The sequence below is a fragment of the Hyaena hyaena genome, unplaced genomic scaffold, assembly GCF_003009895.1.
Source record: "Hyaena hyaena isolate Hyena2069 unplaced genomic scaffold, ASM300989v1 scaffold_35, whole genome shotgun sequence".
NCBI classification, from domain to species: Eukaryota; Metazoa; Chordata; class Mammalia; order Carnivora; family Hyaenidae; genus Hyaena; species Hyaena hyaena.
In genome coordinates this window covers 1,949,251-2,088,094 of record NW_024080667.1, presented here as the reverse complement: position 1 = coordinate 2,088,094, position 138,844 = coordinate 1,949,251, and the positions used below count along the sequence as shown (strand labels likewise).

The 138,844-nt window shown below is 52.8% G+C and overlaps 4 protein-coding genes and 1 non-coding gene across 10 annotated transcripts; 1 reads left to right on the top strand and 4 right to left on the bottom strand.

The window, feature by feature from the left end:
• Positions 1-17,409: 17,409 nt before the first annotated feature.
• On the top strand, positions 17,410-17,539 carry LOC120229842. Its single transcript, XR_005527853.1, has one exon. It is a non-coding gene; the product is annotated as a small nucleolar RNA SNORA70 (small nucleolar RNA).
• Positions 17,540-42,918: 25,379 nt separating this feature from the next.
• On the bottom strand, positions 42,919-65,525 carry FBLIM1 (filamin binding LIM protein 1). 4 transcript variants are annotated; one of them, XM_039229003.1, is made up of 9 exons: positions 61,766-61,782; positions 61,602-61,665; positions 60,972-61,240; positions 54,915-55,078; positions 54,065-54,182; positions 51,220-51,389; positions 48,399-48,577; positions 47,486-47,603; positions 42,919-44,446 (listed from the first exon to the last, which is right to left on the bottom strand). In XM_039229003.1, exons 2-9 carry the CDS (start codon positions 61,619-61,621, stop codon positions 44,333-44,335), a joined length of 1,152 nt encoding a protein of 383 aa, XP_039084934.1. In that variant the 5' UTR covers positions 61,622-61,665; positions 61,766-61,782; the 3' UTR covers positions 42,919-44,332. The 4 variants fall into 4 exon arrangements, with proteins under 4 accessions (XP_039084934.1, XP_039084935.1, XP_039084933.1 ...); XM_039229004.1 differs by lacking the exons at positions 61,602-61,665; positions 61,766-61,782 and adding an exon at positions 65,455-65,525; XM_039229002.1 differs by lacking the exon at positions 61,602-61,665 and having other exon boundaries at positions 61,766-62,052.
• Positions 65,526-77,074: 11,549 nt separating this feature from the next.
• On the bottom strand, positions 77,075-81,740 carry TMEM82 (transmembrane protein 82). Of its 3 annotated transcripts, XM_039228966.1 has the most exons (7): positions 81,670-81,740; positions 81,038-81,162; positions 80,825-80,897; positions 80,476-80,650; positions 79,201-79,618; positions 77,771-77,958; positions 77,075-77,504 (listed from the first exon to the last, which is right to left on the bottom strand). In XM_039228966.1, the coding sequence occupies exons 2-7, from the start codon at positions 81,123-81,125 to the stop codon at positions 77,421-77,423; spliced, it is 1,026 nt and encodes a 341-aa protein (XP_039084897.1). In that variant the 5' UTR covers positions 81,126-81,162; positions 81,670-81,740; the 3' UTR covers positions 77,075-77,420. The 3 variants fall into 3 exon arrangements, with proteins under 3 accessions (XP_039084897.1, XP_039084898.1, XP_039084899.1); XM_039228967.1 differs by lacking the exons at positions 80,825-80,897; positions 81,670-81,740 and adding an exon at positions 81,406-81,423; XM_039228968.1 differs by lacking the exons at positions 80,825-80,897; positions 81,670-81,740 and having other exon boundaries at positions 80,476-80,576; positions 81,038-81,379.
• A 100-nt stretch (positions 81,741-81,840) lies between these two features.
• Positions 81,841-86,045, bottom strand: SLC25A34 (solute carrier family 25 member 34). The gene is made up of 5 exons (XM_039229035.1): positions 85,549-86,045; positions 84,948-85,013; positions 84,704-84,856; positions 84,171-84,305; positions 81,841-83,327 (listed from the first exon to the last, which is right to left on the bottom strand). Exons 1-5 carry the CDS (start codon positions 85,966-85,968, stop codon positions 83,145-83,147), a joined length of 957 nt encoding a protein of 318 aa, XP_039084966.1. The 5' UTR covers positions 85,969-86,045; the 3' UTR covers positions 81,841-83,144.
• Positions 86,046-87,887: 1,842 nt separating this feature from the next.
• Positions 87,888-123,540, bottom strand: PLEKHM2 (pleckstrin homology and RUN domain containing M2). The gene is made up of 20 exons (XM_039228981.1): positions 122,815-123,540; positions 103,025-103,131; positions 102,572-102,681; positions 101,944-102,043; positions 101,337-101,424; positions 100,357-100,543; positions 99,105-99,164; positions 95,624-95,852; positions 93,722-94,549; positions 93,196-93,265; positions 92,961-93,051; positions 92,572-92,636; positions 92,138-92,226; positions 91,470-91,602; positions 91,071-91,261; positions 90,592-90,657; positions 89,789-89,948; positions 89,321-89,500; positions 89,112-89,228; positions 87,888-88,906 (listed from the first exon to the last, which is right to left on the bottom strand). Exons 1-20 carry the CDS (start codon positions 123,523-123,525, stop codon positions 88,772-88,774), a joined length of 3,717 nt encoding a protein of 1,238 aa, XP_039084912.1. The 5' UTR covers positions 123,526-123,540; the 3' UTR covers positions 87,888-88,771.
• Positions 123,541-138,844: the final 15,304 nt, after the last annotated feature.

Genomic DNA, 138,844 nt, shown 5'->3' with positions numbered 1-138,844 from the left:
CTCCTTCCCCTGCTCACCCTTCGTCCAGGAGCTGACCGTTTCCGGGCAGTTAGATCCCCGCCTGCTTGGGAAAGTGTCAGAACAGGCCGCCCTTCTCTCTGCCCAGCGAGGCAGTGACGGCTTCAAAATCCCATCCCTCTCAAGAATCATTAGCTTGTAACGTTAAGCAACTTTATTTTATAGAAGATTGCGAAACCTTTTGCAAGATATCCTAGCTGATCGTTACGGGACACCAGGAATAGAACTGAAATTAGACGGCTACACGCCTAATATTGCACAAAGGAATCATACAGAGGATTTACTGTAATTTAACGTTTAAGCATAGGAACGGATCAGACCTCTGGCCTTTCCAGGCCTAAAGGCCTTTAAAGACCACAGTATAAGGCAAACCATGAAAGACCGATAGGTGTTGGGGGGAAGCGAGGAGATGGGCATGGAGGAGGGCACTTGTGGGGATGAGCATTGGGTGTTATACGGAAACCAACTTGACAATAAACTATTTGTAAAAATATATATATATAATAATAAGATAAAATTAAAAAAAAAAATAAAGACCACAGTAGAACTTTTATAGAAAGATCAGTTTACGATCCCGGGAAAAACCCACAAAACTAAGGCGATTGTACTAAGTCCAGAAAACTGGAATTGTTTAGAACAGTGAGCAACTCAATTTTCTTTTCCATTTTTTAACAGAAATAAAATATCAAAGACATGGAGCTTCAAGTACACACTAGATTTTAAATATTCGGTCTCACTCACTGTCTCCTTAAATAGGAGCCAACTTATCACCAAACTATGTTGTTTTGAATTGGAAAATATGATCACCATAATCAATGGCACGAACACCCCAGTGACCTGTGCATAATTAGTTTCTTTCGTTCCACAGACAGTAATGCTCCCAAGTAGCTTTGCTGTTGTTTACCACATAGTCTAACCTAAATTTCTTTTTTTTTTTAATAGTTTATTTTTGAGACAGAGACAGCATGAGTGGGGGAGGGGCAGAGAGAGGAAAACACAGAATCTGAAACAGGCTCCAGGCTCTGAGCTTCCAGCACAGAACCCAATGCTGGGCTCAAACCTGCAAACCCCAAGATCATGACCTGAGCCAAAGTTGGACGCTTAACCAAATGAGCCGCCCAAGCGCCCCTAAGTTTCTTAATGATTATGTCAGACTGAGAATCACATCAACTTTCTTGTATTAGATTTAATAATAGTCTATACTAAATAAACTTGATCTCAGCAGGTCTGAAGAGTTGAGATAATCTCTCTTCCCTCCTTTCTTAGGATATTCAGAAGGCTAAGCAAGCCCCACTTTACACAGTTGCCAACAATTACAGTATAAGATGTGCTAGCTCAGCGGCTAACCTTACCATCCATTTGAAATGATTTTTGGAATTTTGACAAATTACTTCTCAAACTTCTAGATTCTGAGACAGGTAATTTAACTGGTTTTTATGCTATTTTCCTAGCTTATGTTTACATGTTTTCTATTTCAACCTTTCTTTTTTTGCTTTGTTTTTTACTGTTTTGAGAACTTCAGCAAGTCAGAAACTGAAAGAGGAGGTGGTAAAGAGTTAGAAACAGAAAAGCCCTACTCTTAATAGTGGCACTCCTTTATAATTTAGTTAAGGTATTTAGTGTCACCCTAGAGGTTCATCTTGTCTTCATGCAAATCAGTCATTAAATGAAATGGAAATGTGTGTTCCTGAAAATATTATGGAATTGATTTCTCAGTAAAAGCAAATCAAACCACATTCAGATATAGGATAAGCCATTTACATTTGGCCATTTTTCTGTCACAGCAACTATCACATAAGGAGTGTTAGGCCACCATACCATTAACCTAAACTCATGAACTATACCGTCCTGTATACATGGGTGCAGTTAGCATTGAACTGAAATGCAGGTTTCCATGAAGCATGAATTTCAATATAACAACCACAATTTGAATCCCTTTTTAAAATATGATGTAAAATGACTCATTTAAAACCGGATAGACTATGAATTAGCTGAAACCTCTTGGGAAAGACCAAAGTGTCACCATGAAGAACAGAAGAGATTCAGCTCACTTGCATTAAGAGGAGCAACTAACAAAGAAGAGGATTCAGAAATAGGGTCTTGCTATTGGAGAAGGGGATATCTCACCTTGAATGCAGACTTCAGTTAAAATCATGCTGAAGAAAAGTTCAAGGGCTGAAAAAAAGAAGGGGGGGGGGCTTTTAGATGCAAAATCATTAGGAGAGACAATTAGAGTAATTATTAAATATGATACCCAGCTAAGACTCCCACAGAACAATAAAGGGATAAACTAGAACAAAATAAGAACCAGTAAAGATATGTTTTATACTACTTTCTCCATGGCACAAAAACTAGGGGACATTAAGTGAAAATTAAAGCAACATGTCTACCAACTAAAAAATTTTTTTAATGTACATGCAGGTTGTTTAACAAAGTTGAATTAAATTCTCCCAAAGACCTTTACATATCATAGACTGTCAAAAAGATTATGAACAAATGTCAAATTAAGAGAATATCAGTTCTCATTTTGCCAGAGATTTACCAAACAACTGAGAAACAGTCTCTCTTTAATAATATAAAGGCTAGCAAAATCCCACCAAGTATCATTTGATACCACCTTATACTCAGGATCTCTTGAAGTGTTAGTCAAAATACCTGTCTGGCACCAAAAATGGCAACCAAAGTATTCATGTTCGTTTTCTGGGTTTTTAAAAATCTGATCTATATTTCTGAAAAGAGAATTCTCAGTTTATAAAATGTCAACATACATCAGCCTAAGTAGATACATAGATTATTTAATGAATAAAATTTCAATTCTTGTCTGTTCAAATTCTTAATGTGCTCCTTTGATGCAAAAATATGTAGATAGATATAGATGTAGATATAGATGCAATTCAGGTAGGAATTCTGTCCACCTTTATTAAAGTTAATAGTTGCAGGTTAAAAATATTGCCCATGTTCCTTACTGATTCTTTCAGCACAACAAACACACCTTGACCATGAACTGAAGAAACACTGATGGTATGAATGAGAGACCTTAATGTAGGTTAAGAGTTAAAAACTCCAGTTCCAATTTTGTCACTGGCTATATGACCTAGGCAAATCAATTAAATCCTTAAAAGTCTCAATATCCTTATCTGCAAAATGAAGATAAAAAATATGCTTTCTCTGCCAAAAAAAGGTTGCTAGGAGTATCAAAGAATATATATAAAAGGATTTGGAAGGAACACACCACAAATATATCACAAATGTTAACTAATAAGTTGACCACTAATTTCATACTTATATCAAAAATAAGCATCAGTTGAAAGTAAGAACGTAATATTATCAATTTTCACAGTTATAGCCAAGTCCTATAAAATCAAAATGCAATAATTGCATATTAAGTGCAGAGTTCCTGGTTTTTGTGGGGGTTTTTTGCTGGCTTTTTCTATCGCAAATCTCTTAATAACAACAAAACTGGTAAGTACATGCCCTTTGCACAGCCCCAAATCAAGTATTTGATTTTTTTCAGTGCCTTTCATTTTTATTGGCAATGTATCAGGAAACACTGGGAAAGCTTTTCTCTATTTCTGTCCTTGTTACAAAATATTTACAACGGCAGAATTTCTTCATAAGCATTTATCTTTGCATGTTTTCAATAGCAAGGCAACCCACTCCTCCGTTATTCTGATTTTTAAATTATTTTAACAATAACTGATGCTCACTGAAAAATATCAAAAGTAGGTTGTGATCTCTCCTTTCATTTAGGATAAGTGGATGGTGAAGTGAATTTCCTCATTTAAAGATAATTCAGAAAGGTAACATTAAAGCAGAGCCATTTGCAAAAGGAAATTAAAATAGATGTGTTTTTAATCAGGTCTTATTTTCACACTTTGAGGAGCTCCTGTATTTAGCATGCTAGACGTGCTCAAATTGTTCAGTCATGCATAATGGAAGCCCAGTTGGGGAAAGCATCTGAGCCTCAAACTCAGGCTTTGAATGCTAACCCAGCCAATAGAGCAGATAAATTAATATCAACATTTGAACAGGAGAACAGAATCACTACCAGATAATAAGAATTTGGTTACAAATCTAGTCCTAAGCAATTAAAATTAAACCATTTCATGACAAAACATATACTTAAGATATAAGCGCTTGTTTCTAAAAGCATCATATAAAAACACATTAATGGGCTCTAAAATGATCAAAGCATACATGACAACACAAATTCCTTCTATTATTAGAACCAGTTTTTTTTTCCAAAACAGTATAAAATGAGACAGACAACACTACTATAGTATTCTCAAAGAGCGTGTGACATATTGCTAGCTCTGAGAGTCAACTGGTGAAAGACAGACTAGTCCATTAACAGACTTATTTTGATATAGCAGGCTCACTCTGGTTAAACTATATATACATAAATTATCAGAACTTCAATCAATTGAACATTAGCCAGCTAGCCCTCTAAATCGTCTTCAGCAAGCCAACATTTCATAATCTATTTTCCTGTTCAGCCGTCCAAGAAAGCTAAATAATTTATCCCACATTTTAGTTTTCCAGAAACAAATGTAATGGCTGATCTTTTCTTTTAAAAAAACAATTATGTTTCTACCATTTCTACCAGGAAAGTTGCTAAAAGTAACTTTTTCCCCCTATGAGCAAATACTGGTAAGTACCTGCTAATAGTTACAATTATGAACATGATTTATTAATATTTATGGCATTGGAAAAAATGGACTGGAAGGATATTTTCTTTTTTTAATTTTTTTAACGTTTTATTTATTTTTGAGAGACAAAGCACAGGTTGGGGAGGGGCAGAGAGAGAGGGAGACACAGAATCCCAAACAGGCTCCAGGCTCTGAGCTGTCAGCACAGAGCCCAATGCGGGGCTCGAACCTACAAACCATGAAACCAGGACCTGAGCGGAAGTTGGACGCTTCCCCAACTGAGCCACCCAGGTGCCCCTGGAAGGATATTTTCAAATATATTCATCACAGCTGTGATGAATTTATTTTTTTAAATTCTAGTAAAGTTATACAGTGTTAGTTTCAGGTGTATAATATAGTGATTCAACAATTCTATAGCTCATGATGACAAGTGAAATTCTCTTCACTTATTTCATCCATCCCCCACCCACCTCACCTGAAATTTAAATTTTTAAGAAGTTTTTATCCACCTATATTTCTTAAAATTTTCCTCTATACCTTCTTTGGTTAATATATACTGCTTTCATAATTAGAAAAAGCTATAATAAAATGACTTTTCAAAGTCAGCATCTGGGTTACGTTAGTTAAGGGTTTCTCAGAAATGTTGATACTGGGATCTACTATATTAACATATTCATGTTAACAGATCCCATGTGAACAAAATGTTATTCACTATGTTAATTCAGAGATTTCATTCGACCTTTTAAACCTCTATTGCTAATCCCCATGTGAGAAAAGACTTAACCTCTTCACTAGAAGTGCTATACTTTAACCAAAACACCTCATGTATTGAAGATTGTAACTCTTAAACATCAGGAAGTCAGCAGAATATAAATATGTAAATCAAGGCTACCGATTAATTCAAAGACTATCAAAGTGTAGTTGACGGAATCTCAAAAACAATAATACCAAACAAATACAATGTGTTTAGTAACTTGTTACATAGGTTTTGAAATTTTCAGCAGACTCAGGGGATTTAAGCTTCTCTGCTCTACTTTGAAGTAGAAAATTTAAGCAAAAAATTATTTATGTACTTATTTGAAATATGTTTAGAAACCTGTTTCCTAAACGCAATTATTACTATTTGATAGTAATGCCTTTTTAAATCACATCACTGCATCAAATATTTTGCATTAATCTTCAGGATGATAATGATTACTAATTTTATATAATTAGACATTAGAAATCTTTTTGCTTAAAACCGCACTATTTAAAGACAAGGTAGGACATGATGACTTTCTGAATTAAATGCTGGAATTATTTTTAAGGCTTTAAAAAGTTAATTTTCAGTAAAGGCACTCAATGAATTTTTTTCAGGCCATATACTACAAGAGTAACGGAAACCACTTCTTACACTTCATTTTGGAAAATACTTCGGCTGAAAAGATAATGCCTTGGGATAACTCTCTTAAAGGATGCTCGGTTAAAATGGTCACTAAAATGGGTTTTCCAAGAAAACAGAATCATTGAGTCACACCTAAAGATTTCACTGTATACTGTAGTTAGCTGGTGGAAGGGGCATGGTGGAATGAACTACTAAACGGGGTCTGTGGTTTTCCCACCACACAAGATGATTTAAAAACACACCCAAGCAGGGGCGCCTGGGTGGGTTAGTCGGTTGAGCGTCCGACTTTCGCTTAGGTCATGATCTCGCGATTCGTGGGTTCGAGCCCCGCGTCGGGCTCTGTGCTGACTGCCGGCTCAGAGCCTGGAGCCTATTTCAGAGTCTGTGACTCCCTCTCTCTCTGGCCCTGCCTGCTCACGCTGTCTCCTCTCTCCTCTAGAAATAAATAAAACATTAAACACACACACACACCCAAGCATAAACCTTTCACTTAAAAAAAATTCACTCGAAAGTGGCTTTGAAACAGGATACTCGTCTTTCACGATTTTCAACTTAAATATGTATTGTTCCCCTCAAGATCAGTTTCCATGGATTCTAATTATTAGACTGCAGTAAGAGCTTTGTTTTTATGCCTATTTAAAATTATAAAAGGTTCAAATAAATAAATGTATAGCTTTAAAAAAAAAAAAAGTCGGTCCATCAACGGACGAATGGATCAAGAAGATGTGGTTTATCTATACCATGGACTACTACATGGCAATGAGAAACAATGAAATCTGGCCATGTGTAGCAACATGGATGGACCTTGAGGGTGTTATGCTGAGCAAAATAAGTCAGGCAGAGAAGGACAAATATCATATGTTTGCACATATAGGAGGATTAGGAGGAACTTAACTGAGGAACAAGGGGGAGAAGAAGGGGGGGAAATGGTGGGGGAAAGGGAGAGAGGCAAACCATGAGAGACTCTTGAATGCTGACAAAAACTGAGGACTGATGGATGTGGGAGGGAGGGAGGATGGGTATGGAGGAGGACACTTGTGGGGATGAGCACTGGGTGTTATGTGGAAACTAACTTGACAATAAACTATTTGCAAAAAAAAAAAAAAAAGTCGGGGGTGCCTGGTTGGTTCGGTGGATAGAGCACAGGACCCCTGATCTTGCAGCGCTGAGTTCAAGGCCCAAGTTGGGTGTACAGTTCACTTTAAAAATAATAAAAACATTTTCTAATTACAAAATGTACAATCAACATTTTCTTCCACTTATATAGTGGTATTGTCCTTGCTTTAGGGACTTTGACCTCAAAGACTCATTAACCATAGTTTGTTAGGATAGAATCTCTAACCAAAATTCTGCGAATTCAAAGGACAGTTGATTTGGTCATTTCCAAGCTTCAAATTATAGCCTTGTTAGCAAGGGGAGAATTCTATTGCTTGCTAGTGCTTTAACAGCCTCTGGATAGCTTTTCGTATACTAAGAGTTCCTGTTAGGAATCTGGCATAAACTCAAATTTCCCACCAGGAAGAAAGATCTTCTTTCCTTAGGACCCACTGCGTGGCTCCGCCCAGAACCTTGACCTGACCTGACCTCAGACTCCGCGTGGTCAATGGTGCACTCGCACCTGCCGGCAAGTTAGCGCTGCCCAACAACTTCAGAGCCAAAATGCGGCTCTCGACCATAAAATAAAACGTCTGTCTTTATGGGCCCCCAAGGTGCCTTCCTCGCGAACAAGCGCCCTCTTTTAAACCTTACATCTATGAGGATCTGAAGGTACGTTACGCGCTAAACGAATATAGGAAGGCAATTACTCCACCAGCGAAACGAATGTCCTTCAAAAGGAAGGGAGCTGGGGACTGGAGACGTAGCAGACCTCCATGCCCTGCCAAGGGAACCTCACTTAGCCTGCCGGATTTCAGAAACGGGCTGGCATGGAAGCGGATTACAAGGCAAGATGAAAGAGCTGGGGGGGGGGGTGGCGGGGCCAGGACTTTTTAAAAAACCCACAACCCTGGCAGTAATTTCCACCACACTCCTAAGGGGAAAAGAAAAATAAAACCAAAGGCACCTTGAGAAAGAGTAAAAGCTGTTGCTATGGTTACCACTCGGCGAGCTCAATTCTGCCCAGAGAGACCGAGCGGTGCGCCCAGACCCTTTCTTTGTCCGCAGCCACACACCGAGCACAAACCCAGCGGCCAGCCCGCCGGAGCCTCGCGTCGGCGACCAAGGGCTGCGTTCCAAATAAAGGACACCTTTATTTTGGCTTAGTGAGCAAGAACAGCAGGCAGCGCCTGACGGAAGCCAGCGCGGCCACCACCTAGTCCCTGGGCCAGGGCTGTCCCTCACCCCACCCCCCGTTTGGAGAAGCCTCCACTACACTGCAGGCACCGAATCCGGTCAGGAGCCGGACCAAACATGGCGCAGGCAGGCGTGGAAGGGAGCCAACCAGACACAGTCCGACCTCATCCCTTCGGCACAAAGGGAAGGCTAAGCGCCGGGAACCCCGCGAACTGTTAACCCCTCAAGACGCTACGGTTTCCCCGGGTGGGAGCTGAGGAAACAGCGAGGAAGACGCAATCGAGGGGCTCAGACGCACTTCATATCGAAGACGCTATCGCAAGAGGCGCGGGGGACACAGCTCGGGGAAGACGACCTGCCGCGCAGGCGCGCGAAACAACGAGGCGAGCGCTTCGGACCTGCCCCTCCCCCCTACCTCTCTCAAAGGCCAGGGGAGTTGCCCCAACGCGCTGGCGCAACGACGGAACGTGGGGGGGAGGGGAGGAAAAACCTGTTCGCTTCATTGTGAGAGCGAACGGCCCCGCCCCGCACGGCGCGCGCGCACGCCCCACTCTCACACTTGCACACGCGCGCGCCGGACTTGCCGCCCAATCCGGCGCGCATGCGCCGGGAGGGAGGCGGTGGCTGAGCCTGCGGCTTTTCGCTGTTTCCCTGAGAAGTTTCTGGAAGGACGGAGCCCAAGGGAAGCTGGGGGATGGGGAGTACAGGGAAGCGACCGTTTGAGAGAAAGAAAGCGAAACATCCAAAACACACCGACACCGCCCAGCTTCCGTCCATCACGTCATGGCCGAGGCAAAGCCCAAGACCTCCGAGACCCTCACGCCAGGGGGTTAAAGCTTGGGGACTGCGGCAGCCGCACCTTCTCTGCCTGTCTGTGCCCAGCCCCAAGACCCCTGACCACCGGGAGAAGGGAGAGGGCGGGGAGGGCGGGAGGGGGGGGGGTCGATGAAAAACCTAAAACGCTCACTGGAGGTTTGCGTGGAGTGAAAGCCGACATCCGCCCTCTGGAGCTGCCCGCGCACTCGTGGGCCGCCCGTGGCTCTTCTCTGGGTCTCGAGCGTGAGCTCCGCATTGGGATTCTACGCGGCTGCCGAAGTGCTGGCTCGGGAACTCCTGAACCCCCGTTTCCTCAATTTCCCCCTCATTTGGGGGAGGGGTGTCCTTTGGTCCCTCTTCCTGTCTTCACTTTGGTGGCCAAGAGCTAAAGCTGCGGGTGTGCAGACGCTAGGAAAGGGGTGCTCCCTGCCCGCGCCAGCCCGAGGAACGTCTTGGGCGGGCAGGGGTCGCCTGGCTGTTGTGCGACGTTCAGTTCTCTCCAGTTTTTGTTCCCTTAATTGGGAGCCTCCGGCAGTGGGGCAAGTTTGGAAGCGCAAAGGCGCCGCCTCGTTTGCGGAGCTGAGCGGCCGGCGAGGTGTGGGACGCGGAGGCGCGTCGGTGCCCAGGGAGGATCGCCCCCGACGGCCACCACCACAAGGAAGCCCCTGCGGGCATCGCCTTGCCGGGAGTGGGGGGAGGGGTTCGCGGCGCCTTTTTATTTCTCCGTCGGCGCCGGCTCGGTGCCTGGCGCGGCTGCCATTTTGTGGCGCGGCCGCCATTTCGCGGGGCCGGGGGGCGGGGCGCGCGCCGCCGCTGCCGGCGGGGGGTGGGGTGGGGGCGGGGCTGGCGACGGCGCCCGGGCAGACCCCCCCCCCCCCCAGCTACCAAGGCGAGCGCGTCCCCTTTGTTCCTCGCCTCCGGGCTCGGGCTCCACCGCCCTGGGGCCGCGCTGCGTGCGCGGGGCGTGCGCGCGTTCCGCGAGTCGCTCCTGCCCTCTGTGCCCTTCCAAAGCGGGGCTCGTCACCCCTACCCTCGCTCGGGGAAGGGAGTGCGCTTTATTTGGCCGTGGCCCGGACGCCACCGTGGGAAGCTGTAGTTGAGCCTGAGAATGAAATGGAGGCGCTTTCCGGAGCCTTGTTTGGGGCGGGTAGCAGCTCGGTGTGGACGCCACCGCCTCGCACCGGAGTGGCGCTTTGCGGAGAGAGGAGTGCGGGGCTTCCGCGGGCGGGGAGACCTGACAAAGGTGCCGGGCGCCAGCGTCACCGAGAGGCCGGGCTCTTTGAAGAAAGAAAAGTGTCTTTGAAGCGCTGTCAGCGGGAGGAGAACCGAGACGTTGCCGTTCATTGGCCGGCCGCGAAGCACGCACTGCGCAACTCGTTTCTGATAGGTTTTATGGCCCATTATTTCGATCTGAGCCACAAACTGGAACAATAGATTGGAATATGTTATTTCTGCCTGTTGAGAGCATCTTCCATTTCGCTTCTCTTTCAAGCCCCTTATGAGTATGTAAATAGCAAATTGACTCAATAAAATATTATGCGCCTTCCAGTGTCCTTTCAAATCCTGAAAGAGCTATTGTTTTTCTGATTTCAAGGGAGTATTAAACTGTGAATCTTGGCATTTTGATGTTCACTTTGCGGCTGGAGACAACAGAACCAGGAAATTAAAGAGTACTCCTTCTATATTTGTCTTCCAGTCTTTCTTTGCTTTTTGTGCAAGGTATTTTCGTGCAGTGGGTTTGGATTGTTTTGGTTTTTTAGGCTTTGTGTGTTTTTCTTCATGGCAGCACGAATACATAACTGAGCCAGCCTTTTCTGGCTCAGGTCCCCCTGTCTTTTGGTGTTACAGCTACACTAGAGATTTTCCCCCCTTCTTCCTATGTATAATTACAGGGGGGTGGTTATCTGTTTCAGTAATAGGGGAGTTAAGCTCATAATGATAGGATGGAAAGTTAAAAAAACAAAACTATATTATCGTTGAGGGAACAGATCAGGATTTGATGGCTTCCAGATGAAAGAAACCTTTTAGGAGTAGCTGTTAGATCCCAAATTTTGTCTCCATTTCAGTATGACCAAAAGCACTGCATGGAATTTTAATTTTTTATATACCTTATCTCAATATTCTGTAAAGCACAGTATGTTTTTTGGTATTGAGAAATGATGAAATACATTGTTTTTAAAACACTTTTTGTCTGTACAACCAAGTAGTATATGAAACGATTTGTTTTATTGGGAATTAGAATAGAATAAGGCACAAAACATTATGCCCTTAAGAGCCAGGCAGTTGAAATTGAGAGAGCGATTGCACAGTCCTTCTTTCACTTTGTACAGCTGTAAAAGCATCTGCTTAACAATTCTGATTCCTAAAATTTGTTTTTGTTTAGAAAACACGTTCTTCTTTCACACCTTTAACTGTTACACTTAACACGAAAGGTACATCCCTTTTCTGTACAAAATATTTGCAATTTGTATTTTCTTTAGAGTGGGTGGTATTTTGCACTGTTCACATCTCCCTTATGACCAGTGCCATACATTTGCAAAACAGTTGAACAAAAATTGAGGAAACTTCTCTCCCATCCTAATGTTGGTCTCAAAACATTTTCCAACTTCCCATGCCAAAGGCCAAACAGTATTAATCAGGTGGGCTTTAAACGTGCAGAGCCAAGTTGGATTCTGAATTACAACAATCTCATGATCTGCTCTTAGAGTAAAAGTGTTTTGTATATAGTCTGGGGACAGGTTTTGTTTTGTCAAGCCATGCAGGACTAGAGGATTCCACAATCACCAATCCAACGTTTCTATAGTTTTTCTTTCTTTTTAAATTGAGCTTCTTGATTTGTACCATTTCATGTTCCCTGAGAAAGATTGGATGTTCACCAGAACCTTTAATTAAACCAAGATTCTTACAGACAGCCAGGGCAGAAACAAAGTGGTATGTGCTAGGCCCCTGGGGCCTTTTTTTTTTTTTTTTTTTTTTTTTGACGTTTGGTGTAAAGTGTGTGCAGCTTTTCTAAACAACATAGAAAGGCTGAAGATCTCTAGCCATTGTTACAGGAAAGGCCAGCTTTTCATGCCAAACTCTAGCGTAGGAGGGAATTTAAAACAATAACAGTTATAACCTTTTCCTGGTAAGGATAAATAAGCTCTTTCAGAGGCTTTAGTAATATGGGAAGTTCTTCAAAATATTTTTGGCAGCAGTGAAGTACTCCCACATGCTGTAATAGTCTTCCCCTTTGAGGCAAAACTCAGAAATTCAGCACTTCAGAAGTACTGGAGTTCAAAGAACAAATCTTTGCAGCCAACAGTATTTTTCTTAGAAAAGTAGAAACACATCTATGAAAATAAAACAGACCCCTGGGACAGCCCAACATTTGTCTTGCCGGAGTACAAATGGTCATCCCTATGACAAGATTCCCGATAATTGTGCAGTTTATACGGAACCTGTAGATTTAGCATCTTGGCATCATGGTATAAATGGCTTGTATAAACAATAGATCAAAAAAACTTCTGAACGGCAAGCTCTTTATTCCTTTGTTTATTTAACAAATACGTTTTGAGCATCAACTTTGTGCCAGATCCTATTCCAAGTACTTGGGATATATTGCTGAAGACAGCAATCAGATTGCTATTCTCCTGAAGCTTGGCTGGTTTGGGAAGAGGGGTGCAGAGGTGGTGGTGGGAGGGGGAGAAGAGACAATATAATCCCCAGGAAAACAAATCAGAGCAGTAAGTGCTATGGTGAACATACAGAGACGCTTAAGAAATGAAGCATGTGTTGCAATTGACAAGGGGTGGTCAGAGTGGGCCTCATTAAGATATCTGAGGGATGCCTGGGGGACTTGGTTGAGCGTCTGACTCTTGACTTCGGCTCAGGTGGTGACACCAGGGTCGTGGGATTGAGCTCCATGTCCGGCTCTGTGCTGAGTGTGGAGTCTGCTTAAGATACCTCTCTGTCTTTCTCCCTCTGTCCCTCTCCCCCTCTTGCATGTTCTCGTGTGCACTCTCTCGCTCTCAAATAAAATTTTAAAAAACAGAGAAAGAAGATACTTGAGTAAAGACCGGAAGAAACTAAGGAACCAAACTGTGGCTATTTAGGGAGGTGGTTCCAGGGGGAGGGAACAGGAAGTGCAAAGGTCCTCAGGTAGGAGCATGACTGGCACATCTGAAACGTAGCCAGGAAATCACTGTGGCTGAAACAGAATGAACAATGGGGAGGGTGTAGGAGATGATGGATGTCAGAGAGCTTAGGGGAGTAGGGGCTGATCTATAGAACTTGGAAGGCCATGGGGGAGGACTTTGGCTTTTAATTGACATGGAGGTGTTGCATAGATGACTTAGGTGTTGTTTTTTTTTTTTAATTTTTTTTAATGTTTTATTTATTTCTAGGAGAGAGACAGCGTGAGCAGGGGAGGGTCAGAGAGAGAGGGAGTCATAGACTGAAACAGGCTCCAGGCTCTGAGCTGGCAGTCAGCAAAGAGCCCGACGCGGGGCTCGAACCCACGAACCGTGAGATCATGACCCAAGCGAAAGTCGGACGCTCAACCGACTAAGCCACCCAGGCGCCCCTTGATGACTTAGGTTTTGAGAGCTATTGAGAGTAAGAGGCAAAGGATAAAAGCAGGAGCCCATGAGGGGACTATTTCAGTAATCCAAGAGACAGGTAGAGGTAGCTTCAATGGCTAAGGGATCCTGGATATATTTTGAAAGTAAATTCAGAAAGCCTTGCTGATGGATTGAATATAGAGTTGATAAAAAGAGGAGTCAAAGGGGCGCCTGGGTGGCTCAGTCAGTTGAGCGTCCAACTTCGGCTCATGTCATGATCTCATAGTTCATGGGTTCGAGCCCCGCATCGGGCTCTTTGCTGACAGCTAGCTCAGAGCCTGGAGGCTGCTTCAGATTCTGTGTCTCCCTCTCTCTCTGCCCCATCCCTGTTCATGCTCTGTCTCTCTGTCTCAAATAAAATATAAAACATAAAAAAAAAAAAAAGGGAGTCAAAGATGAGCCTGAAGTTTTTGACCTGAGCAACTAGGAAGATAGAGTTGCAATCAACTGAAATAAAGAACACTGGCTAGAACGGTTTTATAGAGGAATGCGTGCGAAGAGCTCAGTTTTAGGTCTGTTCAGTTTGAGATATTTATTAGATGGAGGCATTAGGTAGGCAGCTGGATAGGAGTCTCGAGTTCAGGATATATTATTCAAGAGATACATTGTATATATCTGTACTGTGTCTGTGGGGCTGTGTGTGTGAGAGAGAGTGGGAGAAAGGAGAGGGAGGGAGGGAGAGTTTGGGAGTTGCCAGCTTACGAATGCAATACAAAGTCTGAAACTGGATGAGATCACCCAGGGAGTGAGTAAGTGTAGCTACAGAAGAGAGGAAAACCAGGAAAGCCCTGGGGCATTTTGACACTTAAGAAAGACATCTCAGAAGTCGGGAACTTGCAAAAGCAATTGAGAAGGAGCAAACCAGTTCGGAGGAGGAAAATCAAGAGAGGGTGGTGTGGTGTTCAGGAAGTCAGAGGAAGAAAGTGAAGGAGGAGGGAGCGATCTGTGGAATGCTGTGGTGAGGTTAAGGTGAGGCAAGATTGACTGTTGGAGCACCATGGAGGTCATGGGCGACTTTGACAAGAGAAGTTTTGGCGGAGCAGTGGGGCAAGAGCCTACCTGAACTAGATTGAAGAAAAAATTTAGTGAGTCTGGAGACACTTTGGGAAAAGTACTACAGTGGATTTGGAGGGGAAGATGCCAGGGCCAGTGATGGTAGAAAGTACATTCAGTTTCAGAAAGTTACTGGATTGGTGCAAGAATTGGGAACTCAGAACCTTTATGGGGCGCCTGGGCGGCTCAGTCGGTTAAGCAACCAACCTCGGCTCAGGTCATGATCTCACCGTTCGTGGGTTTGAGCCCTGCGTCAGGCTCTCTGAGCCTGTTTCAGATTCTGTGTCTCCCTCTCTCTCTCTCTCTCTGTCTCTCTCTCTGACCCTCCCTGACTCATGCTCTTGCTCTCAGAAATAAATAAAACATTAAAAAAAAGTTTTTTAAAGACTACTACTTCCTATAAAATCTGCAAATCCTGAACTTGGAGTTTGGTCAGTACTTGGAAGAGAACTTGGTCAGTAGGACAAGGAATCTAGCAGATAGCTTCTCCTGGAATTTATATAACCAGCAGTGCTCACCAGCAGTCTGAGGTGATTCAGCCAGTCACGGAGCGCTTACAGATGCAGCAAAGCAGACTTTGCCCTGGTTTCTCAAGCATGTACCTCAGTAATCCCTGATGATTCTGCAGCTTTTGTTGAATTTCCTGTAAAAAGCCTAGACCCATGATGGCAAACTGACTCTATCACAATGGGAAGGTGCCCCTTTCAACAGGTGTCCTGTGCCTGTCATGTTGGAGACTGCTCAAGTAGTAGCAACCGCCAGTGAGTGACGGTTAAATCGATTGGACTTGTGCTTTATTTGAACACATATTTCTCGGGGCGCCTGGGTGGCTTAGTCGGTTAAGAGTCCGACTTTCGCTTAGGTCATGATCTCGCGGTTCGTGGGTTCGAGCCCCGCGTCGGGCTCTGTGCTGACTGCCAGCTCAGAGCCTGGAGCTTGTTTCGGTCTGTGACTCCCTCTCTCTCTGACCCTCCCCTGCTCACGCTGTCTCTCTCTCTCCTGGAAATAAATAAAGCATTTAAAAAAAAAAAAGAAAACATATTTCTCAACCTGGGCTTGAGCTCCACCCATTAAGAATCCTGTATGCTGATAAATATAGATCAATTAACATTTTTCTTTTCTTTTTAAAAAAAATTTAATGTTTTATTTATTATTGAGAGAGAAAGAAACAGAATGTGAGCAGGGGAGGGGCAGAGAGAGAGGGAGACACGGAATCGGAAGCAGGCTCCAGGCTCGGAGCTAGCTGTCAGCATAGAGCCCGGTGTGGGGCTTGAACTTGTGAACTGTGAGATCGTGACCTGTCCTGTGTTGAAGTCACACACCCAACAGACTGAGCCACCCAGGCGCTCCTGAATTTATATTTCCTAATACTCACGAAACATTGCCCTGGCTAGCTTATGTAGTCTTAAACCAATTTTCCCTTGTCCCAGCCCACACAATCCTCCCATCAGTTACCCTGATTTGCCCTGTACTGATCCATTTGGGGGCCAAGGAAGACTCTTTCCCTACAATATATCAGAATGTCAGGATCCTCGGCTGTTCTGACACAGCTTCCTGGTAGGACTTTCTCACACCTCCTGAGAAATCACTTAAATATAGCTGAGAAACAAAAGGTCTTTTCCTTCACAAACCAATTAGTTGACTTGAGATTTATTTCTAATGGTATGAGTACATCAGTTGCTGGCATGGAGGATATATCATGAATAATTGACTTCCTTGAGAGGTCCAAGACTACTACATTTTTTAAAAAGACATATCTCCTTTCTTATTTATTTATTTAGTAGGCTCTATGTCCAACGTGGGGCTTGAACCCACAACCCGGAGATCAAGAGTTGCAGGCTCTATTAACTGAGCCAGCCAGGTGCCCCATATATCCTTTCTTACTTAAAAAAAAAAAAAAAGGATAGCATCTATCATATTGGAGAAAATGAAATTATTTGTACAAATATGCTGGATGTTTGGGTTCTTTTTAAATAAACTTTTTTTTAAGTTTATTTATTTTGAGAGAGAGAGAGAGCACAAGTGGGAGAGGACCAGAGAAGGAGGGAATCCCAAGCAGGATCCACACTGTCAGCACAGAGCCCGATATAGGGTTCAAACTCAGGAACCATGAGATCATGTCCTGAGCCGAAATCAAGAGTCAGGTGCTTATTGGAGTGAGCCACTCATGTCCCCCCATGCTGGATGCTTCTAACCATTGATTATGTTTCTGCCTTTTGGAGAAAAACAGAACCAATTTTGGGTTTTTTTATGACAAGTCCTTTGAATACTTGAATTTCCTTATCCTTTGTGTGCATTTATTCAAGAAATACGTAATTGACATTTAAGTTAGAGAATGGAAAGAGCTGGCTGCAAAAGGAGACCAGAAAAATGGAGTGGTAGCTGGTGAGGGATATGGGCTGGGGAAAATGGGGTCTAGAGAAGTTTGCTTGTTTTTAAGATGGAAGAAATTACCAGACTCTTGTATAACACTGCTTATAAGTAGATAAGTGATGTGGGCAGGAGAGTTTGACTGGATCCGGGTTCTTAAGTAGGGGAGAAGGACTGCATACAAGAAGGAACTGGCTTTGGACAGGAATAGAATGTGGTTCATCTGTCTCAGCCAATTAAATGGAACATACACTTTCCCCATGGGGGCCAGTGTGCGATGGCTGCAAACAGCCTCCCTGGTAGTGTATGCAGCCTGTTGCTTGTATGATTTGCCTTAAGGGACCTCGGAGAGAGTGGCCATTCGTGTCTGAGCACATGCTATCTCCAATCTAGGCTCCAGACAGGTATGCAGCTACCTTTGGAAAACCTCAGGGCACAGTGACCAAGGTCCACATTGACCAAGTCCTCATGTCCATCCGTACCAAGCTGCAGAATAAGAAGCATGTGATTCAAGCTCTAAGCAGGGCCAAGTTCAAGTTCCCTGGATGCTGGCAGATCCACATCTTCAAGTGGAGTTTGGGGGACCTGCGTGGCTCAGTCGGTTGAGCATCTGACTTCGGCCTAGGTCATGATCTCATGGATAGTGAGTTCACGCCCCGCGTTGGGCTCACAGAGCCTGGAGCCTGCTTCGTATTCTGTCTCCCTCTCTGTCTGCCCTCCCCTGCTCCCACTCTTTCTCTCTGTCAAAAAAAAAAAAAAAAAAAAAGTGGGGTTTTACTGAGTTAATGTGGACAGATTTAAAGACACAGTGGCTGAAAAGTCCCCCAGGTGGCTGTGGGGTCAAACACATCCCCACTGGTGGCCCTCTGAACAAAGGGCATGCCCTGCCCTCTGGGGAACCGTGGCAATGCCACCTCCTCATGCAGCCCCGTCAGTAAATCTCCCTTCCTGTCCAAACTATAGATAGAAATAGTTCATCTAGTAAGAGATCAGAAGCTGGAGCACATGGGTGTAAGTGCTGGTAAGCAGAGTGGTTAAACAAGTCAGCACAAGAAAAGCCACTGATTCACTGAGAGACGGTGTCAGGACCAGGAAGTTATCTATGCTTCATTTCCCCCGACTGAACGTGAGAATAACAATACAGCACACCAGTCCAGAGGTTTCGGTTTACTTCCCATGTTCTTGAGCATGTCTCTTAGACGCTCTTGGCAGGGTCTTTGTGTGGCTCTGCCATTAAACTAAACCAATGTCTGGCAAACAGTGGTTGTTCAATAAACATTCACTGAGTTCATTTCAAAACAGGGTTGTTTTGAAGACCCAGGAAAACAAAGAATAGATGTAAAAGTGCTTTGTAGTCTGAGACACGTGATTCAAATTAAAGGTGTTTATGTTCAGGAGAATTAGGAGTCCAGTGGGTTTTTTGACTCCTTAAATGAGAAATTTTATGTAAATGTCATAGAAGGATGGTCATTGTTACTTAGATTTTTGTGTGTGTGTGTTTTAATTTTTAAAGTTTATTTCCTTATTCTGAGAGAGAGCACACACGAGCAGGGGAGGGACAGAGAGAGGGAAAGAGAGAATCCCAAACAGGCTCCACACTGACAGCATGTAGCTGGATGCCGGGCTCAAACTCACAAACCTGTGAGATCATGACCTGAGCTGAGATCAAGAGCTGGATGCTTAGGGTGGTTAAGCGCCCAGCTTCAGCTCAGGTCACTACCTCACAGTTGGTGAGTTCAAGCTCCACGCTGGGCCCTGTACTGACAGCTCAGAGCCTGGAGCCTGCTTTGGATTCAGTGTCTCTCTCTCTCTCTGCCCCTCCCCTGCTTGCTCTCTGTCTCTCTCTCTTGAAAATAAATAAACATTAAATTTTTTTTTTATAAAAAGAGCCAGATGCTTAACCAACTGAGCCACCCAGGCGCCCTAGAGACTTTTTTTTTCCCTTAGAGGGATAAAGCAAAACCTAACGTGTCTGTCAACTGGTTTGTCAACTTTTACCTTTTAACCCATGTAATGTCACAGAGCTGACAAAGAATAAAAAGGCCAAAAAACCCAAAACCATCTAAGTCAGCCCGCTGTACGCGAGTGTCATAAAGTTCCAAGTTACATTCATAATACTGAGCACATAAGTATTCTCTTACCTTTCCTTTTCTTCCTTTCTTCATTTTGCCTTGTTTTTTGGTAGATTATAATTTCCATAGCAATTACAAATTAGGGATGTGGGGGGCACCTGGGTGGCTCAGTCGGTTAAGCGGCTGACTTCGACTCAGGTCATGATCTCGCAGTCCGTGAGTTCGAGCCCTGTGTCGGGCTTTGTGCTGACAGCTCAGAGCCTGGAGCCTGTTTCGGGTTCTGTGTCTCCCTCTCTCTCTGCCCCTCCCCAGCTCGTGCTCTCTCTCTGTCTCAAAAATAAATAAACGTTAAAAAAAATTAAAAAACAAAACAAATTAGGGATGTGGATTTACTTTTCTAGGTAGCAATAAAATTTCAAATTTGTTGATGTCTCTGCTGAGAATTTCTTTTTTTTTTTTTTTAAATGTTTTATTTATTTTTGAGAGAGAGATAGAGACAGAATGAGCAGGGGAGGGTCAGAAAGAGAGGAGTCACAGGATCTGAAGACAGGCTCCAGGCTCTGAACTAGCTGTCAGCACAGAGCCTGACGTGGGGCTCGAACCCACAAACTGTGAGATCATGACCTGAGCCGAAGTCGGACGCTTAACCGACTGAGCCACCCAGGCGCCCCTCTGCTGAGAATTTCTTAACGTACCCAAGTACACCAGCCTATTTTCATGATAAATCTATACGATCTTCACACATATTGTAGGACTGATCTGGACCAAAGCTCTAGCTGATAAGAATAACTAAAAAAAAAAAAGTCCCATTCAGTGGATTTCTATTTTCTTACCAGGATTACAGTAGGTAATATACTTGATTTCTGGAGTTTGAAAGCAATTTCCTATATGCTATGGTGGGTTGGTTGGTTGGTTTTTAATATATATTTTTGAAGTAAACTCTACGCCCAGCATGGGGCTTGAACTCATGACCCGAAGATCAAGAGCCTCATTCTCTACCAACTTGAGCCAGCCAGGCGCCCCACGCTAAGGTTTTATTCCTAGGAGAAGCCCTTCTCTGTGATTCTCACGGAATATCTGCAAGGAGAAGTCATGATCACTGATGATTTGCTATTACATAATTAGCTATGGTCATACAGGAGGATTCAGCGGAGCAGTTTAAGATTAAATTTAGGAATGAGACATTAGGAACTCACCAGGATCCCATAAGTGTTTTTAAGTGTTGCAATACGAGATTCTTAATTAGACTTCCAGCCTAGTTCCCGCCGTTACCCAGCACCGGGCGCTTTAGGATTACCTGGAAAAAAAAAAAAAAACTCAGTTCTCAGAAAATCTCAGAAGTCACACTCCAGCAGAGGAAAGATATTTGCTGAGTAATGCAGCTCAGTCCCCTTGCTTATAAAGCCGGAAGTGCCATATGTGTTTTTCCAATTAGCCCCACCAGATTTCTTTCTTCTAGGCATGATTGGGTGTCCTCGAGCCAACCATTCTGCCTCTGGGGATTGATGCATTCTCGGTGAAATTTCTGTACACCATCTGATGTGACAGTCTCCCTCTGCAGGCTTCCTGTTCTGGGTCACGTTGAAGGATTGCGCCACATGGCCTTAACCTACTTTTGTCTCCTGCTCCCTCAGGAAACAACAGTGGTGACATCCACAGAATGGACTTGCCCTCGCAGGAACACCCGTCCACCTTGCACCTTATACCGGGCACCTTTTAATCTGGAGGATCCCCAAACCCGCCGCAAACATTAATTACACTTCATAAATACCTCACTGATACTAGGCTGCAAGCCCCACTAGCCCTATTTTATGATTAGCCTTCCCCAAATGAGATGTTCTTTTCTTCAGCCCACTCAGAACAAGGACAGATCTGGGTCATGAGCACAACTCCCCTCGCCTACTTAAACCTGCCCCTAGGGCTGTAGGAAAACTAATTTCCTCTCCAGCCTCCCCCAATACCCAGAAAATAGTGTTTTGGTGTGTTTTTATTTTGTGTTTTTAAATTCATTTATTCATTTTTTATTTGTTCATTCATTTTTGAGGGACAGAGAGAGACAGAGCATGAGGGAGGGGCAGAGGGAGAGGGAGACTCAGAATCTGAAACAGGCTCCAGGCTCTGAGCTGTCAGCACAGAGCCCGATGCAGGCCTCGAACCCACGAACCGTGAGATCGTGACCTGAGCCGAAGTCAGATGCTTAACCGACTGAGCCACCCAGGTGCCCCTGTTTTGGTTGGTTTTAATGTGTGGGTGTTTCTCTCTGAAATGCCTACCTTTCTTTTGCGGCTAATTTGGCGCTTGTGCCTTCTTTTCTAAGCTAGATGTGGGGATTTTTTTGTACTTGACTTCACCTTTGGCAATTTGTTTACAATAAAATGAAAGTGTCTTATATTTATGTTCATACATACGTATATCATCATCAAAACCAATTCAGGCCTTTCTGACCTATTTTCTTTTTTCTCTTTCTTTCTTTTTCTTTTCCTTTTTTTTTTAAAGGGACAGGACCATAAATTGATTCGATTTTGGTTTTCTTGGATAAAAGGTTACACTCTGGAGTCACTTTAGCCAGGGCTGCCTTCTTGAGGTTTACATATGCAGCCGTGCATTCTTTTAAGTGTGTATGTGTGTGTGTTTTTAATAATATGTATTTTATTTATTTATTTATTTATTTATTTATTTATTTATTTAGAGACAGAGAGAGACAGAGTGCGAGTGGAATGGGGGAGAGGGACACAGAATTGGAAGCAGGCTCCAGGCTCTGAGTTGTCAGTGCACGGCCCGATGTAAGGCTCAAACTCACCAACCATGAGATCACGACTTGAGCGGAAGTTGGACACTTAACCAACTGAGCCACCCAGGCGCCCCTTAAATTTTTTTAATGTTTATTTATTTTTGAGAGACAAAGACACAGAGACACAGAGACACAGAGCCTGAGTGGGGAAGCGGCAGAGAGAGAAGGAGACACAGAATCCGAAGCAGGCTCCAGACTCTGAGCTGTCAGCACAGAGCCTGATTTGGGCCTCAAACCCATGAACTGTGGGTGAAATCACGACCTGAGCCAAAGTCAGGTGCTTAACCGACTGAGCCACCTGGGTGCCCCTGAACCTGCTCGCTCATTAGTGTAGTGAAAAAAGCCCTGATGGGGAGACAAGAATTCTCAACTGCCCATTGGCAGACTGTGATCTCAGGCCATTTTTATTTTTCTCCTTGTGTCTCAATTCCCTTTTCCCAGAAAGAGAGCTGCTGGTCTAGTCCAGGGGTCAGCCAACTTCTGCAAAAGGCCAGATCGTACCATATTGGGCTCGATGGGCCATCTTGTCTTTGTGGCCACTACTCAACTCTGCCACTGTCACTCAAAAGCAGCCACAGACCAACTATGAGCAAATGAATTTGGACATGTTCTAATAAAACTTTATTATGTAAACTACATTTTGAACTTCATCTAATATTCCCGTGTTACAAAGCATTATTCTTCTATCAACTATTTTTGAACCATTTAAAAATGTAAAAAAAAAAAAAATTGTTTAGCTCTCAGGCCATAGGAAAAAACAGGCACTGAGCCAGATCTGGCCCAGGGGCTGACGTTTGCCAACTTCCGGACTAGAAAATCTCAGAGAGCTCTTCCAGTTTAATCTCCTACAGTTTTAGAAGTCGACTTAACTATAGTTCTGTTTGTTTCTTTTTCTTAGAAGACACATACTCTTCCAGTGCGATGGGAGGGACATTAGAAGACACATTGACCCCAAAAAAGTTGTCTGCCAACATAACACTGTCAGCTTTAAACACTAGCAATTCTTGTTTCTTTTTTCTTTTTTTAAAGATATTTATTTATTTATTTTGAGGGGCACCTGGGTGGTTCATCTGGTTAAGCCTCCAACTTCAGCTCAGGTCATGATCTCAAGGTCCGTGGGTTTGAGACCTGTGTCAGAATCTGTGCCGACAGCTCAGAGCCTGGAACCTGCTTTGGATCTTCTGTCTCCCTCTCTCTCTGCCTCTCCCACTTTACTCTCTCTCTCTCTCAAAAACAAACAAACATTAAAAAATGTTTTTAAGGATATTTATTTTGAGAGAGTGCACTCAAACAGCGGAGGGGCAGAGAGAGAAAGGGAGACAGAGAATCTCAAGCAGGTTCCACGCTGTTAGCACAGAGCCTGATGGAGGGCTTGGTCCTTCGAACTTCGATATCATGACCTGAACTAAAATCAAGTGTCAGAGGACCAAACCGACTGAGCGCCCCAGGCACCCCACATTGATTTAAGATTCATCCCTCATTCAAATGCTCTATTCTTACATCTGAAATAATACATTTAACTTTACCATCAGTAATGAGGATGCGATAGAAAGTTGAATGTGGATTTGGAGAGAAACAGAGGCCCAGACATCGTGTCTGGAAAGGTACAGTGGTGTATTTATAACCAAATATGCAGGGGCGCCTGGGTGGCTTAGTCAGTTAAGCGTCCGACTTTCGCTTGGGTCATGATCTTACGGTTCGTGGGTTCGAGCCCCGCGTCGGGCTCTGTGCTCAGAGCCTGGAGCCTGTTTCAGTCTGTGACTCCCTCTCTCTCTGACCCTCCCTGCTCACGCTCTCTCTCTCTCTCTCTCCTAGAAATAAATTTAAAAAAAAAACATTAAAAAAAAAAGAAATATGCAAAGGTGGGCTGAGAGAAGGAGGAAGCAGGCTTTTCCCCACTCATCCGCTTTGCAGAGTTCTGACCCCCAGGTCTCGGAGTCCATGTGCCAGTCTTCTTTAAGGAATGATCCCTTGATCAGGGGTCAGGAAAACTGGGTCTCAGCCTAGCTTGTAGCTTGTTATGTAAGAGGCTTCAGCTTCCTCATCTACAGTATGAAGATCCCGCTGTGCACCGTGCAGAGCAGAGAAGGTGTCTGAGTGCCTGAGAGCTCTACAATGCCCCAACAACATCCAGAACTAAGGAGCATTTGCCTGGTTGGATTAGCCGCCTCCCACTGACTAGCAAACTATAGTCCTTATGTGGCTGCCCTAAAATCCGAGCATGCTGATTGGCAGTCACAGACCAAGGACACACCCTTCCTTGGGTGATAGCTGGTCCAAGCCTTACAACGTTAGTTGTTCCAAGTCACGTAGGTGGATTTATTGAGCCATGCCTGGCCTGTAGTCAGCTCTAAGGGAGTGCCTTGTTGGATTAAACCCATATACCTCGCCCAGTAAAAAAACAACCAGTGGTCATTCAGATCCACCATGCCTATTCCTGGCTCAGGCCTTGATCTCCGCTGTTTCTTCTGCCTGTACTGCTTTGCCTCGAGATCTGCATGTGGAAGCCTCCTCCACATTAGTCAGGTCTCAAATAGCATTTCCTTAGGCCCTTTGTGACCATCAAGAATCCCTTTTCCTTGCTTTATCTCTCTTCCTTATACTTATTTCAACCTGCAATCTTTTTTTTTTTTTTTTTTTAAGTAAATTCTACCCCTGATGTGGGGCTCAAACACTCCACCCAGAGATCAGGAGTCACATGCTCTACTGACTGAGCCAGCCAGGTACCCCACAATAGAAGCAGATTTTAGGTGGGCAATTGATTGTGAAAGAGTTGTGCGGGCCAGAGGAGCAAATAAAATAATGAACTCAGAAGCCCACTCTTTTTTCTTTTTTTAAGTAAGCTCCACACCAACATGGGGCGTGAACTCATGACCTCAAAACCAAGAGTTGAACGCTCTATCCACTGAGCTCCCCCAGCCAGGTGCCCCCCCCGCCACCAGAAGCCCACTCTTGCCACGATGCTAAAGGGCCATCCTTGGGTCAGGTTTCCGCCTCACTCCAGTGGATCGCGACCCTGAAACAAAAACAGTCTGCCGCGTTGCCCACAGAACCCCCCAGTTACAGCTTGAAGAAGAGGTCACATGTCTGACACCAAACAGTATTTCAGAATTTCTTCAGGACTGAAATTCTGATTTATGTTTGCATCCGCCTCAGAGATGTGCTCAGTAAGTGATGGTTGGATTGGATTCCGGCCTCTTCCCACGGCTGTCTTTTCCCCTTCCCAGGCCTACCCCCACCCCACGCACATCAAGATTCACCGTCAAGAATGCATCCCTCTCCAGTCACTGCTGGACGCCGAGGTCTTAGAGCAGTTTCATTATTGTCATTCATTTTGGCCTTCTTTCTACATGTACTCACATGGTTCATGCTGTATCTCCCTAACCAGATCTTCTGCTTCTAGAGGGCAAGAACTCACCCACCTCAACTTCAGAGCTGGAAGGAATCTTGATGTGTCTCCTTCTACTATATCTTCTCGTCTAATGCCTGAATCGCTTTATGATATCTCTGACAACTTTTGCTCTAGTCTCTTGAGGGTCCTGGGGCCCTCCCTCCCTGAAGAGGTCTGGCTCAGTGTAGGAATATAAGAAGAGGCTAAACACAGGGCGCTTGGCTGGTTCAGTCGGAAGAGCGTGTGACTCTTGATCTTGGGGTCGTGAATTCAAGCCCCACACTGGGTGTGGAGCCTACTTAAAATAAATAAATACACTTTAAAAATAAAGATGCTAGGGGTGCCTGGGTGGCTTAGTCGGTTGAGCATCCGACTTTCGCTTAGGTCATGATCTCGCGGTTTGTGGGTTCGAGCCCCGCGTCGGGCTCTGTGCTGACTGCCAGCTCAGAGCCTGGAGCCTATTTCGGAGTCTGTATCTCCCTCTCTCTCTGACCCTCCCCTGCTTGTCTCTCTCTCTCTCCTAGAAATAAATAAAAATATTTAAAAAATAAAAAAATAAATAAAGATGCTAAATACAATGTTGTTGAATTCAAGCTACTTCTCAGCCTTAAGGCTGAGTTCGCTCTTGGCTGGGAGTGGGGTACAGGAGACTGAGAACACTGAGGAATGAACAACTTTTTTGGCTAAACATGTTGGGGAAGGTTTTCAACAATCTTACGTCCAGGCTATAATTCATGTGTTGTGATTCAGCTCTTGCCCAGTGTTATTTAGGGTAAGTGAATTACAAAACATCAACTCAAATACCTCTTTTTTTTTTTTTTTCCTCCCTCAGGAGAGGCTCGGAGCATAATCATTCGGGATGACATTCAACTAGGGGCTGGACAGGCATCTCATCCATGCAGCTAACTCTTGGCAGGAGTTGCACCGCTTAGAAAGCCCTTTCCAAAGCTTCCACTCATTAGGACTTTTAGCAGTATTACCATAACTCTAACAAAGGAAGAAACCAAAACCCGATTCGGTTCCGAGGGTTGCAGAGGGTCCTTAAACCCTGGTGTTCAGTGTCCAAAAAGTCTAGCAAATTCCTCAGATTCCCCCTGCCCAGTTCTGTAAAATGTTTACCTGTGTGCCAGGAGTGACCTATGCGGCCAGCAGGGGTTGCTTCCTGGGTGGCGTTACTTCAGGGGTTCCTGGGTGCAGCTGCTGGCCTCCCCCCCCTTCCCACCCCACTCAGCGGCCAGCTCGTCTGAAACGTCACTGCTAGAACTTCTCACCTTTGCTAGAACTTTTCTCCTTTGCTTGAAGTATGATCCCTGTTCAATTCAGAGACACCTTGGGATTGGTGTTGCTTTAACACCATTAGCAATCCCAGATCTGGCTGAATGAGTTTCAGAGCCTTTCTTAAGAGGAGTGGGGTTTTTTTCATGGGAAAAATGAAACGCATCACACAAGTCATAAATATTAATTACGGAAAAGGAAGCCTGCTGGCTAGAGCAGGAGCGACTGCCCAAACAGACCCGCAGCATGATACGGGGGAGCTGGGGGGTGGGTGGTACCGGGTTCATCTGCAGCCCGTTTGGAAAGATGTGCAATGGGACTATCTCACTACAGACTGTACAAATCAATCCAGATACTAAGTGTGAACACAAAACTTTACGACTTACAGAAAAATATAGGATGATTGTTACGAGCTCAGGGAAAGGTGACTTTCTTAAAATTGAAAAGAAAAACAGAAAAAGGGGCGCCTGGGTGGCTCAGTTAGTTAAGGATCCAACTTCAGCTCAGCTCATGATCTCACCATCTATGAGTTCAGAGCCCTGTGTCCGGCTCTGTGCTGTCAGGGCAAAGGCTGCTTCAGATCCTCTGTCCGCCCTCTCTCTCTTCCCCTCCCCAGCTCATGCTGTCTCTCTCTCTCTCTCTCAGAAATAAATAAATATTAAAAAAAAATTAAAACAAAAAAACCCAGCAAACAAAAGCAACACAGACCACAAAGGGAAGAAATCTGATACACTAGCTCCACCAAAAACAAATCAAAAGATATCTTAAGACAGAGATTTTTAACTCTGCTGCACACGAGAATCACCTGAGGAGCCTTTAAAAAATCTTAGTGTTCTGGGGCACCTGGTGGCTGAGTTGGTTAAGCGTCCGACTTTGGCTCAGGTCATGATCTCCCAGTTCGTGGGTTCAAGCCCCGCATCGGGCTCTGTGCTGACAGCTAGTTCAGAGCCTGGAGCCTGCTTCAGATTCTGTATCTCCCTCTCTCTCTGACCCTCCCCTGCTCACGCTCTCTCTCTCTCTCTCAGAAATAAAAAAAAAAAAATTAAAAAATTAAAAATAAATAAATAAATAAAAATCCCAGTGTTCCATCTCCTTGGGGCATAGGCCTTCAGTACAGCTTCACCCCTAACATTTGCAGGGCCTAGAACAAGAGTAGCAGTGGAGAGGTGCCTGGCCGGCTTAGTCGGTGGAACATGTGACTCTTGATCTTGGGGTTGTGAGTTCGAGTCCCATGCTGGGGCTAGAGTTTACTTAAAAAAAGAAAAACTACCAGTGGAGATTCACATAATGAGGTCTAAATATTTAACAGCTACAAATCAAGCTAACAAATTGCTAAATAAAATATTTTTCTATCTTCCCATCTTTTTTAAATAAATGTTTTAAATGTTTTATTTATTTCAGAGAGAGAGAGAGAGAGGGACAGCATGAGCAGGGGAGGGTCAGAGAGAGAGGAAGACACAGAATGTGAAACAGGCTCCAGGCTCTGAGCTAGCTGTCAGCACAGAGACCGACACGGGGCTCGAGCCCACGAACCGTGAGATCATGACCTGAGCCGTAGTCAGATGCTCAACCGACTGAGCCACCCAGGTGCCCCCCCCATCTTTCCATCTTAATAAATAAACCTTCATAACAATTTGGTTGCCTGGACCAAGGTAGAAGAATGGGGTTATGGGCTTTGCAGGGTGTCAGGTGGGAGCACATCCCTCTGGCTGTGTGGACTTGACACTGAGGAGGGTCTTCCAAAGCAGAGCCCAGGGCAGGGGTCTCTCCTACATTGATCTTAGGGTGGAACTGCCTGAGCACCTGTACGTTTTTGTTAACTTTTCATCGATGTTCATACATATAGATACATGCATAGAAAAGTGCACTAACTATAGATGCACAGTTTGATGAATGTTCACAAATATATCGATTTAGGACATATACATACATTATAGAATTTTTTTTAAGTACTCTCTACAGCCAACGTGAGGCTCAAACTCACAACCCTGAGATCAAGATACATGCAGGGTATGTGGGGGGCTCAGTCAGTTCAGCGACCAACTCTTGGTTTCAGCTCAGGTCATGATCTCACGCCCAAATATCCAGCCCAAATATCATCTCCATGAATCCATAGGATGCCAGGGTCAGGGGGACCTCAGAGATCTGCCAGTCTGCCCCTCCCCCCTGTTACCAATGGGGAAACTGAGCCTGGGAAAGACTGGCATTTGGCCCAAGGCTACTTGGGAGATAGCAGCTGAGCAGGGAGTGAAGCCCTGGTGCCGGGCTCTGCACTCTCATCATAGAAGCTGCTTCCCTGGGAGCCATCATGCACTGTTTCTCATCACATCCTATGGTGTATGTATGTGCACCTGATCCCACCTAAACGAGGGTATCCCATGTCCGCTCACTGAACCAAAATTTATGGAGTGCCTACCACGTGCCAGGCAGCGGTGAGGTGGACAGAGAAGGCTCCAGCCTCGTGGCACGGAAGTGTGGAGGTGAAAACAGAGGAGGTGTGTGATGTGACAGAGAATGGTAGGCACCGACCATCACGTGCTGTGGCTTGGTGCCCCGGACAGGAGAGAACACACCCAGATGACTTTAAACTCGCATCCCCTTACCAGACCACACAAGCCTGTGATCTGTTGTGCGTGAATATTTTTAGAATTCCCATCATCTTCTGATGATCAGAAACACATTGTGATTTGTGTGTGTCTTAAAGGGGTTAATTTGTTTAATGTAAATATTTAAAATGTACTGTAATCTCGGGGGCACTGGGTGGCTTGGCTGGTTGAGTGTCTGACTTCGGCTCAGGTCATGATCTCAAGGTTTATGAGTTGGAGCTCCACACTGGGCTCACTGCTGTCACCACAGAGCCCGCTTTGGATCCTCTGTCCCGCTCTCTTTGCCCCTCCCCCGTTTGCACTCTCTCAAAAGTAAATAAAACATTAAAAATTTATGAAATGTACAATTTTTGTAAAGCTATTTTTTAATTATTACTATTATTTTTTAATGTTTTATTTATTTCTGAGAGAGAGACACACACAGTGTGAGCAGAGGAGGGTGAGAGAGAGAGGGAGGCACAGAATCCGAAATAGGCTCCAGGTTCTGGGCTAGCTGTCAGCACAGAGCCCGACTCGGGGCTTGAACCCACATACCGTGAGATCATGTCCTGAGCCAAAGTCAGGCACTTAACCGACTGAGCCATCCAGGTGCCCCTTGTAAAGCTATTTTAGCATTTCTTCATTTGGTAATGCACTGGGATCACCTCCCCTCCAACCCCCAACCATGGAAGCGTTCCGCAGCCCTCAGAGTCTCTGTGGGACCCTAATGTGGGGTATGTGTCAACTCCTCGAAGGCAGGAGGAAGTCCTAATGCTGGGCCCACAGCTGCATTTATATTTGTTGGGGAGATCATGATCAAAGACAAGTTCACCACTGTGCCCTCTAGCCTGTGTGGGATAAGGAGGCAGATAAATCACCCAACAGCCAGCCAGACCTGGGACTTATCACCCCAGAATGCTCAGAGAACATCCCCAGCTTCTTCCTCCAGGGATTTTGTTTACCCTGAGCGCGCGGTCAGTAGGAGCTGGGAGCCCATGAAGTTTGAGCCAGGGAGAGAGACCCCAGCCTCCAGAGACAGGTCTGTAAGTCGGGAGGTGACGGGCTGATCTCAGGGACAAGCTCCTGGGATCAGCAAGGGCTTCTTTCATTGTCCCTACGGAGACAGCGTGGAGTTGGAGGCATTTGCTCTCCGCAGCAGACTGTCTCTTTCGCCCGGCTGGCCCCAGTGGCCAGACACTGTCTGTTCGTGTGACATGTGGGAGAGGACAGCAGGCTTGGCCAGGTGCAAGGGCACCTGCACTGTGGGCTGGAGGGGGGCTTGGGGCCGCTGCTCTGTGTCACAAGCCAACTGGCCTGCACATGGCCCTGATTTGTTTTGTGTTTTCAGTTATACAAATACATGTTTATCTTAGTCCGTCTGGATTGCTGTAAGAAAATACCACAGACGGGATAGCTTATGAGCAATAGAAATTCATTTTCTGGGGCACCCAGGGAGCTTAGTCGGCTAAGTGTCTGACTTCGGCTTGGGTCATGATCTCACGGTTCTCGAGTTCGAGCCCCGCATCGGGCTTTCTGCTGCCAGCACAGAGCCCACTTCAGATCCTCCCTCTCCCACTCTCTCTGCCCTTCCCCCGCTTACGTTCTATCTCTTTCTCTCAAAATAAATGCATAAATGTTAAAAATTTTATTTTTTCACAGTTCTGGACACTGGGAAGTCTAAGGCCAAGACAACAGCAGATTCAGTGTCTGATGAGGACACACATGTATTTTTTTGTTATATCCTCACATGGAGGACAGGGTGAGGGATCTCTCTGGGGGCTCTTCTTCTTTTTCTTTTTTAATTTTATTTATTTTGAGAGAGAGAGTGAGAAAGAAAGAGGGAGAGCAAGTGAGGGAGGGGCAGAGAGAGAGAGAGAGAGAGAGAGAGAGATGGCGAGAATCCCAAGCAGTCTCCACATTGTCAGCAAGGAGTCTGACACAGGGCTCAGTCCCACAAACCATGAGATCATGACCTGAGCTGAAATTGAGAGTAAGACACTTAGCTGACTAAGCTGCCCAGGAGAGAGAGAGACAGACTGACAGAGGCATGAGCGGGGAAGGGGCACAGAGAGGGAGACACAGAATCTGAAGCAGGCTCCAGGCTCTGACCTGTCAGCACAGAGCCCAATGTGGGGCTCGAACTCACAGACCATGAGATCATGACCTGAGCTGAAGTCAGACACCTAACCCACTGAGCCACCCAGGCGCCCCTTAAAGATTTTATTTTTAAGCAATCTCTACCTCCAATGTGGGGCTTGAATCCACAACTCCAAGATCAAGAGTCACAAATTCCACTGACTGATCTAGCCAGGTGCCCCTTGGATGATTATTCTTTTAAAATACATTTACTTTTTATTATTACTAAAGGAATTCATACTTCTCTACCAAAAACAAAATGAGGGATGCCTGGGTGGCCCAGTCAGTTAAGCTTTGGCTGACTTTGGCTCAGGTCACGATCACATGGTTTGTGGGTTCGAGCCCCGCATCGGGCTCTGTGCTGAATGCTTGCTCGGAGTCTGGATCCTGCTTCAGATTCTGTGTCTCCCTCTCTGACCCTCCCCTGCTCATGCTCTGTCTCACTCTCTCTCTCTCTCAAAAATAAATAAATGTAAAAAAAATTTTTAAAAAAAACACCAAAATGGAACAATGGAAAGTGAAAATGACCTACATCTGAGTCCTAGTCCCAATCCTCAAGATAATTCATATGCAGTCTTACAGATTTTTAGGTTGCTGCGTTCAAACATTTTTTAAACGAAAATGGAGTTGTTCCCAGCATACTGTTCTGCCATTTGCTTTTTTACCTGCTCTCAAAATGTTTAGGTTCATTCAGACAACAAGTATTTATTGAGCCCCTATTGTGTGCTCAGAAGTTAGGGGACCCAGCAATGTCCTTGCCTTCAAAGACTTTGCATTCTAGTGCAGGGGACAGTCATGGATGAGAAACAAAACACACAACGAGGAGGGCTGAAACGTGAGAAAGAGATGACGAGTGAGAAAAGCCAACAGGAAGGCAGTTCGTACGGCTTTATGTCGTCTCTTAGCAATTCTGCAGTGTGCGGTGGAGTTTCCAGCCTTTCTGTTATCAATGATGCCGCCAAGAACATCTTTGTGACATAAATTTGCATGTCCAGAGGAGCAGATCTTTTTCTTTCTAGGGCTGGCATCTGTTGCCATAGCCACAGCTGAAAGGGGGCTCTAGGGAACGTCAGGACGTTGGGGGGGGGGGACGGCAGAGGGAGGAGGGGAGCTGCAGTGCAGGGAGCGAGCACTGGGTCTGGAGTCACCCTGGAGAACAAATCTCCGCTCTGCCATTTGCCTGCCCTCCCTGAACTTCCCCATTTGCAAGACGGGGAACCTCTAATCTGGCAGGGTTATCCCAAGGATCACACAGCATCAGTTTTCTCCACGTTCTTCCCGGAACAGACAGAAGCAGTTTGTTCTTACATCCATCTACTCATCAGTTACGAGGCAGCCGTCAAAATACATTCAATAGGGACGGAGTTCCCTAATGAGAGAATGAGCAAAATTTGTGGAGTGCCATTTCCTTTCCGTGTGTAGGAGGGGTAAAGCCTCGCTGTTTAAATTGTGATCTGGGGACCGGGCAGCCCTGACTTCACCTGGGAGCTTGTCAGAAGGACAGAATTGCCATCCCACTTCAGACCCATTGGTTTGATACTTGCACATTAACGAGATCCCCAAGATTTCGTAGGCACATGTCAGTCTGAGAACCACTGGTTTAAAGTGGAAGATTACGTGGCAGATAGAGTTAACTATCTCTTCACATCTCAATTAGAGATTGAAGAGGCTGTGACCTAAAACATTCTTCTGGGTTGACTCTGATCTACTCATCCTTTTAGGGAAAGAACTCACAAGACCAGATCATTTCCCTGATCTGCTTCTCAAACCAGGTGTGGGAATCTAGGCCGCCTTAAGGTCTTGAGCTGTCAGGGCTGCGGAGGGCCTGAGATGTCTTCATTCCGGCTCAGCTGCTACCCTGCCCCCCACCCGGCTCCCCCCTCCTGTCACAGGTGAGGCCCTGCGAAGGGCTATAATTTGCTCGGTTACACGCCCACCTGCTGGTGGCCTCAGTCCTGGCTTCCAGCCAGTCCTTCCTTCCAGGTCTCAAAGTTTGGTCCACTATTTTTTTTCCTATGGATTTAGCTCCTCTTTTTAGAAAACAGGATTTTGAAAATATTGGTTTAGTAGAAAAAAGAATTATGTGCTTATTGGAAATAATTCAAACAACACAAAACTTGCTCCAACCACTCCGCCCTTCGGTATCTATCTACTCAAGAGAAAGGAAAACATAGGTCACACACAACACCTGTGCACAAACGTCAACAACAGCACTGTTTGTAATAGCCGGAAATGGAAACAACCCAAGTGTCCATCTTCGGGGGAATGGAAAAACGAAACGGTGTATTCATGCAGTGAAATATTTGATCATTCAAAAGGACAAAGTACAGAAATGCACTACGACATGAGTGCACACCTTGCAAACATGCTAAGAAAGAAGCCAGCCCTGAAAGACCACGTAGGATTCCATTGATAGAAACATCCAGATACGGCAAACCCAATGAAACAGAAAATACAGTAGTGGTTGCCAAGGGCTGGTGGGTGGGGAAATGGTAAGGGACTACTCATGGGTGGTGGGTTTCCTTTTCGGGGGGGAGGTGTTGGGTTTCCTTTTGGGGTGATCAGGATGTTCTGAAATTAGACAGTGGTCATGGCTGTCCAACTCTACGAATATACCAAAAGCTACATGTGAAAAAAATCCTTAAAAGGGTGAATTTTATGGTATGTGACTTACACCTCAATAAAGCTGTTCTTAAAAAAAAAAGGTAGAAGAAAGTAAAATATCTTTTAGGTCACCCTGCCCCAAGTAGCTACTCTTCACACCATAAACACTCACCGAGGGCCTGTTCCGAGCAGCCCGTGGGCTGAGGACTCCACGTGAAGCAAACCCCACATCCTATGAGCAACGGCCACCCCAGTATCCGGAGCCCCATGACCAGTGCCTACATGGCTGCAGAGTTTCCACCACTGACATTGAACCCTCACCTCCTTCCTTTCCCTCTGGTACCCCAAGCTCTACCCATCCAGGGAGCCCACCCCCCTGCCCCCCTCACCAGCCACCTCTTCCACCTCCCCATCCTGAGGCCAGCCTCACCTGACAAAACCCCAGTACTGGTTAAACCAACTCTGTCTGCTCTGCGCCTCCACCTGGCCAGCTGCACGAGGCAGGAGAAAAAAAAAAACCCACTTTGAATTCACGATATTAGTCCCCACAGGGCCCTTGGCGCTGCCAGACGCCACGGTCATTCACTCCCCATGACTGTTGCATGCCCTCTCTGTAAAATGGGGACGGTGTAATACTGGCTGTGTTAGAACCTGGCACGTAGTAGGCCCTCAGTCAGGGACGGCCAGACAATAACTGGGGTTACTGTCTCTGGTGTGCGGCCCAGGGCTCCCCGCGAACGTGGTCTGTGGGGAGACCCACCCTGCGGTCATCTATTTTGTTCCACTCGCTGGGCAGCCATGTCTTTGCCGTCCGATCATCCTCCCGGGGAGGGGCGGGGACGTGGCTCAGGGCACTGAAATGCATGGCCAAGCTCAGCAGTAGGAGAGGGAAGGTTACAACTTTCTGCAGCTGACGTCCTACAGGATGGGTCAAGCCTGAGTCAGACGGCCAGGGCCAAAATGGAAACTTACCAGGGTCTCGGAAAGGATGTGTGGAGGAGCTGGGGGTGCAGCCAGCCAGCACCCCAGTCTGGAGACAGGGGGAGGATGGCTGCCCCAGGAATCTGGGCTGCGCCTCCCTCCAGGGAGCTGGATCAAAGCCCGGAGGAAGGAGGAAGTGTGAACACGCCCCCCCCCCCCCCCCCCCGTGACTCACTTCACCCATCTGGGGCAAGTCAACTCTCACCCCTGCCGGAAGCCTGCTTGCCTCCCCGCCGCCCCCACCCCGGGATCAGCGGCTGGGTCAGCCTCTTCATGACACTGACCCCGATCCGCCCCCGCTCTTCGTCCCCGCCCCCGTGTGGAGGTGTTGAGATGTTTGCAGGTGCTTGCCTGGGTCTCAAATAGGTCTTAGCAGATGACAGAGGCAGTGGGTGCGGTGGGAAAACCCTGCCCTACAAGTCAGGACACCGGGGCTGTGCCTCTACCCAGCTGTGCGGGCCTGCCAGCTCTCACAGCCTCTCTGGGCTCCAGTCCCCACTTCTTCGAGAACAGAGCCTGGGCTCCATGTCCTACCCGTCCCTTGGCTCTGGAATTCTACCAGGGCCTGGGAATTCTCCGTCTGGCCATTGCCCTCAGGAGAAAAGTCCCACCCTCCCCACCCAGCCCAAGAGGCCCTTGCTGATTTGGCCCTGCTGCTGGGAATCTCCTCCTTCCTCTTCCCACAACCCCCCGGCGGCTTTCAGCTGGGCCCAGCGGAGAGAGCCAGCACCTGGAATGCTGTGCGCACAGCACCTTCCCTGGCCGACGCCCACTCATCCATTGGGCCCCAGCTTTGGTGGACACTCTTTCTTGGGCCTTCCTCTCCGGCCCTGCATGAGCTCCAGCACAGCTCTTCTCTTCTCTCTCTTCCCCATTAAACCGAGCTCTCAACCGAGGGCAGGCGGAGAATGTTTTAAGAATGAAGGAAGGAACAAATAAATGAAATGGAAGCTCTAGGCAGTGGCGCCATTTTTTGCTTCCTCCACATGGGGGCCACGTGTGGCCACCCCAGAGTGTTGCCTGGCCCAGGATAGGGTGCTGGTCGGAGCCCAGAGGTGGGGGCAGATTTTTGGGGGGAGGTTTCAGCTGGGTTCTGGCCACGCCCCAGCCCCAGCTGCCCGGCCCATGACTCACAGGCCCCAGAGTTTTCTCAGCCCTCCTGCTCCTTCCCTTCCCGAATCTGCCTTCTGATCAGGCTTTCAGGGTTAATATCTCTCGGTTTCTCTCCTGCTCTCTCGGTCTCTCCCCAGGAACTCCTGATCCCCACTGGCTTTAAAAACCCAGCTCAGGAGTCCTTGGCTGTATTGTGTTTCCTGAGGAATCCTTGCTTTGTTTACAGAAAGGACGATTATCCGCCATGACAGAGTGGCTAAGGGGCATCCTGATTTTGTGACCCCTCACCACCCCCCTCATTTGACCTCTGTCTCAGGGTTGCTGGGGTGGAGGGGAGCCCTAGGATTTTCCCCACCCCACCCTAGCACCCCCAGGCTCCCAGGCCACCTGGGTTAGGGAATGCCAGCTCTAAGGCACTTGTTTATCCTGCCTGCCAGGCCATAGCCATCTGGGTCCTGGGGGGACAGGGAGGAGGGAGGGGGGTTAGGGGGAGGGGCCTGCTCCAGCCCTGAGAACAACTGCAAACCCACCTCCCTTCTCGGCCTCAGTCAGTGACCCTCCTCCCCCAGCTCAGCACGTGCCCATTTGCACATGTACCTGATGGCCTTTGCCTGTCATCTTGTCACTGACCCGTAGTGCCCCCCACCGAACTCACAGCCTTCCCCTCTTTGTTCACTTACCTTTTAAGAAGAAACTTTTAATTTGGGAATAGATTCAGACCTGCAGAAATGTTGCAAAGATCATAGAGTTTCCTTATACTCTTCACTGGTTTCCCTTCTGTTAACATCTTACAAAACCATGGTGTGTTTGTTAAAAGAAGGAACCCAACCCGCCGGTATGACGCTGTTCACTGAACTCCAGACCTCATTCTGTCTGACCAGTGTTCCCAATAAGGTCCTTTTTCCGTCCCGGGATCCCATCCAGGGAATCACACTGCCTTCAGTTATATGCTAGTTAATCCCCCTTAAATGTGATATTAAAGGTATAGACATCTCTTGTCTAACAGGTGAAGGAAGAAGAGGTTGGGGGTGGTGAGTGACCTGCCCAGTCACAGTGCAGACCCATGCAGTGCAGAGAGGGATTAGGACCCTAGCACTTAAATGTTTATTAAATTATTTTGAGAGAGAGAGAGAGAGAGAGAGAGAGAAAGCAGAGGAGGGGCAGAGAAAGAATCTCGGGCAGGCTCTGTGCTGTCAGTGCAGAGCCCAACTCAGGGCTTGAACTCACAGACCACAAGATCATGACCTGAGCTGAAATCAAGAGTCAGACTGAGCCATCCAGGTGCCCTGGGACGTGACATTTAGAGCCAGAAGTCACCAGTGGTGCGGCCTCAGGCCGCTTATCTGGAGGATGGGATCACAGGTAGTTAACTTTAAGGCAGGATGAGGAAGCAGTGAGATCACGTCTGCAGGCATCTTCCTGCCCACAAGCTGGGAGTTGCTGTTATTATGACCGTCAGCACCATCATTACGAAGGGGCCCAGATCTCCTCAAGACTCCAGGTTCATTGTTAAGGATTATGTTTAAGATTTTTTTTTTTTTAAAGTAATCTCTACACACAACATGGGGTCAAATCTACAATCCCAAGATTAAGTCAGATGTTCTTCTGACTGAGCCAGCCAGGTGCCCCCGTTAGGGATTATGTTTAGATGAGCCTTGGGGCGCCTGGGTGGCTCAGTCGGTTAAGCGTCCGACTTCAGCTCAGGTCATGATATCCCGGTTCATGGGTTCGAGCCCCGCATCGGGCATTGTGCTGACAGCTAGCTCAGAGCCTGGAGCCTGTTTCAGATTCTGTATCTCCCTCTCTCTCTGACCCTCCCCTGCTCACGCTGTCTCTCTCTCTCAAAAATAAATAAAAACATTAAAAAAAAAAAAGACGAGCCTCTGCCACTCACCCTATGGGCATGTTTACTGGGCAATAACACAGGCCTCACAGACTTTGCTTTGACTCGGCCCTTAAAGATGAACAGAAATCCTAGCGTGTAGTCCCAATGTGGCCTCTGGCTGTGTGTCCTTGGACAAGTCACCGCATGCCCCTCAGCCTCAGTTTTCCTCACCTGTAAGATGGGGACTGCAGAGATGTTGGGAGAACCCCATGGGGCAGTGCCCAGCAGCTGGTAGTTCAAGCAGACCTCTGGCCTGTAAGGGTGAGGGGCAGGCAGGTCACAGCCTGGGTCTCCCAGCCAGGCAGGCCTGGTTCCGGTTCAGGTCCACTTCTGTCTAGGTGGGGCCCCCCAGGCAGGCTATGTAGACCAGCCTCCTACCCAGGATAATCAATCATCCCAACCTCCCCAGCCTCACCCCAAACAAGCACTCAGGATATAAGCCAGCTTTCACTGCCCCTCCTTACCCTCAGGTCTAAAGAGGTTGTGTCTCAAGGTCAAGTAGCTGGCTGACCTACTTGCTAAGACTCTATCTCATTCCCCTGAGCAGAGAGCCCTGCTTCCCAACTCACTCAGAAAGTCCTCTGGGGGCAGAGACCTGCTGAATCTTAACTCTGCAGAACAGAGATGCCCACCAGGGACCCCACCCCCTCCCTGGCCGAAGGGTCCCTTCTATAAACACCTGATGAAGGAAGTGCTACAGATAATTTTCAGAAAAAAAGGTAAAATCATGACCCCCATGCAGATATAAAATGAACATGTATCAGATGATGTAACTGGCTCAAAAAGGCAACAGAACATTCACATTTATAGGCCGGGAATATTGAAGCAAATGTGCAAATGGAGGCAAAACTGGTTTTTCACAAGGGGATAAAGGGGTCTGTACCAGACAGGACAGAATTAATTGGTCCAGGGGTGCCTGGGTGGCTCAGTCGGTTAAGCCTCCGACTTTGGCTCAGGTCAGGATCTCACGGTTCGTGGGTTCAAGCCCCGCATCAGGCTCTGTGCTGACTACCAGCTCAAAGCCTGGAGCCTGCTTCAGATTCTGTGTCTCCCTCTCTCTCTGACCCTCCCCTGCTCATGCTGTCTCTCTCTCTCTCTCAGAAATAAATAAAACATTAAAAAATTTAAAAAAATTAATTGGTCCATTTCCCACAATTCACAGTTGTAAAATAATGACAACAGGCAAGGGGCGCCTGGCTGGCTCGGTAGGTAAAGCATGCCACCCTTGATGTCAGGGTCGGGAGTTCAACCTCCACACTGGGAGTGGAGCCTACTTAAAATAAAATAAAAAATAACAGTAGTGAAAGGCTAGAATCTGATACCCCGGAAGGGTGTGCTGGGTGCAGACATAGTTTTCCACTGAAGTACACATTTTCTGCAGAAGGAAGGCCACAAATAGGTACACTCCGTGGTCTCTAATCTGATGATCATTCACGAGTTGAGTATGAGTCACACACTATGAATGATGCAAGGTCCTTTCTGAAAGAGTCAGGGAAATTACTTCTCACTTGCAAGTAAGAGGCCTACAGCCTAAAAGATGAGGGGCCCAAGACAGTTAAGGGTTTTTTCCAGCTGGATTTTTTTTTTTTTTTAAAGTAGGCTCCATGCCCAACATTGGGCTCCAACTCATAACCCTGAGATCAAGAGTCACATGCTTTGCTGACTGAGCCAGCCAGGTGTCCCTGGATTTTTTTTTTCTTTCTTTCTTCTTTTTTTTTTTTTTTTTAGTTGACACACAGTTTTTCAGCTGGATTTAGGCATCTGTTACACAATGGGTGCTGGAACATTCTAGAATGTGTTTGTGATGTGACCTGTAGTTTTCACTGGACCCGGTTTGGTACTGACTCTGCTGTGCAGCCTTGGGTAATTACACCAGCTCTCTGATGTGTAGCTTCCTTGCCTTTGAACTGGGACATTAATAGTACCTACTTCATAAATTGTTATTTTTTAATGAGCAGCCCCTCACCTTATGAGAACTGTCTTTTATTTTACTTTTCAATTTTTTAATTTATTTTGAGAAAGAGAGAGCATGGGGGCATAAGAGGGGGAGGGGCAGAGAGGAGAGACAGAATCCCAAGCAGGCTCCATGCCATCAGCTCAGAGCCAGATGCAGGGCGCGAACTCACAAACTGTGAGATCATGACGAGAGAGCCAAGGTCAAGAGTCGGACGCTTAACCGACTACACCACCCAGGCGCCCGAAAAACTGCACTTTAAATGGATAAAACCATGACTTTGAAAATATCCTGTGGTCACTGGGGCTCTTCCCTATCAGCCCAGCCTTCTCTCCCCCTTCATCCTGATCCCCTTCTCCTCTCCATTAATCCCTCATCTCCACCACTTGTGTCCCCAGCAGAGGAAGGGACAGCACTTTGTTGCTGTGGAAGGGCTGGCGCATGCTGGTGCCTCTTGACACCTAGGCGTGGCTTTTGGGTTAGGAGAACCCTGTGGGGGAGGTGACCATCAGGCCTCCGTGTTACCCGCAACGTCATGCGGTCCTTCATCCCGACTCTGTGCTTACTGAGTCCGGGCTCCCAGGCAGCGACCTAGAGGCTGGCAGCGTGGGAGGTCCCAGATGGGACCCTCCTAGCTGGTGGCCGTTTGGGCAGATGAGGAATTCTCTCCCGACACGGGTCTCCCTCCAAGAAGGTGTGTTCCAGCTACAGTAATTCCACAGCCACATGCTCACTCTCTGCTTGTCCAATTCATCTTCTTCTGTCCTTCTCACTCCAGCCGCGTGCGGTGGGCAGACAGGGATTATTGCATCTGGAGAAGCCGAGGACCCCATTAGGGGCGTGAGAACCTCGGCGCCCCAGAGCGCCACGCCCAGTTTGCTAGCCCATGCTGCCCTCTGGTGGCCGGGCCCAGCACCTGCCGTCAAGAAGTCTTGGTCACGGAGCATTTTCCTGGGTTTGCAAAGAGCAATGGCCAGCCTTCAGGAGCACCCCAGTCGGGAGGACAGCCTCTCAGGACTCCGATATCACTTTATTTATTTTTTTCAATTTTTAAAGTTTATTTATTTATTTATTTATTTTTAAATGTTTTATTTATTTCTAGGAGAGAGAGAGAGAGAGACAGTGTGAGCAGGGGAGGGTCAGAGAGAGAGGGAGTCACAGACTGAAACAGGCTCCAGGCTCTGAGCTGGCAGTCAGCACAGAGCCCGATGCGGGGCTCGAATCCACGAACCGCGAGATCATGACCTGAGTGAAAGTCGGACGCTTAACCGACTAAGCCACCCAGGTGCCCCTAAAGTTTATTTATTTTGAGAGATCTAGAGAAAGAAAGAGAGTGAGCAGGGGAAGGGCAGAGAGAGGATCCCAAGTAGGCTTCACGTGGTCAGAGCAGAGCCCGATGCAGGACTTGAACTCACGAACTGGGAGATCATGACCTGAGCTGAAACCAAGAGTCCAAAGCTTAACGGACTAAGCCCCCGGGTGACCCTCAGGACACCTACATCACTTCATCAGTCCTTCTCCCTGCCTCTGAGCATTCAATAGATTTCACGTACATATTTAATTCAAGATATACATGACATTAAATGAATCATCGTAACCATTTGTAAGTATGTACAGACAGTTTAGTGGCTTTTTAAAATCACCTTCATGCTGTCGTCCAACCACGGCTTCCAATCATTTCCAGAACTTTTTGTCTTGCAAACTGAAAGTCTGTTCTTGTTAAATAACTCCCTCTTCCCCCTCCCTCCGACCCTAGCTGACCACCCTCCTACTTTCTGTCTCTATGAACTGGGCTACACTAAGTACCTCACAGAAGTGGAATCAGACAGTATTTGTCTTTTTGTGACCCTGCCAATTTCACACTACAGAGAGCTCCCTGGAAGTGTTGCCTTCTGGAGAGATGACGTACAGCCTGGAAGACCAAAGCATCCCCGGAATTTCATCCCCATCCCATCCCCCCAAACACACCCAACCAGAAATAGGCTGGAGCACAAAGCATCGCAGCACAAGTTACATATTAATGATAGGAAAACCCGAACCAAACCAAACCTGGTGACTGAAAGAGCAAGGTGGCCCCTAGCAGCTGGGAGCTGGGCTGTGCTCGGTCCCCCTGCCCACGATGGTCATGTCCTGAGCACAGAGGCTCTGGGCCAGCACCTTCTGCTGTGCGCCACCTCCTGGATATAAATGAATCAAGCCTCTCAGCCTGTCACCCCCGCTTCCTGACGGCACACGTGGGGGCCAACTCTCACTGCTCTGAATCCTCCCCCAGATCCCTCATAACCAGCCCGTGTCCCCCCAACACCTGCGTACAGAGACGCCCTGCAGTTCCCAACGCCGCGTGGCCTCCAGGGCTGCAGCACGGAGCAGAAACCCAGCTTCATGGCCTGCGGGCATGTCCCCGGGGGCCTGATTGACGGGCACCCCCAGGACCTGCTGGCCCGCCCTGGGGGAGAACGCTCACCAGCCCAGCGCTTCTCTCCGGCGCAGCCATCCTCTGTGATGGGCACCAGCATCGTTCTCATGTTACAAATGGGGAAATCAAGGCTCGGGACAGATCACTTCTCCACTGCTCAGCAGTAGAGGCCAGAGCTCCTTCTGGCCATGCACCCTTCTCCCTGGAGCCGTGCTCACGACGCCAGCGCGTTGCCGGCGTGAAGACAGAAGACGAGCCAGCTCACAGGGACGCCGGTCCTGTTCACGGGCAGACAGTGTCCCGAGGGCGAGTGTGGACTCTGTGGAAGGATCTGGCGGCCCCGGATGGCCTCCCACAGCAGAGGCTCTGCTCTGGGCACCATGCAGCCAAACTTGCTGGGCGTGAGGAGGGGCAGGAAGCGGAGACACCACCTGTAAACTCGTGCCCCAGGGAGCAGATACCCAACAGACATTTTTCCAGGTATGACCAAAGGCCAGCGTTTATCTGGGTGAGATCTTAGTTGGAACACAGATGGACTTCTACTAGGCACGTGTTTATTTTCACATGCAACAGGAAAAAAAACATAACCAACACATCAATGTGTGACTGCAGGATATATTGCATAGCACAAGACTAACATTTGAAATAAGTAAAATTAAAAAGTAGGTGTGCATCAAAGAAAATATTAAGGAATAAGAGACTAGGAGATCCTCAGGACAAAAATTGCGGAAGTGGTATGGGAGTGCCCCAAGTAGGGGCCTCACTCCCCAAGCTTTGAGCAAGAGTCTGGGCTCTGCAGAGAAACACCCCACCCCCCTACCCCCGTACTGGTACGGAGCCCAGGGCGGGAGGAAGTACTTTGTTTCATTCGTTCTGCCCTACAACATGTCTTAGAAGTTACAAAGCAACATAGTGATTTTCCTTAACGGGGAAGAAGACTCTTCTAGGTACAGCCTTGTGGAAGCAGGGTCACAAGGCAGCCTGGGCTGGAGGGTCCAAGTGGGGCTTGGGGGCGGGGGGTAAGCAGGTGGGCTGAACGGCCAGCCTTGGCACTGTCCTTGGAGAAGTGCGTGCACGTGTGTGTGTGGGGGGGTGTCTGTGTGCATGGCCCCCGTCAAGGCTGTCGGAGGAACACGCAGAGCTCCCGGTACCCTGTTCCCCAGCAAACTATTGGCACTTAATCAACGTCTGTTGAATCACCGTCGCACACGGGAGGAGCGCCAGAAGGCAGGGCGGAGGGGCTGCTGACGTCCTTGGGCATCTCTCCCCCCGTCCCCGCTGTTCAGGTTCATGCCTGGGTCTGGTGCCCATGTCAGCATGACGTGTCCCCCGGTGAGAAGTCCATGGCCGCCGCCACTAGGTCACATTCTCGTACATTTATGAAACATTTCCCACTAAGATCCCCACCTCGCCCCAAATCCAAAGAATGTTTCTCATGATTTAAATCTCAAATTAAAAAAAAAAAAAAAAGAGGAGGAGGCGGCTTTTCAAGGAGGACCTTGGAGTTCTACTCAAACAGCTCAGTCGGGCGAGCCAGAGCTGGTCTTAGCGCCCCCTGTAGGACAGCTGAAGCGTCGCTGCTCGGGGCACAGGGAGCCCTCCACGGACTCACCCCAACTCGCTCGTGGAAATGGGGGTCAAGGCCAGCGCTCGAGAGGGGCTGGGGCCCAGGACATGGGAACTCTGGGCGTGGTGTTCATGGTCTGGAAGCCTGGCAGAGCCCAGAGGGCAGAAGGAGGAGTGGAAAGCCTGAGGGGCACTGTCCCCCGGCCTCTGAGCTGGGAGGGGGCGGGGGCGGCTCAGCCTGGACCCGGTGGGCAGAGCTTCAGGCTGGCCCGTCACGGCTCAGAAGGAAAAGTGTGCAAAAGTGGGTCAGAAAGGCAAACTGAGTCAGGAAAGGTGTCCCCCCGCCCCGCCGCCCTCAGGCCGGGGCCCAGCGGGCGCCCTCAGCAGCACCCGGCGGCACTCCGCTCCACGTGGCACGGCTTGCAGAAGAGACGGTTGTTCAGCGGGTAGCAGCCTTGGTCTGTGGGCTCCACAGACAGCAGGGTCCTGCAGTCCTGCGGGAGACAAGGCACGAGCGGTGGACCCCAGGCCTGAGCACCGCAGCCCGGGGGCGCGGCCTTTGCTGATGAAATGCACTGGCCGAACGTGCTCCCGCCGCCAAGGGCGAGGGGCGCCGCTCCTCATTCCCACGGTCCCAGCACACGCGGGTCAGGCCTCGGGCAGGACGACGAGGGGCACATGCCACGTGGGCTTTCATCCCCGCGGAGGTGTGAGTGAGGAGGGCATAGTGGGCTGAGGACACGCGGAGAATCACGGACCCTGAGGGAGCACGGAAAGAGCTAGAAGGGCCTGAACGACCACCTGCAGCCCTTTGCGAACACAAGTTGTGAGGGGCAGTAAGCCCGTTGACGGCTAGATCCCACCTAGATCAGAGCCTGGGTGCCACAAGTGTACAATAAACATGTGCTGGGTAACTGGATCTAGTCCAGTCCCTCCATTTTACAGATGGGGAAACTGAGGTCTGAGGAAGGATGGGCTTGCCCCAGGCCATACAGCTGTTTGGAGAGCTGGGACAGGACAGGTCTCCAGGGGTCATGAGTTCAGGGGCCATTCTCTTGCTCCCGTCTGCACAGCTTCAACACCGTACAAACTTCAATGTTTCCAACTTTTCAAATCACCAAAGGATTCTGGACCAGAGAGGATGGGGATTCGGGCCCCAAACTCCGCCCACCTTACCATTCTGCCACAGCCCACCCTTCATCCGGGCCTCACCGGCACACACGCAAGAGAGTGACAATAGGAACAATTAATGTCCAGAGACCTGGCTCAGGGCACGGCTGGCGTCCTCTGGGGGCCACATGGCTCAGACCAGAGGGGCTGGTCCCCAGAGAGACAACTTGGGTCCTGTTGGGTCCTGGCTACCATCTGGGCCTGGCACAGCCAGGGGAGAAGGGCGCCCTCATGTGTCTCTTCCTTGAAACCGCACCTCAAGTCCCACAGGGGACTCCAGGCAATTTAATGCCAAGGATCTGTGCTATTTCTAATGGCCACTTGTTTGGCATTCCGAGAGTACCAAGTGCCAAACCTGAGGTCCTAAAGGGGCACATGTGACCTGTCCTTACGTATGTATGTATGTATGTAATCTCTACACCCACCACGGGGCTCAAACTCACGACCCCAGATCAAGAGTCACACACTCCCCTAACTGAGCCGGCTGGACGCCCCTGACCTCTCCTAATTTGGAAACAAGTGAGGAAACACCCCTATGATGACCAAGCCACAGTCTGTGAGGGAGCTGCGGGGTGGTGGAAAGCTGGCTACACCTGGGTCACAAGGGCGAGGGTTGGAACCACTTTTCTCTGCCTCAGTTTCTCTATCATCCCTCCCCTGAGATGGCACCTTGAAGCCCATTTCCCTTCCCTTCCCCTGAAATGTAACTACCGGAGTCTGAGCTCTGACTGCTAGCAGCAGCCTGGGTCACGCTCACGGCCGCCTTCACCAAGCTGACCCAGGGCACGCAGGGAGGGTCTATTTGCTCACCAGCCAGGCTCAGGGAGAAGTGAATCCCCACTGGGCTTAATGAGGGCCAGGATGGTGATAACAGCTCTTGAATGACATCACTGTTCTTGCAAGATGTGTTATCAGCCGGCCCTTGAACCATAACCAATGCACAACGTAACACAGGGCAGTACGTCAACTTCTCTACCAAGCCCCCTTGTCCCAGCCGTGCAAACAGCCTCTTGGCTCCGTGTGTCTGCTTAAGTGAGTGCAAAACCAAATCAATGTTTGGAATTGCTCACTGGCTGACTAAGAGATTTCCTCTGGGACAGCCCACGTATGGTGCCCATAAAAGTAGCTACCTTTGTCCCCATCCCCAGAGAAGCTAGATACATCAGCAGCATGGGGGTGACAGGGGAAGAGGCAGGGGAAGCCTCCCAAGCCTCCGCAGCAGGACGGACTCTGTAATCGCAGAGTCCAAGGCGAAGTGCCAAGTGGAGCCCCTTGTTCAATGAGGAAGCAGCTCATGTGGGCCCTGCCTGAAGCGAGCCTGGGACCCTACTGAGCGGGAGACCCTGTGCAACTCGGTGGGCCTTTCTTGCCGGGACTACGGCACCGGCTTGAAGCAGCCTCCCCCCACCCTGTAGCCTGAGGTCCAGCCTCCTTAGCTTGGCACGGGAGGCCCTTTTCTTTCCTCTGGCCTTGCGACCACACCCTTTGGTGCACGCCACTACAGACAAATCTAGAAACTTCCACATCTCCGATCCCTCAGGCTTGCTTGTGCCGCCGCGGGTCTTTACAGGCCTTTGCTTCTTTCTGGCCCTTCTTCACCCCCACCCCCACCCGAATGTCTGGCAAACTCCTACTCATCCTGCAGGGACCCAGGTGAAGCATCACCTCCTCTGCAAGAGCGCCTTTGATTCCGCCACCCTGGTTGGACTTGACCGCCGCCTTCTTTGCCCCAAAGCTGATTTGCACATGCTCTTTCCCCAGCACCCAGAGAGGATGTCTGTGCTGTGGGGCTGCCCAGCACCCCCCCTTCCTAAGGGTTGTGGCAACTCCTCTCTGTCCTAATGGATCTGCTTCCCTGGCCCCCGGGGTTGCCCATCATAACCCCGGCCAGTGACTGGTCCAGAGTGGGCACAGGACCCAGGCAGGGCCAATCAGAGGCCTTCCTGGGACTGTACCCGTTCCTGAGACACGGTCTCCACGCTGGAAGGATGTTAAACCTTGGCCATCGGCGCGGCGCGTGTATCCGCCTCCTCACAGGGGATGCTGGCCCACGGGAAGAGGAAATAAAGCAAACGCACAAAACAGGCAGAACCGGGAGATGGAGAGCGCGCCCTGATTGTCCCATCAGCAGCCCCGCCATCGGCCTCCCCATGAGATTCCCTTTCTTGAGGAAAAGCTGGAGGAGCCTGGGTTTTATCACTAACTGGGAGCTTCTGGAATTACCTCCATCCCTATCTGTCTCTGCCACTGGGCGGTGAGCAATCGAGAGCAGAGCCCCCTGCCCTGACCGCCCACGTGTCCCAGTGCCCAGCGGGGTCTCGGCGGGGCTCCGGGCCCACCTACCTCCTCACCGCCCCACTCACCTCGCACCGGTAGCAATTTTCATGGAAGTTCTTCCCCATGCACTCGATTTTGAAGGTGTCCTTCCCGTCTCGAGGGATGATGGGGTTCTCACAGATGCTGCACATGGGGGCGAATTTCCTAGAGGGACGGGAACCCACGCCCGAGACGCTCAGCCCAGGACCACAGAAATTAGATGTGGGAGCCGGGCGGCTCCGGTTCGCATCCGGAGCTATTTCGGACGCGTTGCCAGGTGACTGCACCTGGAGCCACGGCCACAAATGCCTCTTTCTTCCCGGCAGGAGCCGATGGAGAGACCTGTGTAACCAGACCTGGCTTCCCAGGGTATAATCAGCCGGGGTGCCGAGGAAGGAACCGGGGCAGTGTTTGAATTTGAGAAAGCAGAGAAATCTGTTGTGTGTTCATTGGGGCTGAACACCATTCCCTTTACCTTGTACCGTAGGTCACTGGTTTTTTTCCCCTTCTTCTTCCTTTCTTTCTAACAGGCACAGCTGCCCTTGGGCAGGGAGGAACTCCATAGCAGAGGCTGAGCCTCAGGCACAGCGTGGGGCTCCTGCTTCCTAAAGCTCTAGTTCCGAGGGGGGATACCGGGGTCTGGGGGTTTGAATCGTCGCTTCACACTTGCCAGCTGGGAGACCTAGCTGCTGCCTGCCTCAGTTTCCACATTGTAAAACAGAACCCTTAACACTACGTGCCTGACAGGGCAGGCTCGGGGGTTCAAGGGCCTCATCTGCGTGCAGCGGCTGGCCCGGGGCAGGTGCCCAGAGCGTCAGCTACAAGCAGGTGTGCGGAACAGGCCGCCTGGTTTCTGGGAGCCCAGACGCCGCAGGGAAGCTCCGCCCCGGCCCCGAGAGCTCCGGCTGGGCGCCTCTGCTCTGGCAGAGTCCCACCCAGCGCAGGAGTCCCCTGTCGTACCTGTAGAAGTCGTCCAGGCAGTACACTTCATTCTGGTTGTCCAGGGCGAAGCTCTCGTCGCCAATGCAGCGTGCACAGGTGACACAGGTGAAGCAGGCGGGGTGGAAGGCCTGGTCCAGGGCCCGGATGATGTGTTCCCGGACCACCTCGCCACACTTGCCACACTTCTCCAGGGTGTCCTGGGACAGAGGGACATTGCCTCAGAACCACCCCATGGGGGTGCCCGCTCCGAGCCAAAAGGGGTTTCTGGCTGGCTACCCACAGCGGCCCAGACGGGCGGGGGTACAGGAGAGGGGCTCCGCCTGTACCTGTTACCCCCACACTTCTACCGTTGATTAAAGTGAATCGAGCTTGGCATGGGAGCCTTGGCCAACGGTGAGGAATCCTGCCGAGAAGCTACTGCTGCATTCTTTGTCACTAAGACTTGCTTAAGGCCACTAGGGCCCGTGGGAGAAATCTCTCTTAAACCTCAGAGTCAGGAAGAGGAATTCCTGGAGGAGCTGATACGCTTTTTATCGTGTAGGCAATAAACCTTGAAACTCTTAACCTTTTCCATTTGGCCACGTGAAATCTCAGAGTCAAATTCCATGTTCCACTTTTAGGAATGACTACAGGGGTCTTTTATTCATATATTTGGGGTACGAACTTTTCTGCTGGTCTCCTCTCATTTTCTACTTTGATTTTCCTCTCTTCTGGTATTTTTATCTTTTTTTAATTTAATGTTTGTTTTTGAGAGAGAGAGAGAGAGAGAGAGAGAAATAGCTCATGAGTGTGAGTGGAGAGGGGCAGAGAGAGGGAGACAGAGGATCCAAAGTGGGCTCAAGGGCTGTCAGCACAGAGCCCGATGTGGGGCTCAAAACTCACAAACTGCGACATCATGACCTGAGCCGAAGTCAGATGCTTAACCGACTGAACCATCCAGGTGCCCATGATTTTTTTTTAAGCTTATTTATTTATTTTGAGAGAGAGAGAGAGAGAGAGCATGAGTAGGGGAGGGGCAGAGAGGGAGAGGGAGAGAGAGAATCCCAAGCAGACCATGCTGTCAGTGCAGAGCCTAGTTCAATCCCAGGAAAGGTGGGATCATGACCTGACCCTAAATCAAGAGTCAGATGCTTAGCCAACGGAGCCACCCAGATACCCTTCTGATTTCTTTATGTATCTTTTAAATGTTACTGTGGTAAGAGCACTTAACATGAGATCCACCCTCTCAACAAATGCTTATGTGTACAACATTACCATAGATAGAGGAATTGGTGCATTCTTAGAATCTGCCTCAAATCCCTTCTGGGACGAGGAGGTTTAAGGCCGGGGGGGGGGGGGGGGGGGGGGGGGGGGGGGGGGGGGGGGGGGGGGGGGGAAGGGAGAGAAGAGAGAGAGAGGTTACTGAGGGGAGACCCTCCAGCCTGTCCACCTTCTCACCTCTTTTCTAGATGGTCTCTTCCATTCCTGGCTGTGCTCCTGTACGTTTAACCTGACTTCATCTGGACAGATAGGGATGTTTGCCTAGACTGCCTATAATCTGCTCACATTTGACGGGGACAGCACTGTCCCCTCTCCCTGTGCCGGGGGCAGCCCTTCCCTCCCTAGAGCACTGCCCGAGTCTTCCTCCTGCTGCTCCCAGCTGTCAGCCCACCCTGGCCCCTGCTTGCCCTCAGCGCCTCCCCTCTGCCTGGCTGCAAGGCGACGGAAGAGGACAAGACTGTCCCCCACTGTCATGGGGGTGGGGTCAGAGGGATGGGTGGGGATGGCCTGACTCCTTGCTGCTCCCATGGTGCCTTGCTGGCTGTGGCAATGTCTCGAGACTATCATCAGATCACTCGGATTTTTCTAGATCATTCCAGCTCCAAACATTCTAACTCCTTGAATCAGTAGTTTTCAAACTGCGATGTGGATCAGAATTGCCTGAGGGTGCTCTGTTAAAACCAGTGCAGCTCGCCAGGTGCTACCCACTCAGGAGAACAAGGTGAGGCCTGCACACACCCAGGCGACGGGTCTGTGAGTGGTCTGTGCACCACGTACCAGAGAGCTGGCGATTCTAACGTCGTGGCATCCAAACCAGCTCTCCCAGACTGCGTTTGGTACCGGAAGTGATACAGATTCCCATGGGGCTGTGTGTCGGAGCCTGTGGCTTTAGGTGCGACAGAAGACCACGGGCAGGCTCCAGAACCAGATGGGCCTGGGGCAGAATCCCAGACCTACGGCCTTCGGGACTGTGACCTTATGTGACAGGCTGGGTAAATGCCCCCAAGACACACAGGTCCTCATCCCTGAACCTGTGACTACCTTCATTGGCAAAGGAGACTGCAGATATGATTGAGTCCTGACACGGGAGATTATCCTGGTTGGACCCTAAATGCCATCCGAAGGGTCCATGTAAGAGGGACACAGAGGGAGACGTGACACAGAAGAAGGAAACAGGATGCTGAGGCAAGATGCCCCCCTGTGACTCTGAAGGTGGGCAAAGAAATCAGAGTCTACAAGGGATGTGGCTTCTGAAGCTGGAAAAGGTAAGGAAACAGATTCTCCCGTAGAGCCTCTGGAAGGAAGTACGGACTTGCCCTTGGACTTCCGACCTCCAGAACCATAAGAGAATAAATGTGTGCTTTTTGAAGCCATCAAGTTTGCGGTAATTTGTTAGAGTGGCCACAGAGAACTATCACATCTTGGCTGAGCTTCCTCTCTCTGATCTCAGCTTCCTCATCTGTGAAATGGGTCAAGAGTGCCTGCCTCCCAGGATTACTGTGGGGGATGGAATAATAGGACATGTTCTACAGGCCCAGCACAGCGCCTGGTACCCGGAGGCCTAGCTGCAGGGGGTTACCTGGTAGCAGGATTCACAGAGGGGCCGCCCATCCTTCTGGTAGAAGCTCTGCCCGGCCAGCTGGCGGCGACAGGTGCGGCATGTGAAGCACCGGGGATGGTACTGCCTCTTCATGGCTTCCACGGCCACCTCTTGGGGGGACACGGGCTTGTGGCAGAAGGCACAGACGTCTGGGGTAGAGACACAGGTGTGAGCCGCCTGGCCTGGGAGTACTGTACCCAGGCACCACCCAGAACAAGCCCCCGGGGGTGTGAGTGTGGCCTCCTTTCGGGGGGAACAGGAAGGAGTGTGAACAGCCTCTGAAAGCCTAAACCAGGGCGGCCTGGCTGGCTCCGTTGGTGGAGCATGCGACTCTTGATCTTGGGGTTGTGGGTTTGAGCCCCACATTGGGTGTAGAGATTACTTAAAAATAAAATCTTAGGGGCGCCTGGGTGCCTCAGTGGTTGAGCGTCCAACTTTGGCTCAGGTCATGATCTCACGGTTCATGAACTTGAGCCCTGTGTTAGGCTCTGTGCCGACAGCTCAGAGCCTGGAGCCTGCTTTGGATTCTGTGTCTCCCTCTCTCTCTGCCCCTCCCCTGCTTGCACTCTCTTTCTCAAAAATAAATAAACATTAAAAATTTTTAAAAATTAAATCATAAAAAAAAAGGAAAGAAAGCCTAAATCAAAGAACACAGAGTCAAGGGGGTGCTTGGGTGGCTCAGTCACTTAAGTGTTTGGCTCTTGATTTCGGCTCAGGTCACGATATTGCAGTTTGTGAGTTTGAGCCCCGCACAGAGCTCTGCACTGACAGCATGGAGTATGTTTGGGATTCTCTCTCCCTCTCTCTGCCCCTCCTCCTCTCTCTCTCTCTCTCTCTCTCTTTTTCTCTCTCTCAATAAATAAATAAACATTCAAAAAAGAAGAACACAGCATCAGGACAAACAGGTTACCATCTACAAACATTTAAAGGAGGGTCCACCGTGATGCATTTATACCCAGACAATTCCAAACATATCAGAGATCTAAGTGTGAAAAATAAAGCCACAGGACTAGAAGAAACCAGAGAATAATTTTTTTAAATTTGTTTACATTTATTTGTTTTTGAGAGACAGAGGAAGGCAGAACACAAGCGGGGAGGGGCAGAGAGAGAGGAAGACACAGAATCTGAAGCAGGCTCCAGGCTCCAAGCTGTCAGCACAGAGCCTGACACGGGGCTTGAACCCATGAACCATAAGATCATGACCTGAGCCGAAGTCAGATGCTGAACTGCCTGAGCCACCCAGGCGCCCCCAGATAATTATTTTATAACTTTGGGGGCATGGTAAACACTTAATCGCTGCTAATTAAATGGGTAATATGTGGGGCCAGGGACACCACGGGCAGTCATGCCCTCACTGGGGCGCAGATCCGGAGTCCCACAAAGGGCAATTTAGCAAAAAGATCAAATTACAAATGCACCTACTCTTTGCCCACAGTATTTCCTCTCCTAGAAATTTCTCTCACAAACTTGCATGCAGGCAAAATGACCTACGTGCAGGGCAATTCGTCTCAGCCTTACTTGTTACAGCAAGAACCTAAGTGCCCACCTGCAGGTGACTGGTCGAATGCATACGGCAGAGCCCTGAAAGGGAATACTATGCCCCCGTGAAAAAGGGAGGAGCCACTTTACGTTCTGATGTGGAATGAGCTCTCAGAAAGCTAACAGCAGAACGGCACAGAGTTTGCTATTATTTGTGGAAAAATGGGCGGAGGTCAGTGGGGGGGGACACATGCTTGCATTTGCTTGTGTACACATAACATATCTCCTGGAGGATGTGCAAAACCTTAACAACAGAGGCTCCTGATCAGGCAGGAAACTGGGTGACACAGGGATGGGGGCAAAGGGAAGGCTTTTCACGGTGTATCTTTTCATGCTTTCTGTTTTGTCCAGATGAGAACACCATGTGTTCAAATAATTAAACAGCGGAAAAATTCGAGCCATTCTGCTATCACAACACATTTTGCAGATCAATATTTATTTACTTATTTTTAAATGTGTATCTTTGAGAGAGAGAGAGAGAGAGCACAAGCTGGGGAGGGGCCGAGAGTGCCGGGGACAGAGGATCTGATGCAGGCTCTGTGCTGACGGCAGAGAGCTCCACACGGGGCTCAAACCCACAAACCATGAGATCATGACCTGAGCCAAAGTCAGATGCTCAACCGTGTCAGCCAGCGGCCCATATTTATTTATTTATTTTACAGTTTTTTATTTTTTAATTTTGAGAGAGAGAGAGAGAGAGCACAAGCTGGGGAGGGGCCGAGAGTGCCGGGGACAGAGGATCTGATGCAGGCTCTGTGCTGACGGCAGAGAGCTCCACACGGGGCTCAAACCCACAAACCATGAGATCATGACCTGAGCCAAAGTCAGATGCTCAACCGTGTCAGCCAGCGGCCCATATTTATTTATTTATTTTACAGTTTTTTATTTTTTAATTTTGAGAGAGAGAGAGAGAGCGCAGAGGAGCAGCAGAGAGAGAGGGAGAGAGAATCCCAAACAGGCTCTGCACCAACAATGCCGAGCCCGACGTGGGGCTCGAACCTGCGAACCGTGAGATCACGACCTGAGCCGAAACCAAAAGTCAGATGCTTAAGCGACTGAGCCACTCAGGCAGCCCTTGCTGATCGATACTTAAACGGACTTCAGTTATAAAGGAAAAAAGGTTACGGCAGTAAAAATAAAATCGATGTACAGTTTGAAGGCTCGTCTGTCACTGCACCGTGAGTGGAGACAGATGCTGTGAACCCTGCTCTCCCGCTTTCCCACCCAGAGCTCATGCTGCTCCAGTGGGGGGTCCCCAGGGAGCCTCCCAGCCCCGAGCCCGTACCTGTGGACGCCTCTCTCTTGTGGAAGCCAGCAGGGTCTTCAGGGAGAGGCGGCAGCTCTTCCTGCACGGGCCTGGGAGGACTGGGCTGCGGCTGGAGGGGAGGCCTCTCTTCCAGGGACTGCGGGGACACGGAGGAGGGGGCAGGAGAGGTGACATCCAGTGCGGACCCCACACGGGCCTCTCAGCTCTGCGCCTCCTCCGGCGGCGCTGCGCACCATTAGCCCCACTGCTCAGAGGGGGAAACCGAGGCACAGAGAAGCATGTGACCTAATGTGACTCAGTAGGAAGGTAGCAGCCGGGCCAGAAACAACATCCTTCTGAGGAATCGCCTGGAATCGTTTTTCCTTGGCCTGGAATCCCTCCCATGTCTACAATGGCCTCTGTTAAGGGTAGAGGATTAAAAATATCTTCTCTGTCGGAACACCTGGGTGGCTCAGTCCGTTAAGCGGCTGCCTTTTGCTCAGGTCATGATTTCACAGTTTGTGGGTTCGAGGCCCGGACTGGGCTCTGTGCTGACCGCGCAGATGCTGGAGCCTGTTCGGATTCTGTGTCTCCGTCTCTCTATGCTCCTCCCCTGCTCGCTTTCTTTCTCTCTCAAAAACAAGTAACATTAAAAAAAAAAAATGAAAAAAATATCTTCTCAGAGCTGAAAGGGGTACCTGAGGGGGAAGAGGGTGGGGAGCCCCTTCCCCAGGGACCTTGAAGAACATGACCAAGTTTTGGCAGCTTGAAAGCTTGGAAGAGGGACGGCCCTCAAGCAGGAGCAACCTCCAGGCTTAAGTCCCTGCAAGGCCCAGACCCGCCCTCGCCCGCCCCCGGCCGGCGGGGCTGTTTGTGGGGTTGGCAGTACCTGGGGCGGGGGCGGGGGCAGGTGCAGCTGCTCTAAGTCCGAAATGAGGGAGGCCCCCATCGGGGCAGGGGGCTCCTCATCGGGGTATGGCGGCGGAGGCGGGAGGAGGTCCAGGTCCGGGAGTGCGTCCTCGCCATCCAGAGTGGGAGGAGGGAGACAGCACCCTGCAACAGAAAGGGGACACAGGTTTGGCCGGAGACGCTCTGTGCAGGTGGACAGAGAGGTGTCCACTTCCCCAGAAGGCCGTGCAGCATGGGGGGCTAAGAGCTCGGGCCCAGGGGCGCCGAGACCTGGGTTCTGCCTCGGGCTCTGCCACTGACTTGCTGTGGGTCCTTAGGCAAGAGACTCAGTCTCTCTGGGTCTGTCAATCTATCTCTTAGGGCTGTTGTGAGGGTTAAGTGATGTGGTGCAGGGAAGATGGTGCAGCACGGAAAACAGCACCTGTCAGAACCCTCCAGAACACGGGCGCCTGGGTGGCTCAGTCGGTTAAGCATCCGACTTCGGCTCAGCTCATGATCTCAGAGTCCGTGGGCTCAGGCCCCGCATCGGGCTCTGTGCTGACAGCTCAGAGCCTGGAGCCTGCTTCAGTCGGTGTCTCCCTCTCTCTGCCCCTTTCCCGCTTGCTCTCTCTCAAAAGTAAATAAAAACATTTAAAAATGTATTAAAAATTAGTATCACTTATTCCTTTTGACTTTTTTTCCATGCAAATACTAGAACATTTATTTTTTAATTTTTTAAATGTCTATTTATTTTTGAGAGTGAGAGAGAGACAGAACATGAGCAGGGGAGGGGCAGAGAGAGAGGGAGACATACAATCTGAAGCAGCCTCCAGGCTCCAAGCTGTTGGGCAGAGCCCCACACGGGGCTCGAATCCACGAGCTGCGAGATCATGACCTGAACCGACGTCGGATGCCCAACCGACTGTGCCACCCAGGTGCCCCTAGAACATTTTAAATTACATATGGGGCTTGCATTTGTGACTTGCTTTATATTTTCATTGGCCAGTGCTGACACAGACCTTTTCTGGATCCTGATTCAAAGGATTAATCATCTCATGAATTCTTGTTTTATAGATGAGGAAGAGTGAACTATTCCACCGAATAGGCTAGAAATATATACAAAATACAACACAAATATACAGTATACAAACCCTTCATTCTGCTACAGTGCAACACTTGAAAGGTATTTTTATGGCATGTCAGGGAAAATTAAGAATGGAGAGAATATTAGATAATGGCCATCTTTGGAGATGTGCCCTGAAGAATATGGGGACTAAACTGACCCCATTAACTGAGGTTTCCATTAAATTACTTCACAAAGGTTATCAATAAGGGCCACAGTATGGAAGGAGTCCAAATGTCCATCAACTGATGAATGGATAAAGAAGATGTGGTATATACACACAATGGAATATTACTTGGGGATGAAAAAGAATGAAATCTTGTCATTTGCAACAATGTAGATAGAACTAGAGGGTGTTATGCTAAGCGAAAAGAGTGAGTCAGAGAAAGACAAATATCGTATGATGTCACCCATGTGGCATTTAAGAAACAAAATAGATGAACATAGTTCTGAGAAGGGAAGGAAAAATAAGATAAAAACATAGAGGGAGGCAAACCCATAAGAGACTCTTTTTCTAAAATTTTTTAATGTTTATTTATTTTTGAGAGAGAGCACAAGTGGGGGAGGTCCAGAGAAAGAGAGGGAGACAGAGGCTCCGAAGCGAGCTCCGTGCTGCCATCAGCGATGCTGATATGGGGCTCGAACCCACAAACCGTGGGATCATGACCTGAGCTGAAGTCAGATGCTCAACCGAGTGAGCCACCCAGGCGCCCCACGCCGAACATAGAGAACAAACTGAGGGTTGCTGGAGGGGAGGTGGGTGGTGGGGGGAAAGGGCTAAATGGCTAAATGGGGGATGGGCATTAGGGAGGGCACTCACTGGGATGAGCACTGGGTGCTATACGTAAGTGATGAATCACTAAATTCTACTCCTGAAACCACTGTTACACTATATGCTAACTAACTTGAGGGCGCCTGGGCAGCTCCATCGGTTGAACATCTGGCTTTGGCTCAGGTCATGATCCCTCGGTTTGTGGGTTCGAGCCCCGCGTCAGGCTCTGTGCTGACAGCTCGGACCCTGGAACCTGCTTCAGGTTCTGTGTCTCCCTCTCTCGCTGCCCCTCCTCTGCTCACGCTCTGTTTCTCTCTGTCCCAATAATAAATAAACATAAAAACATTTAAAAAAAATCTTACATATGCTAACTTGGATTTAAATAAAATTTAAAAATAAGTCACTTCACGAAACAAAAGTAATAGAGAAAACAGAAAAGGAATAGATGATACAAATGCGGCAAAATCTTAGCCTCTGTAGGAACCAGATGCAGGGTGCACAGGATTCCTATGGCTGCTCTCTTATTTGTGTATGTTTGAAAGTTTCATAAGAAAAAAAAAAAAACAACCCAATAGCAAACACTAGTTAGTACACACCCAAGAAAAGCACCCTGGCACCAAGTCCCGTTCAAGGTCAGTGCAGCTTCACACCTGCAGGGAAGGCTGAGGCCCACAGACGGGAGGGGTGTGGGGCTAGGAGGCTGGCTCCCAGGGCTTCCCACAGGGGAGGAGGAGGGCTGGGTCTCACCCAGTTACGGCCTCAGCCTCAGGCTCTGCTCCCACCCTCCAGGCTGCCCTGTGCAGGCCCTGCCCGCTCCCTGGAGGAGGAGACTGGGGGTCAGGCCCTGAAAATCCTCTGTGCAGGGAGAGTGCTATTCTTAGTGCCCCAGGGAGGGAGGGCACAGAGTCAGTCCGTCTGCCCTCCACCCCCCTCCTATGTCTGGGGCACAAGTCAGGGAAGGTCAGAGAGGCTTCACACTCATGGAAAGCAGATGGAAAGTGCCCGAGGCCCAGCCCCCCAGTCCCCTAGAGACCGGGGCTCTGTGCCATTCCCGGCTGATTCCCTGGGGCACCTCTCTAGGCTTCGGGTTTCTTGTCCATTCGAGAAAGATAATGAGCCCCTTCTGCTTTCTCCCAAGGACTGAGGGACTGTACAGATGGGAAGATTATTCTAGACCTGTGAGTAAGCCACAGAATCATCTGGGGGCTTGCTCAAATGCAGATGGTGGGCCCCACCCCCAGAGCTTCTGACTCAGCAGGCTTGGGGGCAAGCGCCTGATAATTTCCATTTTTGAAAAGTTCCCAGGTGAAGCTGCTGGTTCAAAGGCCACACTTTTTTTTTTTTTTAAGTTTATTTCGGGGCGCCTGGGTGGCTCAGTCGGTTAAGCATCTGACTTCGGCTCAGGTCATGATCTCATGGTTCGTGGGTTCGAGCCCCTCATCAGGCTCTATGCTGACAGCTAGCTCAGAGCCTGGAGCCTGCTTCGATTCTGTGTCTCCCTCTCTCTCTGACTCTCCCCTGCTCACACTGTCTCTCTCTCTCTCTCATAATTAAATAAAACATTTTTAAAAATTTAAAGTTTATTTCTTTTGAGAGAAACTGAGACAGCACAGATGGCAGAGGGACAGAGACAGGGAGAGAGAGACAGAACCCCAAGCAGGCTCTGCACTGTCAGCACAAAGCCAGACACAGGGTTCAAACTTATGAACTGTGAGATCATGACCTGAGCTGAAATCGAGTCAGATTGTTTGACTGAGCCACCGAGGCACCCCACAAAGGCCACACTTTGAAGACTAGCCTTCCAAGGGCGCCTGAAAGGCTCAGTCGGTTAAGTGTCCAAGCCATGATGTCAGCTCAGGTCATGATCTCATGGTTCATGAGTTTGAGCCCCTCATGGGCTCTGTGCTGACAGTGCAGAGCCTGCTTGGGGTTCTCCCTCTCTCTGATCCTCCCCAGCTCTCTCTCTCTCTCTCAAAATAAATAAATAAACTTAAAAAAAAAGAAAGAAAGAAAACCAGTCTTCTACTCCCCAAGCTTCCCCTGCTTTACTGCCTTTGGGATAACACACTAGTTCTCAAGTGTGCGGTTCCCGACAGGAGCATCAACATTACCTGGAAATGTGTAAGAAATCCGAATTCTCTGGCCCCACCGCAGACCTGCTGACTCAACACCCAGGGTGGGGCCCAGCTGGCTGTGTTTGAACAAGCCCCCTCAGATGCCGAGGCTGTTGCAGTGCGAGAACCTCGCTCCAGATGAGCTCAAGTGAGTCAGGAACCGGATCGCGGAGAGGCAGCAGGCGCGCTCAGGCCTCTCCCAGGACCTGCCTTCTTCTGTCCCCAGCCAGGACAGGAATTCAAGACAGAGAGGGGCTTGAGGCCACCAGGCAGGGGTGCGGAGGGGCCCGGGCTAAACGAGGGCGATTCTGTTCAAGTGGCCACGAGCAGAAGAAGCAGAAGCAAAGAGAAGAGAAGCCAAGAGAAAAACTGACTTCTGAACGCGAGCTCATGCGCCTGTCTGTGTCAGCGCGCCTGTGCGAGCATCTGGAGGGGAGTGGGGGGCCTGCAAGGGAAAGGTGGGGACCACTGCCAGGAGGCAAGGGCCACAGAAACGTGTGTGGACTGCCCCGGGGACTAGTGCTGGGTGGGGCGTCCGGGGACAGCCTGCAGTGGAGCTGGCGCCCGCCTTGTGTTCAGTGCTCAGACCAGACTCATGGCCAAGCCGCTCACCTAGAACCTCACTCCAGTGACGCCGAGCCCCACGATTACCCTCACTCTGCCCACTTGCCAGCTTGGCAAGCCGGGCGCCCCCTCCCAGCGAAGCTCTGATTTTGTTGCCACACTCCCGGGACCCGGTGACCCACGAAAAGGTCCTGGAAATGTTGGCGTTTGGGCATCTAAACTCTATCTCCTGGACTCCCTCTCCAAGGGAGAGGGAAGGAGACGGCATCAATGGTCAGAGCGTAGGGGTGGGTTCCAGGAGGCGGGGGGTCAGAAGGACAATGGAGCAGACGTTTATCAAGACCTACCCTGCCCGCTCACTTCGGAATCCTCCCAGCTGCTGGGGGAGAGGCACCATTACTATCCCGACAGATGAGGAAACAAAGGTTCAGAGAGGTGAAGTCACTTGTTCAGGGTCGCACAGCAGCGGAGCTGGGACCTGGATCCAGGGCCCCGGCTCTTGGCCACTTGCCTCTGCCCCTGTCCCAGGCCAGACCACAAGCCCGCATCCTCTTCTCTGGAGCCTCCAGATCCAATCAAGCCTTGATTCTATCCATCTCCAAAACCAAGCCCTGGTTCAGGCACCGGGGTAAGGCAGGGGTGGGAGGGGAGTCCCAAGGTCCCCAGTCCTGCCTCCTGCCCTGTCACCATGACAGCAGAGCAAGCACAAGGTAAAGAACAGCCATTTATGACGTTGATCCATTCTGTGATGGACACATCACACACACGACCAAATTTCTACTTTCCAGAGCAGGAAACCAAGCGAAGAAACAGCTAGTGTAAGACCACACAGCACGTGAGTGGCAGAGCCCATGGGAGAATAAAACCACCTCTGAGGTCCTTCAAATGCCTGATTCGTTCCTGCCTCAGGGCCTTTGCATTTGCTGTTCCCGCTGGCCAGCTCTATTCTGTCAATCAGGTCCAGGCAGAGCTGAAATATCACCACCTTGGAGAAGCCATGCCGACTACCCCATAAAAAGTTGTACCTCCCGCCTCTTCACCATGTTTTATTCGTGTACAGCTCTCATGTCTCCCTAACATTATATAATTTTGTCATCTGTTTTCCCCTGCTAAGATTTAAGTTTCATGTAGGCTGAAAGCCTTGTCTTTCTTTACTCGTCCTCAGTGCCTGGCCCAGAACAGTAACAGCAGGTAACACATTTAACACTTTCTATGTGACAGGCACTGGCCTAAACGTATGTTTTATTTTCTCCAATCCTCACAACAACCCTCTGGGGAAGGTGCTATCATTATGCCCACTTTATAGGTTAGGAAACCGGGGGACAGAGAAGAGCCAGGATTCAAACCCAGGCAGGTGGGGTTGCATCTGCCCCGCACGTAGTAGGTGCTTGATGAATGAACAAACGACCTCAGGGTCGGCCCCTTCCTCCCCACCTCAGTGCTGCCTCCGAGCCAGCCGTCGGCCCAGCCCCCTCACCCTCTCACCTCCATTGGAGAGCTGAGGTGGCACCGCTGGGCCTGGGGCGGCCGCCCTGGCCGGTGGGGTCCGAGGGCCGGGCCTCCCTGCTGACCCGGCCCCGGCAGCCTCGGTGGGAGCGGGAGGCTCCCGGGAGCGGCCAGACCGGGCCTCGCAAGCCGCCCGCCTCACTTCCGCAGCCACGGCCTCGTCTCGACGCGGCGGTGCCAGCGTGATGAAGACAGACGAGGCAACCCTCTTCTCCGGCTTCAAGGCCATCGTCTCCGTTCCTGGGGGGCTGGGGACAGAGCGGGGCAGGGCTCAGGGCACAGGGATGTGCTCCGCCCAGACAGACAGACAGACAGACAGGCAGCCCGGCCCCACCAGAGACAAAGGGCCTGGGGGTGTCCTGTAGGGAAGGGCGGGTGTCCACTAGGTGACTTGGGCGCAGGGATGGGACCGACAGTCCTGACCGCCCCTCCCCACTCCGCCCACACACCTGGGGGAGCAAAGGGCAGCCCTGCCCTGCTCACCTCACAAATGATTAATTTCCCTCAAGAGCGAGGCTCCTGCGGGTCCTCCGGCTCCCCACCCCCAGTGCGGCCGCTTGCTGGTCCCAGCCCAGGGCCTGGCCTGCCACTGGGCCACACCCCAGTTACCTCCCCCACGTGGGATCCATTTCTCCCGGGAGGGCCCAAGTCCCGGGGGTCCAGGGCAGCTCTGCTGTGGACGGGAGACGGCGGCAATGGTCAGAGCGTAGGGTGGGTTCCAGGAGACAGGGGGGTCAGAGGGACAATCGGAGCAGACGTTTATCAAGACCTACCCTGCCCGCTCACTTCGGAATCCTCCCAGCTGCTGGGGGAGAGGCACCATTACTATCCCGACAGATGAGGAAACAAAGGTTCAGAGAGGTGAAGTCACTCGTTCAGGGTTGCACAGCAGCGGAGCTGGGACCTGGATCCAGGGCCCCGGCTCTTCGCCACTTGGCTCTGCCCATGTCCCAGCCCAGCCCACAAGCCCGCATCCTCTTCTCTGCTTCAGCCTCCAGATCCAATCAAGCCTTGATTCTATCGCCAGAATCTCTCTCTGTCCCACTTCCAAAACCAGGACATGGTTCAGGCAGTGGGGCAAGGCAGGGGTGGGGCCGCAGTGGTCTCCAATCTGGCCTCCTGCCCTGCCCCTGGATTGATATTTCTAGAGCATAAATCTGACCATCTCCCTCCTACTCAAAAGCCTTACATGGCTCTCTACTAGCAAATCTCTCTGGCTTTAACTTCTTTTTTTGACCACCCTGGACCATTCACCCTTTCTTGACTTTCTCTCTTACCTGCCCTGGAGTGTTCCCACCCCCCTGCCCCCACCCCCAGGGTGAATGTGTTTTTTCTGGTCAAACATCACCTCTGATTGCTGACCCTCCCCCTGGGGCAGCTGTCTGTTTCCACAGGGTGATGACAGCCCATCACAGGACACACTGGCTCACTGTCACCACGTCTGTTCCTACTTCCCAAGTGACTGCATGTGACTTCGGCTATGCCCGCAATCTTTGCGACCCAAGTCCGGTGTGGGCATCAGAGCACAGACCTGGGAGCGGGGCGGCATTCCTGATGTCAAGGGGCCTGTTTTCAATCTGCCAGGTTGTGCCTGCAAACACTAACCTTCAAGGTCAAGGCTGAGTGGGGCCACGCAGGTGGGGGCAAGGCAAGTGGACCACATTCGGCCCGGAGGGCTCCTCACTGGGCTCCCAGGGCTTATGCCCAGGGGTGAAACGCGTCCCTTCTTTCTAACTCACTCTGGCTGAGCCACCCTGGCTCCAAAGCCCAGCCCGCAGGAACGTTGGAGAAGTGTAAACAGGGACCCAGAGAGTGAATCTCAAGCAGTGGGGCTGAGTGGGCGGGGGCTGAGGGACCCTAATGGTGGACCTGGAGCCCAAGCGGCCACTCACGGGGGCCCCTCTGTATCTCAAAGTCCACTGGGCTCCTGGGACTCTCTTGGTGACTGAAGGAATGACGTACGAAACACACGCACACCCCTCAGTTCCTCTTAAACTGGTTTACACGTTTGGTTAAAACATATAGCTCAGTCTGATTAATAAAAATATCCGTTCTGAATAAGGAATCCAACATAGGAAGAGAGCTTTAAAAGTTCTTTAGTGGCGCCTGGGTGGCTCAGTCGGTTAAGCGTCTGACTCTTGGTTTCAGCTCAGGTCAGGATCTCACGGTTCTGTGAGTTCGAGCCCCACGTCGGGCTCTGGGCTGACAGTGTGGAGCCCGCTTGGGATTCTCTCTCTCCCTCGCTCTCTCAAAACAAATAAAGAAGCTAAATAAAAATAAGTAAAAGTACTTTCCTTTTGTTTCTTGTTCTGTGATGTTTGGAAGTATATAGACTTGCTTATATTGGCCTTCCTAGTCACATAAAACCATACGGCTTCATACTTTGGCTTTATACTTTGTTACAAGTTTAAAAGTGTTTTCGTAAGCCGTTTTCAGAGATTTAAATCCAAGAAACAATAACAACGGCACTTACTGTGTGCCCGGCACCGCGGTACATGCTTTCTGAGTCTCAAAACGCACCTGATTCACAACACAGCCCATTATGCCCCCAACTTTACAGGTAGTGCCATGTGATGCCCCAAGGGGTTGATTTTTCCAAGGCCATCTTAGCAGATGCAGAATTCAAACTGAGCACCACTTGACCTGAGTCCCAGTGGTGTCCTTGGACCTGAGATGACACACTTTTCCTTCCCTGGATGGTTACAAGGGCCTCCAAATCAGTTCTCACCCCAGAATGGCCCAATCCAGATTGATGATCTTGTGGTCGGTGCGTTCTGGGCTCATCCCGCCTCCCTCTTACCCTGCTCTGACCTCCAGCCCACCCCAGCTCACCCCTCCGGGAAGTCAGATCTGTGGGTTTCTCAGAAAACATCCAAGGCAAACGTCCTAGCTGTGAGTCCAGATGTTCACAGCTGGGCAGCTCCCCCCCACCCCCATCCCTCCCTGCAATTCCTGCAGGGACTTCTTTGGGGCCCCAGGGGAAGAGCCCCGAGCTAGAGATTTTCAAAAGCCTGTCAGTCAGGACCTGGCGCCTCTAGGAGAGGGAGATGGGGTCTCTGGTCGTACTGCCTCCAGGTCACCCCGGAGCGGTGGGGGTGGGGGGGGTATGTGTGAGAAAGCTCCCTGTGGGGCCACTGGCCAGCCGCACCCAGGGGACCCTCCACCCCCACCCTTCCTCCCGCAGAGGGCGAATCTGAGATCCAGTTGGGTAAGCGGAGAGAAAGTGGGAACAAAGGGAAAGAAAGTCATTTCCTGTCAAGAGGAAGGAAGGAGGCTGAGATCCAGCCAGCCAGCCACCCAGCCCAGCTTCAGCCTGCAGCCCAGGGCAGGGGACAGGCTGCCTGAGCTGGGGAGCCTCCCGTCAGTGTCCCTCCTTCCCTTCCTTCCTATTCCTTCTAACCGGCTCCGAAAAACTCTCGAGCCACCTGTAAGCTTTGTTCTTTAATACTTCGACCAAGCAATCTACCTTGGCTCAGAATTACGCTTGGGGGGGTGCGGGGAGGGGGGGGGATGGGCGGTGCCCACCCCCACTGCAGAGGACCTGCAGCCTTGGGTAGAGGTTCCCCTTCCCCCTCTCCCACCTCAGGGAACCCAAGGAAGCGCAGGGAGCTGGATTCACACCGGACCCCACCTCTTTCCTGCGGGGTGACCCTGAGCAGGTCACTGACCCTCTCTGCGCCTCAGTTTTCCCACAAAGGGAGAATTAAAAGGTCTGTCCTGAAAGGTGGTTGGTTGGCTGACGGGATACAGGAGAGAGGATGGCAAGATCTCGGGGCTCCCAGGCGGCCAGCTGGTCACCCAAGCCCCTGATGAGGAGAAGCCCCCAGCGGCTGGGCTGGCCTGGGGGGCCTGGGAGGACGCGACTTGGCCTCCGTCGTTAAGAGCAGGACTCTGGGCGCTGCCCAGGCTCTTCCCGGGGTCCTCGGGGCAGCGCTGGAGGGGGATCCGCGCCAAGACGCCCCACGGCACACCCCTTCCCAGCCCCCCACAGGGATTCGAGGCCCAGGGAGGGGCGGCCCCGGGGCCCCTCCTCTCCCCTCTCCTGACCCGGGCTGGGTAAAGGGGCCCGGAGCTCCCCGGGGCTCCGGAAACCCGGCGCCCTCCCGCGGGCAGCCAAGCTGGGCGACTGGCCGGGTCACGGGGGGGCGCCGCCAGGGACTTTAATTCGATCCATGTGCGGGACGCTGTCCTCTTTGTGCGGGAGCTTCCGCCCTGCCCACCTCTTCCCCCGGCGCCCCTACTCCCGGGCCGGGACCCCGGTCCTCCCGCGGCTGCAGGGACGCGAGGCGGCCCCCCGGCCCCCGCGGGCCCCCTCCAGGAGCGCCGGGTCTGGGGTCCCGGCCCCGAGGGAGGGGGCGGGGGGAGGGGGGCTCGGCCCGGGGCTGCCCGCGCTGTCACCTGCGTGCGGCCGGGGCACGGACGGAGGCACGGGGTCTCCCCCACCCCGTCCCTCCCCGCTTACCTGCGTCGCCCGCGCCCCCAGCGGCTCCGGTCCGACGCCCGAGCGAGCAGAGCCGGGAGCGGCGCCGCGCCTCCCGCCCCCTCCGCCCTCCCCGCCCCCTCGGCTCCCTCCGCCCCGCCGCCCCGGCCGCCTTACCATAAAAGGTGAAGCTTAGGGGGAGGGGGCCCGGAATTCCCGCCGGCGGAAGCGGCCGCTACCTGCCCCCCCACCTGCCCGGCCTCGCCCCGCGCCGCCCCCGCCGCCCGCCCTTTGTTCCCTCGACCCCTCCTCCCCTCTCCAGGGCCCAGGCCCGGGGTGAGAGGCCTCCCCCCCGCCCCACCCCCGGTCCCTTTGTGCGCCCTACGTGGTCCCTGCCCCTCCTCCTTCCCTAGGTCACCTGGGGTGGTGGCCCCACCTGCCCCGTCGGGTGGAGGCGGGCGGGGCACCTACATCCGAGTTTGGCCCGAGAGCTCCCAGGGTCCTAAGAGGCAGGTGGACCTGGGGTCCAAGGCCGTTCACTAACCGAGGGACCCTGGGCAGTCGCTCCGTCTCCTGGAGCCTCAGTTTCTTGTCTGTAAAATGGGAGTGATGGCTGCCTACCTCTTGGGGTCAGCCTGAGGATAAAAGATGATCGTGACAGCGAGAAGCACCGGGGCAGCCAGGGGTCCATATGTACTGGGCTTGGGGGTTCTTTAGGGGTGGGCGTTTCAGGTGCCAAGGGAGCAAGTCATCTCAGTTTGCTGTCATCACTGCTTATGTGGATCTGGAAGCCCTTGCTGGGGTCCCAGTGAGGGGGGGAGGGGGAGTGGTGCACAGGCCCCTCCAGGATGCCTGCTAGGCAGGGCCCACAGGCAATCAAGTCACCTGGTTTTGCCACCGGGGTTTTAGTCTCTGACTCTCTCCCACCCCCTGCACTCCCTCCACCCAAGCCAGAGTAGATAGAACTTGGAGCGAGGAGGAGGAAACAGAGCCTGGGCCCTGGGGCAGGCCACGGAGCCAGGATGGGCCGCCTGGGTCCCGGGAGGCCTCGGGAACATTGCTGGGAAAAGGAATCTGGGTCTGATTCAGAGGCAAACAGATTGTTCTTTTGATTAAAGCCACAGTGGCTGAGGCCAGAAGAGTGCTGCACCCAGTGCGATGGAAGGGGGGAGGCGGGGGGGGGGGGGGGGGGGGGGGGGGGGGGGGGGGGGGGGGGGGGGGGGGAGAGAGCTTTCCCTGTGGGCAAAGCTACAGTCACCCTGGCCAGGACAGCTCTGGCACTGCTGAGGGGCTCAAGCTCATGGGGGTCGTGAGGGGGGCACCTAGATCCCTCACTTCTCCTCCGCCTCCTCCTCCCAGCCTCACCCACTTTTCGTCATCCCCTTTGATGGGCCCCCTCAGCCACACCGCAATCACAACATCACAGGAGCTACTGATGTAGAGTCTTCCCACCTCTCCACTGAATCTCCAGGATGGCCCCAGCGACAGGGCTGGGTCCTTTTCCTTTACAGCTGAGCAGACTGAGGCTCAGAGGGGTGCAAGTGGGGCGAGTGGTTCAAACCCAGACCAGCCAGTGCCCCGGGTGCACGTGCCGCTGTGCTGGTCCTGAGGCCCCTGCACCCGCTGCCCTCACAGATGTGGAAGTCGAGGCTTGTAGACACTTTGTGGCAGAGGGGACCTGGACTCCAGGCCTCCTGGGGCCTGGGTCCGGCTCATTCCCCGCCTGCAGCGCTATCTTCCCCAGGAGGAAGGAGGGGGCTGCTGGCTGCCAGAGATGGGAAGGACCTTACGGAGGAAGGTGCGATCCGGGGGTTTGCAGATAGTTTGGGCCCTGGAACCCCCTTTTCCAGTGCTTTGTGACCCAGAAGCTTATTTAAAACAGATCAAAATGGGGCCTCGTCTTCATGATATTCCCTGAGCCACCTCACCGCACCCCCAGTTGGGACAATGAGGCCCCAAAGGGTTGATCTGGGGCCTTGTCCAAAGTCACACCAACTCCATCTGGGGCCAGACCTCTGCCCATCTGCTCTGGGTTAAGACTGGCTGGCGAAGGGGGAAGGAGGAAGGGGTGTGTGAAGGTCCAGCTGCCCCCACCTACCTGCTGGCCCAGCACCCCGGCCGCCCATTCCACCTGCGTCTCTGCTCCCGGCTGGGGAGGAGTGTCCTGGTTAAGGCTGCCCCACATCAGCCCGGGACGTGTCAGTGCCACCTTGGCAGGTGCCAAGCTTCCTGCCATGGAAACCCAGGAAGTGCACTGGATGGGAACACACGCCCTTTGTCTGCCAGCTCAGAGAGGCCCTGCTCCCCTCCTCCCTCCCGCTAGCCTTGAACCAGCTCTCTTCCAAGCGATTGAGCAAGGGGGCTGTGGCAGCTGAGACCCCGGGAGGCAGGGAAGAGGTGGGAGAGAGGCTGGGGGGAAAGACCCAGGGCAGTGTGGACGTTTGCTGCTCCATCGGCGGGGAGCATAGCACCCACTGCCCACAGAAGAGGGCTTTGATGCATCAAACATGGTTATGGGGTGCCTGGGTGGCTTAGTCGGTTAAGCGTCCGACTTTCGCTTAGGTCATGATCTCGCGGTTCGTGGGTTCGAGCCCTGCGTCGGGCTCTGTGCTGGCTGCCAGCCCAGAGCCTGGAGCCGGTTTCAGTCTGTGACTCTCTCTCTCTCTGACCCTCCCCTGCTCACACTGTCTCTCTCTCTCCTAGAAATAAATAAAACATTAAAAAAAAAATAAAACAAACATGGTTGGACACCTACTATGTGCTAAGAACAAGTGGAGGAGCCCAAGGGAATCACGTCGGACACAAATAATCCTTGTCCCTAAGGAACTTACGGAGAGTTGGGGGAGATCGACACGTACACGAATTAATATAATGACTGCCCTTATATCATGGTGAGCATAGTATAATGGTGACATGTGCCATGACAGAATGAGCAAGGGGCTTAGGCAGAGTAAGGGGTACAGGAGTGGGTAGGGGAGGACTCTGCGGAGCGGGTGACACATGGGCTGAGATGAGGAAGAGCCAGCCATGAGAAGAACAGAGGAGGACACTCCAGGGACAGGGAGGCAGTAGGAAATACATAGGCTTCGAGGTCAGACTTCAGCTTAACTCCCAGCATTCTGGTGGGTTATGTGCTGTGACCTTAGACAAACTCCTTCCCTCTCGGAGGCTCTGTTTCCTTGCCTGTCACTTAGGGGAGGGGCACCTGGCTGGCTCAGTCGGTGGAGCACCGACTCTTGATTATGGGGTCATGAGGTTGAGCTCCACACTGGGTGTAGAGAGTACTTAAAAATAAAATATATTTTTTAAAGTTTTATTTATTTGGGGCACCTGGTGGCTCAGTCAGTTAAGTGGCCGCCTTTGGTTCAGGTCACGATCTCATGATTCGTGAGTTCAAGCCTTGTGTTGGGCTCTGTGCTTTTAGCACATAAATAATAAACATAAATTAATGTTAATTTATTTTTGAGAGAGAGAGAGGAACAGAGGACCCAAAGCCAGCTCCGTGCTAACAGCAGCGAGCCCGATGTGGGGCTCAAACTCATGAACCGTGAACTCATGACCTGAGCTGAAGCCAGACACTCAACCGACCGAGCCACCCAGGGGCCCCAAAAGTGAAATCTTAAAAACAACAACCACAACATAGAGGTGCTGCACTGGATACCCTCAAATGGGGACATGAATGCTTCCCTTTGCAGACCTGTTGGGGACAGCGGCACTGGAAGGGCACCCCCAGGGCCTGGCCCGTAGCCACCAAGTAGCAATGGCTCTTCTACCATCACCCTTTCCCGGTCCCCAGAGATCTCGTCCACACAGTCCACACGTTCTGCCACGGGATCCGGGTACAGGGATAAGTTTTCCTGTGCCACCGCCCTCACTGGCCCAGAGACCTTGAGGAAGGGAAGCATCTGTCTGCTCCGTGGCCCTTCCCCTTGACAGGCTCCGCTTGGGCCGGGCCAGCGCAGGACTGCCAGCCCCAGCCTGGGGGTGCCCAGATGTACAGCTGTGTGAGGTCGCACCTCCAGTTTGGGGTAGATGGTCCACTTCTTGGCAAACAGCCTCAGAAGCCCCCCTGGCCTTCCAGTCCTGGCTCTGCATCTGTCCCTTCCTCCATCTTCTGCTCTGTGAGCTTGGAGTCAGATCAGTTCCACGCTTATTTCCTGAGTACCTGCTGTGTGCAGAGCTGGGCGGGGGGTGGAGCACTATAGACAAGCGAGGGCTCCCCCGCACTGTAGCAGAGGCAGGGTCAGGGAGGGGCAAGCACAGATCTGGGAACGACTTCGGCTCTGCTATGCGTCAGCCTGCTACCTTGGGCAAATCACTTCTCTCCGAGCCTCTTGTAACCTGGGGGGTAGCACTACTGGCCTGTGGCTTCGCTGTGAGGATTGGATGGATGAATGGCGATACATATGCCTGGTGCTTAGCAGGTGTTCAGAGGTGAGTTCCTTGGCTCTTCCCGTCAGGTAGAGGACAGAGGTCTGGAGATACTACAGCGAGATGAACAAAGTTCTGAAGGTAAGGCAGAGTCTTGGGTCCATTTGAGAATCTAAGGGACATCATGGTTCCTGTCAGTCAGCATCACTTTCCTGGATTATGGTAACAGCATCCAAGTTCTGCCGGAGCAACCGCACCTTCACTCTAGTGTCTGGCTGCAACTATTTAGAAAAAGGCAGTATTTTTCCAGGCTCCCAGAACACAAGCTTGGCATCATTTTTACGAGCACTTGGACCAACACGGAGGGCAGGGGAGCAAAGATGATAAAGAAATCACTGATCTCCTCCCTTAAGCTGCTGGATCCAGCCATGCCTGAAGTCTCCCCTCTGGACCTCGGGAGCCAACGCATTCTCTTTTTTCTTGCCATGCCTTCAACAGGTTAAAATTGTATTTCGGTTGCTTAAAGCAGAGTCATGATGAAGACTGGTGAGGCCCCATGAGTCTGGATCACTTCCTCCTCCTAGCAACCCCTGCACCCCTGTCACCACCATTGAGAAGCCTGCCCCGGTTTCTCCAGGTAGGCATGAGTCCTGTCTATCCCGTGGGCACATCCCAAGGCTGCAGGGTTGCACCACTGTACTTTTCCCATGAGACTGGGACCGGGGCTGCATCTCATTACTTTCTGGGGCTCCAGCACCTAACATGGTGCTTAGCTAGTCAGGACTCAGTAATTCCTACAAAATGCACAAGTTGGGGCTGGAGGTCTTTTTTTTTTTAATTTTTAATGTTTTACTTATTTTTGAGAGAGAGTGTGTGTGTATGTGTGTGAGCAGGGGAGGGCCAGAGAGAGAGGGAGACACAGAATTCGAAGACAGACTCCAGGCCCTGAGCTAGCTGTCAGCACAGAGCCCGACGCGGGGCTCAAACCCACGAACCGTGAGATCATGACCTGAGCTGAAGTCGGACGCTTAACCGACTGAGCCACCCAGGCGCCCCGGGGCTGGAGGTCTTGAGTAGCTGCATATACAAATCACAGGAGAAGTAGTGACGTGTCGTCAGCAGTTAAGAGCTTGGGCTTTGGAATCAGACCTATCTGAATTTGGATTTTGGCTCTCCTGCTTGTTAGCTCCGTGACCTTGAGCAAGTCACGTAACCTCTCTGTACCTTGAGTTTTCTCTGGAGACAGAAAACAATCAACTCCTCCCTGGTTGTCCTGAAAGCTGAGGGCAGATGATGCAAGAAAAATGCATAGCACAGGGTTATAATTCCTCGGTAGAGAATTTGCATATTAACAGCTCTTTGCAAGTGAAATGCACATGTGCTCATCTTTCTGCACCCGGGAGCAGTCTAGTGGACAAGATAGGGGCGGGGGGCTCTTCATTCCCTTCCTCCCCTGAGATGGGTGTCTGCCGTTCCTGCTCCCACCGCCTGACTCGGTGCCTCCCTCCCCATCCCCTTACTCAGAAGTGTTCGCTGATCCTTCACATCGGAAGGCATGACTGAGACTCAGTCCCAGTCCCTTGGCCGGGGCGGGGGCAGAGGCCACGGTCAGCCTCTGGGCTCCATGCCCTACCTCCACCATCTGTTCAGTCCACTCAACAAATGGGGGCACTGAACACAGAGAGTAATGTGCTCAATCAAGGTCACACTTATTAGTGACCGAGTTTCACCTGAACTCAGATGGGCCGGCTCCAGGAAGCTTTATCAGCAGGCCGAGTATGTAGGGAAAATGGTAAAAAACCAAGGGGGAAGGAGCCCCTGGGTGGCTCAGTCGGTTAAGCATCTGACTCTGGTTTCAGCTCAGGTCATGATTTCATGGTTTATGGGTTTGAGCCCCGTGTCGGGCTCCACGCTGACAGTACAGATCCTGTTTGGGCTTCTCTCTCTCTCCCTCTCCCTCTGCCCCTCCCCAGCCTGCTCTGTCTCTCTCAAAAATAAATAAACTTAGGGGCGCCTGGGTGGCTTAGTCGGTTAAGCGTCCGACTTTTGCTTAGGTCATGATCTCGCGGTTCGTGGGTTCTAGCCCCGCGTCGGGCTCTGTGCTGACTGCCAGCTCAGAGCCTGGAGCCTGTTTCAGTCTGTGACTCCCTCTTTCTCTGACCCTCCCCTGCTCACGCTCTCTCTCTCTCTCTCTCTCTCCTAGAAATAAATAAAACATTAAAAAAAATTTTTTTAAATAAATAAACTTAAATAAAAATAAAAATCAAGGGGAGCAAACTGGGCCACATCACGGCCCCATAAATTCCCCTCCTCTCAGGCCCCACGCCTGTGTCCACTTGGGCCACCAGGACCCAGCTTCCCAGACCTGGCTGTCACAACATCGTCTGGGTCTTAATCCCCTCCTGGTCCGGAGGCCTGAGCTGACATGTCTGGGCTTGTTGGTTCCAGACCATCGCTTGGCAAATCAGTACGGGCTCCATGGAGGGGGTTAGAGGCTCAGCTGGGAAGGCCCCTCTTTGACCCTGGCCTTGAAGGTCAGGGCCCCTTCTGTGGGCAGAGAGGAGGAAATCCTGATGTCAGTCACTTTGGAGGTCCCCGAGGTGGCTTCAAGCCCTCGGCTGCTTGCCAAGGCTGAGCCCCTATTTAAACACCTCACTGCTCCCGCTCCCGGCTTGAGCCGCCCCCCCACCAGGAGCCCCCATCCTCGGCTTCATCTTTCTTAGCACCCCCAGTTCCCTTCCTTCCCCCCAGCTGGCCTCTCTACTTCTCTCTCAGCCGAGGTGGGTGTGCTGTGAGTGTAGGTCTCAGTGGCAGGGGCCCCTGTGAGGGTTGCTGGGAGTTATAGAATGTTCTAGGAGGGAAGGCGACCAGGTCACACTCAGGAAGCACTTTCACCCAAGTCTCCAGGCCCCCAGCAATTTGCTATGCTTTTCTTTACTGTTCTATCACTGGTCACTTCAATGCAAATTTTGTATTCTTTTTCCTAAAGGGAGCCCTTAAAATTGGACTGGCCTTGTGCTTACTCCTTACAACCCATCTCCACCCTGATGGCCAGACCATCTTGCCAGAACAGCATGTGATCCTCACAGCAAATTCCGCCCCCCCCACCCCCTCTGGGCCTCGTGCTGCTTCCAGAAGTGGGAGGGGGCAGCGGAATGCCAAGCCCTTCAGTGACCCTGGGCCATCTGGCCACAGCCAGCCTCCGCGACCATGCTGTGTCCCTCACACCCTCTGCTCAGCCACGGGGGACCTTTCTTTAGTCCCTCAGGCAGCTCAGCACCTGGGCTCCCACGCCCCTCCCCCCCCCCTTGAACTTTCAGGATTCAGTGTCAACAGCTCCTTGTCAGTTACTCCTCCCTGAGCCCACATCACACACGTCTAACACCTGGCCTTCCCGTCCCCGCCAGCTGCACCTGTGTGGGGTGGCCCTGCTCTGCCCCGGACGCCTCCCATCTCACTCCGCCAGCCCTGGATTTTTCTCATTCTATCAGACCTGCATCTCATGGATCAGAGAGTCCTATGAACTCTTCGAAATACATCCATATCCAACAACCCCTTCTGGCTACCTCCATGGCTACCATTTTGGTCCGAGCCCTGGGATTCCCAGGATTATTATCTCACCTGGGTCATTCCAAACGCTTCCAAACGGGTTTACTTGTTTCTGCGCTGTCTGTTCTACAAACAGCAAGGAGAGGAATCCTTTAAAAATATAAGGCACGTGGGGCGCCTGGGTGGCTCCTTCGGTTGAGCATCTGACTTCAGCTCAGGTCATGAGCTCGCCTTTCATGAGTTGAGCCCTGTGTTGGGCTCTGTGCTGACAGCTCTCTCTCTGCCCCTTCCCTGCTTGTGCTCTGTCTGTCTCTCTCCCTCTCAAAAATAAATTAAAAAATTTAGGGGCACCTGGGTGGCTCGGTTGAGGGTCCGACTTCAGCTCAGGTCACGATCTCACGGTTCATGGGTTCGAGCCCTGCATCAGGCCCTGTGCTGACAGCCAGCTCGGAGCCTGGAGACTGCTTCAGATTCTGTATCTCACTCTCTCTGACCCTCCCCTGCTCACACTGTCTCTTTCTCTCTCAGAAATAAATAAAACAATAAAAAAATTTTTTAATAAATTAAAAAAATTTTAAAAACCCAAATATTGTGTTACAAAAAGTCTGTGACTTCTGTCCTGCTCATCATTTCTCTGTCTCTCTGTGCCTCCACTGGCTCGCTCTGAGGGACACCAGTTTCCATGTTGTGAGCTCTCTATGGAAAGGCCTGCGTGGCAAGGAAAGAAGGGAGATCCCTGGCTGACGGCCAGAGAGGAACTGAGACTCTCAGCCCAGTAGCCTGCAAGAAACTGAATCCTGTCACCAGCCATGTGAGTGAGCTTGGAAGGGGACCCTACCCCAGTCGAGCCTCACGATGGCATCAGAGCCTTGGCCAACATCTTGACTATGGCCTGTGAGGAGACCCTGAACCAGAGGACCCAGCCAGGCTTTGGGACCCAACCCACAGAAAAAGTGAGGCAATAAATATCTCTTGTATTAAAGAGCCAAAAATTAAGGCCTCCATTAAGAGCAACCTCGGGCTGCATGTAGCCCCAATTCCTCAGATTGTTCAAGGCTAAAGCCATCCTCGGACCGGCCTCAGGTCAGCTAATCAAAAAAACATTCCTGTGGTCTGAGTCAAGGCTGGGAACTGCAGTTATTTTATACAAACTAGCCAATTTCTCACCGCTTGCCGGAACCCCACGTGGGCCCTTTGAACTCACCTCATAATTGGTCATTTACAGAGGAGTCTCAAAAGTCGTGATTGGGTCCCACCAAAAGTAATGAACACCTCACAGATACTGAATGGTCAAAGCTGTTACCAGGGGTGCTGTACAATTGTAATTGGTGCTTATGTGATGATGCTACATGTACTGTAACACCCCCATCCCTTACTCCTTAAAAACCCTGTTCGCTATTGTTCTAGGCTTCACCTTCTGCCACTACACCGGCAGGCGGGTGAGCCCCTGCTCGAGCTTGTAATAAAGACCCTTTTGTACTTGCATCAGTGTCGGCTCCTTGGGGGTCTCAGGGGACTCGCGAATCGGGCACAACAGTATTAAGCTGCTAAGCTTTGGGGCCATTTGTTACACAGCTGTGGGTCACAAATACACTCACCTTAGCCAGCCCCAGTCTCCTGCCTCTCTGTCCCCTTACCCAGCTTTACTTTCCCTTGTAGCAGAGTTACCACCGGGGCAATTTTCCAGCCCAGAGCCTGGCCCCGTGCCCACGTTTAGTAATTACTTGTGAATGAGTGAGTAGGGGACAATGCCCAAAGGGACAGTGCCATAGCTCAGAAGAGGCAGAAGTGGGAGGCTCAGGAGGGAGGAGGCCGGCTCACCCCAATCCCAGCTGCCCTGGAAGTTACCATCTGAGCAGAGACCGGGGGCCCTGGTCTTCCTCCTCTTCAGAAGGATGCTGGTCAGGGCCCAGGATCGAGAGCTCTCACGGTCTCTAAGAGAAGTCCCAGCTTCCCACCCCTCCCCCTCCATTCCAGACCATACCTTCTGGATTTCCTCTGCGCTCTGGACTTCAGGCCTGTTTTGCTGTGTTTGGTATGGAGATTTGCTAAATGCTTCGCTTAGAGTGATCTAATTTTTATACCCTTGTCAGACTTTTTCATCAGAATAATTTAATAGATAAGAAAAGAATCCTTTTCCAACCCACGTGGCCCAATTTTTGTTGGGAAATGGTCCCTGTGTCCATAAAAAGGAAAGGGCCGCCGAATCCAACCCCCTCCCAGCCCTGTCCCCACCAAGTCCCAGGCTGTGCTAGGGGCCTGGAGGCCAGAGAACCTTCCAGCAAAAACATGAGGCCCGAGTTGGAACCCGGTGCCCAGTCTGGGTCTGGCAAGGGCTGGCTGGGTGCCCAACTAACAGCCATTTCCTCCCAGACTGGGACAGGTTTCCTGCCCGGAGGGAACTGAACACACTCCCAGCCAGAAGGGGGCTGGGTCCTGGATGGGGGGAGAGGGCAGCCACAGGCATTTTCCCCACCTCAGCTACTTTGGGGCTGAGAGGCCCTCCTGGGGATAGGGTGCAGAGAGCAAGGGATCAGGGATCGGGCTTCAACTGTCGGTTGGGTGGCCATCTCAGGAGGAATGAGCTGAACCCACCCTGTCCAGGCTTGGGACCAGCCTGCACCGTGTCCCAGGTGTGTCCCAGGGTGGGGAGTGGAGAATCCTACACCAGACTCTGTCCTGAAGCCTTTGGGGGACTGTGGTGGCCTTTGTTGAGAAGCAGGGCTTGCCAGATCTGGAATCCTCCAAGAACCTTCTCCCCTCACCTCCTCCCTGCTGCCTTCTCCACCACAGAGAACCTGACCCTCACAGCCCCCAGGAAGCCTGGAAGCCGCAGTCTCCTTCACCCTGTGGGGCCCCTCCTGGGAAAGAGTCCCAAGTTGGGCCTTCAGTCCCCGTGGAAACCGCCCTGTGGGCTGGATGCTCAGGCCAGAGTAGCATGGCTGTGATGGAGCATCAGGCTACCCTGCTCACAAGGTGGCTGGAACCATATTCCAGAACCTTCCAGGAATGGACCTGCCATATCTTATGCGCGTTCCCCGGCCCCAGTTCTTTGACAAGAAGAGGGTAGCAGGAAGCAGGCAAAGCACGTGAGCTCTGGGGGTCAGGCCACCTGGATTAAAATCCTGACTTAGCCACTAACTAGCTCTGTGACTTTGAGCAAGTTACATAACCTCTCTGGGGCTGTTTCTGGATCTGTAAAAAGGGATAACAGGACCTGCCTCTTGAGGTTGATGTCAGAATGAAATGAGATCGTAAACGTGCCCAGATTAGTGCTTGGCACATCGTAAGCACCCTACATGTGGCAATTTTTCTTCTGACAGACTCAGAGAGTGGCAGCGAAGCACCCAAGGCCACACAGCAAGTAAGCAGAGGGGCTGGTACCCAACCTTTTCCCAGATGCTCTGTCGCCTCCCTGGCCTGGGCCCTGCAGGGAATTCGAGGCTGAACAAGGCTGAAATGGCAAGGATTATCCCTGTCTTACACGAGCCTCCCTTCAGCTGTTTCTCAGCCTGGGACGGGACAGAACACGGCACCAGCCACGCACGACTGCAGGTGGGTGCTAGACCGCGTGTCCAGGCCACTGCTTCCCCGTCACTTCCTCAGCCACCTCAATACTGAACTCCCGAACCCCAGGGCACTCAGCCCGGCATGTATCCCCGGGGTCTTCCCCAGCCTCAGGCGCTGTGTGGCCTCAGAAAAGCTTCTTTCCCTCTCTGTGTGTGCATGATGCTAACGCAGGTTGAGAAAATCGTCTTTATTGTTGTTCATGGAGAGGGCAAGGGAGGCCAGGAAAGGGGAAGCCACTCTGAGAATGCAGTGCTCCCCCAGTCCCCGACCCCCCTCACCCCGGGAAGGCAGGTTTGAGGGAGCTGTACCCGTTGTCCATCCTGAGGAAAATAGGGGTTCACCCAGTGGCCTCCAGGTGCCCCCTTCTGAGGGCCCTAGCCCCGAACCCTCCTCTCCCTCCCAAGAGTCCCTTGAACTTCAGGTGGGGTCCAGCCCTGACCCCAGGTAGTCCTGGGGTCAAGACCGCCAGATGAGCCTGGGTGGGCCCGAGACAGACTCCAAGTCCTTGCTCAGGCAGGTCAGGAGGGGGCCGGCCCCTGGGGCTGGCCAGGTGCTGAGGGCTGCAGCTGCCTTGGAGCTGAAGGCCTCTGGGATGGAAAATCCTGAGGGAAGGATGGGGTTGGGGGGGGGGGGAGATTCAGGACACCACTCAGTTCCTCCATCCTCCGGCGGGGGCGCTCCAGGCCCCCAGTTACCCAGGCCCTGCCTCCCACGCAGGACCTCTGAGGGGTCAAAGGCTCACACCAGGTGGAAGAGGGGATTTCCGCTCCTTCCGCCCCCACCCCAAGAGAGGTCGCCCCAGCTCCTCTTGAACTCGGGGCTGTTGAGGCTCCTCGGGCCTGTCTCGAGCAGTGGCTTCCGTGCCCACCTGTATCTGGCAAAGGTCCAGCAGGGTGCGGATGCGGGTCAGGCACCAGAGCTCTCCCAGCAGGGACGTGAGGACCCCCAGGACGTCCAGCCAGCTGCCCACGGTCAGAAGCAGCACGAAGAGACCACCCATGCGGACCAGCACCGTCTGGACGTGGCTCTGCAGGCCGGGGCTCTGCCGCTGCTCCTCTGTGGGGGCAGGGAGTCCCTGAGGTCCAGCTGGGATGGGGCCTGGGCTCCCAGCTGCCCCCCAACCTTCTGCGGTGCGAGCCTTCCCCTCCCCTCGCAGCCACCTCTCTCTCTCCCTCGCCCCCACTCTCTGAGCCCTTGCCGGGCACCAGGTACTGCTTCCTAACCGGCCTCACTGTCTACCCCCAAGCCTCCCCGAGGTCATGCTCTACCTTCAGCCGGGCGGGAGGGGGGGTGGGGGGGTGCACCCCAGCTCCAAGCTGCGGGCATCATCCTGACTCCACTCCTGCCCCTCAACAGTCGGTAAGTCCCGGGGACTCTTTCTGCTAAATAGATCCCTACCTGAGCCCCCCTCCCCCCTCCCACTGCCCCACCCAGCCGCTCTTGTTCTTGACCTTGTAGGTCAAGTGTCTACTCCATGTCTCCTCAGCAGCTAGTGACCTTCCAAACACATTGATGAGATGAAATCGTTCCTTTGCTTCCTCCCAGGACTTTTCGCTGCATTTGGCGTAAACTCCAAACTCCTCACCTTGCCTGTGACGTCCTGCCTGGTTGGAAGCGTGCCCTCATTTCATCTCTGACTCGCCCCCATTCCTTACTACTCCCCAGCAAGCCAAACTCGCTCCCACCTCAGGGCCTTTGCACCCGCCGCTCTCTGCCTGACTTCCCTTCCCTGTCCCGCCGCCTCTACCCCATCTCCATCCTGCAGCCAGGCGGTTCTCCCTAGAGCCCACATCCGACTGGGTCACTCTCTGCTGCTGAAGGCCATGCAATGGCTTCTCCTCAGACTGCCTACACTGGGCTGATGAGGGCTCTCCATCAGGCCCCCATAGACCTGGCCGGCCTCATCCCCTCCCCATGGCCCTGCGGTGACAGCCACACACCACTTTTTTCAGTTGTTTCACAGTGCCATGCCTCCTCTCACCTCTGGGCTTCAGCATATACGGTTCCCTCTGCCAGGATCTCTTCCCCGCCCCCCTTCACCACCTCTCCCCGGGATCTCCTACTTATCCTTCAGAATGCAGTTCAAGCCCCATCTCCTCAGGGCTCCCACTGCACGCTGCACCCTTCCATCAGCTGCCCCACGCGGCTTCTGTCACTAGCCTGGGCGCCCTGTGGGGGCAGGGGTGCGGTCTAGCTGTTGTTGGCTTCCCCAGGGCCAAGCAGGATGCCGTGCCCAGGTCAGACAGAGGGGTGTGACTGCCCAGTGAATCTGCCCAGGACCCCGCCTGCAGCCCTCACCCTGCATGTAGATGACCAGCAGGGCATAGCAGATGACGAGCGGCGTCCAGAAACGCACTGCGTCCGACGTGCTCAGGAAGTCCCGGTTGATGAGAGCCACGGCTGCCAGGTCACCCACGGCGAAGGCCATGGCCAGGGCGCGGGCCAGCAGCCGGGGGAGGCCGTGCGCCCCGGCCAGCAGGCCCAGGCAGACCCCGCAGTAGCGCTGGCCGCTGTGCAGCTCGTAGAGGCGGTAGACGTGGCAGCGGAGGCGCCGGGCGCCCGTGCTGAGCAGCGTGGCCAGCCCCAGGCCCAGCAGCAGGTTCAGGGTGCGGTGCGGGGCGCCCTCTTGCAGGAAGCTCAGGCCGCAGGTCAGCCCGCAGCCCAGCGAGTACTGGCACAGCAGGTGCAGCCGCAGCGACTCGGAGCCCTGTGCGCCCTGAGCAGGGGGGAGGGGGGAGAAGGGAGGGCACAATGCCGGGGGCTCAGGCTGAGTGCGGGCGCAGCGGTCGTGAAGGTACAGAGGCTCCACTCTGTACTCCTACTCCGGCTGGAGCCGGAAGGAACCTTGGGGATTGTTCCCAAAGCAGGAATATTCCCTGGGGCGCCTGAGGGGCTCAGTTAAGCGGCTGACTCTTGATTTCGACTTGGGTCATGATCTCATGGTTTGTGAGATCGAGCCCCGTCTTGGGATCTGCACTGACAGCATGGAGTTGGCTTGGGATTCTCCCTCTCACTCTCTCTCTCTCTGTCTCACTCTCAAAATAAATAAATAAATAAACTTAAAAAAAAAAAAAAGAAGGGGTATTGCCGTCAAAGACAAGCTCTACTGGGATCATTTCTTTCTGCTTAATTTCAGTCACGATTGTTACTTGGGACCCAGGTGCTTGCTGAGGGTTTGTGGCTCAGAGCCTCGAAGTCCTGGGTTCAGAGCCTGACTCTACTTCTTGCTCGTTGTTGACCTGGGACAAGCCAATTACCCTCTCTGAGCCTTAGTTTTCCCATCTGTGAAGTGGGGATCACAGCAGAGCTCTACCACGCTACGGCTGCACGGACTCGCGAGGTGATGCACTCGGGGAGCCGGGAATCCAGGAGCCGCCGCCACCCTCTTCTTGGGGCTGCGGCTGCGTCTGCTACGAGCAGGGACTGCACTGGCCATCACAACCCCAGGGGGCCATCTGCACCCTCCAGCCTCAGTCTTACAGAGAGGGGGTGCTGAGGAGACAGGGTGCTCTGGGGTGAAAACTAGGGCCCAGGGCCAGGCAGTGACTCACCCATCACCTCCGGGAGCCTTACCTTGCCCGGGGACAGCAGTGTGGAGATGGCCCGGAGGGAGAACTCCAGCACCACCAGGGCGGCCACCCGGGTCCCCACGACGGTCAGGATCAGGGCCAGCCCTGCCAGGTGCAGGGTCTCCAGCGAGGCCCACTGGGCCTGCAGCCGGTGCTTTTCCAGCCGCCGCTCAGGGTCGCTGTGGGGCAGAGTGGACGTGGGCAGGGGCAGAAGCACCAGCCTCGGCCCGGGCGGTGGTCTCCGTGCCCCCAGACACACTGGCTGGGGATGGGGTTCCCTTCCCTCCGGGCCTGCGCTCAGAGGCCAGAGTCAGCTCAGGGCCCAGGAGTGGGCTAGGTGGGCCAGCACTCACTTGGCACAGTTCACAAAGAAGTAGACCTTCAGGAGGCTGTTCAGGACCGAGACTCCACTGGCCCCAATGAGGCCTGAGGGGCAGGAGGGAGGGCAGGCAGTTTGGCAGGGGTAGAGGTGGTGGGAGGCCCACGTGGGGGGGGGGGTCCACCCTGCAGCTGCCCAGAGCTGCCGGAGGGGGCGGGGCTGCGCGGGGCAGAGAGGTGGCGCTCACCTTGCAGGACAGAGTCTAGGAGGCTGAAGCCCCACTGGAGGGAGGGGAGGCCGGGGAGCCAGGAGGGCAGGAAAGGCAGGGAGAACATGGCCGCTGCCAGGATCGGTCCCCGCCTCCGGCCAGGTCTGCACCAGAGAGACCAACGTCACAGGGCAAAGGTGTCAGTGGAGGCGAGGGAGGGGCAGGGAGGGATCAGAAGCTCAGGGCAGGGGAGGGGAGGGGAGGCCGGGGCCTGACACCTTCAGGACCGTAGGGTTACGGGCCTTGGGAACCAACCCCTGCCCAGGGCCGCTGCATTTGGGCAGCATGAGACCAGCGCTGGTCTCTGTCCCCTGTCCCTGCTCAGGTCGGGCGCCCATTCTTCTCACCATACCCTAGGCCCCGCCCTACGGGGGCCTTCCTGAAGCCCAAGGCCTTATCTGTTGCCCCTTCCCAGCCCCCAGCCTTGCATCTGGGCTCTGCCCCCTCAGCCCGTTCCAGAAGGGGGTGTCTATGTCCCCACAGCCTGAGGCTCAGACCCTTCAGCCCCAGTTCCAGAAGGGGGTCTGCCCCCCCACAGCCTGAGGCTGAGATCCAGTGCTGGGCCCCCGGCTCCCTCCGCCACTGGGCAGCCTGCCTCGACCATCGACCATCCTCCCCACGTCCGCTAGGTGGCAGGCCTCCGCTGGCTTGGATGCAGCGGGGCGCGGCGCGTCTTCTGGATCCTCCTTTCCCAGACTGAGAGCGAGCCCAGGGTGGGGGTGTCGGGAGGGGCGGTTCAGGGGCGGGGGAGACCGAGGCTACAGCACAGGGAGTCGTTGAAGTAAACAAAATAGAAAACTTTATTGGTTTGGAGTGTGCGGTAGGCATGCCCCTGGGCAACGGCAGACGCGGGCTGCGGTGGGGCCGCTGGCTTAGGCTCCGCCTGACCTTCCAGGGACTCGCTGTCCATCTCTGTAGCCCAAAGGTCAGCACGGGCCTCAGGAACATACTCACTGCGGCTGCAGCCTGGGAAAGGGCCCAAGGTGAGGACACGTAGCTCTGCTACCCACGTTGAGCCGGTCACTCCCCCACCCCCGCCCCGGGCCTTAGCCTCCTCATCTGAAGAATGGGCATCTCAAGAGAGCCCTTTCAGAACGTCATGAGGGTTTGTCCAAACGCCCACAGACAGTGCTGGGCTCCTAGGAAGCCATCAGTAAAAGCTCCGGGTGTTAAGGCTACACTATGTCCCCCCCTCCGACTCATATACTGAAGTTCTAACCCCCCCACATGTGACTGTACTTGGAGACGGGCTCTCGAAAGAGGCAATTCAGTTAAAATGAGGACATTAGGGGCGGTGCTAATCCAACATGACTGGGGGCCTTATAAGAAGAGATTAGGACACAGACACAGAAGGAATGAGATCACGGGGAGAAGATGGCCGTCCGTGCATATGCCAGAGAGAGAGAGGGAGAGAGAGAGAGAGAGAGAGGCCTCAGAAGGAACCAAGCCCACTGATGCCTTGATCTCTGACTTCCAGCCTCCACGCGGTGAAATAGCGTCTGTGGTTCATCTCGTCGGAGGTGCGCCACGGCCTCGCGGTGCCTCATGGTGACTCCCGGGGACACTCCAGCCCTCGGGGTCCTGGCTCTTGCCAGGGGCACCAGCCTGGGCCGGGCAGAGGGGACTTCCGGTCCTCGTTCGGTCCCTTCAGAGCTGCGTGGCTTTGGCCGAAGCACTTCACTGTTCTGAGTTCTCAGCTTCCTCTTGGTAAAAGAGGGTTTTACTGTCTCGCACGAGGACGAAGCAGGCTGACGCAGGTGAGTGACCAGCTCACGGTGACGGCCGTTTCCCGGAGCAGCGATTGTCATACCAGGTAAGGTAAAGCCAGTACAGGGAGGGAAGAGAATCTGCTGGGGAACAGAGTGGCTGGCCATCCAGAACAGGTGCTCTGGCCCTGGGGGGGGGGAGGGCGGGCGTGGGTCTGGGGGTGCCCAGCGCTGTCCACACTCTCCTCAGACCTGTGGCAGAGTCCGGGCCTGTGGCCTGCCCTGAGTCGTCCACTCCTAGCTGGCGAGGGCCATTGCTTCCTGCGAAGTGCCGGGCTGTGGGGCTGTGTCGGGATGGGATGTGGGGGTGAGGGGACCCCCTAGGTGCCCTGGTGCAGGCCCCGCCCAACCAGTTTCCGGAGCTCATCCCAGAAGAGCATGCTGAGGATGGTGTGGGGGCCCAGGCGCAGGTAGGCGGGGCCCAGACCCTTGTAGAGTGCCAGGGGGCCCTCCTGCCGCCAGATCTTCACCAGGCAGTCAGCGAGGCCACCATACAGCCGGCCCTGGGGACAGACACAGGGCAGATATCACTACAGGGGTCGTGGAGTCCTGGCTGGCACAACCAGGGGTGTCTGTGTGTAGGGGCTACTATGGCACATCAGTAGAGAGACCCTCCCCAAGTGAGGGCAGCTTATAGCAAGGTGGCCCTGTCACCTGTGAAATTTAAGAAGTCTCTTCCTCCAGGCAGCCCTAGCCCTGGATCAGGTGGATTCCAGCCCTCCCTCAGTCTGTGGAGGGCATCTGTGTGTTGAGCCTGACCTGCACCAGGGGTACGTGATGGCCCGTGCATGTATGTGGGGCCGTGGGGTCAGGCCTGGATTCTTTTAAATCTTTTTTTTTTTTTTAATGTTTTATTTCTGAGAGAGAGAGAGACAGTGTGAGCAGGGGAGGGTCAGAGTGAGAGGGAGACACAATCTGAAGGAGGCTCCAGGCTCTGAGCTAGCTGTCAGCACAGAGACTGATGAGGGGCTCGAACCCACGAACTGTGAGATCATGACCTGAGCCAAAGTCAGACACTTAACCAACTGAGCCACCCAGGCGCCCCTAGGCCTGGATTCTAATTCAGGCTCTGCCACTTCTCAGCCAGGTGACTGCAGGCAAGTCACCAGATCTTGCTGAGTATCCATTTCCACATCAGGAAAAGGAAGGTGATTTTGGGGACAGAATAAAATCCAGATGTGAAGAAGCTTAGTCTATGCCTGGGACACAGGTGCTCAGCCAACGAGGCTCAATGTGTTTGTGTGCATGTCACATGTCTGCATGTCTCTGGCTCTGTGTGTATGTGTTAGAGGGTGCTCTCTAGCTCCCCACATCCCCTCCACTCCCCTGCACTGGGCCCTGCTCACTTTGCCAGTTCCGTCCACGGGCTGATTGTATAGCCGCGTGCTGACCACGTCGAAGGGGGTCATGACGGCAGCCACGGCGACGCTGCTGACCATGCCTCCAGCCAAAGCTACCAGCCAGCTGTCCTCCGGGAGCCACTGTGGGGATGGCACAGGCTCTGATGCCTGCAGGTGCCCTCCCCTAACCCACATGATGCCCACCCTCCCCTCCCAGCATGTGGGGGCCGGGGGAGCTAGGGGAAGGGGAGCAGACCAGGCCCCTCCAGCCACCCCCCACCCCAGCTCCTTCACAGCTACAGGGTCACTGCTGGCCCCCACTCCTGCTGGGCACAAAGGCCGGGGACATGACCTTAAGGGCAGAGCCAAGGTCCTCAGCTCTCTTCAGGGGCCGTCTGTCACCTCTCCCTTGGCTTCCCTAGGTGGGGGTCTGGCTGGAGACGTTAGGGTGTGATGAGGGCGCAGACAGGGAGAAGGGAGGCAGATGGCCCTTACTTCAGGGTGTCTGGGGGTGGGCACAGGTGTCCCTCGCTCCTCACCTGTTGCTTCTGCACCCAGGCCTTGGCAGAGGCAAAGGTGGCCAGCTGGGCGGCTGAGCCGACCATGACCCTGGGCACGGCCCCACCCACACCCCGCCATAGTCCTGCCAGGCCTTGCTGTCGCCAGATGGTCTCCAAGGCCCCCAGAACACTCTGCGGGGAGAAGACAGCGGGTCACTGGGCAGCCCCTGCCGGCCCGGGAGCCCATCCGGCCCAGGGAGCTCTGGGGAGTGACGGCTCCTACCTGGTGATGGTGCTGGTGCCCCACGGCCATCGCTGCCACCGTCTGGGCCTGCAGCTGTGTTTTGACCTGTGAGAGCAGACGTGAGACAGGGCCCGGAGGAGCACGCCCTGACACCCAGAGCTCCGTGGGCTCACCCCGCAGCTTAGGGGGCGTGGAATAGGGCTCGGAGTGAGGCTCTGAAGTCGGGTCTGCATCTTGGTGTGACCGGGGGCAAGTTACTTAATCCTCTCCAGGCCCCTCCGCTCCTGCCTGACAAGCTGACAAACTGAGGACTAAGTGGGTTGATGACAGTCCGACATCCAGCCAAGGACACGGGGTCTCACTTATTCCTAACTCTCACAGGCCCCACAGGAAGACCAGGGACCCCACTGGGGTGCAGCGAGCACGCGTCCTGCCGCCCCCTCCCCTGGCTCAGGCCAAGGGCTTTGAGCCAAGGGGCAGATTCCAATCCTGGGCAGGGATGCTCCCCGCCCAGCCGGCCCCACCCCTCTAGTCCTGCCCGGTCCCAGAGGGCCAGCCTGGGCAGCTCCAGAGGCCCGGGGTGCGGGTGGCGGGGGGAGCTGGGTCATGGGGTGGTGGAGGATGGCCGCACGGCACTCACCAAGTAAGCAGGGCTCCCCACGAAGGCTCCCAGTGCCCCAGCCACGGCGCCTGCGACCACGGTGCCACCAGGCTGCTGGGTGAGGCCGGCCTGGCATGCCAGGCTGTAGCAATAGAAGCGGACACCGTTCATGAGGCCCTGGTAGAGGAGGCCGGCCGCCAGCCCCTTCTGCAGGCCACACAGCCCATCTGCACGGATCACGGCGGCCACCGAGGCCAAAAAGCCCCTGTAGGGCCGTGGGTAGGTGCCCCGGGCCTGCAGCTCCCCCTGCAGCTGCAGCCGCGTCTTCACCACCTCTAGGGGGTTCGTGAAGACACAGGCCAGGCAACAGGCCGACGCGCCGAGCACCAGGTCCACGGCCGGGGCAACGGCCTCCGTGGCCTCCGTTCCTGAGGCCCGCGGCGTCCCGGGCAGGGTCATGGGCCCAGGAACTAGGGTGGCGGCGCCTAGGCTGTCTGCAGCCCCGCAGGGCCGCAGAGCTGGGGACCGAGGGGGCCTGCAGCCATGTCTGGAGGGCAGACGGCCGGTCGGACCCGCAGGGTGGCCCCTGGTCTATCTCGGGAGTCCACCTGCTCTGCTCCGCCCCTGGGGCTGCCCGAGCCCGGGACACGCCCCTGCTGGCTCGGGCCAATCCCAGCTGCCTCTGCTCTCCACACCTCCCCGCGGGGGTGGGCCTGGACCCTGGGATCTGGGGAAAAGGTCACCGGGGGCAGGAGGGAGATTGGGGGCGGGGAGAAGGTGTCAATCAGCTGAGACACCTCCACCTGCTTTTCTTACCCTCCTGCCTTCCCCTGGGCGCTGGGGCAAAGGGCTGGTGCCCCTGCCCCGCCTCTGGCTTAGCCAGTCCTGCTGCAGCTCAGAGCCCTGGGCAGGGAGCAACTGCCCCGGGAGGCTCCTGAAACCGCGCCCGGGCAGCTACCCTGCCACAGTCTCTGTGGTTTCTCCGTTCCCGGCCTCAGTCTTCCAATCTGGCTTCCACAGTTTATGGTCCCACTGAGAGCAGAGGTAGCGAAGGGCTTCTCGAGTTCCCTGTGGAACTGATTTTGAATCCCAGGCCCTGCTATCATGTGTGACCTTGGGCAAGTCATTTCCTCTCTCTCAGCGTCAGTCGATTTGTAAAATGGGGATATCAACACCTACCTCAGACGTGTTTTGGCGGGTTAAGAGGTGTGTGTAGAAGCTAGCACGTGGCTTATCCCAGAAGATGCCCACTTCCCTCCCCCGCCTCTGCTTCTGGCTCCTTTCTCCCAGACCTTTGCCTCCCAAGGCTCCAGGGCCCTTGGGCCATTGTGTCTCAAGGAGTGGCCTGTGGCTTTGGTCACTCACTCTATGAAGACTTGCCCCCCAGTCCTGTCCCTCTTCCTGGTTGGAGCCTCTTCTGGGCTATAGGTTTCTGGAGAGACCCTGGCATAGAAATGGCCCTTCGTCTTGGTTTTTGTTTTTGTTTTTTTTCAGAGAGAGAGAATGAATTTCAGGCAGGCTCCAAGTCTAGCTCAGAGCCCGACGCCGGGCTCCATCTCACTACTGTGAGATCGTGACCTGAGCTGAAATCAAGAGTTGGCCACTTAATTGACTGAGCCGCCCAGGTGCGCTGTACATGGCCCTCTGTGAGAAGGGAGCTCACACCCCTGGGAATGGCTGTCAGGTGCTAGGCTGCTCAGACTGGGATCCGGCACCACCCTGTCCACCCTGGCCTCTACCCTACCCCCGCCTCCCCCCCGGCCCCAGGCAGCTCTCTCCCGCCATGGACACCCCATGTCGCCCAAGTTCCAAACAGAACCAGAGGCAGAGCCACCCTGCGTGCAAGCCCACCTCTACGGCCTCCACACCCACTGTTCCCAGCACCCACTCCTCTGCGCTCATGTGTGAGGACCCAGAAGTGGCAGCACTGAGGGCCTGAGAGCCCCAGATCACTGCCCTCTAACCCCGGCCTGAGCCTGGCAGGCATGGCACCCTCGGGCCTGCGCCCAGCAGTCCGGGGACAGCTTGGACTCGCTTGGGTTTATCCCACGTGGCCGGCCCTCGCCCCCAGAGCTGGGGAGGCTGGGAAGGCTGGCTGTAGAGACAAGCTCCCGGCCAGGAGCAGTGGCCGCGGCTCCCCTGGCCACTGTAGGAAATAGAAGGGAGAGCAAAGGTCAGGCCAAGAAACCCTCAGGGCCTGAGCTCCAGAGAGTTCCACGGGAGCAGTGGGTGATCATGTTCCCAGTGTCAGCACAGAGCAGCTGAGGTCAGAGAACTGGGGAATGAATGAAGAATGAATGGCCAAGGGGCTTTGGGGGGGGGGGGGCGGAGATCTCCCTCCCATCCTGGTCATAAAGGGCCAGTGACAAGTCTTGGCAATATAACGTGTCTATTTTATTTAAAAAAACAAACAAACAAAACCCAGACCATCTGACCCCTTCCCCCAGCAGGCCCCTGACAGAACTCTCCGGAAGGGCCTGGCTCCAGCCAAGCAGGGGATAGTCAGCAGGCACCCACGGGGACGGCAGGCTGGTGGGCTCTGTTCCTCCCTGAGCCCTCCTCCCTCCCCTTTGCTCCCTGCAAACAGAGAAAGCTTGCTTCCTGGGGCCTCCTGGGGCCTCAGGCCACTGCGGTTCAGGGAGAGGCAGAGGCAGGGGGCCGTGGGGACATGCAGGGCCACTGGGCAGCCAGGGAGGGCCAACCCGGCCCCCGGCCCCTGCCCCCCACCGTGGGCCCTGGCAAGGCAGGCAGCAGTGAGCCGGGGCCGGGGTTAGTGTGGAGGAAACATGCACCGAGACCTTAGTGCCCGGCCTCCCTGTGCGGCCGGCTCAACGTTCAAAAATGAACAAGGCTGCCCGGGTCTCCGCCCTGCCCCCTCCCCCAGGAGAGGAAGAGGGGGCTGCTGCCTTCTCAGTGCTGCCGCTCCCCTCCGAGCTGATCCTATTCTCCCTGTCATCCTGAAGAGATGCAGTTACATCGGGGTGTGCCGCATACACAGAGCCCATAGGGCTCAGACCCTCTGCCCCAGCCCTCTCTGGGCACCACTGGCTGGGCAAGGTGCCCAAGGGGGTGCGGGGCACCCACTCTGGACCCCTGGGAAGGGGAGAGACCCTGTCTCAAGCCCCGGTCGGCGGTTCTGTCCCCCACGGCAGGAGGGGGCTGTGGAACAGGGGTGGAAGCCGGGCCGAGCAGCATGACGACCCAGTGCGCGTGCCCCACCGCTCGCCTTTTCTGGCCCACCAGGGGGCTGGCCAGCCCGGCCTCAGCACCAGGGGTCCCGGGAGGCTCTGCCCCGGCACAAGCTGTCGCTCCTCTGCCAGGCGCTGTGGATGAGGCTTAGGGCATCCTCGAACTTCTTGCTGGAGGCGTCCTGGGTGGCCTTGTGGGGGAGGTCCACCTGTGTGGGGGTGAGGAGGGGGCCTGTGAGGGCTGCGGCCCAGGGCCCCACTCTCCCTCCGCGCTAGGGGACCAAGAACGGGCAACGTGTCCCAGGCTCTGCTCGGCCGCGCTGGGGAGCAGAGCCTTGCCCTTTTGGTCCTGAATGTGACCCCCAGGCCCCTGGCTCCCACCTCTGTGCTACGGGGCCCCGGGCAGCTCGGCACCTGGTAGATGGTTTTCCACCCGGAGCTCAGTGCAGACAGGAATCGGTCCAGTTCAGATGTGCAGCTTAAGTAGATGACCCAGGGGGGCAGGGCCTGCTGGCTGTCCTGGGAAAACTCCTGGGGAGAGCGGGTCCCCGGTGAGCAGACGCAGCGCTCCTTCCTCGGGGCCTGCCTCCACCCCACCCCCCCCACCACCCCGCCCAGCTCACCAGGACACAGTACTCCTTGCCGGGTTTGGTGGAGACGGCGCTGATGTCGGCCAGCCGGGCCGTGCCCAGGGAGCGGAAGAAGCTGGTCTGGCAGTCCTCGTGGCACGTGAAGAGGCGGTCATCAGTAATCACTAGGCAGCAGGGGATGCAGGGGCTGGGGGTTACCCCCTGTGGGATGACCTGAAGGGCATGGGCAGAGGGGAGGGGAGAGACAAGCTGGAGCTTTCCGGGGGTGGTGGCACCAGAACTCGCCCCTCCAGGGGCCCAGCCAGCCCTTCAGCTCCCCGCTCCAGAGGTCAGAGGTGGGACCAGGGGTGACCGTGGGAGTGTCAGCCCATAGGTGGCCCGGAGCCCTAGGGTCCACCCCTGGGGTGTCTCCTGGAGGTCCCCGTCTCGGTCCTCACAGGCTGCTCTGTGAGTGCGTGTGGGTCTGCGGAAGGGACCCGGGGGTGCTGGATGGGGTCTCACCCCTTTGGACACAGCCTGGCAGAGATGCTGCATCCAGTCGGCCATCTCGGCCTCGCTGTCAGCGCTCAATTCCAGGCAGGGCCGGTCGGCGAGAATGACCTGGAAGGCGTGGGGCCGGTCCGTGGTGTTGGCTCTCCGACAGCCACCGCACTGCTCCCCCCTGGGCCAGAGGAGGAGGGGTGAAAGGGGGGCAAGGAGGCAGGGGGGGCTCAGGGCGTGCGGACATGGGTCCCAGGGGCCGGAGGACGCCGGAAGGTGGTGCGGACCCCTTTGGCTCCTGGGAGAGACTTAAAGCTTCCAGGCAGGCCCGGCTCTTTCTGTGTTAACAACTTCTCTCTCCAGAATTGCCAAGATCCTTCCAGATAGCTAAGCCTGGCCAGGCAAGGGGTGAGGATCCGCTCTTAGCTCTGTCCCTCTTGGCACCAGGGCACATTCATTCCCACAGCCTCTCCGGGTCCAGGTTTCCTCCAAGCACCTGTGTGTCCATCTTCCATCAAGTCAGGAGCCTCCCGGGGGAGGGACGGCCACCCCCTGCAAGGAGTTCCTCCTGCTTCCTGATTGGACGCTGCCCCGCCTCCCCTTGCTTGGGGTCCTGTAGCCTCAGGGCTCAGTAGCCCCCCGGGCAGCGGTCAGGGGAAGGGGTGGGGCTGAGTGGGGGCAGGCCGAATGGACGGACACGAGGCGGGTCAGCTCAAGCCATGGAGAACAGGAGTCCTGGGTCCCAGGCTCAGACAGGGCCGCCACCTCCGGGCAGCGCCGTGGGGCCTCCCACCTGGCCAGCCCCCACCGTGGGGGGCACTCACCCCATGTTCACGGAGAGCAGAGGGGTGACATCAGTGCGGTCAGGATACTGGTAGAGGATCCCGTTGCTGCAGGGGCACAACAGGGCAGGGGTGAGGCGTGTCCTAAGGACTGAAGGCCAGGTGGGGCCCAGATCCCAGGGGGGCCTGCAAGCTGGGGCCTTAAGCCCCAGAGGCCAAGGGGCCTGCCCTCCGTGGGAGGGAAGGTAGAGAAGGAACTGCAGAGGCATAGGAGGGTGTGCTGTCCCCTCAGCAGGCCTGGGGACCGTGAGAGCCTTGGCAGCAGCCTGCACGTGACATGCCCCAGGATCCTGGGGCCCCAGAGATGGCCGGCTGTACACGGAAGCTCTCGTAGCCGGAGGGGAGTGTGCTCCCAAACCCTTGTGGGGGTGCAAGGAGGCCTCCGGGGGCTTCTCTGCCCGGTGGCCTGCCCTGCGGAGACCCCTGCTGAGGCCCGGGGCCAGCGCCGCGGGGGCTCCCACCTGAGCACCACGAAGCAAGTCTTCCAGTGCTCTTTGCCCAAGTACGAGGTGCCCGCCTTGTAATGCAGCATGCCTTCTTTGGTGATGGCGCCCTCAGGGGGGGAGCAGAGGCAGGGGACTGGACCCAGAGACTCGTCCAGGGGGTCCTCCCAGTGCACAAGCCCGTAGAAGCGCACAGTGACAGTGGTGGCCTGGGAGGGACAACAGACAGAGCGGTGAAGTCTGGGTACCGGGAATGGCCACCGAGAAAGCAAGGGCGTGCCCCAGGAGGGGTGGGCGACAGGACCCAGGGCTAGGACTCCCTCCCAGGTGGGTGATGGAGAACTCCGACAGACATCTATTTGCCCTGCCTGGCCCCTGACCCCACGGTACCTACCCCCCCCCCCCACTGGCTCTTACTTCACACTTCGATTCCTGGGCCACAAATTTGGCCAGTGCCAGCTTCTCCATGGTGGCATCGGTCAGGATGCTGGGGTACGGGGGTTCCCGGCAGCCTTTGATCATGGCGGACTTCAAAGAAGCCAAGAAGAACCTACGTGAGGGAGTGGGGTTTGCTGTCAGAGGCCTGAGGGACCCACACCCCTCCACTGGACAGGACCCCGATGTGGAGGCATCACGGGAAGCTCGGGGAGGGGCCTGGCTGGAACCAGAGCTCAGGGCAGCAGGTGGGGCGATGAGGGACGACCAGGGGAGGGGGTGCAGTGCAACGGAGGGGACCCAAGTCCCCGTAGTGACACGATCTTATCATGTGTACTTCCTGTACGAAAGCACATGGTCCAGAAGCCGGGGCTCGGGTCTCTTTCCCGATGGGGAACTCATACCAGCCCCCTTCCTCTCTGCAGGCCACACAGGGTCTGGGGTCACCTGAGCTGATGACGGGAGCGTCAGTGTGCGCGTGCATTTCCCTGCCGGTGCCGCAGGGAACATAGCCGCTCTACTGTGTCCCACTCGTCACCCTCCTCCCCCGGGAGTGGGGCGTCCAGGCCAGGGCCACTCTCCAGTCCTACAGGAACGGGGAGGTGTGGTGTGTGTGTGGGGGGCAGATTGCGGGAGTAAGTGTCACTCACTCAGCCAGGGCCACGTCAGCCGTGTCCAGCAGAAACTGCTTCCTGCGGTTGGTGCACACCAGCTTCACCGTCTGCTGGTCGAGGCCCACCTGCCAGAAACACACCTTCACATGCACACGGGCTTGGCTGCTGCCTGCCGGAAGGGGCAGCCACAGCCAGGCCAGACCAAGGCCCGGTTGGGGAGGGAGCAGGCAGACCCTGGAATCGCCTCGAGGTAAAGCCCCAGAGGCCTGGGACCCTGGGCCGTGAGTTAGGGAGGGATGGTCAGAAATCTGGTGGCGACAGAGGTGTCCTCAGGCCGGGTTCTTATCCCTACAGCAGGTGCCGAAGCCGCTGTGAGAGGAGCTGACGCCCAGCCCTGGGGGCGAGACAGGGACAGGCCTTGCTCTGAGCCCTGTCCTCGGGCCTGTGCCAACTTCAGAGCCTGCACTCACCGACACATAGTCAAGTTCATTGTAAGAAACGGCCTCTTCCACCAGGTATGGCTTCTCCGCGGCCCCTGAGAGAGGAGACCCCGATGCTTATAACTCTCAGTGGCCTCTCTTCCCTCCCCCTGCCCCATTCCCTAAGACCCGGCCCCTCTGTCTCAGCGAGGACCCATCCTCGTCCTGTGACCTGAGGTGACGGAGTAGGACAGTGACCCGGGCGTGCTCGTGGCAGGCAGGCCCCTGGGCTCGTCGTGGGGTGCAGTGGAGTGTTTTTGCCACCACACGCCAGGCAGCCGAGAGCCGGGGGCAGGGGACACGGAGGGAGGGAGGGGGTCAGTGTCATCCTCGACCCGCTCTCAGCAGCTGCCCTGGCCTAGCCCGGGGGCGGCGGGCACCTTTCCGGAGCAGGTAGACATAGCAGTCTGTGAGCAGCACGTACAGCAGCTGCAGGGTGCCCTCCATGTGCCCGGTGCTCATCTGGATCATCTGAGGGGCCGAGACGGGGGACGGTCGGCCAGGCGCCCGGGTTCCCGGCTCCTGCCCAGGGCGGCAGTGCAGTGCCCCCACCCCCTGCACAGGACAGGGCGCTCCCCCTCCCATCCTCCCCACCCCTGAGCTCCTGGGGCTCACTTTAAAGAGCTGCTCTTCGTTTTCTCGAAAGACGTGGATCATCAGCAGGAGTAAGTGATTGTTGTCTACCCTGTGAGAGGGACAAGCACGGGGAGCGCGTCAGGCCAGGCGGGACAGGGCCAGCGCCATTGTGGCCGCTCTGCGCCTGCCCTCGCGCCAAAGTGAGGGAGGGGGTGGGGAGCCTGGGGGGCTCAGTCGGTTGAGTGTCTGACTCCGGCTCAGGTCATGGTCTCATGGTTGGTGAGTTCGAGCCCCGCATCAGGCTCTGTGCTGACAGCTCAGAGCCTGGAGCCTGCTTCCCTTTCTGTGTCTCCCTTTCTCTCTGACCCTCCTCCACTCATGCTTTCTCTCTCTCTCTCAGAAATAAATAAATGTCAAAAATTTAAAAAATGAAGTGAGGGAGGGGAGACGTACACCTCGTCCCAGGTCCCCGCCCAGGCTAGTACTTCCGGGAGTTGTGCTCAGTACATCTGGAGGACCAGTGCCCACTGTCCCCTGCTGTGAGGGCCGGGGGCGCCTTGCTCACCTGAACTCTGCTGCGTGGGTCATGTCAGAAGGGCTCCCCTGCCCCTCGTCCACCCCTGAGTCCTCAGCGCTGCTCAGACACGGGCTGGGCTGGTCTCGCTTGAGCTGGCAGAGAGCCTCGTGGGTCGTGGGCTCGGGTTCGGGCCCAGGTCCGCCACCCACGGGGGGCAACTGCGTTTCTGGCTCCGGGGCCTCCCCCGGGGTGGCCTCTAGGGGCCCAGGCGCCTGCCCCTCTCGTCCCCCTCCTCCCTCTTCTTGGCCAGCAGCCGCAGGGCCACCAGGAACATGCAGCGGTTGGCCAGGCCCTGCAGGGTCATGGTTGCTTCCACCTGACGTAAGAGTGCTTGGACTCTCGACGGTAAAGCGGTAGAAGTCCATTGGGGCTGGAAGCCCCGCACTAAAGTCGCAAAATGGCGGCTTCTCCGGGGCATCCCCGGGGGAGCCGGTCCGAAAGGACTGCTCTGGGGACTGGATGTGGGAGCGCCAGGTGCTGGGGTCCAGCTGCCCGTTGAGCTGGTCGATGACCTTACTCAGGGGCTGCCCCAAGCGCTCCATGGAGGTGTCCTTCATTTCGGGGATGAGCAGGCCCATCTGGCCGGGCTCCGAGAGCTCGCTGCTCTCGGCTGTGCTGCTGGGCCCCTCTCCCTCCTCCTGGGGGGAAGTGAAGGTAGCGTCCGGTGAGGCCCGCCCAAGGCCTGGGCTGCTGACGAGGCTGTCGCCGTCGCCCCGCCTGGCGCAGCTGTCCTGGGTGGAGGAGGGGTGGAGTGGACTAGCTTCCTCATCCGATCTGGTCTTCTTCTTCTTGCCGGTTTTCTTCTTCTTGGTGACCCTGGGACGGTAGCAATGGGGAGAGATTTACCATCTGGGCGCCACGGGGCTGGGGAATTAGGTGGGCTGGGTCAGAAGAGGTGATTCTGGGTGTGTGACCTCTGAGGGCACAGCCAGGCGTCCCTGGTCCTGGGCAGTGTTGGCTGGGAGGCCCTAGGCCAGGGGGATGGAACAGCTCAGGCCCTGAGGGACACACTGCCCCTCCCCCCCCGCCCCCCGGCTCCTGGCAGGGACAGGGACCAGAGGAACCCCTGAGCAGGTCCCGCGGATTCTAGCTGATGACACAGCGGAGCTAGCTGTGCTCTGGGGGACATCGGTCAGAGCGATGGCGCCTCTACTCAGCCCTCCCCTTGGGGTGTCCCCTTAGCTAACCTCACCTCCCGTGTCACCATGAATGATTCAACCAGGAAGGGACTCAAAGTCTTTTGGGCTCAAACTCCTTGGCAACAAGGTGGCTGGGACGGGCCTGGCAAGGTGACCCTGGGTCTGAACCGATGAAGCTACTTGGGACTTGAGCCGCCTTGCAGGTGGGACCCCTGACTCCCTTCACTGGGGAGCCAGGCCAGCAAGCCTCGGGGAGTAGGATACGCACATCTACTTGTCCAGGGCTGGGAGCCTCAGGGGCAGGAGCGAGGCCGGGCGGTCAGGGAGCCCAGTGTGTCACGCACTTCCCCTCTTCTATGTAGGCCCCTGTCGCTATGACGGGGCCCCTTTCCTTTCAAGGAGCCGTGCCGAACTAGAACCGGTACAGACCTCAGAAACGGGACAGTGACATCCAAGAACCCCCTGGAAGAATTCCAGTCTGAAGGTGCTTTCTGGCTCCGGACGGACCTGACAAATGCCCCGGCCGCCCAGGCGTGGCCCCAGACGCCAGCCACGGTCGTTGCCTGTGCCACGCCGTGTCTTCCGGGCTCGGGCCCTCTGGTCCTTCTTGCTCAAAGAACTACTGGGGAACCGCTTAGTCTCCAGGGAGATGCCCACCTGCCCCCCGGAGTTGGGCGTGACTCCAGTTTGCGGGGACTAAAATGTGACGCGAGGAGAGGACGGGATGCTCTCGGGGCCCCTCCCCACTGACCTGATGACCTCGAGCTCCGTGCAGGCATCTGAGAGGTCGAGAGGGCGGGATTCCGCCTTCTCCTGGGACGAGGTGTGCACAGGGGTGGTGTCGGAGGAGGACACGGTCTCCGCCTGGTCCTCACTGAAGGGGTTGTGGCGCTGGGTGGGGCTCCTGGTGGAGGCCTTGCTGCTGGTCGGGTCCGAGGCGGTGGAGCGGGGCCCGCTGACAGTGTCTGTGAGGTCGCCATCTGGGAGAACAGGAGACAGGGGACGGCCCGTCAGACAGCGTCTGGGGACCCCAGGCCCCCCGGGCAGGCCTCACCCCACGAGGGAGGCGGGTGAGTTCCCCCCAGGGAAATCTGACCGGGGTGGCTCTGCTCTAGGATTTGAAGCCCCAGCCGGATAGGACAAGGGGCCTGTGCCCGAAGAGCGACCTGGACGGACACCACCACCACCTCCCCTGGGAACCCTCAAGAGCTCCTAGCAATTTGGCCGAGTTCGAGTTAAGAGCCACAAAGTTAAACAGCCTCTAGGCTGAAGCCCTTTAGGACAGTGACCTTGATGCCTCAAGAGGGGGTGAGCCACAGACCTCTCAGGTTAGCCTCAGAGCCTTCCATCAGAGGGTGCTAGGGGGGTACTGGGGAGCCCCTGCAGCACCACAGGCCACCGGCAGGGCTGAGATACCCAACGTCCTCTGAGGGGTGCCCCTCAGGGGCAGATAAAATGCAACCACGGCAGAGAGAATAGAGGGAGAGACGGGATCAGAGAAAATGAGGGGTGCAGGGTGGGGGCGGGGCTGAGGACAGGTTGGGGAGTCCAGAGGGTGAGGAGCGCGGGGGAAGGGCAGGAGACGAACCCAGAGCACAGCAGACGGGCCAAGAGGCCAGATCGGGGCAACAAGGAGATGCAAAGGGGAGAAGGAAGGGGTGCCGAGTGGCTGCCCCCCAACAGCAGCCTCGCAGGCTCTTCAGCGGCTGCTCCTCTCCCCGACATCCTCTCCGCTCACTCCTGGAGTGGGGGTGGGGGAGGGGGGCGGACCAGGCACCCCTTTAAGGTGAGAGCTGAGAATTCTATTTCACTCAAGCCTCAGCTTGCCTCCTGGTCCTTTCTGGGTCACCCTGACTCTGGGCTCTACCCCGGGGAGAAGGCGGGGTGGGGAGGGATGCGGACTCTCCGGAGAGGGGTTGGTTTCACTGTTCTCCCCCCTGCCCCCCAGCCATCACCCCAGGTTACTGGAACGGGAGGGCCTTGAGCACACAGGGCCTTTATCTGGTGGCAGATGGGAGTCGCGCCAGCAGAAAAGTGAGGCCCAGCTGGCACAAGAGGCTGGGGGAGAGCTAATGGCACGGAGGGGGGATGTTCGTGCCCCATTTGCCAGCCTACGCACATCTCGTTGGTCATTATCTGCCCAGAGGCGACGCAGCAAACATGCTTCCTGTCCTCGGCCCCATCTGGAAGGGCTCGACCTGCTGTCGGCTGCCCGCTGGGTCCCCGATACCGCCGGGCAGCCGCCTGCTGAGGCAGCACATCACCCATTTTTTTAAAAAGGATAGTGTCTTTTAATGTGGACAAAAGCCGGGCCACAACCAATTGCCAGCCCTGCCGGCAAAACCCTAGCAACGCATGGGATTTCCCTCTGGTGTCCCGGGCCCCCCCGAGCCTTAGTTGTCAGGTGCAGAAAACCTCGCCCTTGGGTCTCAGAGAAGGATCCCGCAAGGCCCGATGTTCTTGTTCCAGCCCCCAAGACCTGCAGTTGTCCATGGGAGCGGCTGAGGGGTGAGAGGCAGGCCACGAGCCGGGCCGGACACCCACCAGTTCTGCAAGTGGGCCGAGGACCGTGGCAGGCCGCCCCAACACCCCCACTCCAGGGCCCAGACTTTGGAGCCGCCCCTGAATCCTGCCTCCCTCCAGGGGGAAGAAGACACAGCTTCCCCGGGTGAGCTGCTGGAGGGGGTCAGGAGGTCAGCGGGGGGACTAAGCTCACCCGGCCCCAGACCCCAACCCGAGCAAGCAGCGCCACCGGGGCTGTTAGTTCTCAGGCCACAGGGAGCTCTCAAGGGCTGTGGAGGGAAGTCAGGCCCTGCTTGCCATGTGACTGCAACAGGCAGCAAGGAGCCGGGTCGGGAGGGGGTTAGTAGTTAGAGGGAGAGAGAAAAATAAAACAACGCCCAGCATGTGCACTGCAAGAAGAGAGGTTCAGAGGGGAAATGATGTTATGATGGAATTCTGGATTTCAGGCTGATCTACCCTAAAGCCATATCTTATTTCCCTCAAACTAAGCTATTTCATGTTCACGTTACTTTGGAAAAGATCATCTGTGACGCATCACTCGGAGATTGCGGCCCTAATAACAGAGGGAGAGAGAGACACACACCTCTGCCTCCTGCCTGGGGTGAGTAGTCACACCCCCACCCAGGCCAGCCCCTGGCAGAAGTGGCTCACAGGGCGAGTGGCTCTTTAACAAGGCGGGGGGGGGGGGGGGGGGGTGGCTACGGCCTCAGATCTAAGGAGGAAGGGTTAACCCTCTCAGAAACATGCCCTGTGCTTTGAGAAATCATGCGAACGTGGGGCGGAGCTCCATGGAGTTCCAGAAGCCCAGAAGTGGAGTCATGGGCAGGAGAAAGCCCAAGTGTTGCTGCCACCTAGTGGACAGGTGGGGGGGGGCGGACAGATTCTATTTTAATCTGCCTTTAAACTTCAAAGAGAACTGCCCTCCCTGTAGGAAGTTTCAGCGGTGCCTGGGCTATTTTGTTCATTCGGTCCTCAGTCTCCTTCAACAGTGCCAGAGAGGACGCCATCAAGAAGACACTGGAGGTGGGGCGCCTGGGTGGCCCAGTTGCTTAAGCACCTGACTTTGGCTCAGGTCATGATCTCACGGTTTGTGGGTTTGAGCACCATGTCGGGCTCTGTGCTGACAGCTCAGAGCCTGGAGCCTGTTTCAGATTCTGTGTCTCCCTCTCTCTCTCTGACTCTCCCCTGCTCATGCTGTCTCTCTCTTAGAAATAAAAAAAACATTTTTTAAAAAGTTAAAAAAAAAAAAAGAATAGACTGGAGGAATCGAGTCCTCTGCCTTTATTTCTCGAAGCTTCCGACTCGAAGCTTCGACACAGGAGCACATCTGTGCCTAAAGGAGCTTATGAGCCACGGGTTCAAGCCGTGCTTTCCAGAACAAGTCCCGGCTTGCTGGGTCAGGCCACTAGCACCCACGAGGTGGCAGTTCCCTACGCACATCTGGTGCTTCGCCCGGCCGGGGACTCGGGAAGGGCGTCCACCTGGGGACTCCACGCGGCCGCTGCTAACGGCAGGAGTTCTGCGCTCGGAGAAGGGAATGGCCTAGGTCAAGTTCTCCTGCAGAATTCCATCTATTAGAACACCAAACTTGGCTTTATTATGATCACTGACGTTATTACAAATAATGAGCTGATTTTGAATCATGCAGCAAGCTTGGCACGGAAACGCAGCAAAACAGGAAGAGAGGGTAACAGCGGACTCTGTCCCACCTTCCCAGTCTGTGCTGGGTACGGACGGCACTGCTGGAAACACATCTCCAAAATCATAATCTATAAAAACGAGGGACAAAACTGAAGATTAGAAACGGGCAGTGGCAGGACAGGGAGGGTGGGGGCAACAGTGTGGGAGACACGGGGCGAAGACGAGAGAGGAAAAAGGTAAACGTTCCCTACTTTACCTAATGGCCTCGGGAAACTGTCACGCTTCTCAGCTCGGACACTGTCCCGCGAGCCTCCGACCCGCTAGGAAGGCCTCTGGGGACAATCCTTTCCCCAGAACTGGGCTCTGGCTGAGAAGAACGTGGGCTCCCCTGTACCTAATCCTCTTTTCCATCCCTGGCCTTCCTTCCGTCTGAGCCAAACATCAGACGGGAGGTGGGCTCCAGGGGACACGCCCGCCGAGGACAGCCCGCTGCTCCCTCGGGGCCTGGCCCCTGGCTTCTCCGAGGCGGCCCATGAGCCCAGCCTTCCGCTTGGACAAGGAGTCCTGCTGACAAGTCTGAAAGTACTGCCCGAAGGCCAAGGCCTCAATGCTAACACTTCTAGGGGCTGAGCTGTGCTGGGCTCCCCTTCCCTGGAGCTGGGGTGCAGTCAAGGATGAGCTCTGGTTCCCACACAGGATGAAGGTAGAGGAACGGCCAGTTTTAGAAACGAACACAGAGGTCTAAGGTTTGAAAGAAACCAGCCTGTTCCAGTAAGTTGCTGGATCGAGACAACAAATGGCCCTGCAGACGTGACAACAGTCTTTTCCGGGCTCCGATGGCGCGGGGACCTTCAGCCCCAACACGCTAGCAAGTGCAGAAAGGGGCTCATGAGAAATGGGGGCAAGTTTCCCCTAAATCTCGGACCCGGCTGGCTCTCTCGTCTCCTTCCAGGGGTTGCTCCGCCTCTGTCTGCCTAGCGCCACTCTCCAGGCAGGCACCACTCGCCCCTGCAATGGCAGGGAGAGTTTCCGGATCATGCAGCTGATCCCTCCTCGCGTAGAAAACCACCCCGGGTGTGCGGCGCTGGCCTTCTGGAGAAGAGTCTAACATTCCTAGGATCTCGTGTTGGCTTTTTGGGCCCAGCCTCAGCGTTTTAGCCACCGTGGAGACACCGAAAATGGAGATCTGGGACATGGCCGGCCCCGTGGAACATCAACTCTCCCCCATGGAACCGCGGCTGGCCTGGAAAGACGCTGCCCAGCCAGGCACCCGCAGTGTCACTGCAGAGGCGCGGCTCCCGGGCCGCCCGGGGCGCTTACCCTCACTGGATGGGGCAATGGCGCTGTCATCCCACTCCAGGTTGGTGGAGGTGACGGAGTTGAAGGAGTTGAGGGACAGGCTGTCGGAGCCCTGCACGGAGCTGGGGAGCCGGTCCTCGAAGTCCAGCAGGTACTGAGGTTTGTAGTAGTCGGGCATGTAGGGGGCCAAGTCTAAGTAAGGGGCGTCCTGAGATGAGAGTGCAGAGGGCGGGCTTGGCGGCCGTGCGCAGACCGGCCCCCCCAGGCCTCCCTGCTGGTCTTCCTTTGGGAGAGCAGTGGGCCCACGGCACTAAATTCAGAAATTAGCCACTAGAAGGAGTAGCGTGACTGGTTGCGGGTCATAAAGCGATGAACGCGAGGCCAACAGAGATGACGGAACCCAACTCTGCCTGCCGCCCCCTCCTTGACCTCTTCCACCATGAGAGTCGCTCATTTTCTCCAGTTTCGCCCACTTTTCACTGGGCCGTCTGTGCTGCTCGCGTAGGGGCCTGGTGGGGTGACGGGGTCAGGATAGGGCAGCTGTGTGCTTACGAGCCAGGTCCAGAGCCCCTGGGGACCTTCCTCAGCCCGTGCTGGGCCAGTGTCCTGTTTCTCTAGTGTGTGACCGTGAGGGAGCCTGGGACGCGAGGAGCTGAGGACCCTTCTGGGATCCCGAGAGGCACAGGGCTGAATGTGCCTTGTGTTTCTCAAACATGAAAGGGTATATTGGCATGAAATACTCCAGGCAACAAGGCTTTTCTCCAAGTTTGGACAGACAGGCAGGGAGGGGTCACCAGACCGAGGAGTTCTGGCTTAGATAAGCCCAGATAGAACCGCCCACCCGGTTCCACTGTTCTGACCCTGAACCGACTCCCCCCTCCGTCCCCAAACACCAAATGTGTTGCTCAGTCACCCTCCCCAGGTTCCCTGAGAGGGACCAGAAAAGTAAAACGGTGTGCCCACCCCGCCCACCCCGCCCGGCAAGAGCCAAGGTGTCTCACCAGATCCAAGTCGAATCGAATGAACTCCAGCCCAGACACCAAGGTCAGGAAGAGAGTCAGGTGATCATGGCTGCAGACCAGGGCATTCCTGTGAGAGGCAAGGAGCGGCGACACGCCGGTTACCAGCTTGGCCACAGCTCACCACTAGCCGGCTGTGTTGAAATCTGACATGTGACATCCCCAATCCCTGGAGGGCACCCAGCTTGGGGGGCCTTCACCGCCGCCCCTTCCCAGCACTCTCCTGCTGGGGTTACAGCCCCACAGCACGCTCTGGCCAGGGTCCTCGGCTATGGGGCCGCAGCGCACGGCTCCTCTAGCTCTCTGCTGCTGCTATCCATGGTTCCTGCAGCAACACAGCAAGGGCTGAGTGTTCTAGAAAGGTCTGAGGCCAGGGGAGAGGGGTGGGCAGAGGCGGAGCACCAGACGCCTGCCCAGACTCCTGGCAAAGCCATCAAGGCAAGGTGTCGAGGGCTCTTCGTCCCCAACTGACGTGTCCCCAGCACGCGACGCCAGGCTAGGCCTCTGACATGGCACGCCGTGGTGTCTGCGCGTGACGAGCGTCTTTGGGACAAGGTTCAAGGGAGCCGCGGGGCCGCGTGAGACTCACTTGACATAGTATTTATGCAGCAGACCCAGGTTCTCCTGGAAGAGCCGCAGGTAGCTCTCCAGAGAGTTCTCGTTGAGCGCCAGGTACAGCCAGGCCCTGCCTGCAAACAAATGGCAGGCGTCACCAGAAGGCAGGCCCATCAGGGTGCTGGCCCTTCTGGCTGTGAGCGGGGCGGGAAGGACAGGAAGAGGAGCTGGGGCACCAAGCACCCCGAGAGCCTTCTGTCTCGCGGGAGGGCCGTTAGCCCCGACCTGCGTGGTCTCCTGGTCAGACCCTAGCTGGCAGCGGGCCAGGGAGCCCTGAGGACAAGCACAGGTCACACAGTCCAGCTGCGCTGAGAAGTACGAGGACCGTGCACCCACCCCGCCGGCTAACGCCAGCTCAGGGAGAGAGGCGAGGGGCTCCCCCTTCCGGGCTGGGGATCGACAGTCCGCTTCTCCTCGGCACCGCACTGTCCTCCCCCCCCCACCCGTGATGCCCCAACTAACTCCTACTCAGGGCGCTGGCGCCTGAACGTCCCGCTGCCGCTCGACACCGTGAGGGAATCAGCCGCCCAGGGCTGAGCCCGGGGCCACCCACGGGGAGGGTGGACATGGGCCCTTCCCAGCCTCACCCTGGTCCTACTCACTGCGCCCTAGGTTGGTGGCCACGTGCTGCAGCACCTCGATCTGTTTGATGGCTTCCCTCCGGGTGAAATGCACCACGAGCACCCAGTAGCCAGATGAGAGGTCTTGCAGTCTGAGGAAACAGGACAGGAGCGACCATGACCTAAGCGGGGCCACCCTGGCAAGCTGCGGTCACCGGCCTGGTGGCCTTCGCGATGAGCCCCAGGCTGAAAGCGATGGGTTCCCAGCAGGGCCCACGGGCTTCACACCGGGGTCTCATCTGCTGTGCATTCTTCCCACAACCACACACGCCGGCTCAGAGGCAATTTACGAGGGCGACTGAGACGGCCTGCGGCTTGCGGCCAATCTCCTTCTGCCAAGAGACAGAAGGAATAAAGGGCAGCCAAGGCGAAGGACTTCTGTCTGGAGGCTCCCGGGTGCCCTGTGGTCTTCTCCGGAAAGACCCGCCAGCTCACCCGTACAGCAGGGCGTGGTCCAAGTGCTCACACAGGCGCTGCAGGACCTTGTCATGGTTCCGGATGGCAGGGGTCTCGTCCTCACAGGCGGCGAAGTAGCTCTGCAACTGACAGAACAGATGGGCCCGGGGTGAGAAGCGGATAAAGAGGGGGGGCTGTGGCAGAGAGCAGAGGAAACCAGTCCTGGGGCGCCTGGCTGGCTCGGGCGGTAGAGCGAGCGATGCTTGATCTCGGGGCTGTGGGTTTGAGCCCCACATTGGGTTAGGAGGCTACTTAACAATCAAATCTTAAAAAAAAAGAAAAGAAAAAGAAAAAGAGCAGGGCGCCTGGGTGGCTCAGTGAGTCGAGCATCCGACTCTTGACTTTGGCTCAGGTCATGATCTCAGGGTTTGTGAGTTCGAGCCCTGAGCTGGGCTCTGAGCTGACTCTGTCTCTCTCTGCCCTTCCCCCACTCATGCTCAGTCTCTCACAATAAACATTTTAAAAAATAATAATAAAAGAAAGAAAACCAGTCCAGTGATGTATCCGTGGTGACCAACAGAGAGGTCCACCTCAAACTGCCTGCACCAGCTGCTTGCCAGGCATCCAGAGGGCAAAGGCTGTGCCCTCAGGGCCCAGTCCCGAGAGTCGCTCTGCTAGGGCTTTGCACAATGCCAACTGTATGCTGGGAGGGATCCGCAGTCCATGTGTAGGTCTCACGTGGTACCAGGCTTCGAGCCAGGGCCACGGCGCTACATCACTCCAGGGGCCCTGCGTGCAGTCTTATCTCTATACATGGCCCCACCCCGCTCCCCGAGTTGTGTGACACGGTGGCCCTTCTACGGTGGCCTCCTTGCCGGAGGCTGATGTGGGATACGGATTTGCCCGAGGAAACGGACAAGGTTGGATATGGGTCGAGGTTATCATGTCAAGCCCTACTTCAAGAAGGACCCTGGTTTCCGGGCTGGGGGGGGGTGCAAAAGGGTGGGGGGCAGCAGGGGAGACGAACTGCCGCAGTGAGCAGCGGCCGATGAAGGGAAGGGCGGCTTTCCCCGCGATCCTTGAACTGGATCCTCTGAAACCACCGTGAGGAGGCAAGGGGGCAGGTCTTTCCAACTTTGTTCTAGCCATACTCAGGTCTGCTGTTGGCCTTCTGACGGCCAGACGGGGGGCAGACACACGAATAGAACATGCATCTCAGGTCTGGGCTCTTGGCACCGGACAAACGTGTTCTCAAGTGTTTTCTGGACGCGGTGGCAGAGACCGCAGCGGCAGCAAGAGACATCAACCACGCCAAGGAGCACGCGCTCCTGGCGAGAGGCCAGCCATTCAGCTCCCATGACAAAAATAGCCTCTCTTTCCTGTGGCCCAGGGTGAGCCCAGCAGACCCGCTGGCCGGGGATAGACCCCAGTCCTGCGGGGGGGCCCCCCTCCTGGGCCCCCCTCCCCCCTCCCCCGCAGAGAGGCAGGCACCACAGTCCCGGGAGGAAGGTTTCCAGAACGGAAGGGAAAGGGCAGTGAGCTTGTGCAAGCTGCCCTGCTCCCTCCCGGCAATGGCTGGGGCTTGTCCCCCTCACTTCAGGACGGACAGCCACGCCGGTGTGCAGCCTTCTCTTTTTCTTTCTTCCCCCCACCCCCCCAAACCCGAGCAAATCTGACATCAGGGAGTCTTTGACAGACGTTAGAGCTGGCAGAATCTTTCGAGATCTAGTGAACTCCCTCATTAAGGAAGCAAAATGAACATTTATTCATTTTCTTCATTATAAAAGTAGTCACACGGGGGCACCTGGTGGCTCAGTCGATTGAGCATCCTACCGGCTCAGGTCATGATCTCACAGTTCGTGGGTTCGAGCCCCACGTCGGGCTCTGTGCTGACAGCTCAGAGCCTGGAGCCTGCTTCAGATTCTGTGTCTCCCTCTCTCTCTGCCCCTCCCCTGCTCACAGGTCTCTCTCAAAAATAAGTAAACATTAAAAAAAAAAAAAAAAACTTAAGAAAAGAAGCCACACCAACCATAACGCTCAAAAGACATGGAAAACCTTTAACATTTTGTTTGTTTTGTTTATTTTTAAACAGAGATGGTGGCTAAAACCAGTAGAGGTTAAGTCCTTCACTGTAATTTTTAGCTAAGGAAGGGAGCCAGAGCTGGAACTCAGACTCCCTTCTCGGGTCGAGAGACTTCGAAAACAATTATTCCGAAGACAACACTGGCTCACCCTAAAAACTCCAGCAACGTGGAGCGTGTAGAAAGTGTAAAGACCTCCCGGTCCCCGCCCCCCGCCCCCCGCCCCGCCAGCAGCTTGCGCCTGCGTCCCCCCAGCACGCTGCCCGCACACACAGACTTAAGCGTCCAAAGAGCGGGATAGCGTCATGCTACACTCGCTGCTCCGAAACGTGCTTTTCCTCCACTACGTGCGAAACATCTATTTCCGCACCATTCCGTACGCGGTGGCTGCAGGTCCTGAGAGCCACGCTGCGTTCAGGGAGGACGCTGTTGCAAGGCTGCGGTCTCCGGCCCTAGATGCCACGCACCCCCGGCCTCGGGGACCGCGGGACCCGTGCGTGTGCGCGTGCGTGTGCGCGCTCACAGCAGAGCCGCAGACCTCGGGCACGCGGGCTCCACGTGCGCTCTCACGGTGCGGGCTAACCCGGGATGTGATCGGTCCAAGGCCTGCCGGTCCAACTGCTGACCTGATTGTTGTTTTGGGGGTTGTTTGTTTGTTTGTTTAGCAATCTCTACGCCCAGTGTGGGGCTGGAATTCCCAAGCCCGAGACCAAGAGTCGTGCGCCCCTCGGGCTGGGCAGGCCGGGCGCCCCGGGACCTGCTGGCTCTACACTGGCTTTCCCTCGGCACGCGTGCAGCCGACCACCCTTATTAGCCGTGTCTCCCACCCTATTCCTTTTCCCGTGAACTGCCTATTCGAACCTCCGCTCAGTCTTCTGTCGCTTGTCTTTTCCCTGCTGGTCCGTCGTAGCTCTCTGCCGGCGAAGGATTTAATCCTGTGTGTGTTGCTTTGAATTATTATTTTTGCCCAGTGTCAACTGACCTTTAAATTTGGCTTACGGTTTTTTGTTTTTTTTTTTTTTTTGGTCCTATTGAGAAACTTTTATGTTTTACGGAGTCAGCTCGGTCAGTCTTTTCCTTGATGGTTTCCCATTTTTCCCACTCTAATATTACAAAAGTATTGTTATCCTTCTATAGTTTTGGTTTCTTTTTCTTTTTTTTTTTTTTTTATCTTTAGACCTTTACTTTATAATTGGCATGAGGTAAGGATTAAGCCTTATTACTTTCTGGATGGAAATCTCATTTTCCACATTATTAGTGGTCCCATCCTGATTTGTGATTTCATAGGCCACCTTTCTAGATTATTCTAACTGGGCCAGGGCTTATTCTTCTGCTAGTCTCCGATTTTTTTGAGTTTATTTATTTTGAGAGGGAAAAAGAGTATGGAAAGGACAGAGAGTGAGGGAGAGAGAGAATCCCAAGCAGTCTCTGTACTGTCAGCACAGAGCCCGAAGTGGGGCTCGAACTCATGAACCGCAAGATCATAACCTGAGCCGAAATCAAGAGCCAGGAGCTTAACCGACGGAGCTCCTTAGGCGCCCCTAGTCTCCGATTTTTAATGATATTCACTTTGTCGTTTTGATATGGGCAGAAGAAGTCTACCCCATCCCCCAACTATTCTTTTCCAAAACTGTTTTGACAATTCTGGCAAATTCTTTTAGATTCAAACTTCAATTCAATTCCCTTTGGGGCTTGGGGTAGAATTATACTGAATCTTGGGATTATGGGGGAGAAATGGTATCTTTGCAAGACTAAGTCTTCCCATCTGGGGGCATGGCACTGAACCATTTATGCAGGTCTTACATCCTCTGTTAAGTGTCACAGCTTCTGTTAGGTAAGGTCTCACACATTTACTACAAAGTGGATTACACGCACACACATATATTATGAGTTAGGGAACATTCTGCCAACCAGGAAACAACCTCTGCAGAAAGTGCAATGGAAAGAGTGTGTAACAGGGTGCCAAAGAGGGGGTGCTCTGGGCAGGAGGCAGGGCTCCAAAGCTTGGCTCTGCTACTATGGAGCTGGCTACCTGTGGCAAACTGCTCAACCGTCTAAACTCTTTTTTTCTCTAGGACGCCTGGGTGGCTCAGTCGGTTAAGTGGCCGACTTTGGCTCAGGTCATGATCTCCCGGTTTGTTGGTTCGAGCCCTGTGTCGGGCTCTGGGCTGACAGCTCGGAGCCTGGAGCCTACTTCAGATCCTGTGTCTCCCTCTCTCTCTTCCCTTCCTTTGCTCGCACTCTGTGTGTGTGTCTCTCTCTCTCAAAACTACACAGACATTAAAAACAAAAAACAACCAAAAAAAAAAAAAGAGTAATGAATCCATATTCTTAGTCAAACCAATAACAAACCGCTCAGCTCAACCTACCAGCAGGTAATAAATAAGCACAGTGAAGTGCTCTGCTCTCGAGAACCACCATCCCGTTCACTGGTTCACTAGCAGGGGGTTCCAAAGCCTGCTCTTTAACCACTCTTTTGGCTTTTGTTTTTTAATGTTTTATTAATTTTTGAGAGAGAGGGCACCAGCTGGGGAGGGGCAGAGAGAGAGGGAGACAGAGGATCCGAAGCAGGCTCTGCGCTGATAGCAGCGAGGCCAACACAGGGCCTGAACTCACGAACCATGAGATCATGACCTGAGCTGAAGTTGGACGCTCAAGTGACTGAGCCACCTGGGTGTCCCTTAACCACTCTCTTTACACCAGGTTGATAAAGGTTTTCCATGATCTCAGGGGACAAGGTGTTCTTGAATCCATGCTGCAGCCCAGCACGTTTCCTGAGAGGCACAGGAAGAAAGGAAGTGAACCAGTCTATGAACCAGTGACGGAAGGGCTCTAGGAGCTGCACCCACAGCTTGAGCTCGTCCCTGGAGAGTGGGTCAGCAAAGCATGACATAAAGGTAAACAGCAGGGGTACCCCCTTCACCGCGGAGAGGTCACACCCAGTAGCCACTCACTGCACCAGTAAGATCAGCAGGCTCTGACAGACCTGGGGAGTGGGAGGGAAGCAACCCTCACATAAATGAAGGCTCTGGGGCAACAGAATTTAGGGACTGAGGACAAGGAACAAAAGTCGGCCTGGAAGCAGAGTCACCAACCTGTGTTCCTCACTGCTCTTCCATTCCATACAATACACCTGCTGCTGGGACCAATCCAGCTTTAATTATCCAGCCGTTGTTTACTGAGCATGCTCATCACATGCACTAGGAAGGGGCAGAGGGGATGTCCGGGGTCGGACAACTGGGATTTGAATGTGGCTCTCTCACTGTGTGCCCCTGGGCAAGTGACTTCATATTGAAATGGGCTTAGTAATCCTCCCTATAGGTTGTTGTAGGGGGTTACATAATATGGACACTGTCTTTATCAAAGTGACGATGACACACTTTCCAGACGCTATTTAATGTAATCATTACAGCAGCTCCATAGAGTAGGTCACAGAGCTAGTAAGTGGCAAAGCCAGACTCTCGATCCAGATCTCTCCATCTACCCTGCACTCAAGATCCCTGAATGCATAATGTACATAAAATGTTATGACCTAATACGCTACAGGAGAATGCAAGAAAGAGAAATGCGGTGTCTCTTTTTCAGGCCACAGAACTAAAAAGCCCTTGGTGGGAATGAGCCCAGTGTCTTCTGCAACTCTTCTTGGAAGATGGACCATGGAGAGCAGCCAGGGCAGCTTTTAAAAGAAGAAAGCTTGCCTATTCTCTCGCCATCCTTCTGCCCCACGCTGGCATCATCCCGGGAGTGAGGAAGTGCATCGTTGGCTTAACATGAGCCATGGTTGCTCCAGGCGGAAGTGCAAAAGGGTCAGGTTCAAGATCTATTGTGAAGGCGGGACCCCAGGGATTTGTTGATGGATTAGATGTGGGGTATGAGAGGGAGGAAGGTGCCGGGATGATTCTCAGGGTTTTGGTCGCAGCAACTGAGTGGCGATGCCGTTTCCAACTAAGGTGGAATTCTGCTCCGGACATGGTAAGCTCAAAGCGTCGATCAGGTATCTAGGTGGCGATGCCAAGGAGACAGGTGTGGAAATGGGTCTGGAGCTCAGGGAGGGGTATTTCAAGCTGCGGGATGGACAAGGTCAGGCTGGGAGTGCAGAAGAGCGGCACTGAGTACTGAGCCAGGGCCCTGCAACATGAGACCCGGGTTCTCACCCAGTCTGCGCAACAGAGCTGCTTGGGGAGGGGAGGAAAATCATGCTGTCCAGGTAGCTGCCCAGATCAGGTAAAGCAGAAACTCTGGAGGTGGAGCCCAGGAACCAGCATTCTGAAACCGCTCCCCAGGTAATTCAAATGCCCAGCCTGGGCTGAGGGGCACTGCTTTATAGAGCCAGTGAGGCGGGTAGAAAATCTGGATGGTGTGCGCTCCGGAAGCCAAGCGAAGAAAGTATCTGAAGGGAGGGACTGATCCGTTCATCAGGGTCATATTCCCAAAAAGGGAAGGAAGCGCTGGGGACAAAAAGTGAAGGTGACGGGAGAGAAGGGATGGGGCCGAAAGCCCGAGAGAAGTCGTCCAGGAGAGGTCAAGTTTATTTGGAGCCTGCTTCTAGCAAACGAGGTATTTTTAAAATGTCATGGATGAGGCAATTAGAGTTTAAAAACTTCATAGTTTCTTGATGCAATTATGGAAAAATTATTAAAATGTTTCAGGTGTGATAGTGAGAAAAGAATCCTTAGCTTTGAGCAGTGTTTCCTGAAAAATGTATGGATGTCTGGGATCAGCTTCAAAAATAACAGGGGGCAGGGCACCTGGGTGGCCCAGTAAGTTAAGTGTCTGACTCTTGGCTTTGGCTCAGGTCATGATCTCACTGTTGGTGAGTTCGAGCCCCGCGTGGGGCTTTGCACTGACAGTGCGGAGCCCGCATGGGATTCTCTCTCCGCCCCTCTTCTGCTCATGCATGCTCTCTCTCAAAATAAATAAAAAGAAACAAACAAAAATAACAGAGGCGTACGCGGTCACAAAACAGCCCATGAGACGGTAAGAGCTGTCCGTGGACTTCACCACACCAAACTGCCTTGTTGTGGTTGGAAGAGAGAGAGGGGGGAGGACAAAGGAGGAAGGGAGCGAGGAGAGGAGACGGCAATACAGAGAACTCCTTTGACCGGTTTTGCCAAGAGTGGCAAAGAACTGGAGGTGGAGTAAAGGAGTCAGTCCTCGAACAGGAAAGACAGGATGGCAGCCACCGCCCCAGGCGAGGGTGGCGCCGACGGGAGCCCAGAGGCGGTGGGCTGGTGCGCTTGAAGACAGCAGAAGGAAACTTAAAAATAAGCGAGGTCAGCTGAGAATGAAGCGAGGGATTATGATTTAAAGTAATTTTTTTAAAATGTTTTTAAAATGTTTTATTTATTTCTAGGAGAGAGAGAGAGACAGCGTGAGCAGGGGAGGGTCAGAGAGAGAGGGAGCCACAGAATGAAACAGGCTCCAGGCTCTGAGCTGGCAGTCAGCACAGAGCCCGACGCGGGGCTCGAACCCACGAACCGCGAGATCATGACCTAAGCGAAAGTCGGACGCTTAACCGACTAAGCCACCCAGGCGCCCCTAAAGTAATTTTTTTTTAAAGCAATGGTCTCCCTAAAGTCCTTTTAAGGCAGCCCGTTCCCAGACCACACCCTGGATTCCCTGCTCCTGATTCTGGGGGTGCGCGCAAGCACCAGCGCCGGGGAGTGCTGGGCTCAGCCCAGCCACTCTCTGAGAGCCAGGAGGATAGTGCTCCCTGTGGAGCACCCTGGGAAAACCGGCCATCACGAGCCTGTGCCAGACCCCGTGGCTGCTGGGAAATGTGGGTGGCACACTCCAGCAGGCCAAGAAATGCCTGACTCAGGGCATTTTAATTCGGGTTAGTTCCACTCTCTGCTCTGAGCTGCAGCCAGCTCTCTGTCTTCTCTGTCTCTCTTTCTCTTATAGACACAACCAAGACAATGTCTAGCTCTGTGGCTGGTACCAAAGAAATGCTTCCAGAATTGGTTCCTAATAGGTTAGCTCAAAGGTAGCAAGGAAAGATTACAAATGGCCGAAGGAAAATAAGATGGTTACCTGTGCCCTTCCTTCTCCCTCCCTGGCCAGTCGACACCAAGGAGGCGGAGACGCTGCCCAGCAAACAGATGGGAGGTCTGGAACCTGCTACCCACTCCCAGGGTGTTCGGGGCGGGGCAGCGGGAGGGCTGTGGGAGGGGCCCCATCCCCTATTTACAGAGCTGGATAAAAATCCCCTGCCTGAGCAAGGCGGGACAGACAGGGCTGTGAACCGGTGCCTGTGACCCGCCTGAAGGCTGCGGGGCTCCGGGCTGGGCCTGCCCCCTCCCTGCTTAGCACACAGAGCGCAGGAGAGTCAGGCTCCTCTGCCGCCCAGGAAACAGCCGCCGCCCTACGGGCTCCATGGAGACCAGGTATATTTAGACCAGGGAATGTTTAGAACGGCCTCAGCGGTTCCAGGAGGTGGAAATCCGAAAGCAGGAAGGGTGGGCTGACACCTGACCTCAACTCATCTCTTTTATAAATGAAGTCCATGATGGCCCTACTTACGTGGGCTCAACTCCAACTCAGAGCCCCCCTGAGCTGCAGGGTCACCTGGTCCCCGAGCTGCCCCTCACCTGATGCTGCTGCAGGTGCACTTTGGGCGAGGGACGAGTCTGGTGGAAAAGGAGAGGCCACTGCCTGCCTTGCCTTTGGAATTCTGTTTACAGTATGACTACTGGCAGCTCGGACTGGCCATGTAGCCCTCAGGGACACTGGCTCTAAGGCAGAGGTCAAGCCATGCGCTACCATTTCTTACCTACCTTTGGTGTTGGGGTGTCTCTAAACCTTGATGCCTGAACTACCCTGGAGAGGGACCCCACGAGGGTTCAGGGTTCATCCAACAGCAGAGATCCCTGGAGGAGGGGTGGTGTGGTTAGAACTACCCAATGCCCCGCCCCCACCCCCACCCCCGGGGAGCCCACCAAAACACTGTCCCACCCTCTGGTCTTGCACGAGCATTTTGCATCAGCTGCAGGCACAGACCCATGGATTTGGAGAGAAGACCAGTACGCATCCTCCATTCCCTCAAAAATAAGCCAGTAAAGCGGCACCTGGGTAGCTCAGCCGGTTAAGCGTCTGATATCGGCTCAGGTCACGATCTCATGGTTCGTGGGTTCGAGCCCCGCGTTGGGCTCTGTGCTGACAGCTGAGAGCCTGGAGCCTGCTTCGGATTCTGTCTCCCTCTCTCTCTGACCCTCCTCTGTTCATGCTCTGTCTCTCTCTGTCTCTCAATAATAAACAAACATTAAAAANCGGATTCTGTCTCCCTCTCTCTCTGACCCTCCTCTGTTCATGCTCTGTCTCTCTCTGTCTCTCAATAATAAACAAACATTAAAAAAAAAAAAAAAAGCCAGGAAACACAAACAAGGCAGGCAAGCTGGAGTCTTTTAAGCCTCAGTAAAACTTCCTAAGAATAATAATGCCTGACTCAAGGACTAGAAGGCCAGAGCCGACAGGTTTCTGTGCAGAATCTCCACTGGAATCTAAGGCAAGGCCGGTCCTGGCCTGGCTGAGGAATTTTGGAACCTAAGAGCCCAAGAACCCGCAGAATCACCTGGTCACACAGCGGAGTTTCCTGGGGGCTCCCATGGTCGGGGGGATGGTCAGAGTGGGGCTGTCAGTGAATCAAAGTTTGACTACTGGACACGCAGAGGGTAAGAAGATCCATCTCCCAGCCAGAACCCTCATTCTGTCCGCAGGGAGATTGGGGCCCAGGGGGGCAAAGACACTTCCTGCCCCTCCCGGCCAGGTGAGCTCGGACACCCCCCTAGCAGCTGTTCCTGGAGCCCCTTCTGCTTCCATCCCATCTGAGGATAAAGCGACACTCGGGGGTACCTGCCTTAACCATCCGCAAGTGCTCATCCCGAAGCCCTACTGAGGGGGGCGGGGCGGTAAGGGGCCTGGGGCCACTCCCAGGGCTCTGCAGAATGGGAGTTAGGGGTCTGGGGACAAGTCAGGAAGGTTCCAGATGCTCCCTCCTAAACATGAGCGTGTGAACAGAGGCTCTGGCCCGCCGGGGGTCGAACACTCCACCAACCCCAGGCAACCGCAAGGCTTATGACTCACAATCGGGATTTTAAAATCCCTAACCCGAGATCCCGCCCCACCTTAGCCTGAAATATACTTCATTCCCAGGGACCATCAATTACAATTAGGTTATAGAACCAGAGAACCTGGAAATCAGAAATCGCTGATACATAAGAGACAGAGGTCCTGCAGTTCAGATACGATCAGCACTTCCCAGTGCTCCTGCCCGGGAAGGCCTTGGGCCCAGGCTGGGTGGCACCCTCGGACTGACTGGCCCCACATGCAGACTCTCCCCGAAGGCTGTGCTGTTTGTTTGCCATGAGCCCCCACTGTTTCTTGAGCAAGATGAGTGAAATCAATGCTTCTTAACCATTTCTTTGCTACTAAATACACCCAATTATGCCGCTTCCTTTCCCATCGCCCAGATCGCTGCTCATTAACCCCTTTGCTGGAGTTGGTGAGCTCTCTGCTTTACTGACAGCTCATGGGAAAATATGCAGGGGGGAAAAGCTAAAAAAAAAAGCAGGTACTTGAATTATCTGTGGATTCCTTTTTGTTTTTTAATTGCTTTCTTTGGGGTGTTGAAGCAGTGATAGCAGAAGGCAGCTGGCCCTGTTAGGCACAGATCTTTTGGGTAATTTGATGAAATGTGGTTTCCAAAAGCAGTTAAATGCTTCTCTTTCCTAGAGGAAGAATGTCCCAGCCCCCAGTACTACGTTCGTTCTGCCTCTGAACACTGTACCGGGCGGGAATGCTGATGGCGAGCAGGACTGAGGACTCCTTTCAAAGTAGGGGCGGAAATGGAAGGAGTCCCTGCTAAGAGGTCGCTGGGCAAACACCAGGGACCTAGAAGCCAACCAATGGCCAGAAAGAACATTCGTCACTGGGATGGAGGCAGGGCCTGGGTTCTCAGTGTTCCACGGTCAGTGCCATGCGTGGCACTGGCAGGAAGAAGCGAGTTTCTCAAAGCCTCATTTCAGTTGGTCTCTCGAAGCCAGGGAGCCCTCACTGGTTCTGCATTCGCCTCTCACTTCCCCTTTCCTCTGCTGTACCTGCAACGTGACTTCATGAATGCGTCCCTCACTCGACAACCATTTTGTTGCTACAGAAAATGGCACCCAGTCACAGTCTAGATCAAAATACGAGGTTTTGAGGACACTGCCGGGGGTGGGGGGTTGGGGGTGGGGGTGGGGGGACCGTGCCTCCATCCCATGCAACACAGTCAGAGACGAGGGGCTGGAAACGTAAGCTCAGGGTTAGGAGAGAGGACAAGAACTCCATGGATGACAAATCCGTAATGGCTATTAAAGGGCAGCCATTGTGATCTGCTGACTGACTGTCTTCTAGAATGGCAGCCCCAGGGAGCAGGGGCTTGCTGGGCTCTCTTCACTGCCAGTTCACAGTGGCTTGAAGAGTACTCAGCACATCAGCCACTCAATTATTTGTTCAGTGGACCCAGGCTTTCAAGGAGGACTGGCCCACGAGACGGACGCAAGAGGATGGATTATCTGTTATAATTTCAAGACGGACATGATGGGGACAGAGAAGGCCCAGAGGAATGGAAAGAGCGGGGCGCCTGGGTGGCTCAGTGGGTAGAGCGTCCGACTTTGGCTCAGGTCATGATCTCGCAGTTCATGGGTTCAAGCCCCGCGTCGGGCTCTGTGCTGACAGCTAGCTCAGAGCCTGGAGCCTGTTTCGGATTCTGTATCTTCCTCTCTCTTTGACCCTCTCCTGCTCACGCTGTCTCTCTTTCTCAGAAATAAATAAAACATTAAAAAAAAAAAAAAAAAGAAATGGAAAGAGCAACAGCCAGAAGCACAGTTCGAATCCAGCTCTGCCCTTCATGAGTGTCACACTCCTGGGCAAGTTCCTTCTCTCAACCTCATGTCCCTCAGGGATGAGACAGGGCTCGCAGCCTCTCCTGCAGGTTTGCCGTGAGCCTGACCGAGGGGATGCGTGTAACCAGCAGGCGCTGAAGGAACATGGAGGAGGGACTCCCCTGTTACTAGCACCTTGCTACCTCCCGTACCCTTGGCCATTGCGTGCCTGGTAGCCTGTAACACCCAGAACAAAGAACCTAGGGAGAAAGTGTGGCCAGAGGTTGACGACTCACTTAAGCTTGGAGATTTTTGTGGCTTTCAAGTCCACATTAGTCCCTTCCTGTTCTCATGGGTTACCAGGTTTCTCAGAATCAGTGAGTCCCAACCCTTAAGGACAGTTGATCACGAAAGAGAGGTGATTCTAGGAAACTAGCACTTCCTTCCTTACGTATTTCTATAATGCTCGTCAAGCACTCGAGCAAAGGGGGAGAAGCTAGATTGTGTGGCAGGGCCAGCTGCCTCGGGACCCTGCATCATCGCAACGACCAACAGGCCAAGGACCGGAGCTTTTAGACAGGGGACTGAGCTCCAGACAAAGGGGCTCTTCCAGAAACTGTCCATATGCTCCTGCCTCAAGGGGAGGTTCTAGCACATTCACACCTTAAGCGAGCAGAGCAGCCGTAAGGAGGACAGGGCTGGAAAGGAAAGTTCACCCAAACCAACCGGCCCTGTTGCCTCATTCAGACCCTCACAGAGGGGGGCCGGAGGCGCGGATGTGGTTGCTCCACACTGCACGGTACCTCCATGTCCCCCCCTCAGGCACCTGCTTCGTGGTGTCTCAGCAACCCCCACCCCACCCCGCCCAGGAAAAGAGCCCCGTTGCTTTCCTTGGACCTAAGGGAACCGCCAGCCTCAATGGCATCACCCTCGTGCCACGGTGGTGAATCCTGACGCTCGAGGTGAACCCCAAAGACTCAAGGGGGGAGATCGACCCACCCCAGAGCCCCCCAGTGCCCACCGCTGGCAGCCTCCTTCCTACAGCATTCGTGCTCCGAGTGTCCCCCCTCATTCCTTCCACGTTCAAACCTGTCTTGACCACTTGTTAGTTCGCAGGCCAAACAGTCTCGTCAGCTAGAGCAGATCTGCAATTCTGCTGGCATTTCTCGTCACACGGGGCTCCAGCTGTGGGAGCTCTGAACGGGACCCCAGGAATCCCCACCGCTCCAGCCGAACTCCGGAGTGTTGACCGCACCGCAGGGACGACAGCGTCAGGCTGTAGCCTCACCCAGCTGAACAGGGGGCCTGCTGCCACCAGACGGCCGCCTGGCTTCCCTCCAACCCCAGGTGCAGGCGGGTTTCTGCCCAGCCTCCAGTCATCAAAGAGGTCTGGACAGGCCTCGTGCTAGAGCCTAGAGCCAAGAGCCATGGAGAAAGAGAGGGCCCGGGGTGTTCTGTGACGGGATAGGGAGACCCACAACGTCACAAGACTTCAGATGGAAACCTAATGTGAGAGAAGCATTTTGTATAAGGAAAAACCATACCTTAAAACCAATTTTTTTTAATTAAAAAAAAGGGGGGGACTCCTAGGTGGCTCAGTCAGTTGGGCATATGACTTTGGCTCAGGTCATGATCTCACGGTTTGTGAGTTCGAGCCCCGCGTCGGGCTCTGTGCCGACAGCTCAGAGCCTGGAGCCTGTCTTTTGATTCTGTGTCTCCCTCTCTCTCTGCCCCTCCCTCACCCATGCTCTGTCTCTCTTTCTTTCAAAATTAAGTAAACGTTAAAAAAAAATTTTTTTTTAAGTGTGTGGGGATATTAGTTTATTTAGATCTCTGCCCCAGTGACTCAGGTCATTGGGGGATTTTCAGAACTCTTCAGATTTTTAAACTCTTAAGAGTTTTTCCATGAAGCCTGAGAGAACAAAACTATTGATTGAAACCCAATGGTCAATATACTTCCCACATGTATCTAAATACAAGGACTTCTCTAGAAATCAGCTGCCCTAACTAATATTTAACGCACTGGCACATCTAACCTACCTGAAGGGTGGGAAAAGCCTTCCGCCCTCACCAGCTTTTCAGCTGCACTGACAGGCTAGGCTGAGTGTGCCGCCTCCCGCTGGGAGACCCTGCTCCAGGTGCCTGGCCAGAAACACCATCTCACTGCGGGCCTACACTGGAGGGGCAGCACGTGTGCCCAAACTGAGGTGGGAGGGAGACCTACGTTGTCCCAGATGAGGGAAAGTTGTCATGACCCAGGAGCATTCATTCCCTAGAAGGTTACTTCATTAAAGTCCATTTATTCACCCTGTCTAATGAAAGCAGAATTGGGGCTGAAGAGACAGAGAATGGGGGCCACTTACTGTTTATTTTACATATTTCTGAGCTCTTTGTGTGTTTTAAAAGTTTATTTATTTATTTTGAGAGAGAGAGAGTGAGCACAAGCAGGGGAAGGGCAGAGAGAGAGAGAATCCCAAGCAGGCCCTGTGCTGTCAGCACAGAGCCCCACATGGGGCTCGATCCCATGAACCGTGAGACCATGACCTGAGCTAAAATCCAGAGTCGGATGCTTAACCAACTGAGCCACCCAGGTGCCCCTCTTTTTGTGCTTTTTATTTTATTTTATTTTTTAAAAAATTTTTTAATGTTTTATTTTATTTTTTTAAATGTTTTTATTTATTTTTGAGAGAGAGGGATCATGAGTGGGAGAAGGCCAGAGAGAGAGGGAGACAGAACTGGAAGGAGGCTCCAGCCTGACACGGGGCTCGAACCCACGAACTGCGAGATCATGACTTGAGCTGAAGTCGACCGCTTAACCAGCTGAGCCACCCAGGCGCCCCTCTTTTTGTGCTTTTTAAAAACAACTGTTCATTTTCTTAGAATACTGTCCCATACTCTCACCCTAGTCAGTGTCCCTTACTGGATGTGACATCACCTCCGTAGGTCAGTCTTCTCTGGTCAGCTGCTCTATAGCAAACTCCACTGCCAACTCTCTGTCTCACTATCCTGCCTTGTGCCTTCATACCGCTAATCACAATGTGGAATCATCGCTGAGATGGTTTGTCTAGTGATTCATCAGCTTGCCCCTCTCACTGAAGTATCCACTCCAAGACACCAGGGATCTTATCTGCCTTGCTCCTTGCTACCCCCCTACCCCGGGGTCTGGGACCGTGGCAGGGACTTCTGGGGGACACCCAGTGAGTATTTTTGAAATATGTGGACACTTGACGGATTTACAAATGTCCGTATTCATCCCGCCGGCCTGGTGTACCAAAAACACAGTTACAACCGAGATGTGATTAGCTGTAGGCCCGGGCACACTGATTTCTCTCAAAGCGAGCCCTGGCCTACCCTGAGGAGGGCTGTCTATGGGTGCGCGATGCACATGCGAAGCGCGGCCTGCCAAACTCAGCCCGCTTTGGGAAATAAAGGTTTCTGGAGCTTCTCTCATCCATGGATGATGGCCTGTCCGTGGTTGCTTCTGAGCTACAGGGGCAGCACTGAGTAGCTGCGGCATACAGGGGCAGCACTGAGTAGCTGCGGCAAAGGCCACGTGGGCTGAAAATACTACCACCTGGCAGTTTACGAAAAAGTCTGACACGCCCCGAAGAAACAGAGGAGTGTGGTCTGAGGCTCCGGCTGCAAACCCCACGGGCGCACTCTGCGGCGTTCACACGGACACCTGCTCGGGGTGGTGGCAGCTCGTGTTCTACGCGGGCCTTGTCATGAGCCACGCATTGTGCTAAGTGACAGAAGCGTATCATCCCCTGTGATTTAACTCTCACGATGACACACTGCTGATGCTCTTGGAGGTGCAGTAATTTGCCGGGGTCAAGGAGGTCAAGTGCCAAAGCCAGAAGTCAGACCCAGACCCGGGCCGGGCACGTCTGTAAGCCGCACGCGGATCCACCATGTTGCGCAGCCTCCATGCAAAGCGCTTTCCAGCCACATCTAGCAGAACCCCAGAGGGGTCTTAAGACTGGTCTGTCTCCTCGCTGGCCTCAGAAGATGACCTGGACGTCCCCATGTCCTTGGGGACGTTTAGGCGGGTCCTTCTAACCTAACTGCCCACTTCCTCTCTTTCTCTGAATTCTACCAATCTGTCAAGTCTCAGTGAAGCCCTCCTTCTCCGAGAGCTTCTTCCTGCCCTAGTTATTTTTTCAATTCTCCCTCCAACCAACACACAGACTGTTGGGAGACAGAGGCTGCTCCTCACTGACACTGTGCATGCAGTGTCATCAGACACTTGCGCTTCTCAAAAACAAAACAGAACTCTCATAGAAACCACTGCCTTCCCTCCCCTGGAGCAGATGCTATCTAGTAGAACCACATGCCAGTTCAAAATGCCAACGCTGTCTGTGACTCAGCCATCTCTCTTTATTAACAAATCAGCAACCACGGGCTTTATTATCTGCACTGGGGATGTGTCTGCCTTCTCTCCCTTTCCAGAACACAGGGAACTTGCTTTTCATTGTTACTATTTTCCTTTAGCTGTGCTCTTAAACTCTGGAATTGTCTCTAACCACCAGGAACCTTGTCTTCAGATCAAAATACGGTATCCCCTGGATCCAGGCGGGATTGTAGCCTATGTCACCTTCTGGGTGACAGTGCACGGTCCTGATCACAAAACCGAAGTGGGAGAAGAGCTGAATTCAACAATACTGCTTGGGGACAGTGGTTACACCTGGAGGTGTAGTTTCTGGAAGGGGAAAAAGAACAGGGGGCTTCTGGAGGATGGGTTATGCTCTGTTTCTCGATCCAGGGGCTGGATACATGGATCTGTTCACACTGTGAGAATTCATTCAGCTGCACCCTTAGGAGTGGAAGTATACTCTATTGTCTGCAGGTATGCTCTATTTCAATAAAAAGTTCTAAAATGCCCTCTGCACGGGGTGCTTGGGAGACTCAGCCGGTTAAGTGTTCAACTTTGGCTCAGGTCATGATCTCATAGTTCGTGGGTTCGAGCCTCACATCGGGCTCTGTGCTGACAGCTCAGAGCCTGGAGCCTGTTTCAGATTCTGTGTCTCCCTCTCTCTCTGACCCTCCCCTTCTCATGCTGTCTCTCTCTCAGAAATAAATAAAAAATATATATATTAAAAAAATTGGAAAACTAGGGGCGCCTGGGTGGCTTAGTCGGTTAAGCGTCCGACTTTCGCTTAGGTCATGATCTCGCGGTTCGTGGGTTCGAGCCCCGCGTTGGGCTCTGTGCTGACTGCCAGCTCGGAGCCTGGAGCCTGTTTCAGTCTGTGACTCCCTCTCTCTCTGACCTTCCCCTGCTCACGCTGTCTCTCTCTCTCTCTCCTAGAAATAAATAAAAATATTTAAAAAAAAATTGGAAAACTTATAAAAAAAATAAAATAAAAATAAAATGCCCTCTGCAAACATAGAAATGCACAATGGCTCTTATGACACATCTCATTTTCTTCATGCAACATCCTTATAAACAGATCAGCAAGCCCATTTTACAGGATGAAAGAAGAAAAGGCGAAGCAACTCTCGAGGTGCTAAATAACATATTTAGTTGACACTGGTGTCCAAGGACACACGTGACCCCAAGACCGCCAGCCCTCCACGCCTACGGCTGCAGCCGATCCGATTCCTATTGGGAGCAGACCCTCCAATTCAGAAAAACCAAGCGCTTCGTGATGCAAGAGTATCAAACAGTTCCCTGAAACATGGCACACCAAGGAAGTGGGTAACACTTCCAGATGATGTTGTATAACAGCCCTTAGGTGGCGAGACTCTTCGCCACATCTTCAGACCTCGTACAAGGGAGGAACTGGGTCTCCCACAAACAGAAAAAGCTACCATTTGTGCTACCAGACTGAATGTCTGTGTCCCTCTCCCCAAATTCACAGGCTGAAATCCTAACCCCAAATGTGAAGGTATTAGGAGGCAGGGCCTTAGGGACGTGCTGCGGTCCCGAGGGTGGAGTCCTCACGCAAGGGATTAATGCCCTCATGACAGAGACCCAGGCGAGCTCCCTTGGGCTTCCCCCATGTGAGGAAGCAGGGAGAAGTTAGGGCTGCAACCGGAAGAGGGCACTCACTAGGACCCCACCACCTTTTCAGGCTTCCAGCATCCAGAACTGTGACAAATGCGTTTCTGTTGTTTATAAGCCCCCCAGTCTATGGCAGTTTGGTACAGCGACCCAAACAGGCTACGACAACTTACTAAGACTGGCTTGAGCGCCTTGCTAACCATTCTACAGATACGCTCTTACAATGACCCTAACTTTATCCCTGCCTTATAGATGAGAAAAAGGAGGCCTGGAAAGGTTAAGGAACCCACCTAAGGTTCCATGGTTACTAATAGGCAGGGCAGGGGTGCAACCCAGGCAGCCACACTCCAGAACCCACATTCTTAACCGTGATGCTACTCATGCCTTTGGCTGTGATGCACCCAGGGACGGGTTTCCAGTTCGAAGTGTGGGTCTTCTGTCTTCCCGCATGCGTCGCGTGTGCCTGCCCAACGTGGACAATTACAAGAATCTCGACAGGTACACCCACCTCCTTCGTGAATGGCAGCCTGATTTACAGAGTGAATCGCCACCTTCAAAAGACTGGCGCTCACACCAATGACGGTGTCCATGCCTGGCCCCTTGCTACCAGGACTTTCCCCATTCATTCTGGAACTCCAAAGACCAAGTCCACCGGAAGCCACGATCGGCCCAGATTAGGTTAGAACCCCCCAAGGTCTTCCTTTGTCTTCCGTGACGAAAGATCTATTGCTTTTTAATAAAGTACTTGCTTATCCCGCACTCCTTAGGTAAGCAAAAAGTATACCCCAACTGCATCAGCAAAGCTCGGGAAAAGTAAACAGAACTTCTGTCGGCCAACTGCAATGTTCCCTTTCGTTGTGCTTTTAGAGGAACATTTCACTAGGTGCACTTTGAATCCACTTTTCTTTTAAGCCACATCGATCTCTATGAAAGGTAAAATTGCTTGCCTATGTCACTTTTGAAGAATTTAAGTGTGTGTGTGGGGGAAGCTATTTAAATATAATAGTTGATTTAATCCATTCTCTTCATTTTGGTTTGTTGAACTAGAATAATCTGATGAACCTCCCGCCCCCCCCCCCCCCAAATAATCCCCAGTTTCCAAGAGGGATCAGGTGAGGAAAGAACTCAAATTAGGGCGGGGGGGCGGGGGAGGATCCAACCACCTTCTTTAAGTGACTGTCAGTTCTGGTTTGGTGTTAAGGGGACAGGACCCTTTTCCAGATAAGCTTAGTTCCTCATACATACGGTGACACATCCTTCATAAGTAGTATTTTTTCCTACGGGCAGCCTGGGCAACGATGTCTACTGCACGGAGCCCCGCAGAGCAGGGTGTCCGTGTGTTCCCCCAAGTTCCGTGGGTCCCCCTCCAAACTGCAGTCCCCAGGCACTCGGGGTTCTCGGGCCGAGCCCCGAAACGAGCCTCTGCACGCCGCCGTCCCTGAGCAAGAGGAGGCAGGGAACTTCCCAGGACCAGAGTCAACTAGAACCCAGAACCGGAGACGCGGAGCCTGCTTATGCCGGACCCCTCGGGAGACCCCGCAAACAGGCGCTTGTTTGCGGGCTGGGGTGCGTCGTGTCCCGGCCCCGCGGAGTGACGCAGGGCCCCCGCCGGCCGGTGGCAGCTCTGGGGATGCTGACCTCAACTTTGTTCTTTAAAAATAGCTGGGAGGCCGCGGGGCTCACGTGAGCGGCCCCACTTCCCCCGCACCCGCCCGGCGGCTCCCGGGGTCGCACAGGGGAAGGGCGGTGTCCCCGAGCCCCCGGCGACAGGACGGACCCCCTGGCCCCGGAGGGCGGGGAGGGTAGCCGGGGGCGCCGGAAGGGGTCGGGGCGTGGGGGTGGGGGGTCGGGGGGCCGACCCGGCCGCGGGGAGCAGGCCTCGCTCACCTTCTTCACCGACAGCGAGATGTTCTCCAGGATCCGGTCCTTCACCTCCCGCGGCTCCATGGCGCCGCCGCCGCCGCCGCCGCCGCCCCGCCGCCGCCGCTTCCCGCGCCGGGGGCCCGGGGCCGCCGCCAACCGCTGCCGCCGGCCGTGCGGGGGCTCCGTCGTGCCGGCCGCGGGGCCCGGCGCCCGCCGCCCGGCCCTCGCCTCGCCCGGCCCCTCGCTCCGCCGCGGCCAGGCGGCTCCGGAGCGCGGCCGGCGGGGAAGAGGCCGCGGGCTGTGCGCGGCGGCGGCGGCGGCGGCAGCGGCGGCGGCGGCGGCAGGAACTGATGTCAGGCGGGGCGGCGCCAAGGCCGGCCGTCGGGCTGGGGCGCCCGCGCCCGGGGACCCGCCGGACCCCGCGTCGCCGTCCCCGGTCCCGCAGCCCCTCCGGCCGGGGACGCCCGGGCCCCCCGCAGACCCTGGGCCCCCGCGCCCCAGCCCTTGTCGGCTCACGGCCCCTCGGGCCGGGGTCCGCGGAAGCCCCCTCAGCCCGGGGACCCCCGGGTCCCCCCAGACCGTGGGCCCCCCGCCCCGCCCTTGCCAGCCCACAGACCCAGGTCTCCCGGCCCTCCTCAGCGACCCCGAGCCCCTCCACCCTGTCCGGCCGGGGCCCTCGGAGTCCCCCACAGATCTCAGGGACCTGGACAAGCCGCCCCCGCTAGCCAGCGACATCCCTCAGCCCACAGACCCCACCAGGACCCTCCCTTTCCTCGGCCCAGAAGCCCCTGCCATGGGGCGTGGGGAGGGTTGTGAGACGCCCTCACCCCAGAGACCCAGGGCCCCTGGCTTCTGGCAGCTTGGAGCCCCTGCACCCCCACCTCGACCTCCCCAGAGACCCCCACCCTCCAGCCCTCTCTGGCCGCCCTGACCCTCACCCGCCCTGAGAAGCCAGTCCGTCTCCTCAGTTCCCCACTCTCCTGCCCAGTCCTAAACTTTAAGGCCATTTCAGGTCCCTGGGGCTCCTCCCCACCTCCAAAACACACCCTCTGCACTTCCCCTCCAGTCGCAACACCCACTCTGATTCTTACCCATATCTCATCTCTTTGGTGGGTCCACAGACCCTGGGGGCCCCAAACGCCTCAGCCCTGAAACCGGCCATAACAATTCCCCTTATCCCCGCATGCACCCCTCTCCAAATGCCTCGTCTCTTAAAGCCACCTACATTTAGAGCTCTCAGTCTCCTACCTGGCTCATTTAGCTCATTTGGTCTCCAAATAAATATATCCTGATACATCCATTAGTCCTGCCTTTTTTTGTTTTTTCTTTTTTCTTTTTAAGTCAATATATTGGGGCACTTGGTTGAACAGTCCTCTCCTGATTTCAGCTCAGGTCATGATCCTAGTCTCTTGAATCATGCCCGGTGTCCAGCTCCATACTGAGCTTGCAGCCTACTTGGGATTATCTATCTTCCTCTCCCTCTGCCCCTCTTCCCTACTTGTACTTTCTCTCTCTCTCTCTCTCTCTCTCTGTCAAACAAAAAAAGTCAATCTATATTATTTTTTCTCACTTTATGAAACTGAGATGTAATTGACAAATAACATTAGTTTCAGGTGTACAACATGATTTGATATTTGTATATTGTGGACTGATCAGCACCCTTTTTATCATAAGACACACCAATTCTCAACTTCAGCTCCCTATTTTCCCTCTTCTCTGTCTGGGCACACCTTCCTCAGCCTCCCAGACCTGGTCACCCAGCACAGTTATGAAACACTGATTCTACAGCTTATCCTAAATGGACCCCTCCCCATACATGAGCAGAAGTTCCCTCTCCATCCCCCAGTTTCCCCAGGAGAGATCCAAGATGTCGGCAGTTATTTTTTTGTTGTTGTCTTTTTGGTTTTTTTGTTTTAATATGTTAAAGTCATCTCTACACCAAACGTGGTGCTTGAACTTACAACCCCAATATCAAGAGTCTAATGGTCCACCAACTGAGCCAGCCAGGTGCCCATTGATTTGTTTTTATGTCACTGAATAAGGGGACAAAATTATATGTCAAGAAAAGGAAAGAGAAGCACTTGAGAAACTGTATTCTATTACCACTTCAGGATCTAGGTTAAGAGTTCTTGATACTAATGATGATGATGATGAATAATGAGTACTATGTGCCATGCGCTGAACTAAGTGCTTTATGTACATTCATCTCATGTATTCGCTCACAACAATCCCTGTACAGATGATGGAAACCATTTGTATCCTGAGTCAAAGACCCCTTTACATTTCTTCCTACTATTCTAGCAGGTGATCCTGTAGGGGCTTGGTCTAACCCTTTTTAGGAAAAGAAGTCAAGCCTCTCAACTGAAGGCATTTTTTTTTTTAAAATTTATTTCTAGGAGAGAGAGAGAGACAGCGTGAGCAGGGGAGGGTCAGAGAGAGAGGGAGTCACAGACTGAAACAGGCTCCAGGCTCCGAGCTGGCAGTCAGCACAGAGCCCGACGCGGGGCTCGAACCCACGAACAGCGAGATCATGACCTAAGCGAAAGTCGGTCGCTTAACCGACTAAGCCACCCAGGCGCCCCTGAAGGCATTTCTTATTAGTACTGAGCTCAGAAAAATAAGCAAGGACAGTCTCCATGAAGCTGGGCTCGGATAGAATGCCTGGTGGAGAAGAGTCTACGGTCGCTGGGTAGATATAGAAAAGGCTGAGAGCAAAGGACTCATTGCTTTGAATGAAGAAATAGTCATGTGTCCAAACGTGTTGGTGAGTAAGAGGAAAGCTGCTTGAATGACCAGTCTAATAACCTTGGCACATTGTCTTCCCACCGCACCCAGCCAGGGTGCCAACAGGCCCCAGCCTGTCCGATCCAACTCCGGCTCATGAGAATCCATTGAGCCCAAAGCGGAACCAATTGACTTTGTGATTCTCCCCTGCTGTTAAATAGGAAGACGTCTTCTGGGCAGCATCTTCTGCTGGACGCCACCTTCCTATAAATGACTACTCACAGCTTGGGCACGTGATAGCTTCCACGGATGTTTTTATTGCTTGGCTCTATACCTGTGATGGCATTTCTGCCATATTGTTTACATCTTCATACCCTGGGGGATGGTCACATTCAACTTTTTACAGCATTCAGAAGAAACTTACCCAAGGTCTGCATGGGTAAAGTGGGTAGGAGGAGAGAGGCACCTTTTAGTCTTACAAGACTTCTTGCAGGGAACAGGAAGGGACCAAGGGTGTGTTCGTGTGCAGAAAATTGCCCCACGCCTGGAGCCCAGTATGGGATTCATCCTTGCCTGTCAGAAACAAGGCAACTCAGGGGGCACCTGGCCTGCTCCAAAGGTATGGCATGGGACTCCTAATCTTGAGGTTGTGAGTTCAAGCCCCATGTTGGGTGTAGAGATTACCTAAAACAACAACAACAACAAAGCAAGCAAGCAAGCAAGCAAGCAGGAGCACCTAGGTGGCTCAACTGGTTAAGCATCTGACTTCAGCTCTCAGGTGATGATCTCATGGTTTGTGAGTTCGAGCCCCAGGTTAGGCTCTCTGCTGTCAGTCAGTACAGAGCCAGCTGTGGATCCTCTGTCTCCCTCTCTCTCTGCCCCTCGCCCGCTCGTACTTTCTCTCTAAACAATAAATAAAAATTAGAATTTTTTCAGAAAAAAAAAACAACTAAAAAACTCCAGGAAGCCTATCAATCCTGTTATAGGGAGTCATTGAAGCTCAGTCATTTATTGCACAAGACTGCTGATCATGTGGAAAGTGCATGAGACTCTGAGGCATCAGGAGTTGAAAGCCTCAGTTGACTCATGCTAAGGCCTCAGGCAAATCACTGTCTTAGTTTCCAAATCAGTAACACAGGAAAAATGGCTTTATTCTTCTTCTTTTAAATATTGCCCTGACCTAAGCCTCCCAACTGCACAGCTCCATCAGGCGAGGGACGAAGTCGGGAAAGAGGGCACATCACAGAAAGTCCACAGGTTTGGCCACTAGCTCTTTACTCTTCTTTCCAAAGATGTGTGCTGCCTCCGAGGGAAAAAGATAGGGAAAAATTTCTGGCAGCTTTATCCTGCCATGTCCTTAAAAGGTCATTGGACTGCATCGTTTAAAACAAAGAAACAGGGGCGTGTGGGTGGCTCAGTTGGTTAAATGTCCAACTCTTGATTTCAGCTCAGGTCATGATCTCACGGTTCATGGGTTTGAGCCCCACACTAGGCTCTGCACTATTAGCCTGGTATAATACTGCTTGGTATTCTGTTTCCCTCCCTCTCTGCCCCTCTCCTGCTTGCTCTCTATACCTAAGAATTAAAAAAATAAATAAATAAACGGGGGGTGGGTGGGCATGGGGATGGCTTAAGTGGGTGATGGGTATTAAGGAGGGCATTTGTGATGAGCCCTGGGTGCTGTATGGAGATGTTGAATCATTAAATGCTACATCTGAAACTAATATTACACTGTATGCAAACTAATTGGAATTTTACTCATTTATTTTTATTTATTTATTTATTTTTGAGAGAGAGAGCGAGAGCCAGAGCCTGAGCAGAGGAGGGGCAGAGAGGGAGGGAGACACAGAATCCGAAGCAGGCTCCAGGCTCCGTACAGAGCATGATGTGGGGCTCGAACTCACAAACTGTGAGATCATGACCTGAGCCAATGTTGATGCTCAATCGACTAAGCCACCCAGGGCCCCTGAGCATCCAACTCTTGACTTTGGCTTAAGTCATGATCTCAGAGTTGTGAGATCAAATCCTGCGTCAGGCTCTGTACTTAGGATTCTCTCTCTCTCTCTCTCTCTGTTCCTCCCCTGCTTATGCATGCACATGCACTCTCTCTCCCTCTAAAAAATTAAAAAACTGGGGTGCCTGGGTGGCTCAGTCGGTTAAGCGTCCGACTTCAGCTCAGGTCATGATCTCACAGTTTGTGGGTTCGAGCCTCGCATTGGGCTATGTGCTGACAGCTAGCTCAGAGCCTGGATCCTGCTTCAGAATCTGTATCTCCCTCTCTCCCTGACCTTCCCCTGCTCACACTGTCTCTCTCTCTCTCTCTGAAATAAATAAAAAATTTTAAAAAAATTAAAAAACTATAATAATAAAAACTTTTTTTGTAAGAAATGATTGAGCCTCTTTTGTAAGAAATTTTCAGCCTCTTTGTTCCCTCAGTGTAGTCTAATGTAATACATCCCAAAGTCTCACCTGGGAATAACTTTCTTGTCAATTGGGTCACAGTTTAAGTTTTTTTCTTTAAAGTTTATTTTACTATTTATTTGGAGAGAGCAAGAAAGTGGGGGAGGGGCAGAGAGAGAGAGGGAGAGGGAGAATCTCAGCTCAGAGTCTGATGTGGGACTTGGTCCCACAAACTGTGAGCCGAAACCAAGAGCCAGACGCTTAACCTACTGAGCCACCCAGGAGCCCCCACCTTTTTTAAAAAAGCTTTCTAAAAAGTATATTATTTAGTTAGGTCTCAGTTTAAATGTTAGCTTCTCAGAAGACCTTTCTCCTTGATTATTCAACACTAAGTAGTCTCTTGAAAGACTCTGCTACAGTGTAAGCTCCTGGGACTCCACGCCTTGGCTCAGTTCATGCAATTCTGTATTCACAGCACCAACTCCGTGTCTCGCATATGATACTCAATGTTTGTTGAATTAATATCTTCTGTTTGATTTTTTTAAGTTATTTATTTTATTTTGAGGGAGAGAGAGCGTGCGTGAGTGAGGGGCTGAGAGAGAGGGAGAGAGAGAATCCGGGCTAGAGCTTACCCGATGCAGGGATCGAACTCACGAACCGTGAGATCATGACCTGCGCCAAAGTCAGATGCTTAACTGAGCCACCCAGGCGCCCCATCTTCTGGTCAATTTTTAATCCAACAGGGATGCAGAAAACCTTTGTAGCTGGTCGTAGAAGTAAAGGGATGGAAGAGACTTAGGACCCGATATAAACCCACTTCTCTTCACACCTGATTTGGGCTTTTCTATTCTAGGAAGGTAAAGGATGAGGAAGTATAGTCAAAGCCTACGCAACCATTTGCCTTCGTCCCAAATTAGTTGTATATACGTGGGTTTAATAAAAAGTACTACTTTGGGGCATCTAGCTGGCTCAGTCTTAAGAGCATTTGACCTCTTGATCTCGGGATCATGAACTCGAGCCGCACATTGGGTGTAGCCTCAAGTTAAAAAAAAGAAAATTACAAAAGAAAAGCACTACTTCTCCTGGAAGCTTGCGCACTTACTAACTTCAGAATGTCCTCTGTCTTGGGCACTTGGGTGGCTCAGTCGTTAAGCATCTGAATTCACTCAGGTCATGATCTCACGGTTCATGAGCTCGAGCTCGAGCCCCGCGTCAGGTGAGCCCTGCTTCTCTCTCTCCCCCGCCCTGCCCCTCCTGGGATTCTCTCTCTCTCTCTCTCTCTCTGCCCCTCTCCCACTTGTGCTTTCACTCTTCCTCTCAAAAACAAAAAAAAGTCAGGGCGCCTTGGTGGCTCAGTTGGTTAAGCGTCTGACTTCGGCTCAGGTCAGATCTCATGGTTCGTGGGTTCGAACCCTGCATCAGGCTCTGTGCTGACAGCTCAGAGCCTGGAGCCTGTTTCGGATTCTGTGTCTCCCTCTCTCTCTGCCCCTCCGCCACTCATGCTCTGTCTCAAAAATAAATAAACTATAAAAAAAAATTAAAAAAGTCATCTGTCTTTTAAAATCTATGTTAAACTCAAACTCAGCAGTCATCCTAGGCTCGAGTCCCTAAGCCTGCAGTGACCTCAGTGGCCTGGCCCGGTTTCAGGCACAATTCTGCTTTGTCACTCCACTTACGGGACAGCCCCTTGGGGCTTTAGAGAGGAGGAACTGCAGCAGCATAATGGTGCTCATGGACGTACCGCTCTGCACCAGGCACTGTTCTAGGCGCTGGGGACACAGCGTGAGGACAGGCATAAGCCCCTACCCTCGTGCAGTTTCTTTCTAACAGGAGGGAAAGGTATAGTGCGTGAGAAGAGAAATGCAGAGGATGTTAGGCAGTGGTTAGTGTTGTGGAGAAAAAAATGAAGGGAAATGACATAGGAGGGGGTGGCTTCAATTTCGAATCAAGTAGCCAGAGAAGCCCTTTATGGAGGTGATATTTGCGGGAAGACCTGAAGGAAGTGAGAGAAAAAGCCACGAAGGTGTCTGAGGAAGGAGCATTCCAGACTAAGGAAATGGCAAATACAGAGAAAGGCTCTAGGGTGAGAAAGAGCTCAAGGAATATGGAGGTCGGGGTGGCTTGGAAGGGGAATGAGGGAAGGAAGCAGGAGGAGAAGGCAGAGAGGCGGATGCGGGGCTTGGAGACACCGTAAGGACTTCAGCGTTTACCCCGAGTGGGTGCAAGGGGCGCCCACTGGAGAGTCTTAGGGGGAGGTTCGGGCTGATTTAACACAATCAGGCCGGCTGTTGTGCTAAGTAGGAACAGAATGCGGGTGGACGGGACGGGAGCAGGGCGACCCACTGCAGTAACCCAGGTGAGGGGTGAGGGGTCCTGGGACCAGGCTTCTAGAAATGACTGAATTTTGAATATGGTTGGAAGCGGAGCCAACAGCTTCCGGATGGACTGGATGTAGGTTGTGAAAGAAAAGTCAAGGTTTTGGAGTGAGCAACTGGAAGAAGGATAATGTCGTCATTGATTTCTCGGGAAAGACCAGAGAGGAGCAGGTTTGGGGCGTGTGTGGGCTATTTCTGGCTCGGGGCTCTGTGATTTCAGGTCCCTGGAGTCTAAAAGGGAAAATGTCCGGGGCGCCTGGGTGGCTTACTCGGTTGGGCGTCCGACTTTCGCTTAGGTCATGATCTCGCGGTTCGTGGGTTCGAGCCCCGCGTCGGGCTCTGTGCTGACTGCCAACTCAGAGTCTGGAGCCTGTTTCAGTCTGTGACTCCCTCTCTCTCTGACCCTCCCCTGCTCACGCTGTCTCTCTNTGCTGACTGCCAGCTCAGAGCCTGGAGCCTGTTTCAGAGTCTGTGACTCCCTCTCTCTCTGACCCTCCCCTGCTCACGCTGTCTCTCTCTCTCTCCCATAAATAAATAAAAAACATTAAAAAATAAAAATAAAAAAATAAAAGGCAAAATGTCCGCTTTTAGTAACTCTCTAGGAGGAACCAAACCACCCTATCTCTAACTTTTCTTAGGACAAAATCTATAGAAAAGAATTGGCATAGTTGGTTAATCCCATCAGTAACTAATCGCTCTGAACAAGGAAACAGTATCTGGTGACAATTTAGCCCTTTTATGTAAGATGGCAGTCGGCTCTGTTTTCCTCATATTTTGAAATGTAGAACTATGCTCTTTTTAACTTTTTTTCTATTTCTTTGTATTTCTCCTTTAAAATGTATATCCTACCCTTTCCTTACATTTTCCTCCTTCAAGCTATATATTCCTGCTATAAACCCTCCAATGCATTTACCTTTTTTTTTTTTTAAGTTTATTTATTTTAGTATTCTCTACATCCACCGTGGGGCTTGAACCCATGAACCTGAGATCGAGTTGCATGCTCTTCTTCCTACTGAGACAGTCAGGCATCCTGCTTCCCTGACACTTTCAAAGGTTGTTTCTTTTTTTGTTTGTTTTGTTTTTTTGTTAAAAAAAATTTAACATTTATTCATTTTTGAGACACAGAGAGAGACAGAATGCGAGTGGGGAAAGGGCAGAGAGAGAGGGAGACACAGAATCTGAAGCAGGCTCCAGGCTCTGAGCTAGCTGTCAGCACGGAACCCGACACGGGGCTCGAACCCACGAACTGAGATCATGACCTGAGCTAAAGTTGGACACTTAACCGACTGAGCCACCCAGGCACCCCAATGTTTGTTTATTTTTGAGACAGAGTGCGAGAGGAGGAGGGGAAGAGAGAGAGGGAGACACAGAATCCAAAGCAGGCTCCAAGTTGTCCACACAGAGCCTGATATGGGGCTTGAACTCAACAGTGAGATAGATTGTGACCTGAGCTGAAGTCAGATGCTCAACTGACTGAGCCACTCAGGCGGCCCCCCGTTTTTTTTTTTTATAAAGATGCAGTGAATTGTCCTTTCTCTGTGCCAAGGACCCATAATTCTTTCTACTAATAATTATGTCTCACAATTTCTATCACTCTATTAAGTCCTAGAAATCTCATTTCAAATGCTTATCAAAAAATTGAGATCTGAAAAATGGCAACAGAATTCTTACCCCCAACTAGAAGTAGCCTTTGCTGTCATCGTTCTTATTAGACAGGCAAGAAACGGTAACAGAACAAGGGGGATTTGTCTAAGCTGCTCCCCGTATATACCAGTTGGTCCAAGTCCATTGAACTCTTCTGAAGTCCCCACAATACAAATCGTACACAAAGCAGTGACTCCACATTGGTTAACCCCTCAAAGGTGTTTCCAAGTCACTCATTAGTCTCAAAATTGTTAACCTTAAATTACTTTAAAATTTTTTTTTTGTGAAAAGTTAAACACACAGCATTTATGAGCTTTAGGATAGAAAAGAGATTTTCTAAAATCCTCAATAAGAAATTGACTCTCAGTCATTCGGAATGAGGGGGGGTCTCAATTTGTGAATATATCACTGGGGGTTAAGACAAAGCTCTGTCCCGACCAGACATTAGAAGGTGGATATTCTTTCTGAAATAAAAACTGGGTTAGTTGATGTCTTCTTACTGGGCACAGAGCTAGTCCATATTCCCCAGTCTTTCAGCTAGATGTGGCCAATTACGCGATTTTCACTGATTGTGTGTAGGAAGTGATAGGTACCATTTCCAGGTCGGGCCTGTAAAAACCACTTGAGCTTGACTTTCTCCTCTCTTCTATCCTCTTCCAATGGAAGGAAGGCCAGGGCAACCTTGGAATCAGGGTGAAAATGGCAGAGATGCTGAAAGCCTGTTTCCTGAATGACGGTGTGAAGAGACCTCCTACCTCCACTGACTTGGACCCACAGTGGGCCATTCATTAAGGAGAAATAAGGTTCCATTGTGTCAAACTACTTACATTTGGGTTGACTATGTTACAGCGGTTACTCTTTCCTAATACAGAAATCAGTACTGAAATGGGATAGTCACTGTAAAAACCCAAAAGACCCTATCCTGGTGCTCAAGAGGGAAACTGACATAGGGAGGTGAGAAAAACAGGAGACCTTTGTCATTCAGTGGCAAAACATCTACTAAAACTCTCCTGTGGCAACTTGGATGGTTGACTACATTAACTACATAGCCTGAAGTTCAGGTCTACAAGGGTTGAAAACTCGTTTTGTGTGTTGACTTTTACGGTATGAGAAAGACCGAAGTTTATGAAAGAACTGGCTTGTTGCAAGCTGAACTGTAAAAGGAATCGAGCTAAGAAATTTGGGGCCTTGAATTCAGGGTGGTACAAGGCAATGAATCATCCTTGAGGATTGTGTACATGAAAGAACTCTTGAGTGTGGTTACTGGTAATGGAGGATTGATTGACTGGAGCGAATAATCAGATAGCCACTGCTACGGAGTAAATTGGCCGAAGAAACTACAAATCCAGGGTTCAAAAGCCATAGCCTCTTTTCCAAGTCTCTAGACCACCCCTAGTCCTCCAGAATCGAGCTGACAGTAAGCAGAGACAGCTGCATAGCTCCCAAGGAAGGCAGACTTAGCACCTAAGTCAGATGGGACCATGGGCACCGGACACAGCCGTTCCTTCCACTGAAGATAATTAGAATTTTAAGCAGAGGAGTTTCCTCAACCCCTTCACGAGGTTGCATTTCCTGTTCTTCTCTTTTCTGAATGGGATTTGCTAATGCAGTTTATTCTGTCCCTGAGCCAACACTGTATATGGTGCAGGAGCCGGTAACTTATCTTCAGTGGTTTGCTAGACCATAAAAAGCCACAATCAAGTCCTGAAGGAAGACGGCATCACAGGGGATTCTGGACCGAAGTCGGCCGAGTGCCGGGATAGTATAGGGAGCCAACTCCTTGGGGGAAAGTGTTAAGTGTAAGGTGAAGTTGGAACACTGCTGGAGAATACCTAACTGGACTCCTCACCTTGGGCACATAAGTCAATTATATTTCACAGCCTCCCTTGAACACTGGTATGGCCGTGGGACTGCGTACCAAGCCAGGGAAACGTGGGTAGAGAAGGGATGTACACCACTTCTAGGCCTGGTAAAAAAAAACAAAAAAACTCCCCTGAGCAACCCTCATTCTCCTGACAGCTGGATGCTGATTTCCAAGGTAATCTTGGAAGCCACATGTTGAAGAGGGCAGAGCTCTGGCAGCCTAGGACCCTGAAAGACAGACTGCATGGGACAGAGTCACATCTGACTTTTGGAACTGCCCAACATCGAGAAACTGCATTTAGGGGCTCCTGGGTGGCTCAGTAGGTTAAGTGTCCGACTTCAGCTCAGGTCATGATCTCAGTTTGTGAGTTTGAGCCCCACGTCGGGCTCTGTGCTGACAGCTTGGCGCTTGCAGCCTGCTTCAGATTCTGTGCCTCATTCTCTCTCTGCCCCTCCCCCAGTTGTGCTGTCTCTCAAAAGTAAATGTAAAAAGTTTTTTAAAAAAGAAAAAAAATAGAAACTGCATTTAGCATTCTCAAATCCCTTACGTGACACAATGAATAATACTAGCTAATATCTGACGAGCACTTAGTATGTGCCAGGTACTGTTCTAACAGTACTGACTCAGTTAATCCCTACAACCACCCAGATGGTCCTCATTTTACAGACGAGGAAACGGAGGCACAGAAAGGCTAGGTAACGTACCCAAAGTCACACAGCCAGTAAGGGGCAAAGCAGCTTGGCTCTAGCAGCCCATCTAACCATGACACCCTATCACAGCGTCACGTCTGTCACAGCGCTGTCAGCTGCCCACAGTCAGGCACAAACGCACGTCTCTGACATGAGCAGACAGCTGTGTCCCTGTAGTCCCTTCAGTGGTCACCTGAAGTTAACTTTAATGGCTTGGCAGATGGCTAACAAATCACAGCGCCCGGGTACAAGTGATTCAAAGGGGCAGGGAGACAGATCAGGACTAAAGTTAAGTAATCATCTTAATTTGAAAGAAACTGACCAAACAAGAGTCTTATGATAAAAACTTTATTGTCTTAAATATCAAATGTTTTACACATCACTTTTTCTTCAGAAAGTTCCTATTAAAAAAAGAAAAATAAAGTGTTTCGATTATTTAGGGCTGACTTAACATTTCAGTACGTGACAAAAACTCAAACCCAAACGCATCTAGTTCACTCAGCGGCAGACAGGTCCTATGCCCACCCCCTAAGCCGAGGGCACAGTGCAGCCAACCGTGGGATTCCTGAGTTTGGTTCCCTTAAGTTCTGAGTTTCCCAACTCTCAAAACCAAAGCGCTATGGAGTGACTAAGCTATTGGCAAGCCTACTGCGCCAATCTGCTTAGCTTTTTCAAGATGCAGTAGTCTCAAAGCTTAAAGAAAAGTCAGAAAAGCAATCATGAGCAACTGCAAGAACAAATAAAGGGGTTAGAGAAGGGATCTTATTGGCTAAGATTTGCCAAGTGTGGCTACAAAACTGCTAAACAAAGCTTCCTGGAGAGCAAAGGCCCAGCTTGCCATGAAGACGAGATTTTGAATAAAAACGAGCAAATCAGTTTTCACCGTAGGTGCATGGGTATAATCGGTATATGGAACTGCTCTGAGTGTATCACCAGAACTATCTCAAAAGGTTGATGGAGAGAACAGAGAATGGAATAGAATCATTCAGAGAGAAAGGTCTCAGAGAGGGGGCATAAACTCAGAAGGCTGTGAGGCCTGCAGGGAAAGAAAAAAAGTCTGGTCAGCGTCAGGTAATCTCAGGCTGAAGGAATCTGGAAGCCAGCTGGCTGATCTGCCCGCCTCTGGTAGGAGCTTAAGAGAGGTCTACCTTCCTCTAAACCACAGATGCATTCATTCAACATTGTGTATAAAGCAAACTCCTGGTAAACAAAATCATTTCCCACCAGACACGGATTTTCCAGGGAAAAATACCCAGCATGCCCCTTCCCAAAGTTGGCTAAATGAGAACCTTCATATGGTACATATTTAAAGAAATATAGTTCTGTAAAAACTCTAATTTTGTATTCTATAGCCCCCACCCCAGGTCTTCGGTAATCTGCCTAACCTTTTTAAGTAAAAGAAACATTCTCTAACTCCCATGTCCTTGAGCCATTTTTCTCTGTAGAGTTTATTCCTTAACATTGTGCCCTGAAACTTACCGGCTAGATCCCCTCACCTTCCACAGCCCCCAGAGGGTCTAAATCACCAATCACCAATATATATCCGATAAACTTGTGAGTTCTCTAATTGTAAGCCTCAGAAGTCACTAGCAGTCAGGTTGTATGCCTCGGGATTACAACATACACGGTGACATCTTAAATGATCAGTTAAAGAATGTTCCTTTGATGGAGCTATCTTGTTGAGGGATTTGGTAGAGCCTTGAGTCGTCTTGTAAAGAATTCTGCCCACCACCCAGCCCCAGAGCCAGCCCTTGCTACATTTTCTGCTCTAGATTCTCATTTCCACATCTTGCTGTTTTAAAACAGCAAATCCCACAGAATTCTCTAAGTCCTGTGGGACCAGATGGTCAATATTCCAAGCAGCTATGCTCGAGGCAGAGAAGGAGGGTGCCTGGGCACACTCCACAGTTCTACCCTGTGCGGAAGGATGCCCTGATGGGAGGAAAAGCTCACGGTCACTGCTACCTGTTTGGGATCATCTCCCATTTACTTGCACTTCTATCCTGCCCGTTTCTCCCTGGCCCCCCACCCCCACCCCAGCAGCATAAATTATTCCCAAATAATTTATACTGATCTCTTCAAGTATTTCTATCAGATGTTTGAACATTTTTTGTCTGTTTCTGATTCCATAAAAACTTAAAAAAAAAAAAACTTTCTAGAGCAATTTTAGGCTCACAGCATCTAATTCCATTCTGAGCCTGATTTTCCCACTCTCTGAATGTGAACCAAATCATTCTAGTAGGACTTTTAAAATAAAAACCATGCTAATAGGTCAAAACAGATCTTGCTCTTAAAGCTAACATTTGTTTCACGTCTCCTTACTAGACAAAGCTTCACGAGGACAGGCTTCCAATCTGATTCAATCATCCCTGTGTTCTCAGCCCTCACCAGTACCTGGCACACAGGCACTTAATATTTGAATCAATTGATTTTTTTTTTTAAGTAAACACTACACCCAACGTGGGGCTGGAACTCACGACCCTGAGATCAAGAGTCGCATGCTCCACCGACTGAGCCAGCCAGGTGCCCCATGAATCAATGAATTCTTATCCAAAGACTCATACTGTATAGCCTTCAACAGTAACAGACAGATTTCCTCAAACTCTTTCTCTGTCTTAACCCCACAAACAGGGCAACAAAGAAACATCTGATGAACATCTAGAAACCATTTTCCGGTACTGCGGATGCAAAAAAGCCCTATTAGAATTCTTCTGTCTAGGGCAATCTAGCGATTTGGCGCAGGATAATTCTGAATCGAAGGGGAGTATTAGGACCACTCTGTGCACACCCTTTTTCTAGAAAGGCCATTTTCAAACTTTCTCCCTGATACTTCCACTTTTACTCTCCACCAAAACGCGATGCCTCTGCTACTTGGAGAAACTAAGGCACAAGAGAAAATCAAGTACTTCAAAGGTTTACCCCTAAATTCTTAATTCAATGAACTCCTAGGAATACACCTCACTAACACTGAGGGACCTCTAAGGACAGAGCTCGAGTCATGATTTTACATTCCACAGTTCTCAAGGACAGGCTTCAAATGTACTCGGTCTTTGGGGAACTGATGCGTTGAATTCTTTCAGGAAGAAAGCTACTTTATGGAACTCCTAAAATGTTAACATTCATCTCTTAGGACGGGAAACTCTTGATGACGGTCTCTTTCTAACTCAGCCACAGACTATACTATGTAACCAAGTTCAAAGGAGAAATTTGGCTTCTTGGGACTTGGGCTAGAGATTGGAAGAATGCATCATCTCGTTAGCTTCTCTTCGGAGAGGTTACCACTGATAAGTTGGAAACACATAGCAGTTCGGTTATGCTGCTTGCTCTCACTGCAGGTGGCCAACAGGCAGGAAAAGAAAATCAGAATGCACTGCGACTTTCCTTGCCAGTTATTGGCAAAGCTGTTTTTATATACAGAGCAGAATAAAAGCCGCTGGATGTGGGGGAGAGATCTGTAAATACAAAAATGGTTTGCTTTTCAAGCTATGTAAAAGGAACTGTAGGCTAGTTGTCAATCACACATGTATACATACACACGAGCTGATGGTTAGACCAACAAAGCTTCTATGGCTTTTACTAGAGAGAGAAAGCTGTGCTACGGAAGAACAGTCAGAGTCCGCTTTTGACTGGTTATCAAAATCGGTGACACAAAGTCTCATGTATCTTTCCATTTTTATGCAACCCTCTTGCTGGAGAAATGCTTTGGGCACCCCGCCACCCCCACCCCGGGCCGTGTCTTCCTCTGTACATATGGAGACAAGGAGCGCTGGTGTTTTCACAGGCTCCAAGGCAGGACGGTTTTAACACACACCCACCATCCAGCCCATTCTCTCTGCCAAGTGACCGGTAATCTGTAGATGGTAATGCCTGCAGCTCAAACCGAGGGATGAACGCTGCCGGCTGGTGCCCGGAGGCCTACACGTATACGAGTGGGAGCCCTTCCTACCAGCCTCGGTGGGCCCAATCCACAGCTGTGTCAGGCACAGCTCTCCGGTCCCCAGGCACAGTCCTACCCACGGAAATCAACTTAAGGTAAAGTGCAGAAGTCCTACAGGTCACTCGTCTCCTCTCTTTGGTGAATGAACACAGACGACCTTGGGGGAGAGTACTGATCACAGAGCCGTAGACACGGTCCAGTGAGGCGGCCCGTTACCGCTGACGGCTGGCCAGGACCAGTTCTGCCAGCGACCAGTTCACAATGCTTTTACCTCATTTTTGAAAGAAGTTAATCTTGAATCTCTGCACTTTTAATAAAACTGAGGATGAAAGTTCACTAGTGTCATGTTCCTTAATTCCCTTTGTGTTTTAAGAACTGCGTGATTTTACAATTATTCGAAATCCTAACAATGTCAGCGACT

What these genes read in the sequence shown, in the direction of transcription:
- SLC25A34 (XM_039229035.1), bottom strand. Translation starts at nt 85,968, where the DNA reads ATGACCCTGCCCGGGACGCCGCGGGCCTCAGGAACGGAGGCCACGGAG. An exon ending in TGGGGAGCCCTGCTTACTTG is followed by an intron (nt 85,014 to 85,548) that starts GTGAGTGCCGTG and finishes CTGCTCTCACAG; the next exon opens with GTCAAAACACAGCTGCAGGC. An exon ending in CCTGGGTGCAGAAGCAACAG is followed by an intron (nt 84,306 to 84,703) that starts GTGAGGAGCGAG and finishes CCATCCCCACAG; the next exon opens with TGGCTCCCGGAGGACAGCTG.
- PLEKHM2 (XM_039228981.1), bottom strand. Translation starts at nt 123,525, where the DNA reads ATGTCGCTGGCTAGCGGGGGCGGCTTGTCCAGGTCCCTGAGATCTGTG. An exon ending in ACGGAGCTCGAGGTCATCAG is followed by an intron (nt 94,550 to 95,623) that starts GTCAGTGGGGAG and finishes CTACCGTCCCAG; the next exon opens with GGTCACCAAGAAGAAGAAAA. An exon ending in GCCAGGCTGTGTCCAAAGGG is followed by an intron (nt 89,501 to 89,788) that starts GTGAGACCCCAT and finishes CATGCCCTTCAG; the next exon opens with GTCATCCCACAGGGGGTAAC.
- FBLIM1 (XM_039229002.1), bottom strand. Translation starts at nt 61,815, where the DNA reads ATGGTGCCTCTCCCCCAGCAGCTGGGAGGATTCCGAAGTGAGCGGGCA. An exon ending in TTCCGAAGTGAGCGGGCAGG is followed by an intron (nt 61,241 to 61,765) that starts GTAGGTCTTGAT and finishes CTCTGTCCCCAG; the next exon opens with CCCCCCAGGAACGGAGACGA. An exon ending in TGCCTGGACGACTTCTACAG is followed by an intron (nt 47,604 to 48,398) that starts GTACGACAGGGG and finishes CCGTCCCTCTAG; the next exon opens with GAAATTCGCCCCCATGTGCA.
- TMEM82 (XM_039228966.1), bottom strand. Translation starts at nt 81,125, where the DNA reads ATGTTCTCCCTGCCTTTCCTGCCCTCCTGGCTCCCCGGCCTCCCCTCC. An exon ending in CCTAGACTCTGTCCTGCAAG is followed by an intron (nt 80,898 to 81,037) that starts GTGAGCGCCACC and finishes CCTGCCCCTCAG; the next exon opens with GCCTCATTGGGGCCAGTGGA. An exon ending in GCTGGTCATCTACATGCAGG is followed by an intron (nt 77,959 to 79,200) that starts GTGAGGGCTGCA and finishes CTGCCCCCACAG; the next exon opens with AGGAGCAGCGGCAGAGCCCC.